At 33.0% G+C, this 142,636-nt stretch overlaps 13 protein-coding genes and 1 pseudogene across 29 annotated transcripts in view; 9 read left to right on the top strand and 5 right to left on the bottom strand.

Moving 5' to 3' along the window:
- The window catches only part of LOC114395760 (protein root UVB sensitive 5-like), a 7,250-nt gene extending 3,338 nt beyond the window's left edge, over window positions 1-3,912 (top strand). For 3 of the 4 annotated variants that reach the window (XM_028357603.1, XM_028357604.1, XM_028357605.1), the window contains exons 9-15: window positions 545-634; window positions 1,420-1,479; window positions 1,570-1,683; window positions 2,116-2,152; window positions 2,237-2,355; window positions 2,481-2,573; window positions 3,210-3,912. In XM_028357603.1, the coding sequence (XP_028213404.1) occupies window positions 545-634; window positions 1,420-1,479; window positions 1,570-1,683; window positions 2,116-2,152; window positions 2,237-2,355; window positions 2,481-2,573; window positions 3,210-3,266 (570 nt within the window). In that variant the 3' untranslated portion in view covers window positions 3,267-3,912. Of the gene's footprint in view, window positions 1-544; window positions 635-1,419; window positions 1,480-1,569; window positions 1,684-2,115; window positions 2,153-2,236; window positions 2,409-2,480; window positions 2,574-3,209 lie in introns of all 4 variants that reach the window. The other variant, XR_003663097.1, reaches the window with a different exon arrangement.
- Window positions 3,913-11,732: 7,820 nt separating this feature from the next.
- Window positions 11,733-15,160, top strand: LOC114395571 (E3 ubiquitin-protein ligase AIRP2-like). 2 transcript variants are annotated; one of them, XM_028357386.1, is made up of 5 exons: window positions 11,733-12,120; window positions 13,174-13,318; window positions 13,640-13,706; window positions 13,842-14,076; window positions 14,772-15,160. In XM_028357386.1, exons 1-5 carry the CDS (start codon window positions 12,005-12,007, stop codon window positions 14,989-14,991), a joined length of 783 nt encoding a protein of 260 aa, XP_028213187.1. In that variant the 5' UTR covers window positions 11,733-12,004; the 3' UTR covers window positions 14,992-15,160. The 2 variants fall into 2 exon arrangements, with proteins under 2 accessions (XP_028213187.1, XP_028213188.1); XM_028357387.1 differs by lacking the exon at window positions 14,772-15,160 and adding an exon at window positions 14,436-14,666.
- A 1,743-nt stretch (window positions 15,161-16,903) lies between these two features.
- On the top strand, window positions 16,904-20,680 carry LOC114395220 (mitochondrial inner membrane protease subunit 2-like). Of its 2 annotated transcripts, none has more exons than XM_028356942.1 (5): window positions 16,904-17,117; window positions 18,299-18,525; window positions 18,610-18,682; window positions 19,086-19,251; window positions 20,118-20,680. In XM_028356942.1, exons 2-5 carry the CDS (start codon window positions 18,360-18,362, stop codon window positions 20,220-20,222), a joined length of 510 nt encoding a protein of 169 aa, XP_028212743.1. In that variant the 5' UTR covers window positions 16,904-17,117; window positions 18,299-18,359; the 3' UTR covers window positions 20,223-20,680. The 2 variants fall into 2 exon arrangements, with proteins under 2 accessions (XP_028212743.1, XP_028212742.1); XM_028356941.1 differs by having other exon boundaries at window positions 16,905-17,117; window positions 18,324-18,525.
- Window positions 20,681-23,255: 2,575 nt separating this feature from the next.
- LOC114396478 (protein yippee-like) lies at window positions 23,256-39,127 on the top strand. Of its 8 annotated transcripts, XM_028358480.1 has the most exons (11): window positions 23,257-23,449; window positions 23,732-23,852; window positions 25,330-25,373; window positions 25,747-25,855; window positions 25,969-26,024; window positions 26,335-26,430; window positions 36,382-36,478; window positions 37,415-37,436; window positions 37,678-37,828; window positions 37,965-38,033; window positions 38,115-39,127. In XM_028358480.1, exons 2-6 carry the CDS (start codon window positions 23,757-23,759, stop codon window positions 26,414-26,416), a joined length of 387 nt encoding a protein of 128 aa, XP_028214281.1. In that variant the 5' UTR covers window positions 23,257-23,449; window positions 23,732-23,756; the 3' UTR covers window positions 26,417-26,430; window positions 36,382-36,478; window positions 37,415-37,436; window positions 37,678-37,828; window positions 37,965-38,033; window positions 38,115-39,127. The 8 variants fall into 8 exon arrangements, with proteins under 8 accessions (XP_028214278.1, XP_028214277.1, XP_028214281.1 ...); XM_028358481.1 differs by lacking the exon at window positions 37,415-37,436 and having other exon boundaries at window positions 37,965-37,998; XM_028358479.1 differs by lacking the exon at window positions 37,415-37,436.
- LOC114397345 lies at window positions 31,581-32,903 on the bottom strand. Its single transcript, XM_028359409.1, has one exon. The coding sequence runs from the start codon at window positions 32,901-32,903 to the stop codon at window positions 31,581-31,583; it is 1,323 nt and encodes a 440-aa protein (XP_028215210.1).
- A 7,941-nt stretch (window positions 39,128-47,068) lies between the features above and the next one.
- LOC114397644 (cell wall protein RBR3-like) lies at window positions 47,069-50,916 on the top strand. Of its 2 annotated transcripts, none has more exons than XM_028359789.1 (6): window positions 47,069-47,328; window positions 47,488-47,629; window positions 47,708-47,819; window positions 48,293-48,407; window positions 48,852-49,805; window positions 50,340-50,916. In XM_028359789.1, exons 2-6 carry the CDS (start codon window positions 47,503-47,505, stop codon window positions 50,577-50,579), a joined length of 1,548 nt encoding a protein of 515 aa, XP_028215590.1. In that variant the 5' UTR covers window positions 47,069-47,328; window positions 47,488-47,502; the 3' UTR covers window positions 50,580-50,916. The 2 variants fall into 2 exon arrangements, with proteins under 2 accessions (XP_028215590.1, XP_028215591.1); XM_028359790.1 differs by having other exon boundaries at window positions 47,458-47,629.
- Window positions 50,917-57,422: 6,506 nt separating this feature from the next.
- Window positions 57,423-67,527, top strand: LOC114397344 (1-acyl-sn-glycerol-3-phosphate acyltransferase 2-like). The gene is made up of 10 exons (XM_028359408.1): window positions 57,423-57,453; window positions 57,538-57,800; window positions 58,405-58,527; window positions 58,687-58,726; window positions 58,914-58,978; window positions 60,556-60,615; window positions 61,068-61,145; window positions 61,233-61,391; window positions 66,263-66,388; window positions 67,522-67,527. Exons 1-10 carry the CDS (start codon window positions 57,423-57,425, stop codon window positions 67,525-67,527), a joined length of 951 nt encoding a protein of 316 aa, XP_028215209.1.
- Window positions 67,528-69,614: 2,087 nt separating this feature from the next.
- Window positions 69,615-72,446, top strand: LOC114397343. The gene is made up of 4 exons (XM_028359407.1): window positions 69,615-71,113; window positions 71,211-71,782; window positions 72,067-72,165; window positions 72,337-72,446. The coding sequence occupies exons 1-4, from the start codon at window positions 69,615-69,617 to the stop codon at window positions 72,444-72,446; spliced, it is 2,280 nt and encodes a 759-aa protein (XP_028215208.1).
- Window positions 72,447-80,995: 8,549 nt separating this feature from the next.
- Window positions 80,996-82,294, bottom strand: LOC114397341. The gene is made up of 3 exons (XM_028359406.1): window positions 81,998-82,294; window positions 81,355-81,621; window positions 80,996-81,190 (listed from the first exon to the last, which is right to left on the bottom strand). Exons 1-3 carry the CDS (start codon window positions 82,292-82,294, stop codon window positions 80,996-80,998), a joined length of 759 nt encoding a protein of 252 aa, XP_028215207.1.
- Window positions 82,295-95,313: 13,019 nt separating this feature from the next.
- On the top strand, window positions 95,314-101,963 carry LOC114395004 (putative serine/threonine-protein kinase). Its single transcript, XM_028356692.1, has 6 exons — window positions 95,314-95,877; window positions 96,935-97,038; window positions 97,143-97,353; window positions 97,689-97,926; window positions 100,194-100,344; window positions 101,375-101,963. Exons 1-6 carry the CDS (start codon window positions 95,802-95,804, stop codon window positions 101,735-101,737), a joined length of 1,143 nt encoding a protein of 380 aa, XP_028212493.1. The 5' UTR covers window positions 95,314-95,801; the 3' UTR covers window positions 101,738-101,963.
- A 15,849-nt stretch (window positions 101,964-117,812) lies between these two features.
- Window positions 117,813-127,018, top strand: LOC114395003 (RNA polymerase II C-terminal domain phosphatase-like 2). 4 transcript variants are annotated; one of them, XR_003662913.1, is made up of 17 exons: window positions 117,813-118,427; window positions 118,538-119,008; window positions 120,411-120,621; window positions 120,894-121,051; window positions 121,141-121,211; window positions 121,290-121,395; window positions 121,530-121,610; window positions 121,814-121,955; window positions 122,050-122,423; window positions 122,528-122,588; window positions 124,070-124,200; window positions 124,281-124,334; window positions 124,598-124,694; window positions 125,427-125,587; window positions 125,733-125,829; window positions 126,231-126,310; window positions 126,569-127,018. XR_003662913.1 is itself a non-coding variant. In XM_028356691.1 (16 exons), the coding sequence occupies exons 1-16, from the start codon at window positions 118,131-118,133 to the stop codon at window positions 126,590-126,592; spliced, it is 2,532 nt and encodes an 843-aa protein (XP_028212492.1). In that variant the 5' UTR covers window positions 117,813-118,130; the 3' UTR covers window positions 126,593-127,018. The 4 variants fall into 4 exon arrangements, 2 of the variants coding, with proteins under 2 accessions (XP_028212492.1, XP_028212491.1); XR_003662914.1 differs by having other exon boundaries at window positions 126,556-126,574; XM_028356691.1 differs by lacking the exon at window positions 125,733-125,829 and having other exon boundaries at window positions 126,556-127,018.
- Window positions 127,019-128,978: 1,960 nt separating this feature from the next.
- LOC114395005 lies at window positions 128,979-130,261 on the bottom strand. Its single transcript, XM_028356693.1, has 4 exons — window positions 129,978-130,261; window positions 129,830-129,872; window positions 129,578-129,738; window positions 128,979-129,478 (listed from the first exon to the last, which is right to left on the bottom strand). The coding sequence occupies exons 1-4, from the start codon at window positions 130,173-130,175 to the stop codon at window positions 129,170-129,172; spliced, it is 711 nt and encodes a 236-aa protein (XP_028212494.1). The 5' UTR covers window positions 130,176-130,261; the 3' UTR covers window positions 128,979-129,169.
- A 1,084-nt stretch (window positions 130,262-131,345) lies between these two features.
- On the bottom strand, window positions 131,346-135,545 carry LOC114395002 (putative receptor-like protein kinase At3g47110). The gene is made up of 2 exons (XM_028356689.1): window positions 132,863-135,545; window positions 131,346-132,011 (listed from the first exon to the last, which is right to left on the bottom strand). Exons 1-2 carry the CDS (start codon window positions 135,510-135,512, stop codon window positions 131,599-131,601), a joined length of 3,063 nt encoding a protein of 1,020 aa, XP_028212490.1. The 5' UTR covers window positions 135,513-135,545; the 3' UTR covers window positions 131,346-131,598.
- Window positions 135,546-137,997: 2,452 nt separating this feature from the next.
- Window positions 137,998-142,636, bottom strand: part of LOC114397340 — a 16,185-nt pseudogene continuing 11,546 nt past the window's right edge.

Below are 142,636 nucleotides of genomic sequence, written 5' to 3'. Positions count from 1 at the left end.
TAAACTGACTCCCACTACCTTTCGGAGGATATATATACATATATTCTTCCTCTAACTAACTTTCTTAACTGACTAACTGCTTCTAACTGATCTAACAGAATACTGTTAGATCCTTATTGAGCTTTATTCCTCCTTTTATACACTAACATAGGTCTAGGTTCAGCTTGAAACTAACCCTGACCTTCTTTTCTAACAAATAGATTCTCTGCCATCTTTTTTTCCTTTCTTACACTGATGAGTTTGACCTCTCATTATACCCTTTCTTTGTCTTTCTCTTCCCACTGGCCCCCAAGTTTATTTCACCCTTCCATACATCCTCCCAAACAAATGCTTAGCAACCTATAATGTCAAAATGTTCACTTCCTTGCCGTATTAAAGGAGGATTGTGGTATATTCAAAATAAGTTGTTACAGCAAATTCTTTTTTAACATAAATCCTCAAAATAGTAATTTAAAAGCAATTTGTACGTCATGTATAGACATGGATTACTTAATAGCTGCTTTATATATGATTGTATAATTTTCTGTGTTTGACATTCAAACAGGCTGTAGCGAGAGGACTAAAAGATCCTTCTTTTTGTGTGATTCAAAACCACTTTGCAATTTCAGGAAATCTAGGAGAGGTAGCCGCAAAGGTATACTCCCACTTTGGAAACTTATTTTAGAGTAGAAAGCTGTGATTTCTGGCAATAATATTTTCTTGTGCCTATATATCTATAAAGCCTCTTGAATTTTATGAGAACTGCATCAATATTTGTTACTTTCATGTTTTCAAACATTAATTTTAATTTTTAACTCACTTATCCATGAATATATGTTTCTCTTATCAAGAGAAGTTCTATCTGTGTTGCTCCCTTATTAAAGCAATGGTGGAGCTAATTTTATTTTCATAATTTATAATACTTTCTTTACACCATTCAAAAACTTGAATAAGGCTCTTGGGTAGGAATTGATCCAGTGACCTAATGAGTCATATAGTTCCAGAATTAAAAAAATGAGTCATATAAGTTATGGAGGACGTAGGCACTTGGATGTAGTCATTGACAAAATTAAGCTGATATGATGCTAATGGTAAGAAGCCTTCAATAATGAATCTTAATATATTATACCTAATATTCATGATAAAATCACTGCTAAATATTAGTTCTAGGTACATTGATCTCTGTTTTCTATTTCTTAATTACATATACCAGACCAGCAGCAAGGTTATGCCTAAGCTCTTAATAACTTGGTAGTGAACTGGTCTATGCAAATTTTATTCACTCAATAGTTATTTTCCTTGATTCACCAATTGTCATTAATAAGTTCTCTTTAGGTTCGACATCTTGGCTTCATTTAAATTTTAGAATTCTCTTATATAACACTGTTTGGAAAATGTAAAGGGTTTTCCTCATATAATTGTTTCACCAATATTTCTCAGGAAGAAATTTGGGAAGTGGTTGCTCAACTGATTGGCCTTGCTTTAGGCATATTGATTCTGGTAAAATACATATACTTTCAGGATGGCTTAATTCTTGACACCAAGTTACTGTTAGTTGGCTCATTACATTCTTTTAATTTTTGATCGCAGGATACACCCAGCCTTGTAAAATCATATGGTGTACTTTCATTACCTTGGTTGGGTATGCAGTTTCTGCATCTTTGGCTACGCTACAAATCACTTTCAGTTCTCCAGTTTAACACAGTAAGTATGCAGTGCATAATCTAATATAGAATCTAATGCAAATAAAATCTGTTTGCATGCAAGCTGGTAGAAACACATTTCAAATCTGACTTTTTGTAAGTAAAGATAATGAATTATAATGTCATTAATAGTGATCACTCTGTTTCCTGTTTTCCTTGCTTTGTGGTGTATTTATGTGCCAATGGTAGCTAGAGGGAAAAAAGTATTGGAAAGATAAGAAATGGATTTGGAACCCATGCTGTTCAGCAGGGATGTTGTTTTGTGTTTTTCCCTTTCAAACTTAGGTGGGTACCAAATATTTCTCATGTATGAGGTCCACAAACTTAGGAACAAAAAGACAATTTTACAGCTGCACCCCTTTCCTCTAAACAATAATGGAGCAAATCTTCTATACTTATTGTAATTATATTTTTTGTGCAACTTTTTTTACAGATAAATCTAAAGCGTGTGTTACACTCTACTGTTCCAGGTTACATTCAGACAAATTCAGTGCTCTGCTGTATGATTTATTTCCCTTCACAGATGTTCAATTTTCAAAATGGATTTATTTCAGGATGCACATATTGCAACCGAGAAGAGAATATATTAACTAGGTCACAATTCATGAAGCCAAAAATAAATTTTGGCTTGCCCTTGGAGAAAATAGATGGCGTGGAGAGATCTCATTTTATGGTATAGGATCATTATTGCTGCTATTGTCACAATTTTATGAAGGAAACCAAGAGGTTCATAATGATTTTTTCTTTTGTTCAAATAAAGCCATTTGGAAATCATATAATTATGTTATAATGGCCCAGGTGGAAGCACTTCTAAAATTATATGCAAGTGAGAAATATATTCTCATGGTGAATCAGCAGCTGGAAGATTTGAGATTTTATGCTTCTTTCAAGGTATGATTTTATTTCCTTATGAGATATAACTAGAAAACATAATCCTCATTCGACGTTGTTAGATATAAAAACTATTCATGATCTTTCAGTTCACCTGACAACTTAAGCTGCTTTTGGGATAGTTGCTCATTGATAGTGTATTCTATACTCTGACCATGTGGTTAGGAGTTTGATCCTTGTCACCATCATTCTTTTAGCTAAAAGTTGAATTTTTCCTCAAGGTAGGCAGTTAGTTTTGTTCATTGTTCGTACTTTTAGCTTAAATGGGCTAGTGTATGAGGGAGCGTTTATCTGCTGTGTTGTCTTTGATTCCTAAAGTTGAAGCTTCACTTTCCAAAGAGGACAGAATTATTTCAAGAAAAAAATGAGCTGCTGCCACCTCAAGGACTAACTTGGCAACATTAATGAGGTTTTAAAGAAACAGGGAAAAAAGCATTAATGACATGAAGAAAAAGTACAATTGAAGCAGCAACTTGAGGAATCAAACACAAACAGCGATCTGATTAAATGATGTTTCTTACCAACAATAGGTAAGGTGTTTTGGAGATGAGGATTTAGGATTATTTATGGAATTTAGAAGTATGTGTGTTTTGAGCTGGATAGACTTACTGTACCTTATTGATAATCACACTGCAGGTTGGAGCTACAAGTGTTTCAGTATTGCGAAGTGTGGCAGACTTTCTGGCTAAGTGAGAACTGGGATAGCAATGTTAATGTTTGTGATCAAATTGCTAATAGCCTAATGGAATTGGAAGAAAGATTTGAGGATTTCATTCTAAAGTTGAAAGAAGCAGAATGGGATACCCATCAATTAAATTTGAAGGTTCCCAAAGAAATCTTCATTGATGAAAATACCAATCCTCTCTAAATTCTAAAATGGTAAAGCAGAGAATGTTAAGTAGTGCAAAATGATATGACCATGAGGTCCTTCTTGAGTGTTGAGACATAAAATGTGATCTACCAAAATGTAAATTCTGTGAGCAGTTTTGCAAGCATTCAGAGCAAGATATCTATTTTTCACATGCAGATATTCAACAAAGGGAGACCCGGTATTTATGGTGGCCAATTGGCTTATAGTCTTAACTCATTGAATACCAAATCCTGGCTTTTGTACTACATTCTTACTTTCTTAGGGAGGCTCCTATAGTAAAAAATTGTTCTCAATTTTGTTTAAAATCTTTCTAGTATGCAATTTTTTGGGAGAAGTTCTTTCATACTTGGTATTCAGCATTTCTGTGGGAGTACAGTTTGGTTAATCATGCTATCTGTAGTCTTAAAACAGTTCACTATTCTGTCTTGATCATAAAAAAGTTCATTGGTTTATCTTTCGAGAGAGGCATTGATGCTGTTTTAATCAAATTAATTGCCCTATAAAAAGATGATATGGAAAATGAAGTTATATGGTGTTAAAGTCTAGCTTGACGGTTGGCTTGTGGTACCATTTAACCATATATGTGATGCCTTTAACTATGTAGGTGCTTGTGGAGCTGTCGTACTTTATAGGTAAAGAACTAGAGTTTCTATGTTTTCAGTAATTGAATATTATATGCCAACTATTGACCTTCATATTAATCGGTTCCTTCCTTTTAAACCCAAATCCTTGTAGTTGACAATTTTTCTGGCTTGTGGTCCCTTACTAGTTCTAGCATTACACAAAATTGATATTATGTACTTTCTTTACTGATGAAGTATAAAATACATCTTCTCCTATGGATCAGTGCCTTTATGTGGAAAGATTCTTAAATAGCTAGCATACACTTCAATGCTTAGCTCTTTCATCGGAATAGGATGATAGATGCACTCATTCACTTCCAAAGCTTAATTGTAGTGTAATGCAATTTAAACAAAGAAAAATTAGTATGTAAAATTATTTTATACTGATGTTCAATCATAAATTATCATTTATTATAAATTATTTCACTTTTACAAAATCATTTTAATAAAAGTCATATAAATGATGATTTATGATTGAATGATAAAGAAAAATTATTTTACACCATCATTATGGTATCATTAAATTCATTTAAATATTCAATTAGTTGGTATTCAATTTTGCATGCAATTAGTTATCTTGTCATGTAGTGATGATATTTTAGTAATAATCAAAATATTACCATTGGCTTTGGAGTAATTAAATGGATAAAGTAGCTTCTCCCGTTACACAAAACATTTATATGAAGAGATAGTTTCTTGGGTTGCTGCTACTTAATTCCAAGCTTGCCAAAAAATTTAACTAACTACGTAGATATTGAATTTTCAATTTCACCTTTTATTCTACGGAAGTAAGCAACAAAGCGTCTATTTGCCTAGAGATTGAGTCATGTTTAACGTCAATTCACTGTGAGAGAAAGAGTGGCGTAAGCACACTAAAAGTCTTAGAGCAATATAGGGTATGAAAGCGACCAAAAACAGAAAGAATGGAAGAGAAATATAACAGATAGTAGTAGTAGTATGGAAGAGAAAGCAGGGAAATGATTTTACTGTTAGCACAAGTGGTAAATTGGTTGTAGGGAATATATTCTATTTATTATTTATTTATTATATTAAAACAATAAGTTTAGTGTTGATCATGTATCCAATTACTTTTGTTTAATACTTATTTTTTCACATTTTCTTTTGTTGATTTGCCTTAAGTTATTATTATTATTATCTTCATTATTCCCCTCGATAACAGGATCTTCTGTATCACTAGCAGTTGATTTTGCTAAATCTTCAATTGCATGATAGCGACATATCCTAACCAGACACGACAACACGTGTATCATATAATAATCATGAACTATATATATACTGATTTATTATCATATCTATAAACTATTTTGGTACATGTGTAAAGATAAACATACTAGTTTAAATTAAAAAATTGAACTTAGATAATGTTTCAAGCAGGTCTTTCAATACATGTTTTTCATGTCATGTACACACGTGTAAAAGAAATGTATAGGTGTTAATATGCAAGAAACATCTTGGCAAAGAAATATGTCAATTTTTTTCCATCTTAATTATCTAGTCAAACCGAATTAGTATGTTCTAGGCTTCTTGCAGTTTAGTGCAAGAAACATTTAGCTTTTGCTAGTCTTGATACCACCTTATGTTGCACCTTTTTATTTTATTTTATTTCCTCTTTTTCCCATCCCTGATTAATGAGGGGGTTGGCATGTCATAATCTTTAAATAAAAATTGTTTAAATGGTGACTTCTTTCAATAAGTGGTCATTTTACTTTAGACAAGGACTAAGCAAGACCCAATCCGTTTATTAAGTGTATATTTGAATGATCATTGATAAAATTGATTTTGGATCAATATAATTTTAAATTAATGTAATTTTATATAATTATTTTGAAATAACCTGATTTTTATTTAGATAACATATATTAAAAAATGGATTTTTTAAGAAAATAATGTTTGAATAAGTCATAATTGATTTTGAATATAAAATTATTAAAATAGGCTATAATGTCCTTAATACTTATTTATTATTATAATTTGTTATATATATATATATATATATATATATATATATATATATATATATATATATATACATGTAACAAATTAAAATTAAATAGAGAAGATAATAATCTTTCTTTAACTTAGAGAATATGTATATGTAATAATAAAATTTTAACTACCCAAAAAAAATGAAGTTCTAAGAAAATATAATAAATGCAAACAAGAAAAAAAATGTATATGTTCAACTACTCAACTATAACTTGTCACAAAACTTATAAAAAAGTATAAGGGTATTCTGAGGAGAAACATGTACATAATAATATTTTATATTTTCTTAAATCAATTCAAGTTGAATTGAAAGCTTTTCCTAATTGCTTCTAAGTCATTGAATGTAAAATTAAAAATGATGACCAAACATATTTTTATATAGTCGTTTGATCAAAAGCCATAATTACACCGCCAAACCAATGCTCTAACTCATTGCTTCTAAGTCGTTGAATGTGAAATTAAAAATGATGACCAAACATATTTTTATATAGTCGAATCACGTTTAATCAAAAGCCGTAATTACACCGCCAAACCAATGCTCTAACTCAACTTGATCAAAGTTAATTTGAGTGGGTTTAAATTTCAAAATCAAAAAATCAGATGCATCATATAGGATGTGTCCAGATTATGTTTCTAATCGTCCCAACTCAATTTAATATCCTACGTTCTTTTGAAAAACTACACACTTTTTTAACAATAATGTAATAATAATAAAGTTTATATAATATAATATTATATTTATAATAATATTAAAATATATATTGTAAAATATATCTTAATTCAAGTTTTATACTTATTTTATTATACAAATTTGTTATACAAAGTATTAATATTTATATATTATGTAAAAATGTCGGATTAATATAGTTTTGTCCCATATATTTTAAAACTTAATTGGATCAGATTCATATATAAATGACCCAATCAAAATTTTGAGTCCGGTAAGAAAAAAAAATGAAAAATAAACCATTCCCAACTTTTCCTGTTGCTAACCCCTGTTGATAACCATTCCCAAAAAATGAGAAGCTACTTGGGCACGTACTATCCAGAAGAAATTGCCAATGCTTCATGCTAAATACCAACACAAATGGTTTATAAAAAATGTTATGGTACTAATAGTTGTTTACCACAAGAAAAAAAATTCGAAGAGTTCTATCGCCAATCAACAATCATTTTAAAATCCACGGGGTTAAGAAACGTAGCTTCTTCAACAACTGATTCACACGTTACTTGCAAGTATAGTCCAAAATTCATCTTTTATTTTGGCAAGGAATCCATCAATCCATAATTGTTCTGGAGAAAAGATAAGTTTCATTAGGATTAGATTTCGTCGTGGCGTGAAGATTAACTAACTAAAATTTTAATGAAGAAAGATGATTGATTGAACATAAGAGATTTTGCATCCTTTTCAACCGCTGTAAATCATTAAATTATCCTACAAATCATTGTCTAACACTCTAATTTCTTATGGATAAAGGGGAAAACGACAACAACGAATATGGATAAAGAGGATTGTTAGAAACAATTTTTTTAATACTTTTTCTGAGTACTTTTTAGCATTAGGTGAATTATATGTGGGGACTCTCACTAAATAGAACCTGGACCTAAATTATTTAGGATTAAATTATTCATTTGATATTTATAATTACCTTTTAGTTATTATAATTTGAAAATGGTTTTTTTATCTATATAATTTAATTTTCTTTTAGTTCTTATAGTTTAAAAATGATCATTTTAGTTCTTATAATTTATATTTTTTTTTAATTTATATAATTTGAAAGTGATCTTTTTAGTCCTTATAATTTATATTTTAATTATTTTTTAGTTATTATTAAAAAATTATAAAAATAATAATTACAAATTAATTATAAATTATCAATTATTTTTTATTACAAATTATCTCACGATAAATTAATTATGAATTACTTACTAATATTTTTATAATTAATTATAATTAATAATATTACTCATATTTGGATGGTAAAAATTAAAAGAGAATTAAAATATAAAATATAGAGACTAAAAAAAATCATTTTCAAACCACAAGAACTAAAAAGAAATTAAAATATAAATTATAAGACTAAAAAAATTAATTTCAAACGATAAGGAATAAGAGAATTAAAATATAAATTACAAAAATTACTTTAAAACTATAAAGACTAAAAAGTATAAATGATAAAATTATATGGATCAAATGAGTAATTAAACTATTATTTAATAGGGTCTATTTCATTATTATTATTATTTGATTTCCAATTGAAAATAACGTTAAACTAATTTAAGTTATAAAGTTTTAGTATTGACTCTCCCTATGCGAGTGATCTAACTTAAGCGACCGTGAGCTGAATAAACACGAAGATTGGCTAAAGAGAAATTGTTAAGTTAGAGATATTTTTAAGTCCTTTCATTCAATTGTTAAGCTTTGGAAGCAAGAGAAATGTTCCTTGTGTCGCTAACATGTCCTATCATTTCAATTGTACTATTAAAAATAGTTTGAAGAACGAAAAATATGTAACTAGTAAATATCTTATCGTATTAATTACTTAATAACAGAAATGAATAGTATTATTATACGGCTTTAATGTTTAAGTATTGTCAATATAAAGTTTATTACACGGTTAATCAATTGAAAATAATAATGACTTTTTAGATAACTACGGTCAAAGTCAACATCCTTTTATATATAGGTGATTAAGTGATAATATAAATTTTTTATATTATCAGCTCATTAATTGTTTTCTTATTATATTTAAAAACCCAAATTTTATAATAATTCAATCCATTGGGAATCTTATAAGGTTTGTTTATTAATTTTAATGTTACATTGATAAAATATATTTTTAGCTAATATAAATATATATAATTTTATTTTATTTTAATTTTAATCTTCACAGTTTTATTTTTTAAAACAATATATTTTAACATTTAATGATGACATATATTTAATAATGTTGCTTAAGAAAATTATTTATATGACAAATAATATAATATATAGCATGTTACTATTAGATAATAATAATAATAATAAATATTATTTTTAAAATGTAAACATTTATAAAAAATTAAAATTAAAAAAGAAATAAAGTAATTTATAAATATGAAAAGTATATTTAATTATTTTTTAATCATATAACAAGTACAAATACATTAATTGTGTTAACGCTCCGCATTTAATTTTTTATGAAAGAGAAATAGAAAAAAAAATGAAATGAAATAAGTAACGTGATGAAAAAGATTATAAAAAAAAATTAATGAGAATATTTGATTGTAACAAAATATATTTAAGTGCGGCTAACTCTGATTTAAAAGATTAGTTTCATACAGTAAATTCAAGAATTGAAACTTATTAAAATATCTTAAAACTTGAAAGACTTTAATCATGATAATTAAAAAAATAAAAAGAAAAGGAAAATATAAATAAATTGTTAGTATAAAATTTTGCACTTTGTATAATGAATGACCTTTTTTTGTTAAGAGGATAAGAGGGATAACTTGTAAAACAAACGACTTCCACATTCATCAAGTGAGTTAGAAGAGTATGAATGAGTGAATAAAAAAAATATTAGAGAACCTCATATTTATGAGTCCTTGTTGATAGAGATTGTTATGGGGACATAACTTATAGATAATAGTAAGTATATGAATGTTACTTATAAATAAGATTAGAGATAATATATAGCTTAGAGATAAAAATCAGTAGATAATTACTTACAAATAATAATGTGTAGATTTACATATAATTGAATACATGTCAAGAGATAACAATATATTCAAATAATTAAATGGTTAGAGATAATTTATCGATTGAGAACACGATTACTAAGGGATGAACGTTCGTGTTCTTGTATCAGGATTGATACGGAGACCTGATGTGCATTGAAATGTCACGTGTAGTTTATACACCCTAAATACTTTATTCATTAAATATGTTTTTAGGTTAAAGTTTTTTTTTTTTAGTTTTTGTAAGTTAGTATTTTTTAATTTATTTCAATCCATTTAAGATTTTAATTTTTCATTTAGAATCCTCATGAGTTTACATCTATAAGGATTAAGAAGAACAAAATATTTTACAAGGATGAAAATTAAAAAAAACATAAATTATAAAACTAAAATGAAAAAAAATCAACTTCTGAGGATCAAATAAAAAAACAGTGACTTACAATTAAAAAAAAAACATATTTAAACCATTCTTACGTACATATAATCCTTTATAAAAGTTCTGAATACCAACAAATATTTGTGAATAATTTTGAGAGATCGAGAGAGCTCGTCACCTGTTAAGCAAAGTGATGCAATCGATTGCAAGAGAGCTCAAAATTAAAGCAATTAAGAATTTCTCGTGGAAACGAGCAAAACGAATCTTGCATGAATCTCGAGAGAAGGGGGGGAAAACAAAAATGGATTTCTTTTTAGAAACATAAAAAAAAATTATACACCCAAGCATATCATTCTTCTCATTATTTACAAAAACATACAATTTTATTGTATAAGGTTGAAAGATCCAAATTTACATTGTATTTTTAATTTTTTTTTTCAAAAATCCGTTGAAAATTCAAATTCTTCCAATCCAATTTCTCAACGTGATATTTTTTAAAGAAAAATTAATGTTTTTTAAAATATTTAAAAATAATATAAATAAAGAAAATTAATAAAATTAGAGAATATTATGATATAATTTTTTAGCTAGTACTTAAATAAATTACAAGTTTTTAAGGTAATTGAATTCGTTATGAATTTTTTTGAAGTTTAATTTTTGTTTGGTTAACGGTTTTGTTTTCTTATGTACATTAATTTAAAAATGAGAAAATTAATTAGTAATCTTAAAATAAATTAAAAAAATAGAAAATAATTTAAATAAATGATCAATGCATGTGACCCTTGAAACATCAAATTTTTTTAAAATCATTTCCCATTTTTTTAAATTTATTTTAAGATTACTAATTTATTTTTTTATTTTTAATTAATATACATAATGAAACAAAATCACTAACAAAACAAAAATTGAACTTCAAAAAATTCATAACATGTTCAACTACCCGACAATTTATTTAAATACCTACATTGTAATTACAAAATTATATTATAATATTCTTTAATTTTATTAATTTTTTATTTATATTATTTTTAAATTTTTTTAAAAAATTAATTCTTCATAAAAAAAATCACATTGAGAATTCGTGTTGAAGAGACCTAAATTCTCAATGGGATTTTGAAAAAAAAAAAACACATTGTAAATTCGGATCCTCCAACCATAAAGTTGTATGTTTTTTTTTTAAATAATGGGAAAAATTATATGTTTGAGTATATAATTTTTTTATGTATGTTTAAAAAAAATCAACAAAAATGATAGTGTTGTTTGGGCAATATTTCAAACATATTCATGACCCTGGGAAGTGGATTTTCTCATGGGAATTTTTACTTGGATCCTCTAATGTGAAAATCTTTACCATTAAAATCTTTTTTTATATAATATTTAAATTTTCTCTTTTTTAATTTTAATTAAAGATTAGAATTTCACACGAGAGAAATGTCACGTAAGAGAATTCAAATCCACGACGATGACGTGAGATACATCTACTACTTTATGGTCATGTACAGTATACAACTACAGTGTACAAAACTACAAATACAAAAGAAACGAGTTACGTGTAGCTCAAGCGAAAACCCAGCAAATTAAACTGCCTAACACTTTTTTCACTTTCCCCATTCTCTCTCTCCATCTAAAACTGCTCACTTTTTTTTTTTTTTTTTTCTGGTTAGTTTGGTACGAGGAAGGGGTAAAACGAGGTACTTGTTGTTGGGTTTTACATAGTATTAATTTCCTATAGTTCTAGGACTAGGAAGAAAAAGGGTGTCACGGGATTTGTTTGTGGGTTTATTATTGTTATTATTATCATGTAACTAGTTTTTTGTTGTGAGTTTGTTTGTGAATGGGGTTTGGCCTGAAAAGGAGGAAGAAGAGAGGAGAAGGAGAAGGAAAGATGCGCAAGTCTTTCAAGGATTCACTCAAAGCTCTTGAAGCTGACATCCAGTTTGCCAACACACTGTAAATTAATATAATTTCTTCCTTTTTTTTTTCTTTCCATTCTCAACCCAAACAACGTTTTCTTTTGGGTTATGATTGTGTTGTATTACCATTTACGTTACTTTGTTTGCTACCCTTTTCCCAAATATATGCCTTTTTGGAGAAAAGATGCTAAATTGGAGGTCCTTTTGGATGCTAAACTTGTGGGTTGTATAACTTATAATGGCTGCAATCTTGTATGGAGCTATTTAGATTTAAACTCTATTTTTTTTTATTATAGTTTATGGTTCTGTTCATCCTTGCATCTTACAATGTCATGGTTTTGTTCTTCTTTTTATAATAATTTCCTCCTATGCTTAAGGTGGTGTAAATTAAAGAGTAAAGACCAGTGAATTGTGCGCTTGAGGTGGAGAAGACAAAATAGGAAATTATGTTTTTTTCTTTTTTATTGAGCCTCTTTTTAAAATAAAGTTTTCATTTTGAAGGTTATTGGGCAATGGGCAGTTCAATTCTTTTGGTGTTTTCCTGTAGGGTGGCAGGGATGCCTGACTTTGTGGCAATGTCCCCTCCTCTTTTTGTAAAGAGTAGCGCAATCATGTTAACTAAACTGTTCCTTTTTAAATTTTATTTTTGTATGATGATGGTGCTTTTTGTGCCTAGCTGAAATACCCTTCAAATTTTTCACTTTATATTAGCAAATAAAATTTTCAATTTTTGAATTGGGCCGTTTAAAAGCATAGCAAATTACTGGGCTACAAGACAATGAGACATGCTTGAATTTGCCTGTATCACTCCTAGCTTCCAATTTTATTTGCATTTTAATGCTGTGAGATGATCCAACCTTCAAATTTTTTTGTTTGAACACTTATTGTAGTGTAGACTTCTACTACTAGCACAACAAAATGAGATAAAGAATCTTTTATGTGCCCACTTTAAATGCTTATCTACATAACTGTCCATTTTCTTCATTGTTTCGTTCGATATTGAAATTTTCTCAACCAAAAATTCAAAGAAAAAAAAATCATTATCGAAGGTTTTAAACCTATTCTTTGTGCTAAATATGGTTTGAATCAGAGCTTCTGAGTATCCAAGTGCTGGTGCTTGCTTCCAAATGAGATTGTCCTACAGCCCAGCTGCTCAATTCTTCCTTTTTCTGGTTAAGTGGACTGACTGTCACCTTGCTGGAGCTTTAGGATTGCTCAGAATTCTTATATACAAGGTGTATTCCCTGCTTCTTCACTATGTGCTTGTTAATACATACCCTTTTAAAACATAATTTTCATTACATAGAAAAGATGCAAAGTGTAACCAGTGTTACTGTTTTGTTGTCTTGCCAATGGATAATACATAGAAAAGATAGGCTATGCACTGATAGTGTAAAGTAGTTTTACACTGTTGCTTAATCACAAATCACCTCATATGATAAGCTCATTGACTTTTACAATAACTATCTTAAAAGTGGATTGGTTGATAGTGTAAAAGTTTTTATACTGACAACCGCATAATCATTAAACTCTAATATATATATGGATTGTTACAGGCATATGAAGATGGGAAGACAACCATATCCATTTATGAAAGAAAAGCCAGTCTGAAGGAATTCTATGGTAAGCGAATAGTCATGTTGAAATGATGCCATGATGCATTCATATGATAAGCTTTATTATCTTTACCTGACTTCTTTTGGAAAAGAGCTTCACAATCCAAATGTGATTACTTTTACACTCTGACTATAATAACAGGTGTGGTGTTTCCCTCTTTATTGCAACTTCACAGAGGAATCACTGATGTTGATGACCGGAAACAAAAACATCTATGTGCTACTAAGTATAAGCATAAAGATTTGACAAGCAAAGGAAAGCTTCCTGAGATTGACATGGAGAGAGAAGAAGAGTGTGGTATTTGCTTGGAGATGAATAGCATGGTTGTATTGCCCAACTGCAATCATTCAATGTGTATGAAATGCTATGAAGACTGGTGAGTGAATTGAGACAACATTTTAGTACAGAATAATTTTAATGATTAAGGGTATGTTTGTTTTACATAGATTACACTTTCCGCGGCATGTTAAACATGAATCCTTGTCTCACATTAGATTCACGCTCAACAAATTTAACAGCAATACAAACACAGGCTCTAAATGGGAATTAGGCTAGTAAAAACAAATGAATGTAACATATTAATTTATAAAAATTCATAATGTAATGATTATGACTGATGCCAAAGTACTCGAGTGAAATGCTCTAGGCCTTGATGAATAGAAGCAAACCTATTGTATTTATCAAGGCCTAGAATAGAACTGAATATTTGAAAAAAAATCTGCCACTTGTCTGCAGGGTTGATGTGGGTCATACTCATTGCAATCCGACGAGTTGGCAAATTATTGTGGTTCTATCTAAAGCTAACATGAAATCTGGAAGCCTTGTCTAATGTGTCTCATTTTGTTACAATACTTGTCAGTGGTATGTTCCAGATCATATAGCATTCTGTAGTCAAATAATTGCATTCATCCATCACGTCACTAATTTTTTCTTGTGTAAAATGTGCATAATTTCTGGCAAAGGCCAAACTTTGTATCAGCTAGTAAATTTGTTACTACTATATCTGTTGTTTTTGTTTGATGGCTTGTTTTTCATTTCTAACAAGGATTCTTGGTTTTTCTATTGGTTTAGGCATGCAAGATCTCAGTCTTGTCCTTTCTGTCGAGACAGTCTCAAAAGAGTGAACTCTGATGACCTTTGGATCTGCATTAGCAGCAGTGAGATTAATGACTTGGCTTCGATCAACAAGGAGAATTTGAAAAGACTATTTATGTACATAGAAAGTTTGCCTCTCACTGCCAGACCCCATATTCAGCATGTCATATCATCACCACCAGTGATTGCCAATTAGTAGAAGATCATTCAAACTTATAAAATTTCTTCTTTTTTTTTTATGATTCTCAGTTTGTGCAGCAATTTATCCATTTGTAAATACATGTTACCTTGTGATCACAGTCCATATTATTGATTTTTTTTCCCAAACATGCATAAAAAATTAATTAAATACCAAAACATATATATCCCCTTATTTATCAAAACATACATGTTTACTATTTATAGTGTAAATTTGAGTTGGAGGATTCGAATTTAGGTCATCTCAATGTGATTTTTTTTAAAAAAAATACTTTTTAATAGATTTAAAAATAATATAATGTTTCTTAAATAAATAAAATTTACTTTGATAATTCAGGTTGAAGGATTTGAATTTTCAATAGGTTTTTATAAAAATTTTGAAAAAAAATACAGTGTAAATTCAGGTCCTTCCAATCTGAATTTACACGGTAGATAATAAATATGTGTTTTGGTAAATAACAAGAGATATGTATGTTTTGGTATTTAATTAATTTTTTATGTATGTTTGGAAAAAAAATTCTATTATTCTCGTTTTCATTGGAATTAATTGAAGGTCCAAACAGTGTTCCTTGTTCATGGCTGATACACTTGTGTTGCTTTGCATTTTTGGTTTTGATTTATGCACGGTGTTAGGAATATAAGTATATAACGAAGAGATTGATCTATGATAACAACTCAAGCAACAAAAAGAAAGAAAGAAACTCTAGAAAAATGTTAAACCAACAACATGGAAATTGATAAAGGACAGATGAGGTGTTAAAGACGTTAGAGATACACAGCATGCACGTCAGCTTTAATTCCTTATTCATTTTCATAAATTTGTTACAACTGTTATAACCACATAAAGCAAAATAATACTCTTTCTTGAAATTTTTCTTGAAATAAAGGAAAATGACTCATTCTGTTTGCTATTTCTTTCTTGTGGTGGCTTTAACTTGCCTTAAGCAGAGTGGACTAGCGGAGTAAGTTGGGTTGATTTGCTAAAATCTTAAAAAACAAAAAAAGAAAGAAGAAGAAATATTTTCAAAAAATATCAATTTATTTCAATTTTCCAATCCATCTTAATACAATTTAAAAAAAGAAAAAGAGACGAAGTGAAATTCTAACCAAAGACTAAGTATAAGTAAGTCCATCCTACAATGCAAGTTTCAAAATAATAAGAACAATAATAATCTACAACTTATAAGTCGTTACAACCTATTTTTTACCATTCAAGTTTGTAGGTTAAACAGATCAACCTAAAAAGTTCATTGTCCAATATACTTTATCACGCCTAAATACATGACAAAATAAAATAAAATACATATGTATTTATTGTTTCAGATTTTTTTAGCATAAAAGTATAATTATGTAAAAGATTAATATGGAGATTTTAAAAAAAATTATAATTTATTATCTACAGGCATGTATTTCATCATAACTTTAATAATTAGCTTTTTAATCAATAATTATAATTCTATTTTTCTTGATTTCCTTATTTTAAAATTTCCAAATTTTAGTTTTTTTTTTACTGAGTTTCCTTCTTATAAATGCCCTTTTATTTAAAATTATTAAAAAAGAATTTTGATAATACACAAAAAAGTAGTTTATAGTTTAGAGCTTTTCTATAAAATAAGTTGTTTTTATATGGTTATAGTTGTAAAAACCAAATTTAATTTTAAAATATAGTTATAATTTCAACCTTTTTATATTGCATTCAAAGTAAATTTTTAAAATAATCATATTTTTTTGTAAATAAATAAATGAAAAAATAATCAAAGATTTTTTATTAGAAAAATGAAATAAATGAACTTCTAATTTCTAACTAATTTTTAAAGCAATTTTTTATAATTATAAATAAACAAAAAAAATTACAAAAAGTCCCTAAAAAATTAGTAGCTTTTTTTTAAATGTCTACAATCTACTTAAACGAATACTAAATTAGGAAAATTGCTTCAACTGGGGAGAGAAAAAAATCCTCTCTGGAGTCGAATTCTAAAGCTAATCTTGAAGACTTTGAAGAAGCTAACTCAAAATCTGGAATTAGGTCAGCGTTCTGCCGAAGAAGTTGATGACTGCGACGTGAAAGGGGATCAAGAAAACCTCTGAACTCTCACGTCACTGTTAACTCACAACACCATTCCAGTAATTAAATCTCCCTCTTCTATTCTTAGCGTACCCATATCTTGATATGTTCAAGTCTATCACTAATGTCGATGACAATTTGTTTTGTTCTTTGATACTTGCCCTTTTGTATATGCTCGCAAGGTGTTTGATCAAATGTCTAAGTCTATCTTGTTTGTTTTCTCGCGTGTACAAAGTATAAATGTAGCCACTTTCAACTGGAACCTTTCAATTTGGCATTTTCAGAATGCCCAGTTGATGAACATGCTCTATGTTCTTCCTACACTGCAAGGCCTCTATTTGGGTCCATTGGATCACATTTCACGGGGTTAGCAATCATACAAAATAGTTACATGTAGAAGCAATGAAATGTGCACCTCTAAGCTTTAGTACTCTGGAAATTTGTCAATTTGGTGGATTGGTTTGGCATTGAAAATATGTTGAACTGATAACTATTCTCTTCTGGAATAGTTGAACTTAGGTTTTCTTGTTGTTTGAGTAAATTGGTGTCTTTTTTTTTTTTGGATTGGAAAAGAACATAATAAAACGGGTATAAGACCCAAGTACAAGTACAAAAAAAGTTGCTAAAAGCAACCCAGCATAATCAACAAGCCATAGGTTAATATGTATTTATACGCCTTGAACACATAAATACACAGCATGGTCCAACTAGCTAAAACAGAAGAGCCTAGAATGTCCACATACGTCCAGTAACTACCCCTTCCCCTCATCAAAGTTTGTACAATTCAAAGCTACCACGCAGAAAATATCATGTAGTCGTGTGTCATTTGCCACAGAGCTTATTAACCATTTTGCCAACATACCCCCTTCATCTTACTGCATAGACCCAACCAATTTAATTTGAACCAAATCACCATCAGGATGACCATATATTTATTATGCCCATAACCCTTAATAAATCAGTGCTTGAATGCATGCTCCTATACCTTGTATCCACTGTATAAAGTAGTACTTAAAACCTTTCACTTTTGCAGTCATCCACGTCCAAGCCCTGAACATAACAGTATCAAGAATTATATCAGAATTTACCTCAGCATTCCTGAAAACAATTTCTTGTATGCTTGCTTGCATGGTTTTTGTGTGTAAAATTTCTTGTTAATGATTGATTCTTTTTTGGAATTTGAAATTGTGCTACAATATTTGCTGGTAGTTTGTAATTTTTTATTGTGTTTGACTTTCAGTTGCCCTTTTCCTATGGTTGTGCAGACAGTTGATGTTTGATATAGAAGTGCACCTAAACACATGGGGACAAGCAGTTTTCTATGGAACTGTACTAAAAAATTCATCACAGCCGGGATCGTCACTGTGACTGTGACTGATCATTTTGTGACAGTTATTCCAGTTCGAGGCGGATCTATGTCTCCCACATTTAATCCTAAAGCTGGTTCTCATATGGGAGATGTTTTTGGTATTTTTCTTGCTTAAGGGGTTCATAAGAAAAAAATACTTTAAAATTGTAGATTTTGTTGTTTGACCATTAATTATACTGCAGATGACTATGTTTTGGTTGAGAAATTTTGCCTTAGGAATTACAAGTTTTCACATGGCGATGTGGTGGTCTTTCGGTAATATTTTTGTCCATCCTTTACCAAGTATTGTACTCTTTACTTTAAGAATTAAATTTGCATTTATATGCCATATTTTCCTTTTTTATATGATGTCTGGAAGATAATTTAGCTGGTGGCTGTAGAGCCTGGTGAACTAGCATGTCTTTGGATTAATATTGCATCTCAGTAGAAGTTATTGGCAGTGGATGGTTCATTGTGTGAATATATACTATCTGGCTTATAAACATTAATGAACTCTTGTTATGTAACTTATATTCATTGGTTAGCTCTTGCTCACAATGATGCTAATTTACGATCTTGAACTATACTAATAGGATAATTTGTGTTTTATCAGAATTTATAATTGAGACCTAAATTGCTGTTTTTGGAAGTTGTAATTGCCATTTTGAAACTTCTGTAGCTCCCCTCTAAATCACAAGGAGACACACGTAAAGAGAATAGCTGCATTACCTGGTGAATGGTTTGGCACTCATCATAACAATGATGTGATTCAGATTCCATTAGGACATTGTTGGGTTGAAGGAGACAACACCGCTTCTAGCTTGGATTCAAATTCATTTGGACCAGTAAGTTGCCATTATCACCAAGTTTCTGGCATGCTTCTCTTATGATGTGAAAAATGAAGTAAGAAAAACAAGTCCCATGTCAAGGGATAATGCTTAAAATGAGAATTGGGTGGCCAACTTTCGACATGTTTACCATTTTAGTAGTCTGGTTGGTTGAGGATATAGAATTGAAGTTGGTTATGAGGACTTCTCCCCAATCATACTTTAGTATTATATTCTTAGAAAAAACTCAAGATTTCAGTCACAGATGGGCAAAAGATAAATCACGGTTCATAATAATTAACAGGCAAAACTTGACCAGTTAGGCTTCTATTGCTAGAAAAGGAATGAACATCTATCATCTATTGTGATTTTGTTGTCTTATTTCAAACCAATAGAGACTAGAAGTTTTCTGATTAATTCAGCATCATTAGGTTGCATTGCTTATTGTATTCAAGCAAAATGCCATTTGTTGTTGGTTCACCACCAGATCAACTTACTAATTTACATTCCGCTTGTTTCAACTTGCGTAGTAGCTGTGTCTTTTGATACATCTAGGCGGCTATTAATATATCAGTCAATTACTAAACAATTTTTTTAAAAAATTAATTTTCATGTGCAAAACTTTGGTCATTAACTGAGCCAAATGAAGTTGTGCAATTCTTGTAGCCTACCTCACTCAGTGGGATAAGGCTTTGTTGTTTTTATTGTTTTAATTTCCATGTGCAGCATCTACTCTATGCTAAGTTGTTAGGAATGCTACATTTGACAGAAAATATTTACTGATTTGTTGTTGTTGACTTTGTTTATGCTGTAATGTGGGTAATGGTCTAATGGCTAATGATTTTTCATTTAATTTTGGTGTAACCTGGTAAATATGTTTGCAGATTCCTTTGGCCCTAATTCGGGGAAGGGTTACCCATGTTGTGTGGCCTCCTCAAAGAATAGGAGCTGTCAAGAGTACTCCACCGCAACGATTATCTTCTTTTTAGTTGGATCCACTAGTGGAATAATGCTATATTGTTGGGCTTCCTCAAAGGATAGGTGCGAAAGAACTACATCAGAAGTGTTATCTTCTGATCTCTGACGTTGTTCCCTTACATGTTCCTTGATTTTTGTCAGTGGAAAGGATAGTTACTTACCTATTTGTTGATTGGGTTGCTAGTGTAAACCTTGAATCCCTCAAATGTTGGTTACATTCTAAGCAAGGTAACCTAAAGGTTACAAATGAGATGAATGATATCTTAAAGCAGAATAGGTGAAAAAACTTGCATAACAATGTTTAGAAGGATGCTGGTCCGAATGTGATACCAGCTTTCTCGAGTAGTTGTCCAGATGTCACGATGATGAGCAGCAATGGTGATTACTAGCATAGATATGAGAAATTAATAAGCTAAATTACTCATGTGGTACTTTATTTTAGGTTATAATTCAATCTCTTTTTGTAAAATGGTTCCTTAAGTAATGGTTTTTACAACACTTTTATCCTTTTTGAAATACTGATATTTTCATTTTTGGGACATAATATTAAATTCTTTCTTGACTGATTTAAAATGTGAAATTTTTCTCATTAAATTCACCTATATGAAAACTATGGAACACAATTAATGTTAAATAAACAAAAAGACAAACATGATGAAAATTGCTTGAAAAGTGAGTTTCACAATCAATTTTTTGGTTGATTTTGGGATATTTTCATTTTTTTAGTTGCTTGTTGGACATAGTTTTCATGCATTTCTCACCTTGTTAATGTCAATTTCTAATTCGAATATTATTTGTGTTTTATACTTTTCATGTGAGTTAATTTAATGTGACCGATGATGTGTTTGGTGGGAAATTTAGCATCCATAACTTAGCTAATGTTAAGAGTCCATAATAAGAGTTAATAATTAGTAGCTGACATTATGACAAGTAGCAGAAGATGTAAGGCCCGTATTGGTATTTAGAATCATGTAGCCGAAATATGTGGTCGATCAATAATTGTTGATTCGATTAAACTTGAGTCATGTTTGAAAATAAAACCTAACCTAATCCAAATTGATTTTGAGATGATGTGTTTGTGGGTAATTTAGAATCAATCACTTGTCTAATTTTGAAGAGTTATATAATGACAATTAATTAGTGGTGAGTAGCTCACAATAGGACAAGTAGTGAAAGATGTAAGAATTATATTGGTATCAAAGGTTTACACAAGCAGTTAAGACCAAAACAAGAGGTCAAATGTTAACTATAAATATGATTTGAGTTTTTTTTTTAGGAAAGGCCTAAGTAAAATTTGTTGTGTCGAAATATGTGGTCAACTAACAATCAGTTATTTGACTAGACTTGAGCTAAGTTAAAAAAAATAAAAAAATCTAACATAATCAAATCAGATTTACATTAAATCATATCTTTATGTTGAAGAGAGATTAACTTACACTAAAAATAACTCTTTCAGGTTATTCTTTATCTTCATCATTCATTTTCTTAGAATGTAATGGATAAAATTATTGATTTAATACAATCATTATATTTAAAAAAAATACATGATGAGGATATAATTACTCTTTGAGTAAGTTGATTCATCCTCATTATAATATTAACACAATCATTATTATTTTCTCCTCTTAAAATTAGTGTCTCTAAATTAATTTTTATGCAAATAATTATTTGTTTTTTTATTTATTATGTTCTCACGTAAATAAATTATTCATGACTTTTTCTACTTGAACAAAGTCTAATTTTCTTTTTTACATTGATATATATGACAATATATTAAAATATAAATTATATTTAATATATAACACATTTATTTGTGGGAGCAAGTAGAAATTGTTTTACTTAATTCACTTGGATGAACATTTTACTTAATATCACATTAATGTATAAAATTTTTATGATAAAATTATATTTTTAGGAAAATATAACATATTACATTACACAGAGTACAAAATCTAAATAAAAAACTTTAAACTGTTAACCTCATGCAATGTGTACGGATCAAAATCTAGTAACTGAATAATAAATAATATGAGAAAATCAATATAATTAGAATATTAGATCAATTTCCCCCCTTCACAACCGATTCAGCTTAATTTGCCAAGACGTCTGTCTAGCCAAATCCAAGTTTTAATAACTTTTCAAAACGGTCACAGGCAGGTCGTCTAGGAACTTACGGACTTGGTTGACCGAATTGAAGAAATATTTTTTTGTTAAAAAAATATTCTCGCAATAAAGAAAAAATGCTCAAATATATTCTATATTTTTAAATATGAGATATTTGTATTGAAGTGTAAAATAATCTTATATTATCAACCATAAAATACAGTGTGAATTATTTAAAAATAATTCAAAAGTCAATAAATTTATCATATATAATAGATTACGATTGGATAATCATTTTGTGTACTCTTTTCTCACTCACACGTTCTTTCGATAAACTTTCAAGAAAGTTATCAAATTTATCATTGTTCCAAGTCAAACATGCTTGATTGTAGGATTCGTGTGTGATGAAATACCAAAAAATAAATACATTTTGTTAGTGTAGATAATACCAATTAATTCATTTAAGTCATTTTCAATTATACAATTTCATACCTACAAAGTCTCATCCCTCTCATTTGGATGTAATTCACATGAGGTATTACATGTCCAACAACTTTAACTTTGGCTTGATTCATCTCCAAATCACTTCACTCAACTCTAATATATTTATAACATTTTTTATTGTTGACTTAGACAGCTTATATTTTCATCACTTCACTCAACTCTATTGAGTAATTTTTTTGAGATCTTGATGACCAACTTTAATATGACTTGACTTTTTCGGAATATTTGATACTCAAATTATTTTAGATATGGTGTTTAAAGTATTTGTTATAGTAAAAATAAATTATTTTTTATTACCTAATACTAAGTCATAATTACATGGCAATATATTCTAAATAAGTTTAAAATATAATTTTTTTATAATGAAAAAGATGGATGACACAGCATGTCAAAAGAATGAAAATAAAAATAAAAAGCAATTCCGAATAGCAATTAGCATCATAGCAGAGAGACATGTGTGCCTTGGAAGAGTGCTCACAAAGTTTATAACGAGTGGCATCATTGATCATTCCCATCAAGGCCAAAGTGCAACCCTTTCATTTTCACATTTGCAATTAACAAACGCCAAACTTCGGAGACCCATTCATTGCATTGCCCACAAAACCACCCTCTCTACTCTTTCTCTTTCTAGGTAACCGCATTTTCTCATTCACATTCACGTTTTTCTTATTTCAAAATTTTTTTTGGCTTGTTGGGTCGGTTACATAATTACGTTGCATGTTTTCAATCTCAATTTCGTATTATTACATAACCGGGGTAATTTTCTGGGGCTGACACTAACTGGGTTCTCTTTGTTTTCTAATTTTCCTTTCTGGGTTGGTAATTTTTTAATTTATTATTTGTTTTTTTTTTAATTCTTCTTGTTTGGTGGTTTTGTGAAGAATTTGGCTTGACTGTTTTGTGGGGTTTCAAGTTGATAGATTGGTGTAAAGGGAGACATGGGAAGGCTTTTCTTGATCAATCTTGAAGGAGACTTCTATAGCTGCAAACACTGCCGAACACATTTTGCTCTTGAGGATGATGTCATTTCCAGGGTTTTTAATCTTTTTCTCCCTGTTTTTTTCCTTCCATGAAACATTATTTTTTATTTCTTGGTACTCGATTTTACAATTTTTTAAAGGATAGTTGGGGGTTTTGCTAGATAACTAGTTGATATATATGTAAGGCTTTTATGTGATGTTCCTTGCTGGTTGATCATGATGAGAGGGATGTGGTGATTCACCCCAAAGGGAGGGTGGCAATAGAAGAACATAGGATATGATCATCTCAAGTGGGGGATAAAAAATATTAGATAAGATGTACGTGCCAATTAATATATTTTCTAAACAGTATCTGTCTCAAACATTTTCAATGCCAACACTCAGAATGGCAAGCACTGCTAGTAGGAACATTCTTATTTTGATGTTCTACTTATAACCATCAGTAGTACTTATACATTTGTGTTTCTTATATATATGTCCATGTCATGTTACATTTTTTAATTTTTCTGTGTTGGTCGCCCCCTCCCTTTTTTTTGCGGGGGGGGGGGGGGTTGGTGGTGTTGTGTTGGGTCAATACGTGATACTCTGCTGTTGTGTGATTCTTTGGCTGTGGAAGGATTGTGTTTGAGTGACATCACGTGTCTGTGCTTTTGGTTTTTGATTGTGTTGGGTCGATACATTATACTCTTCTGTTGTGTGATTCTTTGGGTCGATACATTATACTCTTCTATTGTGTTGGACTAATTATAAATGTGTTTGGAGAGTGATAAAGTGTCAGTTGTTTGAGTTCTTTTTTGGGTGAAACCGTATTAGTTCATACTTGTAATGGCATGCCGATTGTGTTATTTTCATTCAGATCAAATGCTGAGCTACAAGTTTTCTTGCATAGATGAATTTCTTGATTCGATAATGATATAGTTTTATTCTTTTTGAGGAAGGTTGTAATTGGTGCAGTCATGTAAATAGATAGTATAGTGTTATTCTTAATTGCCATACTGGGCATGGCAAGGCAATAAATAAATGAATCAGAAACCACAATGTACAGATTTGAGGATGAAGTGTTTGGAAAGACTTTTTTCAAATAAACCAAATATCTTGAAAGACTTCTAAATATTGACCCTTTGATCAAATTTACTAATACGACTTTTTCAATTATATTTGAATGTCCCTGCTCCCAGTCCTAGGTGACTTGGTAAAATCTTTTTGTCATTTAACATCCCTATCTGAACTTGTTTAAACTTTTTGATAAAATGTCTTCACATAAACTTCTAGATCATTAAAATTATTCTCTTCCCTGATAATGGTACCTGATTGATGCCTTCTCTTATATGTTTGCCCTGGCAAACTCAGTATGTTAAATGAAAGAGAGGTTTTGGGAACTATTAGAATAGTTGGTGTTCCGCTTCCACCTTCCCTTTGTTGCCACTTGCAAATGTGTTTCTTAATCCTTAACTATACAGTTCATCATGCAAACTAAATGTATGAGTAAAATTTGTAACTTGCACACAATCTAACCCTGCTTTTCTCTTAGTCTTTCATTTGCAGGCATGGGATGGCTCATCTTTTTGATAAAGTGTGAGTGTTATTTGACTTTATCACTACCACATTAACATAAGCATTAGTAGGTGCTGATGTTGAACCTTTATTCGTTTAAGATTGTTGTGCCAATATGTGTATAGCCAATATAGTTATGCATGGCGGCTCTAGTTGCATTTTCCCCCTCTTTTACTGCTAATAAATTTGTTTTTCTATAGAAATTGAAAGTTAATTTCTTGTAGAATTTGCAATCTTTGAGAAAAACTTTTACTTCTCTATCCTCCCTAAATCTTTAATTCACCAATGGTGCAATTGCTACTGGATGAAAATTGAAAACTTAAGATCATTATTATTGTTATATTCGAGTGCTTCAAAATTCCAATAACTTCTTGTTATTTTTATGTAATGACAGTGTAAATGTCACTTTTGGCGAGAAAGAAGAACGGATGATGCTCTCCGGATTGAAAACTGTCGTTGACATATTCTGCGTTGCATGTGGGTCCATTCTTGGATGGAGATATGTAAGGACTAGTTTGTAACATGCATGTTTTGCGATTTATTTGTCTACTTATCAAAATGCAATTGGCATTGGGAGATTTTTGTTCTCAAAATTTTTTACTTTGTTTTATTTTAGGAGGTTGTTCATGAGCAGAATCAGAAGTACAAAGAAGGAAAGTTTATCCTTGAAATGTAACCAGCCAGTTATTCTATGTTTAGGCACACTCTACAGCATTTGTTTTATCTTTGTCTTTTAAGTTTTTAAAAGGGAAAAACTTAGATGTAGTTCCTTAGGTGCTTTTGATACTGTTTTTCGAATCAGAATTGGAGTTTTACCTTGATAATTTGCATAATAAAGGTTTAACACTGATTCTAATAAGAAAACAACATAAAAAAAAAGCACATAAGAAAATACATCCAAATTTTGCCCCTTTTAAAAATGGTGTCAATAGAAAGAATTCATTATTTCACATTTTGATGGAAAGTCTTTGTTATTGAGTAGGTTTAAGGTGTTGGGACCTGCTGACAACCTCTTCTTGGCAGTTCAAGAAGCTCTTGCAGCTGGAAGTGATGCTGATGATTGACTTACTCATTCCATGTATGAATTGTACATTCTCCATGCTCCACTTTGTGAAAATCTGCTATCTTAGCTATTAGAAATGGTAGTATATACGCAACTCAAAGAGCTTTTGAAAGTTACTAGTTATATTTCAATTCAGAATCAACATGTGCTCCTTTTGCGTCTTTCTAGCCTTATCTTCATGCCCCTTATATCATCTGCCTCTCTTTCTCTCTAGTTATGTACACAAAGTTAAACAATTATGAATGAAGGAGCTAGAAAACCAGGGCAATGCTAACAATCCTAGGGGTGTTTGAAGCCGTTGATTTATGCATATATAAAAATAAAAAATAGATGGCTAAGATAACATTTGGGCAACAAGACAAGCATATTAAAAATGAACCAATTTAAAGCCAAATGAACATGAAACCAATCAAAGGCTAGCCATTCCTTCTATGGTCTTCGTGGATATTCTCTAAAACTCTAGTAGAAGGTGCCACCAGTGAGAAAGTATTTATCTGAGTATTTAGTACGTTGCATCTTATTTTAGCCACCTAACTCTTTGAGCAATTATATTGGCACACTCTTTAGGTTTTATCAAATTGCATAAAATATCCTTACTTTTTTTTATCCGACGGGGCTTTATTAAATTACACACATTTTTATGTTACACACACCTCTTTAAGGTTTTAAAAACATTACCTTGTATCCTCTTGTAAGGAGGGAGGTCAATGTAAGGGTAAAAAAATAAATATTATATAACCTGGGAAAAGTTTAATCCAAAAGATTAATTCATTATATGGAATAGTTTTGATTTAAGAATTACATTGAATTTCATTTCTACTATTAGATTCATAACTTTGTGAATATAGTCAACGTTCATGACATATTGACCAAATGGTAGGCCTATTATTTTTCCTCTGGCAGTTTTACTTAATCTATTATCTATCTATTCATTCTTTAGGCCGGTAAAAACTCCATTTTGTCCTTTTTTAGTTGAGTGTCACGTGTTAACTTTATTGGTTTTTTTGTCTTTTCAGTTTTTTCTACTCATCCTTTTTCTAGTAGTCTTTCAAAAATCAAAATTAAAAATTCTCCAACCTTGTCCCTTTCTTCTCCCATCTCCTGCTCTCCTTATCTCTCTTCTCTGGTCCTTTCAAATCATACTCACTTGATGAAAGCTTACTTGAGAAGCCTCTATGGAGGGTGGATCTTTGAGCTTCAATGAGGTCCTTCAATGTTTATTTTCAACCATGGAGATGCAACGGAAGATAAAGGAGAAGAGGTGAAAGGAGGTGTCATCCACTAGGAAATAAGCCATGAAAGGAGGAATTTCACCACCAAGAGTGTCTTGGATAAGGTTAGAGAGGAAACTTCAATGGAGGAAAAGAATGAGAGAGAGGGGGGACACAAAATTGAAGGAGAAAAAGAAGGAGAAAAGTTGAACTTTGAAGAATTTGAGGAGAAAGCTCAAATTGAAGGATTTTTGCTTTGCCTATACAACAACCAAGATCAAGGCTTGGCAACATTACCCACTGAGTGGAGTTTCGGTTAGACATTTTTTTAAAAATTAAAAAAAAAAAAAGTTTTTTTTTTTTAATTTTTAAAAAAAGTTTTAGGTTTTCGGAGTTTCATAGAGTTTTCGTTTTCTTTGTTTTGAGGGTAATAACATAGAGATTTCAACTCACCTATGCTTTCACATAATCTGTTCCAAAATTGTAACTCTATTTTGCATTTTCTCGAAAAGGACCCATACATTTTTTTCTGATCTAAATGTGTTTTGCATATTCTGTTTCCTATACTTAGGTTTTCTTACATATTTGAAGTTACGACTTTTTTGAGTCTGTGTGTCATTCATTTCTGCAGTTGGTTCCCTCACTCAAAATGGAGATCAATCTGAACTCTTTCAAATGCAGTTATCACAAATGCAATTTCTGTTTCAAGTATATTTGTGTTAATTATTTGTGTTGATTGAAAATTGAAAAAGGCATTGAGTAAAAGTAGCTTAAAGCATAATGAATAAAAACCGAGAATGATTTATTCCTGTCATTTAAGTTAAGAATGACTGTACAAAAAGAAAAAGAGAGAGATTAAAGAAAAATATATACTCACATATATATATATATATATATATATATATATATATATATATATATAATTAATAGAGTTGAATATAATGCAATGATAATATTTTCTTTTCAGTTCTGAGCTTTTGGTTGGTTTTCTTAAGTTAATTTTCTGAACCATAAAATGGTTTTCTCCATGCTTACTCCCTAGCTCCCGAACAGGAAAGAACCCCATTTGAGGTTGAAATTCTCTGCAATGGTAAGTTGATTATAATTTTATGCTTTGTTTCAAACATAAAAATTATTTTTACCTAAAATTAGTCTCGTTTTTGCTTCTTTTTTTTTTTTGCTCAGCAAAAGTAATTATATATATAAGTACCAGTGGTACTAAAATTACAATGAGTTTAGGTAGACAGCTGGTTCCGATAGTCAGACTTATTTCAGTCTGATAGGAACCAAGCTAATCACCTTATATACTGCTACAATATCCATCAGCTGGTATCCTCTCCTAGTTACAAAAGCCTACTATTAGATTACTGGACCAGTGGTTAAAATGCATAACAAAATCTTTTTCTATTGCTCTGAGCCATGTCCAGACTAGGAGCAGTGCATCGTCCATCAACTTGCTTTCATTGAATGTTTCATTCGAGAAAATGACCCTGTTCCTTTGCTGCCAAATAGTCCAAGTTAAAGCTACCCACCGACACTTCCATTTGTTGTATATTATCCCTCCATTCATCCCATTTCCATGCTGCAAAAAATGTTGCCTCGGATGTATAGGGAATGCACCCGAGGTGTTGATCCAAGATAAAGATTCCCACCATAAAGGTTGTGTTTTGATACAGTTGAAGAATAAGTGAGTTGCATCCTCCTCCTTATTTCTGCAAAAAGGGCACACTAAATCATTTACCTCTACATGTCTCCTTCGCAAGTTGGACTTAGTTGGCAACCGATCTCTAATTAGCCTCCAAGCAAAGATTGATGCTTTAGCTGGGATCCTTAGCTTCCATAGGTCCTCAAGTGCTCCATCTAGGTTCTCCTCCGCTGTTTCTCCTCCGTTGTTTCTCCCTACAGCAAATTATATGCACTCTTTGTGGAGTAATGGCCATTGGGGTCAGGTTTCCACAGCCAGCTGTCTGCTGTATGTTGCTAAATTGCTATCTGTGATATCTCCCCCAGAAATCCGATAGCCGAATCAACTTCATTATCAAATAAGGGTCTTCTCTGTAAGGTTCCATTCCCAGGCTGTTTCTGTGTAGCTACCCAACTGCTGAATGAGTTTTTGTTGCCAACATGAGATTTGATACAACTTGGGGTATTTTGTCATTAATGCTTCACCATCACCAGCCCAGTAGTCCTCCCAAAATCTAGTCTTATCTCCACACCCCACTCTCCATGCCGTTCCATTTTGAAGGACATTATTCAGCTGTTGTTCATGAGTCACTGCCATTAGGTTTTGCCACCACAGTGATTCATTGCTGCCTCTTTTTCCTTCAGCCAGTGATCTCCAGCCACCATATTTTGAGTCCATTATTCTAGCCCATAATTCCCTATGTTGTTGAAACAGGTCCCACCTCCACTTTTCAAGTAGTGATTTGTTAAATGTCTTTAGATCTTTTATGCCCAGGCCCCCCTTTTCTTTTGGAAGAAAAACTGTTTCCCATTTGACCCAAGCAATCTTCCTTTGCTTCATTTCTCCTCCCCATAAAAATCTGTGCTAAATGCTGACCAGCTTGTCCACTATTCTGCTGGATACCCTGAAAAATGAGAAAAAATAAATGGGGATAGATGTCAGGATTGACTGTATAAGGGTCACTCTCCCCCCAAAGAATAGGTATCTTTGTTTCCATCTAGTTAATTTTCTCTCACACTTTCTAATGACCGGATCCCACAACTCGCTACACCTTGGGTTTGCCCCAATAGGAATGCCCAAATATGTGAACGACATGGATAGAATTCTGCAATTCAGATACTCAACAGCCTCCTTTATCAACTCAGAGACACCGAACAAATTCCCTAGGACTGCTATAACTCGCATGATATAGACCACGAAAAATATGAAGGTGAACCACAATGAGAAACATACTTGCCCCATTAGCATGCATATAACGGAGCAACCAGCCCCCCTCAACATCTCTCATAACGTGTTCTATGCTGTTGAAAGCTAGATCCACATTAGGTGTGTAATGCATAGCTAAAAAAATGCCAGTCACTATCTGAATGACTAAACAAATACCAGTTAACGAACCGAAGCCCCACCAATAACTAAGATTGCTCGGGGTTGGATAATCTATCAAATGTTGATTAAGTGTGGAGGATATAACACTGATCAGATTTTCCAACTGCCCCGAAACAACTTTTCGTAAAATTTATTTTGAGGCCTGATGCAAGTTCAAAATTCCTCAGGATCGCTTTGATTACCTTCACATTTTGCATTGTGGCCTCACCAAAAAATATAGTGTCATCAACGTATTGTAGGATGCTAACTGCAACATTGTTTTTCCCCACTAAAAATTCAATGAATAACTTCTTGTCCACTGCTTCTCTCATGAATCCGGTTAAGGCTTCCGCTACAATGTTGAACAATAGGGGCGCTAGTGGATCTCCTTGTCTAATACCTCTTTGTGGAATAAATTCGGAGGTGGGGCTGCCGTTTACCAGTATTGAAACCGAGACAGATTTGAGGCAGCCCTCAATCCAATGGATCCATTTAGTGCAGAACCCCAGTCTCCGTAACATGTATGTTAGAAAATCCCACGAGACAGAGTCGTATGCCCTTTCATAATCTACTTTGAACATGATGCATGACTTTTGACCCCTTTTTGCTTCCTCCACCACTTCATTAGCTATGATTACACTATGCAGCAAATGTCTTCCACCTATGAAAGCGGACTGTCTTTCATCTATTATGTCTGGCATGACCTTCTTCAATCTATTTGCTAACAGCTTGGCCATAATCTTATATATACAACCTATTAGTAAAATAGGTCTGTATTCATTGAGACTTTGTGGATCAGACACCTTAGGGATTAGGGCAATAAATGAGGCATTACATCCCTTCGGGAAAATCCCATTTGCATGGAATTCATCAAGGAACCGGAGAATGCCAGGTTTCAAAAGCTGTCAGAATTGCTTGATGAACTTGAAGTTTAGCCCATCCGGACCTGGACTTTTCTCACTTTCACACTCCCATATTGCCCTCTTTATTTTTTCCTCGTTAAAGCGTCCTACCAGCACTTCATTTTGTTGCTGTCCAATACTGTTAAATCTGATGACATTCAATTCTGGTCTGCACAGCACGGGTTCTTGGAATCTTTGCTGGAAAAACCTACGGACTTCCTCTTTCACTCTTGTTGGTTCTTTGACCCAGGATCCATCAATGAACACACCTTTCACTGTGTTATTTCTTTGGTTAGCATTCAGCAGCAGGTGGAAATATCGAGAATTACAATCTCCTTCTTTGATCCATCTTGATCTCGCCTTCTGTCTCATTAATGACTCATGTGATTGGGCAGCTGTCCACAAATCTTCCTGTAGCCTTTTCCGGTTTGTAATTTCTTGGGAGGTTAACTGCCTATCGGTTGTATCGTCTTCCAGCTTATTTAGTTTAGCCTCTATATCTTGAACCTTCTTGAATGTGTCACCAAACTGCTCCTTGTTCCATAACTTCAGCCTCTGCTTAAGACGTTTAATCTTTTCTTTGAGCATGAAACCTCCCCACCCCCTTTGTTGTGTCTGTGTCCAGCATTCGTTGACTATATTCCCAAGTGACTTATCTTTAAGCCAGCAGTCGAGGATCTTGAAAGGTTTGGGCCCCCAATCAACATTTTTAGAGTTGAGCAGAACGGGACAATGATCTGAAAAGTTCCTGTCCAAAATAAATTGTGTAACTCCAGGCCATTTAGTGAACCAATCAGTAGATACAAATATTCTATCCAATTTGCTCTTAGCAGCCCCATTTGGCCTGAACCACGTGTATTTTCTCCCCACACATGGTGTCTCTTCTACTTCTAAATCCGCTATCCAATCATTAAACTCACTGACGAGCCTATCATCTACCCCCCTCTGGGACATGCCCACTCTTTCTGATGGGTTTCTGACACTATTGAAGTCTCCCAACAAGCACCATAGGCCATCCGGACTCAAGTTTTTCAGCTGCTTGATAGAATCCCAGAGAACTCTCTTGTTATGAATATCACATGGAACATATATGTTAACTATGTGGACCTTCTGAGCCTCGCCAATCCATACTCCTTCCAGCATAATAAACCCCCTGCCAGTAACCTTTCTTTCCACTTTGAAAGTCTTCTCACTCCAAAGGCACAGTAAACCACCTGCTGTATTTGATGCAGGTTGCATTTCCCAGCTGACTTCAGCATCTCCCCATAGAGCTTGACACATTGTGTTGTCAATTTGCTCCCTCTTAGTCTCCTGAAGACATAGCATGTCTATTCGGTGTTTCTTAACCAGTCTCTTGATTGCTGCCCATTTTATCCCCCTCCCTAGCCCTCTTACATTATAGGATATGATATTCATGGGACAACATTCCTATTCCCCAGTTTCTCGGCCCCTTTCCTGTCTCTGTTCTCCATGGCCCAAATTCTGTCAATAATGCTTTCATGGTTTGTGTCTCATGTCACCCCCATTTCTTTTGCCATGTTCCAATGATGCTTTGCCTCCTGTAGGTGATCTGTGCTAGCAGCGTTATTAGTTGGTGTTTCTTCCCCCTTTTCTATTTGACATGCACTATTCGTAGGTACTTCACCCATGGGTGGTTTAGTTCCTTGATAGCTGTAGAATCTTTCTAAGAAATCACTTTGGGTTGCTTTAGGTTGTTTTTATTTGTATTTGCATCCATTAGATTCACGCTTCCACTATTGTGGGCCTCCTGCTTTCTACACCCCCTACTTCTCGAGTACACCTTCCAAGGTCCTGGGGTTTCCATTTTGTTATATTTTGGGCTTAGGCATTGTTGGTGTGATGTTTCAGCAGTGGTGTGACTAGTAAGGCCCACAATATTTGTGTGCCCACTATCGACAGCACCTGGGTCTCGTGCTTCGTTGCACGTTGCCAGCTATGACCCATTGGGCCCTTCGTCATCTTCTAGCTATTGACTCCGTACGAGGTCAGCATTGCCTATTTCGTGAATCCCTCCTGCCACTTTCTCTTCCCTGCTTACATCACAATGCTCCTTTTGTGCTCTGTATGTTTCCTCTTTCTCGTGACATGCCACTGTCTCCAATCTGGGTTGCGCTGCTGATTCCGTCCCGTTTACAGCTCTCAATCTTGACACACTTGTTTTGTTGTCTGTGCAGAGTGTCCACCTACCACGTTTATTATCCCCTGGTTCGTCGTTAGTGGTTGGACCATTAGATAATGTCAAGTCTCCTTTGGTCAATCCCCCACCGGTGGAGTTGTCGGTGGTCCTTCTCGGCGCATAGTCGGTTCCCAGTGCTCCGACCAGCTTCGAGATCGGGGTTCTGGTGTCGCTGTCATCGGAATCGATCTCCTCCGATGATCCGAGAGTGCTTCAAGTATGGCAGCTGTAGTTTCTGTTGTCGTTCTCGATTTCTTCCATGATGTGGACTTTGTATAACTCGCCGCCAATGTGGACGTTGACTGTATGTTGGAGTATGGGCCTCCATGGGGTTCTGATGAGCACCCTTGCCTTATCCAACCTTTGAAGCTCGTCGACATCGTCATCCACCTCCACTAGGTCCCCTATCGCAGCCACGATCTTTCGGATTTGGACCATTTCCTATGCTATTAACGGAATGCCCCAACACTAAGCCCAGACTAGTCTGTAGCCCGTTCTCATCTTCGGGTTCCATTTCTCCAACGAGTGAAACACCGTTGACCCATGCCGAGTTTCTTCCTTAGCCAGCTCTTCCACCCTGATATCAGTAAGGCCAAGGAGTATGACCATGTCATCCCCTAGGTATTTAGGCATCACGTCTCCTGCTATATCCCAGGAGATGTCGTCTTCAACTCTGTCGAAACTCACCAGGTTCTTTAGCCGACCCACCCACGCGTCGGTGTACCACTGTTTGTTCCCCGTCGGAATCTCGAGGTGTACCGATGACTGTGACCCATCATGTCCGGAGCTCGCATTCTCTGGATTTCGCCATTGCCCTAAGGTCATTGTGTTTGTGGCCACTACCTTCGCATATGACATGGAAGGTACCCTGTGTTGCAGTTGTTTCTGTCGAGCTGCTATCGATCCTTGGCTGCTATCGTCCCTCTAGGATTTGGGTTCTACTCTGTGTTCTACTTGTCTCCCCTTTCCTCTTTCGTACTTTGGGACATTCATATACAGCTTCAATCCTCCAACTATAAGGTTGTCTAGCTGCCTTTCCAATCTACGCACATCAGACACCCCTCTGAACCTCACGAAGCTGTACCTCCTCCCCCCTTTGTTTCTTTGTTTGGAGATGAAGATCTCCTGTACATCCCCCCACTTTTTGAATTGGACCCAAAGATCCTTCTCCGTTGCATCTTCTAGGAACCTCATGAAATAGAAGGTTGAGATGTCGATCTCTCCCTCCAGTTAGCGTGAGCAGCCTGGAGGTGCTGTCCATGCTTGGTGCCGGCGTAGCTTCGCCGGGAATCCTCTCTAACTCGCTCCATTTCTCTCTCCTCCTTTCTTTCTTGTTCTGACCCTTACCCACCCGCTGTCTCGTTTTTGCTTATTTTAATTGTTTAAATTTGTTTTGCTTATGAGGTGTTTGACAAAATGTTTTTACTAGAATCAAGGTTTTTTTTGGTTTAATTTTTTTGTTTCAGTTTTGTATATTATTCATTTTTTGGTACAAGGCTTTGGGTTGGACAAAATCTAATAAGAAATGAGCACCAGAAGATAGTGTTCATGACGTCGCTGCATGCCTACTTAGGGCATGCCTACTTAGGTACAGGTCCTATTTATAACACATGCCAAAGATTTGTCCACTAGTGGAAACACATGTTAAAACAAGAATAATAATAGTATCTTTGTAGTTTATAATGTTATTCATTTGTCAAATTTTGATTTTAAAGTGTACTACTTAGTTCTAATTTCATTGGTAATCTCAAAGATTGGCAATACATAACACTTAGTCATGATACCAACCCAAGCTGAAAACATTACATGTATCCTGTGGGACTCATGTTAGTTTCAATCATGAAATTTATTCTTACCTAAAAGCTTTTGCTTATTTTAATTGTTGAAATTTGTTTTGCTTATGAGGTGTTTGACAAAATGTTTCTACTAGAATCAAGGTCTTTTTCGGTTTAATTTTTTTGTTTCAGTTTTTGTATATTGTTCATTTTTTGGTATTAGGCTTTGGGTTGGACAAAATCTAATAAGAAATGAGCACCAGAAGATAGTGTTCATGGTGTCGTTGCATGCCTACTTAGGTACAAGTCCTATTTATAACACAGGCCAAAGATTTATCCACTAGTGGAAACACATTTTAAAACAAGAATAATAATAGTATCTTTGTAGTTTATAATGTTATTCATTTGTCAAATTTTGATTTTAAAATATACCAAATTGAAAGAAAAAAAATAGTTATTTGTTTATAACATTTAAGTTGTTATAATTTGAAGTTACTTCACAAGATAACCTAATTACCACAACCCAACCAGTAGCAAGAAGGTCATCATCTTTGGGGTTCCCAATGCCTTCTCTCCTACTTGCAGGTCTTTACTTTTTTTTTTCACTTTCTAACTTTCATTCTCCAATTTTTTACCAGAAAATAAAAACAGAATCATGGGTACATGAGTTTCAATTTTTTAAGATATCAGTTGTTGCTTTGTTGAGTGGGCTACAAAAGTGAAGTTTTTAACAAATTTCTACTCTCTCTTTTATTATTCCAATTCCAATTAGGGTTTGTTAGTTTGTGTGATTTTTTGGTTTTGTTTAATTATTGTTATTATTATTATGTAGGTTGTAGCTGAAGGTCATTTTTTATGCTGTGATGACGAGAGCGAACGCTGGGATTTCCTGTGTCTTACGATAAGGGAAAGGAAGATGTCCAGTCTAGGTGAGTTTTATGCTTCAAATGATACAATTGTATCATTGGATGAGTTTTGAAAAGTTTTTACCTTTTTTTTCTTTCTAAATTCAAGTTGCTACTATTGTTTATGTTATGTAATATATTTGATCTGTGCTATCTTTTGATTGTTATCTCAGATGCTAAGACACTACCTCCTTGGTTCATATATTCACTTAATTAATGTTTTTTCCTTTTTGTTTTCGGCATGTTGACACATAAGCTTGCTTCCTTGGGTTTGTCTAAGTGCTATTGCCACTAGAATTTTGTTGTCTTTGTGTTCAATTCAGTCATTCAACAACAAAAGCCTTTTCCAAATATATTACTACTAATAACACTTTTGCAATGTTACTAAACTACTAACCATAACACTTTTTTATTAAACAATCCTATCAGCATTTGAGAGGTTGAGACAACAACATTGAGTCAAATACTACGGGAGCCACAAAATACTAAGGCTGCTTAAACAAATGGATTATTTAAAGGGGTAGCAAAATTAATACTAGAACTGGACCTGGGTACGAATCGAGTGGGGAAAATGGATAAGGACATGAGTTTAAAAAACAACAAATAAACCACAACAAAGTTGGCAGTAATAATGGATGGATCTTTTCGAGGCAAATTAAAAATGTTGTTAAATCTTGAATTCAAATCTCCCTACTAACTATTACTATTACTACCAACAATATTAGAGTAAGTTTAGGTTAATTGTAACTGAAGGATGGTGGAGGGTAAATTTATCAATTTAAACCATTTCTTATGGTAATTCTCTTCTCACAACACTATAAAAAGGACCTCCTAAACCCATTTTCCTACATCTTCCCAGTCTATTGAGTTTTGTTTGTTTGCCTTCACACTTTTTTTGAATCTGCCTCTTTCCATTAACTTGCTTGACTTTTTCTTCAATTGCTTTTTTTCCTCCTCCAGCTTCTGGCATTTCAAATTCAAGGTGAGCAAGTTGAAATTTATAAATAGAAATACACATATTATTTATAGCGTTAAATCTTTGGTATTTTCGATATTTGCATGGGGTAAATTGTCATATAATCATCATCCCTGACTACTTATCTAACTTATTTAGTTTGGAGCATATTCTTTATAAGGTTCCTCTCATGGCCAATATATAATTATTGATATACAACTCTTGAAAATTTCATATCCAACAATTCCTCCAATGCTTTCTCAAGCAGTATGGGCTATCAAAGGGAACAAATGAGGTCATGTTTATCACCGAAGCATATCAAACTCTTCACGACTGGGGTCCATACCCTGCTGATCAGGTCCTCAAGGAACTTCAAGACAGTCTTGGATTTATGATCTATGACAACTTTTGTAACATTTGTAAGTCTCTAATTTCTTGATCTAAACTTGGCAATATGTGTGGTTTGGCAATTTATAAATGATGTGTGGTTTGACAATGTATAAATGGTGTTATTAATCTTTCTGGGACTGATTATTAATTTGTTTGTTTGAGCAGGATTCTAATGGCCAGATTGGGTTCCAACTGATATGTAAACCACCATTGAAATTACTAATTCTTATCAGAGTAACTAACACAAATAGTAAAATACATTTCAAAGGGTAACTTGTGTGTGGAATTTAATGCTTTACTGGTGTTAAAATGCAGGGGGTATGTTTCATAGTGAGCATGGTCTCATGAGCTTTGAACATCCATCAAATAAGATGAAAGCAATGCCTAGAATTGACAGTGAGGGATTTATATGCGTTGCTAACTTTTGCGAAGTAAAAAACTGGATTTGTTGCGTCATTCAATTTCTTCTCGAAAGATAAGACAATCCTTTATATATCTTAATCTTTTTTCCCATTGGTTAACAACTTGATTGTGCTGGCTGTTGTGATTCAGATTTTGTTTTTGAGGAATAGGTTTTTTTATATTATTTCTTTCCTCTCTTGGCTAAGAACCTGGTTTTATTCTCTCTTTTTAGTTTTCCTCCATTTTTTTTGAGAATATTATTATTCATATTTCTTTCAATTTTCTTCATCTATTCTAAAACAGTTGGAGTAAACCATATTATTGTGATGTTACATAGGAATCACTGTTGGAGTATTTTGTCTACCACACTCATTTTTATAAATGAATTTAAATGCCTAATTAGAGCTAAGAACTTGATTTTGCTGTTACTTTGGAGCTATAGGATGAAACAAAAATTAATCACCCTAGATAACATAAAGATATGAGTTTGCAATCTGAACCACGAGAGCATCCTAATCCAAAGTCACTGGTTGCTGCTCTAATACCTCTACAGAAGGATTATGAGGTTAGTTGGACTTAATACTTTTAACTGAAGATAAGCTATAACAAAATACTTGAAGAGCTATACATAATCTTTGTAGTGTCTAATCTATGCAAATAGTTGGATGGATTTAATTGTTTGATGGATTCATTCATCAGTGTCTAATCTATGCAGTGCAAAGGTTATTAACACAATAGAGTTTGACATCTGGGATTGGCTAGATGGCATCACCCTTAAGCAAAGACTTTGCTTTTTATTTTTTTCTTTTTTCTCGTGAATTTTGGATATGTTGTACATGGTCTAATACATATTTTGTTTTGGTCCTTGCTGATAAATCCAATTGCCTTTTAACATGATATATATTTTTAATCTGTTTTCTGTACAATCTTGGAGCAATCATTTTCCACTTAACGTGATTAGAATGTAATTCCCCCACCCCCCCAAGGGTGCTTAATACATAGCATGTGACCATAGCCTCTTATACAATTTTGTATCAATTATTATTGCAACACTCTCAAAATTGATATATTATTTCAAATTCTAAATTATAACGTTTAACAAATAAATTTACTTAATCAAATCACAATTTTGCTACTAAAGAAAAGAAATAAATATAGTGCAGCCGAGCGGAGCAACCAGTGCACGGGTTACATACTAATTATTAAGTATAGTACACCTTAATTTAGCCGCTTAACCACTTCTGGAACTCAATTCTCAACAAAAGTATCATCATCAATATATTTATAAAAACCGTTCAGCTTCCAATTTGCTTACCACGTGTTGGCACATTGTTTTTTAGAATATTTAATTATATCATTGACCTTCTTACTGTACTCAAGCAGGAATGCATGCAAAATATTCTTCACATTTGAATTTTGCAACTACTTTAATAAATGAAAAAGGTCACGCTATAAATTAACATAAGTTTTGTACCATTCAATGTTTGTCTCATATCATAACCAATGGAGCAGGGTGTTTTACTACTTCTTTTAGAGTATGAAATAATATATTAAATTAAAAAAAATTGTTCTAGATTTACCAACAGATAGATTAAATTTAACGAGACAATAATATCATAATAAATAGTACTAAAAGTGTATTTGGATGAGAGAATTTAAAATTTTGAGAAATTTTAAATTATAAGAATTTCAAATATTTTAATTGAAATTATTTTATTTTTAAAATTTTGTGTTTGGATAAAAAAATTAAAATTGTGATAGTGAAAAAAAATGAATACAAAGAGAAGAAAAGATATGGTTGGTGTGCTTCCAAAGAGAAAAATACTAATGCGATATGAGAAGTCACAGGAGAATGGGAACACAGTGTCATACACCATCACACTCGATCACAATATTCAGTCAACGACGCAAGACATGACCAGACCCTCCGCACCTCTGCCATGTGATGGGTAGCGACGGCTGCTCCTCTAACTGACAGGTGTAGTTCTACATGTCCCTTTACACCCACACCAAATCGATGTTCCACGAGTTCAGATGATGTTTCTTGAAGAAGAGAATCATCAGAGTAAAGGAAGAGTGGTGATTTTGAGAACGAGATTTCGAGAACTTTTAGGTGAAGGAGAGGATGAATGTTACAAAAGAAATATGTGAATATTTTGGAAGATTCTTTTATCAATAAGAGAATTTCAATTTTTCACCTTCTAAAAGGAAATTGAAATTTCACATTTTTAGTTGTTTAAAATTCTGTTTTAAAATTCTAAAAATTTAAATTATTTATAAAAAATACATTCAAACAATAAATTTTAAATTATAGAAATTTAAATTATCTAATAAATTATTTTCTTCAGTTAAAATTTTTTATCTAAACGCACTCTAAGAGAAATCTAACATGACAATTTTCCCGTCAAACATAAAAGCCGTTTCATTCATGTTTTAATTTTTTTATTGTAATAAATCAGATATATTTGATTTCTCAATAGCAATGTTTTAGTTAAAATTACTTAAAATATAAAATGAATTAATTCAAAATTTTAAAAATAAACGAAATGATAGTTCTGGAATAAAAGCTGTGATGAGTATTGAGTACTAGTTGTACTCATTGTTTCCATGCTCAAACAAAATCTTTGTTCAAGTGATCCACCTCCCGTAACATGAGGATATGTATATTCTGTCAGCTTTCCGGAAATTGGCGTGGCCACATTGAACCCGTTGGAGGAAAAGAGGGGGGAAAAGGTGATCATGTTTCCTATGTGATGCTATGATGCTACAAAAGACAATTGGGTTTCTCCCTCTTTCACATTCTACGGCAAGGGAGATGTTCAATGAATTTTTCTTTTGTTGATATTTTTTGTTAGATTTTTCTTTTTTTAGGATTGGTCTAATAGTAATTGAGATCTAAAACAAATTTTAAGAGTAATTTCTTTGTTTTAAATGATAGATTTATATATTAGGCATTTTTACTAATATATGTTATCCTTTTTACTAATATATGTTATCAATAGATTTAAATCAATAATAACAAATGTGTTAATAAGAGTGTGTTTTTAATATTTCTCTTGTAAAAATCAACAATAATTTTTTTGGGTCTATGTTTTAGTTGTTTTATTCTTGGGTCGATCTTATTACTTTTTTTCTTCTTACTTTATCATATCTGAGCTTTAAGCTTCCTTATTTCTCTTTCTTTCTTTAGCATCAGAAGCTGCTTCGAAAGTGATCTTTTTTCATTTTTTTCAAGGCAAGATAATGTCAAAGGCCATAATCATCTCTTGAAAAAAATAGATGAGAAGATTGACAAAATATATACCCAAGTGAGCACAAATGATGAATCATCTCTTGAAAAAGTTACATGTCTAAATGGAACAAGCAAGTTACCTAAGATTGTTAAACTTTTTTAAGAAAATTGATGTTTGATTTTTCATCCAATAACTTTACACATCTATGTTTGATTTCAATCCAAGTTTAAAAAATTATCAAAAAAATATTAAGTTTCAAATAAAAGTAATATGACTGTTGTTTTTAAAATTTAAGTCTAAAGAATGAAGTTTATTCAATCTTACATATCCAAAATTTAATCCAAAATAATGCACTATTTGCATTTTTTTCGGTTGAGTGTTAGCAACATTCCTCTCAGTTATTTAGTCTTGCGTGTGTGTGTTTTATGTGGATTTTAACCTAAATATACGTGTAAGAAGGGATACCGTTTGTTTGTTTGTTTGTTTTTTAACGTCAATGCTATGTGAGTGGTGGATTCATGTTGAGCATCTATTGACTATTCGCACAACTCTCACGAGTAACCAAAACTCACCTTGTTATACAAACACACGTTTAGAACTTTAGATTCTTAATTAGAAAGTGTGGCAACAAATACTCCAACACCCCTTGTTATATATCTCTTATGTTTGTTTTAAAATGGGATGAGCCAGGGTGATAGAAAATACAAACAGAGAAAAATATGGTGATTGACCAAATAAAATAAGGACAACGGAAAAAACAATGGAGGTGATTCTATGAGCATGTTATCATTGTCATGAAAGTGAAAGAAATAGACCCATAATTTGTCAAGTTAATTAGGATCTGTTTCGTGCCATTTTGTTCCTTTATATTAAACTTTTCTGTTGTTATGAGGGTTGTCTCCTTGTTTTCTTGATTTTTTTTAAATTAACTGAATTTCAATTTTTAAAATTTAATGTGTTTATATATTATCAAATAACTTTCTATTGAGATATTGAAACATATTATTATCATTCACAAAATGACTTAAGTAGCAAATCAGTAGTGATTAAGAATTTCTTAAAAATTAAATGTATTTTTAATTTTTACAATTAGGATAATGTTGGTTTTTCTCTAAAATAATATTATGCTTTTGTTTTCTTATTTATGAGATGGCATCATGTGTGCTCCCTATTTCTTCCTAACTTTTCATAGATAAGGAACCAAAAAAGAAAACTTTTTGATAAGGACAAAAGGCATACCTCATATATTTCTGTAAACGAGATATCAAAATGAGATTATTTTTGTAGACGTTGAAAGATAACATTTCTTTATTTATAAGGAATAAAAATACATTTAATCATTTTATAATTATTTCAGAAAATTTAGCCTAACAAACAATACTTATAAATAATAACCATTCCAAGCAAAAATCTATATAATAAAAGTATTATAATTTCATTGAAATTTAATAAAAAATTATGAATCTTTAAACTATTTTTGCCATGAGTATTTAGAATTTTTAAAATATACTGTAACTAAATTTGACTCGATCGCCATCAAGGAAGGTATATTGGATCCCTGATTTAATTAGTAAGTCGTGGATTGGATGTGAATTGGAACTAGCTTTAAAGAAACACTATAGTTAATGTATAATTGTAGAGTATACTTGTTAATATTATTTGAATTAATTATCATATAGTTTAACTAATCATCTTGAAAATTAACACTCGGAAAAAGAAATGAGCTCTGGAATATTTCCAAGAAAAAAAATTTGATCAGTAGGTCATTTGCATCAAGCATGCAAGAGATAATTGATTAGGATTTTTAAATGAAGTATGGCCAAGGAAAAAAATTGAACCGTATTTTCAAGATAGAAATGAATTTGAAAAAGTAATACGTAAGATCTTTTTACAATCTATGTAGTATATCCATACATTGAGGGTAGTGGTTAGATGAAGAATATAAAATTTCTCTTATTTGGTGATTCGGATAATTTTTTCTTATTTATTTATATAATCTTATTCATTAGTTTAAAATTTATTTTAAAAAAGAAGTTGAATTGGGAATAGAGAATTATTAAGATTTTTTTTTATCCTCACCTTAACTACTTTGTTTTAGTACTATCATTAGAGAGATGTTAAATGGCCAACATGACCCAGTCCCTAAACAAGTCAAATGATGAAAACTAACTAGTCTGACCTAGTCTAGCCTAAATTTCTCATGGGTTATGTTTTTCTTGTCATTTATTTTATGTTTTTTTGTTGCTTAAATTTATACTAATATTTAAAAGAAAAATAATGTGCCAAATAGGCATGGTAGTGTTTTGGCCAAAAGTTTTTCAGGCTCAACTTAACTCAATTCTATATAGGTCACCACTTTTAGGGTCCAACTTGACAAACCATCGAATCAGCCCATTGAGCAAGACTAATTTTGACAGTTATGTTAGAATCAGAGACATAAAAAATATCTAATCCCTCAAAATCTCATAATTTTGGTTATAACAATGGTATCAAAATTTGATGGACTAATGAGATTTATTAAGTCAAACATGAAATATGCTTCCAATGATAATATAGGTAAAATATATCTTATCTTAGATACCAAAATATAATCCAATATTTTCTCTACACAGTATCATATGTGCTCCTTAGTGAACTGTGCCCAAAGCTTCTACTTGAAAACCCATTGTCCAATATGTTGTTTTTGGTTCATCCATCTTGATTAAGGAAATTTACACTATTATTTTTTACTTTACAATAACTCTATGATATAAAGCTGAAAAGTCATTGGACGAAACGTTATGATGAAAATATTTAAGTCTTTTCCGTGCAAAGTTTTTTTATTTGTGTTGTATTTTCTTATCCTTTATTGTGAGTAGATTACTTGTAATTTTTTTAAAATCTTATTGTCTTTGAAAGGCAAAAATAACTTTGTGAAGAAAGAATATTTGGGTGTATCAATCTTAGGGTTGATTGATATTCTGTTAGGAGTAATCTTAAGAATACTTGTTGTAACAAAAAATGATAGTGAAAAATAGGTGTTATAATTAATTTTGTTTAGTGAAACTTTTTTTTTCAAATTAAAAAAGCATTAGACGTAATTAGATTGAGTAAATCAATATAAAAGTTAATGTTGATGTTCTAATACGATTTTATTCCTCACGTTTTTATCTTTGGATGGCGATTTCGAACTTGGCTTTGAAACTTTTTCCCGTGAAAAAAATTTCAAAAAAGTTTTAAAGGATGCGTTTGATACGTGTTAGAGTATAATACAAGTAGAACAGTCAGGTAAATACTTAAGGTACTGAACAATTTTTTTGTCCTTTTTATTATTAGATAAATAATGGACAAAACAAGTAACTTTTAATATTTATTATATTATTATTAGAAGATCTTAGATCTTAGAATACCTTCTTTCCTTCATCCGTTCACGTCTAACTTCATGATTAAAGATTAAACTCAAATATTCCAATTTGATGTTAAATCAGCATGTATTCGAGCCATAAAATATTATAGAATTCAGCATGCAATTTGGGCATTTAAATTTGCAAAGGGAATAAGACATATGTTTCATTTTTTTTTATTATTAATATACATTTGGTTGATATAATCCGTATAAAATAAACTCTCAATTCAATAATAATTTTGATATAAAATTATTTAATAAAAAATTATTAAATAATATAAGTTATATCAATATTATTTTATCTCTTTTCTAAATAGATCTGTTACTTTATAGAGAAAAAAAATTAACCAATAAAATAATATAAGATTTATATTTTTATAATTTACTTTAATCTTAATTCATTTTTTTCACCTTATTAAACGGACCCATAATGTCAAAAGGTATACTCATTATTACATGTTTAGATAATAGAATTGGAAAAAAAAATTCTTAAATTTTAGCTTAAGAAAATGAGACTTTTTCAAGTAAGAAAAAGGGAAAAAAAATATATTTATGATGGGTGGTGAAACCTGGCAGTGTGTGGGGGCAGTGATTCAGTGATCATGGGTAAGCAGTTCAGAACCAATCATAAATGCTATATGCAAAGTTAACAAACAAAGATCCATGCCAATGGGACCCTCACCATCAGAGAGGAGCGTGTTCCTCCAATCCAAAATTTGAACCGCACGATTTACGAGGACCCATCTCCTCTCTCAAATCACAACCGTTAGATCATTCTTTTCTACATCTTGAGGAATCTAACAGCCCACGTTTCATGTTTGACCCATCACTATTTTTGAAATGTGCCATTCTGATATGCCAATTCCATCTTACATGCTTACCCCCCCAACTTTGAATTTCCACTGAATTAATCTATTCCAATTTTGAATGATTCCAAGTGAGACCAAAATTAAATTATTGATACAGTACATTTTTGTGTATTTGTTAAGTCATAGCATAGGGGCTACATGTGGTGATGTGCATTAGAGAATGTCTTGGTCCATTTTGTATACCATATAGTATATGACAATATAATAAATTAAGGCTGCTTTATCACTCTATTACATAATTGCCCTAGTTCATATATATATATATATATATATATATATATATATATATATATAATTATTAGCTCTATATTAGTAGGAGTTGGAGACCTCTCCCATTCATCTTTCTTATTCTTTCTACATTTGCAAAGCTCAGCACGCCAAAAGAGGAATAGAGGTATTAAATTAAATTCATATACATTTTCATTTGAAGGGATAATATGGAACATTTATAGCCAAATACCAACTGATTGTCTAATGCTTAGTGAAGAAAAGGCAATGAGGCCAGAAGTAATTGTGATCGTGACTTTTTTATGCTAGCTTTTACAAATAGGACATAATTAATGTTTTTGTTCTCTTCTTTTATTTATTGTTTCATTGTATTTCACTTTTTATTTCTCGGGTATATGGCCATTTGTTCATTCTGTGGAACTCATATTTTATCTTGGAATGATAATGCCGTATATGATTCAAATTGAGAGATTCATCACTATCAAATAAAAATAAAAGACTCCATTGATTAATCAATGTGGTTTGGCACGTTATGCAACAACTAAGGAAACGGAATACGATACATAAATTAATTAATCTGATCCTAGTTTTTTTAGTGGACATCTCTGTTTCTAGTTTTTTTTGGAATGATAATGCCATTTATCTTCCATTTTTTGGCATTATCATTTCATAAGTTTAATATATATTAATTCTTTATTTTCTGATAAAAAAGATAATATTCTTATTATTATCTTTTAAAATATGTTGTTATTTCTATATACTTTTAAATATTTATAACTATTACAAAAATAATAGTAAAAATCATTTTAAAATGTAATTTTAATGTAAATGGAGGTATTATTTATATTTTTTTTAATCTTTGTATATCTTCAATAAATAGATAAAATAGAAAGGAAAAGACTATTGAAAAAGTATATGATATGATCTTTTAACAACATAATCTTATTGAGTTTAATTTTCTACTATTTCAAATAGCTTCCCTAGAGTGGCAGCATCGTCATTAGCATCAAAGCCTATGGACAAACTTTTAAAGAATGAATTTTAAAGCAAAATATTTTAATAAAAGGCATTAATTGTGTCAGAGAAACAAATAAATAAACCGCAAAAATTGAATTCAAATCTTTTGTTTTTATTTATTATTACTTGTCTTCCGTTTTCAAACATCTGAACGCCAACTAGACAAAGGTGCACAGCAACTGCAATTTCTAACCTTGTCAAGGCACTTCATGAATCACAAAATTAAACATTTCGAACAAAAATAGATTCTTCTGCTTCCAACACAAATAAACACCACTCAATCTACCTTGTACACGTGACTCATCTCTTCATCCAACACTAGTTGAGTTCTTAGCTTATTGGAGAAAATTTGTGTTGAGGCAAATTTTGTTTCCTTGCATTATCACCTCATAACGGTAATTAGATCCTTGTTGAGTGGATTTTCACTATACCCTTTTGGATCATCTTCCTTCATCTCATTTTTGAAGCTTCCAATCATTAAGTTTTGGTTGAAAGACTGAGGCTTTGGTGATTTTTGCTTGAAGGGATAATCAAAGTGTGATTTTTGATTTTAGAGAGAAGAGAAGGTGATGGTGATGAAGCAGAGAGATGAAGAGCTCTCTTTGTTCCTCGAGATGAGGAGGAGAGAGAAAGAGAACGAGAAAAACAACCTTCTTCTGCTTCAAAACTCTGAAGAACTTGATTTGTCCAATTTGGGTATGTTTTTCTCTTCTCATGTTTTATGTGGCACTTGTTATGTTCTGATTAATGATTAATTACATTGCTTGATTACAGAATCCAATCATGGGGCCTCCATGATTTCCAAGATGGTGTCTTCGGTGCCACCAAGGAAGAATGGAATTGAAGAGTTTTTGAATTCAGAGAATGACAAGTCTGACTATGAATGGTAATTTTGGACTTCAACTTTTGATTGCTGATGGGGTGTGCGTGATTTGGCTGTATGAGTTTATAGATCTTGAAAATTCTAATTAACTGAACTGAAGTTTTGTTGAGCATTTGGTTTTGTATTTAATCTGATGTTAGAGAAAATTCTTCTAGTCTTGATGAAAGCAGTCGCAATAGTGATGTGAAACGCCATTTACATTGCAAAATGATTAGTGAATTTTTTAAATGATTAAAGTGCATGGTCCCCATTTGAGGTTACTTCTGAAGCTGAAGAGTAATTTTTTCCCCTTCAATTTTTGTCAATGACAATTTCTTGTCTGGCATGTAGCTCCAACTTCCACACTTTATGTTCCCGTTCTTTTCTTATCCATGATTCAGGAGAAATGATTCATGATTAATTCGCTTCTCAAATATTTTCTCATAATCACACTCTCCTTACAATATTTGTATTGACATGAAGATTTCTGTTATCAGGCTTCTTGCACCCCCAGATGCACCTCTTTTTCCTACTTTAGAGAAAGAGTCACAAATATCAGTAAAGAGTGAACAGGAGACTCGTAATGCTCGCCCAACAGCTTTAAAACCTAGGGTAAGAACCATTTAATATGATTTTTGGATGTTGTTGAACCATATCAATTGGTTGGATGCACATGGTGTTCATAGCAGTTAGCACAGCACTTCGCCTTTATAATTCCTCTACCTGTCCCAAAACCTTGAATTCTTTTGAATTTCAACCAGTGGAGTGTTAGCAACACCCTTTCTAGCACATTTCTTCTAACATACTCTTTATTATTGGTTAAAATTTATTAAAAATTACAAAATTATGAGTGAGACTCATTAAATAAGAACCGAGACCCATATTTTTGTAATTTCCAACAAATTTGTGCCAATAATAAAGGACGTGTTCGAAAGAGTATGTTGCTATCGTTTCTCTTCCAACTATTAGTAATTTAGTAATGTATTCTGTTGTTCTAGTTGGTTTAATTGATAAAATGCTTGCAACTTTCTTGTTATGTTGTATTTCGTATTGTAGGTAGCTAATATCCAAGCAGAACCTGCTTCAAGAAGCCATGTAATTTCTAAGCATCATGCATCAATGCCAGGACTAGGTTCTTCCACAAATGGTAGTAGGAGACCTTCATCATCTGGGGGTCCAACCTCAGCCACTTCAAGATCTTCAACTCCATTTGGAAGGCCAACATTACCTTCAACAACCAAATCCTCTAGGCCCTCTACACCTACTTCCAGGGCCACCTTAACATCTGCAAAGTCAACAGTTCCACCAGTGAGATCATCCACTCCTACAAGATCCACTTGCAGGTCCTCAACACCTACAACAAGGCCTTCCTTGGCACCTCCAAAGACATCTCAAAGATCAGCAACACCAACACTTAGATCATCAACCCCATCAAGGGCATTTGGAGCAAATGCTCCTCCTACTAGACCTTCATCAGCTTCAAAAGCACGCCCTGGCCCCATAGTTGCTAAGAATCCGGTGCAGTCACGCGGCAGCTCTCCCTCGGTGAGATCTAGACCATGGGAACCCTCACAAATCCCTGGTTTCTCACTTGATGCCCCTCCAAATTTGAAGACATCATTGTCAGATAGACCAGCTTCAGCCACTAGGACTAGGCCTGGTGCACTGAATTCTAGATCATCTTCTGTTGATGCCAGCAGCAATGCAAAATCTAGAAGGCAGGCAAGTACCCCTTCCAAAGGAAGGACTACCACAGGGTTGGTCCACAATAATCACACCTCTATGCAAGTTTTGAGTAGAGCTCGTTTCACTGATGGTGATGATGAAAGCCCAGTTGTGATTGGAACAAAGATGGTTGAAAGAGTAGTGAACATGAGGAAACTGGCCCCCCCAAAACATGAAGACCATCATTCTTCTCGTGACAATTCTTATGGAAAATCTTCTTCTGGTAGCTCTGGATTTGGAACTACACTTTCAAAGAAGTCTTTGGATATGGCAATGAGACATATGGTATGTCCATTTATTCCATTACTCATGTTTTATCTGAAATCATTTAGATCATTTAGTTTTAATTAATGATCATGAGAAAGATATTAATGCTTACAAATGTTTAACTTTGGTACATACCTTGAAGTAAAAGCTAGTAACTCAAAAGGGTTATTTCTGTTCCTTATATGTCAATATCATGGCATGTCCATATTCCCATGTACGACATTAAGTAACAGAATGACTGTAGAAAGAATCATATTTTATTGCTTCAGTAGATTGACATTAATATTAGTGTTGATATATAGTAAGTACATTTGAGATATATTGGTAGCATGCTAAAACTTGCAACAAAATGTTGACGAAGACAAAGATTTCTGAATATCTGAATTAGATTACAGTTTAAAACAGCACTTCAAGTGTATCTGAATTCAAATGTGTACTATACATTATGCTGCAATAAATAATGTATACACTGATTTGACATAAACATGGAATAATTCACTTATGTTTCATATTAGACAAGTTATAAGTGTGTGTTTGGTTTCTCTTCCACAGGACATAAGGCGAAGCATCCAAGGTAATCTGCGGCCTCTTGTGACAAGCATTCCAGCTTCCTCTATGTACAGTGTGAGATCAGGTAGTTCCTCAAAGAGCAGGACAGTGAGTGCTTCTGATTCTCCACTTGCCACAAGCAGCACTACCAGCTCTGAACCAAGTGTTAATACCAACTCCATGTCTTATGATGGAAGTGGGGTTGAAGAAAATGATTTTGCATGTGAGAGGGGAAACTCTTGATGGGAGTCATCAATCCATGATGGGCAAAGCATGATCATCATCACTGCTCTTGCCACTTTATTTGTATGTGGTACAACAAACAGCACACGCACACACACACACGTGTGTGTGTATATATATATATTCATGTGATACCATGTTTCCAAATAGATGTGCTAGTGAAGAAAGTTTGTAGTATAGTGGTGCATTGCTCTGTGCCTACTAGAGTTGTGATACAATAGAAGTGTGCCTCGAGACATATTATGAGCTTTATTTAAGCGTGTTTGTGTCACGAGGATTGTTTGTACCGAACCTTGAACTACCAATTGACAATCTCGTTCAATTTTTGCATACTAAATATTTGTTTGGTTTAGAAAGAAAAGTGAAAGTAAAGAAAGAAGGGAAAAAAGTAGAAAGTGGGATGGGTTATAACTTATAACTAGAGATCGACATGCGCGCGTCGTGCGAATTTATAAATAATTAAAGAAATTATTTAATTGATAAATTAAATTTAAAAATAATAATTGTCAATGATATTTTATATCATTTTTTTATTAAAGGAGATACAAAAAATTACATATAAATTAAAATATTTTTTATTTATCAATATATTTATAAAGGAGTATTCTAAAATTAGAGGTTGACCACTTGACTAGAGTTGATTAACGTAAAAATAAAAGTAATATAAAAATAATGCAAATAAAACACCAAAAATTGTATAAATTTTGTAATGTGAGTTGTTTAACTTGGTTATGTATAAATTTTGTAAGAGCAATATAAGAATAAAGTGAAATTGACATAATAAAACAACAAAAGAAATATATTTAATGAAAGAAAAATAGTCAACCATAATGGTAAAAACATAAAAATGATGCGAATAAAACATCGAAAATTGTTCATTTAAAAAGATTTTTTGTATTTATTTCCTTTTGTTGGTGACCTGTTAGTTGAATTTTGTTTTCTTTAGTGTGTTCTTTTTTAAACTTTGAAGTAAGATTGACTCTTCATCAAAAGATGTCAGAACAGTTTGTTTCTTTGTCTTTTTTCTTAATGGACTTTCTAAGATTGAATAAACTTCATTTGAAGATGAAGATGAATCTTTTGACTTATTTGATGCTTGTAGCTTTGAGCTTTTACTTATGACAATTTTTTTTAACAATTTTCTTTAATGGACTTTATTCGTCGTTTGATGATGAAGATGCATCTTTTGACTTCTTGGATAGTTGTAGCTTTGGACTTTGACTTGTGAAAATTTATTTATTCACCTTGTTTCTTAATGGGCTTTGTGAGATTTGATAAACTTTTTTATTAGATGATGAAAATGCACCTTTTAACTTGTTGAATGCTTGTAGCTTTGGGCTTTGACTTATAATTAGTTCTTCACCCTACTCATATATTTGTTGTGGTGAAGTGGACTCCTTTTTTCAATGAAAATATTAATTAGTGGATGAAACTATTAACATTTTGCACAAGAAGTAAAAATAAAAATAAATTATAAATATGGTTACCTGTTTAATTTCTTTGAGGAGAGGATCATGCTAAATGATATTTTTTGGTATAAAAGTCCTTGTGACGGTATAGGTTTGAATCCTTCCTTCAAGTTGTGAGCTGTGAGCATGATTTCAAAAATAAAAGTGTGTTTGTAAAGGGTATATGATTTCAAAAATAAAAGTGTGTTTGTAAAGGGTATACTATTGGGGGTATGTTAACCTTATTTGCATTTTGGGTGTGAAGGAGTTCAGATGTTGTTGTGTTTAGAATTTGTTGCCCATCTCGATCGAACATTGTGAATGTTGCTATAATGGTGTCATCAGAGACTTTCAATTGTATCTTGAACTTAAACAAGATTTTAAAATTTTTAATATTTAGTTAATTATGTTATAAAAAATAATTCATTATATACAAAACATTAAACCTTGTTGGATACTTGAATGACTGTTTGCATTCTCTACAAGTGTATTGATTTTTTTTTATAATTTTCTTTTGGCATCTCTCACATGCAACAATTCCAACCAAACGTATCGTCGATCTCATTGATTGTTGTATGAATTGTGAACACATTATCCTACTATTTTATATATGTTAAAACTAAGAAAAAATAAAGTATAATTGAATATTATGAATATGAAAGTCATGGTAGGTTAGCATACCTGTGATTCTCATACTCATTTTATGGACATTATATCTTACAAATATATTCTATTTTTTGACATTCTCTTGTCAAGATCAATGTTGATAGAACTTGAAGAAGATAACTCTTTTATTTGATGTTGTTTCATTTTTTTTCTCTACAAAGTAGTTATTTAGAATAAAATTTATAATTTTTTAACTACATCAATCAAAGAATTAGAATAAACTAATGAGTTTGTTTGTTGAATGTTACAAAATGTGTATAATAAAATAAAACAAAGGAAGGAAGTTCATTTTATCTTATCTTAAACATTGCAAAATCAAGATTGTCTAAGTTGATATAGATCTTTGTACTTGAAGTTGAGTTGATTGAATATTCATCTGAAAAATAATTATTAAAATATAATTGTTAGTAAATTAAAATTATTATAGTAAATAAAATATAAAAAAATTTATTGTAAGCAAAAAGTATGATATAGAATTATTTGCATTAAAATTATTTATTTATTAAATAAGTTGAATTGAAAACAATACTTAAGATAGCAAAGAAAAATCTCAAATTGAATAAGCATACTAATATAAAAATAAAGGGATAGGAAATTATGGATCAATTTTTATTTAAATGTTATCTAAAGATAGCATTTAAATAAAAATTAAATTTTAAAAAATAATTTCAATTTCCATAGTGAAATGACATATGACAATCGCTTAATGTAATCATTAAGTACAATTTAATCATGTACTTATCTAGTTATCCATATTTTTTTTGGCTGAATTATCTATCTATCTATCTATCTATCTATCTATCTATATATATATATATAAAGTAAAGGAAAGAAAAGAGATAGAGTAGTAACATATATAAAGGGTAGAGTATAAATTTTGTTAAAGATTTTAAATGTGTGAAAGTAATCAAACCTCTAAATTTCTTAACCATGATAGAAGCGATTGCAACTATCTTGGAGTCTTCTTCTTGGATGTTAATTGTTTTTCCAAATTGAATGATATATAAAATGTAAAAAAATAATTATAGAATGTAATATATAACATTGAAGAATGAGGTTTGTGAACATAAGAAACATTTGGAGGTCAGTAAGATTGAATTAAAATGTTTTGATATAGGTTTTGTTATGTTGTGAGTAACATTGAAGAAGAAAAAAGGAAAAAAGAACCGATAGACACAAAATGAGAATGTTTTTCTTTCTCCAAATCATCACTGTTAGGTGACAACGTAATAGTGAGAAACTTTATTTTTATATATTATTCTTTGAATGTTCTTTTGACAGGTTTGTATGCATCATTTGTTGAGATAATTCTTAAATTATGTATGACGTATAAGTTCTCCTTTTATAAAATATTGAAATCATATTCTCCCACATCTCTACATGTAGTGAAGTTTCCTGTTGCAATATGTTTAAAAGTGCAAATCAGATGAAAATTAAATATATTAAATAAATTTAATCAATATAAAATTTGTTTAAAGTAATTTAATGTATTTTTATTTTGCATTTTGTGATATGTAATATTGGAGATAGTAAATAAAATTATATTTGTAATAGCTAAAGTTGATGTGAAATATATTTTTTATAGACTAATGCGAAAAATAAATAAATTTCAACTTTGTTTAGCCAAAATATTTTTTTATAGATTAGTTTGAAAACTAATTTTAGATCATGAACTTTGTTGATGTGAAATATTTATTTATATTTATATTTATAGAGTAGAAAATATATTATAATTTAGAAATTACTAATATGAAAAAATTGAATGATATAAAATGTAAAAGAAAATGGTTATAGAATACAATATAAAACATTGAAGAATGAGGGCCGTGAACATGAGAAGCATTTGGAGGTCACTAAGATTGAATTGAAATGTTTTGATATAGGTTTTGTTATGTTATGAGTAACATTGAAGAAGGAAGAAGGAAAAAAGAAGTGATATACTTAACTCTTTTCTCCAAATCACCAATTTTACGTGACAACGTAACAGTGAGGATCTTAGCTTTTATATATTATAAATAGATTTTTTGGTAGGAGATATAATAAAAAGAAATTTTTTTTCTTATTTAATTGCATGTAAAAGAATTTAAAATGTCACAAATACCCGTAATTAAGGAATGATATATGTAAATACTTGGGTGATGGTTTTCTTGTCTCACTTTGCTTTATTGAACTTAACTTCTCTTAGATACCTTTTTTTTAATGTTTCTAAAATCAGATATGCGTCAATTAGTTTAAATTTAAAGGGCTTAAAAAATATTTTTTTAAAGAAGTAGATAAAATTTGTTTCTTAAAAAAAAAAAGGCTTAATTGTACATTCTATAATCTAATAACTATCATAATTTTGTGAATTGTACCACCTAACTCCCCCCCCCCCCACCCCACAAATTTTACCACAAAAGATTTGAATTTTTGCATATTTTACAATCCATGATTTTTTATGCATTATGCCACCCAAGTTTTTAAAATACAATAAATCATACTAGAAGGACGGGGTGTTGAATAGTATATTAGTTAAAATATAAAACCTTTTTAATAAACAAGTTTATAAAACCCTCGTCCAATGACTAAAAGTGGACTGTTGTCCAATGATGCATAAAACTTATTTTTCAGCGGAAACCTTGTGTGCGAAATGTATCAATAATGAACTTTGAAATATTTTGATAAGCTAAAGAAGAGTAGTATAAATACTTCATTTTATACTGGTTCATTTAACTTGAGCTATGTTCAGTTCTCCTTTACCAACCAGTAAAGAGTTCCACTAATCAAACTTAATTACAATAAATATTCTTTTTTGTCATTTCTGGTGTACTAGTGTTCTCAAAGTCATTACTAATATAACTCTTAGACTCTCCTTGAATCTAAGAAAATCCAAGTATTATTTGTCACTAAGTCACTCCTGGCTTTCAAAAACAAAAGTTTGATATGGAATCATAGATTTTTTATAACACTCAAAGAGTGAATTTACAATGAAGTTATAATTTCTCACAAGTACTTTTTATATCACAAAGGATGAACTCTCTTAAGCTCAGTGTATTTCTTAACAAATGTTTTTCTTGTTTCTTGATTCATAACTCTTGTTTTTCTATACTGTTCATCATTGTTCTTCAATCTTTTATGGCGTATTTATAGGTAGAGAGAAGCTTATAATTGTGGAGAGTATCTTTGGGATTGAATAATATGATCGTTGAGCAGATTGATCTTGTTTTCTTAAATAAACAGATTCTGCATGTTTCTGTATGATATGATCTGAACTTTCCATATCTCTCCTTAATAACTCAATATGGTCGTGAGACTTATAAAAGAGATATAAGATTGATTCACAAATTTATTCCTTTTAAACAGAATTATATAAACTAGCATAGACTGATAAACACAAATAAACATTCATAATACAATTGGTGTTTGGATGGACTGAACGAGTATTTCTTGTTTCTAGTAGATGAGTTATCCACTAATGGATAAGTCTCACCTGGTGTTACTTCCAGTCATCAAACCTGTTGACTTATATGCAATATAATAGTTAATGCCAAGTTATATCTTTGTTTTCATCAAAACCCTAAGAGATGTCTGGGTCGTCCAGTGATGGATCATCAAGTGTCTAATAGTTTTCAATTTTCACAAATTTTACCATTGTGTCAGTAAGAAAACAATGTCATTTTGCAAATATTAGTAACAAAATGAAGTTTTGTTTTTTCTTTAACTTTTCCTAGTGACATGTCATTGGATATGATAAAATTTGAAGGAAAAAAAACTTGATAGTAAAATTCACGAAATGATAAAAAGTTGAAGATGTATGTGTGCTTGGGACATCCAAAAGGATGGAAGAAGCTCATCAAAACCATTAATAAGTAGTATTTTTTTATTCATAGGAATCGAAGAAAGTATAAGAGATTTATAGTGCTTATGAACCTTGTTTAATCAATTGATCTAGACCCATTTGATAATAAGTGATATTTACAAACAATGTGTGAAGCTTAAGCCCAACTTGCATCAAATAAGTGTAAAAACTAGTTATTTAAGTTGAATGACCTACTAGATGCTTAAATAAGTTGCATGTCCATAGTAGGGTTTCCCCTTCTCACCTTTAATAGAATTTATTAATTTTTTCAATGATTAATCTTTATTGGCTACCCTAGTTGGAAACCTTTAGTAAGGTCCCTAGCGCATGACATAAATAAAAAGATAAAGTAATCAATCTTCTTCTACATGTATCACTACTAAAGAAAACTCTTTTTTACGATGCAGTATCTACGATGGTTGTAAAAAAACCGTCTTCGTTTGTATAACGGTGACAATTTTGTAAATATTGTGAATATTTCAAAGACGATTTTCGCAAAACTGTATTTAAATACTTCGAAACAAAGAAGGTTTTTGCAAAATCATCTTTAAATGGTTACTATTTTTAATTAATTTCTCGCTTTCTCTCTATTTTATCGGGCAGCGTACTGGCCCCCCCCCCCCCCTCTCTCTCTCATTCTCGTGTTCATTCTAAATTGCCTCAACTTCTTCATCATGGCACTAAGGGAGCTGGCATCTCGATTTCTTCGTGTAAGTCTCTCTCTCTTTTTCTTCTCACACTCATGCCTCACATAATTCCAAAATCCCTAGAAAAAAATCATACTCACTCTCTTTCTTTCTCTCTGTCTCTCTCACATTCCTACATTTTCTGTGCTTCGGAACTGAACAACCATCAGATTTGCACCATCGTCGGAATCGACCTCAATGACGGATGCGTGCCGTCAGGAATCATCAACTATGTGGTAAATAAAAATCACACGCGTGCTTGGTGCTGTTTGAAAGAGGAAAAAGCATAAGATCCAAGCTCAACACTCACATTACAACAGGAAAGGAAGCTTCTGTCACCATTGAGAACTCTCGTTGTGACGATAAGCTTTTGTCAATCTTCCGTGAAGGTGTGAAGTATGGTGCTGGAATTGGACCTGGTGTTTATGACATCCACTCCCCAAGAATACCACCAAATGAAGAAATTGCTGACAGAATCAACAAGATGCTGGCAGTGCTTGAGAAGAACATCTTGTGGGTGAACCCTAACTATGGGCTCAAGACCTGTAAGTACACTGAGGTGAAGCCAACCCTCACAAACATGGTTGTTGCAACAAAAATCACCCGCAACGAACTTGCCAAGTGAGCGGTATAAGAAAGTAGAATCTTCCAAGTCATTTGGTTATGCTTTATAATACACCAAAGAAAAATTTTCTCTATATTGGGTTGTTTCAATAACTGTGAGTGGAATATTTAGGTGTTTTAGCATGCTCTATGAGCAATTGATTCTTCCTCAACCCCTCCCCCTCTTATTTTACCCAACACCTATTTTCCCTAATGAATGTTATTGTATCTTTGCGGCTTCGCCGTAATCCTTATTGATATGGAATTTTACCAGTTTTGTGCAAATAACTATTAGTATCTGTATCGAGTATTTCAACATATATGCTTAAGAAAAAAAGGTTTCAGAGTATTTCTTCTACTTCCTCTCATTGATCAAGCAAAATTTTTATATATCACTTTTAGTTGTATGTAGTAATTTTATATTGGCTTTAGAATTGTAATTGCGATGGCTATGGCTTGCCCTTGCATTCTTTTTTGCATCAATGATCTTCACAATAATATAGTAGTTAATTTACAAAATCACATTTCTTTTTTAATTTTGATTAGTTAATAGTTTCACCTAATGAATATATATGCATTTGTAGGCTGTCTTCTTTGTCCTTCTTCAGCCACTATCAAAGAACTGGTTTAGGATAATAAACAAATTGCTCACAAAATCACTATGGTTAGAGCTTATATGGCTCATTGATTGGTGGGTTGGCATCAAGGTGTCATGTTTGGTTATCTTAACTCCATCTACGTTTAACTTAATTCATCATTATAATACTTTATTTGTGTCTATCTTTTGGCATGTTAAGGATTTATGTAAAGCATATTAGTGTGGCATTATCCACACTGGTCTAACTAGTTGAATCTTCGGGTTACAGATTGAGCTATACACAGATTCAAAAACTCTTCAATTAATGGGTAAGGTGATAGCTTATGTTCTTATAAATCATTGTTTTATATATTTATATATTTATTTGTTTCCTTATTTATTTTATCACCGACTTCTCATCATCACTATTATTTTCATTCTATTGTTGGAAACAATGTACTACTCAAAATAGTACAAGTCTCACTAATTTTATTTTTTCATCCATGAAAATTTTAGGTAAAGAAAATGCACCTATAATCTGCAACCACAAGAGTGACATTGATTGGCTTATTAGAGAAAGGGTCTTAGTTCTGGAACCTACTATATGAGAATTTATTAAAATGCACAAGTATGTCATGTAGTCATGTTATGATAGCAGTAAATTACATCTTTGTTTTTGTGTGAGGACTTTGCTTCAAAGTACATTAGTTAAAGTAATTTCAGAATCATTTAGTTTGTTTTGTGTAGAAATGATTCTGACTATTGTTAGTTGCTATTCATGAGTTATTAGTGTATTGAAAATTTGCAAGAAAATAGAAATGTGCCCCCAATTTATGGTTCTTTTTGTGGAAATTGTAAATATTTTCATTCTTGTGTGATTTTATAGAGTAAAAACTCCATTTTTGTGACCTAATGTTGAATTCAACTCAGTTTATAGGCTAAAGAAGAGAAGATGCAAAAAAGTTGCTGATGAACTATCTTAGTGAGGCAGATTGGCTAAGCAAGCCTCATCCGCTTAGTAAGGCATCCAATTCACTTAGCGGATGGGAAATCCTAGAAGAGGATAAGTCAGAGATCTGTGTGCTCAGCGCGAAGCCAGTCCGCCCAGCGAGGACATTGTCTTCTCTCGCGCTCAGCGCGCCTAAGCTCGCTTAGCGAATTTTGACTTACTCTCGCTCAGCGAAACATGCTCGCTGAGCGATTCTTCGTGTGCTGAGAAGTCCAAGAGCCTTTAAAACACTGAGATTGGCAGAAAACAAGAGGACACCACCACAACCACAGTCTAGCCAAGCATTTGCTATGTGAAAAAACAAAGAGAAATAGGACAGAGAGGCTAGAGAAGACATTCTCCCTCATCTTTTTCCATTTTCTTTAACCAAAAATATTTATTTCCTTGTTTGTATGAAGCTTTTATTGTAATGGAAGGCTAGAACTTCTTTGTTGGGGAGTAACTACTGAAAACTCTTGAAGTAATGTTCTAACGATCTATTTAATGTTATTTTCTGGTGTTCTTTGTTTCTATTTACATTTATTATACATGCTTGTGGCTTGATCACCCATTTGTATGTTTAGTTAGGCTTTTTAGTGTTGGAAAATGCTTTAAAACCTTAGAACTTAATAGAGCAAGCTAGAGGCCTGTGTATCTAGGAATAAAATGCAGTAATCTAGTATATTTTACACTGTGTGCTTATTGCAACTCTTTTAGAACGAGTTTGTTGAGGAATCAAGAACAAAAGCTAAAAGAGTTAGGCTTATTCATGTGAGGAATCATGGTCTGAGTATTTTCTCAGTGTAAGAGCACTAGAATAACGTTAAATAGAGAAAAAAAATTTATACAGTAAGAGAAATTTCAGTAGGAAACTCCCCGACACTTTTATCTTGATATTTATTGCATTTTACAACTTTGAGTATTTTACCATTGTCTAAGTAGTTTAACATTGCAAAAAACCTATTCACCATTCAATCCTTACTTTATTTCAAAGTTAAAAAGTGTTTACAGACCGAATACACATAGTCTAGGTGAAACAAATTTCCTGTGGATACAATACTCGATCTTACCCTTTTATACACTACTTGTGCAAATCGGTACAATTGCCGACGAAGCAAACAACTATTCATAATACACTATTATTACACACGCATGATTTATTTGTGATAGCGCTCAGGTTGCCTTGGTAGCACAGTAGCCATTATGGAGAAAGAATTCAAATTTCTTCCCGTGATTTTCTATAAATCATTCTTCTTTTGATCTTCTATAAATTAAAAATTATATCAAGGCCTTTTCTTTTACATTTAACTACTCCGTGCAGAAATTTCTCAATCCATTAACAATAAAGTTGAAATGGGAGTTCCCTTGAAAAAAAAATAAGTGACTATGATTTGGGAATAAAATAGAAAATCTTGTAAGTTCTTGCATAAAGATAAGATCGACAGTTCTATTTAGTAATCCAATCCAAAGTACTTTTCAGTTTTCAATCTTGCACAAATTGTAACCATGTAGTTGAAGTAACTTGTACTTCAAAATCCTTTAGTGTTTGAAGCACCAGAAATCATAAACATTATAAATTCCCAAGGCCTTACCCTATTGATAATTTGGTGCTACTTAACTACCGTGATAGAAAATTGATCTTATCTAACCCAACCATAAATAATTGTAGAGCATCTATGCAGGTGCTAGGTTGGTCAATGTGGTTAGATGAATATATATTTCTAGAAAGAATCTGGACAAAAGATGAAACATCACTGAAGGTATATCTAAATAATTTTTCCTAATTTACACATTCAATTTTCCTCATTAGCATTTTATTTATACATATCTTGACTTTTGTGCGGTAGTCATATTTAAGGCATCTAGAGCACATGCCATTTCCTTTCTGGTTGGCCCTTTTTGATGAAGGAGCTCGTTTCACGCAGACAAATCTTTTACAAGCTCAAGAGTTTGCTGCTTCAAAAGGGCTGTCTATACCTAGAAATGTTTTGATTCCTCATACTAAGGTGACTGAAGTTGGTTATTAGTATATTAGGACTTAGGAGAGTATAATTTGATGTAGTATACTTGATTTTTTGTATCCACTATGTTTCTTCTTGCAGAAAATCCAAAAAGGATAAATAATTGATGTTACCATTAACACCATAAGTTTGTTAGCAATAATTCAAAGTTTTAAAAAGCTGTAAACTGGTAGTTATAAGGTTGGTTGAGTTTGTTTTGTTGTAACCAACAAGTAGTTATTATTAACCTGCTATATAAGCAAGGTTCCTACTGTAATCAATAGAGAAGTGAATAAGCAATTCAATTCATTCTTTCTGTAAAAGTGTAATAGTTAACATGGTATTTAGAGCTTATACAAACCTGACCCGTGAAGATTAGAAAGAGAGAGAGCAAGCTTCTATTGACACCAAAAAAACTAAGGGAAATCTTTCTTCTTGAGATTCTTTTTTGTGAGAACTATGACTTGTGAGTGATTCTTCATTGTTCTCACCATCATATCTGTGATTGTGGTGGTTGAGTGAGGTTCTTGGTAGTCAAGAACGCGTGTAGAGGAACCTCTAAGATAGCAGTTGTGTATAGGAAAGTGAAAGAGGATCAAGGTGCAACATGGCTGGCTCAAACAGTACCATTCAAGGATCTTTACTGGTTTTCGATGGAAAACTGTTTGATGATTGGAAGGTCAAGATGCTAGCAATTTTTGGCTTCCAAGATGTATTTGAAGTGGTGACATTTGGGTTTGAAGATCCTGGGAGGAAAGCCACTGATGAACAACAATTGGCTTTCAAACAAAAGCAAAAACTTGACTGCAAAGCTCGATTTCTCATCTACCAATGTGTGAACTCAAAGATTTTCAACAAGATCTCGAAGGCCTCTACCTCTAAGGAAGCATGTGAGATTCTGATGAAAACATATGGTGATGGAGAAAAGAACAAGAAAGTGAAGCTACATACTTTGAGAAGGCAATATGAATTACTATGCATGGAAGAGAAAGAATCAGTTTCAGATTACTTTGATAGGATTCAAGAACTGCTTAATGCCATGAGGCCGTGTAACGACAAGATCCTCGATGAACTAGTGGTAGACAAGATCCTGAGAACTTTGCCACCACGATTTGATCTGTGGCTGTTGAAATTGAAGAGTCAAGGAACTTAGATGACATGGAGATTGAAGAATTGCAGCACTCCCTAGAGGCACATGAAATAAGGATCAATGAGAGAAGATCCAATCAAGAACAGGCACTTCAAGAAAGATCCAACTACAGAGGAAAAGGGAAAGGACCATGGAAGGGAAATAAGTCATGCAGTAATCAGAAACACCAAGATCAAGGATATAATGCAAGCAGTGAATTCTTTAAAGGAAAAAAAAGTGATCAATCACAGAAGAAAAATGATAGCTCCAATGGTAGCAAGGAATGGAAGTTTGATAAGAGGAAAGTGAGATGCCACAACTGTCAAAAACTTGGTCACTATGCACGAGACTGTTGGCAAGGAGAAGGTGCTAAAAATAAGCCAAAGAATCAGGCAAATCTGGCACAGGATGAAGGATCAGATTCTGAAGCTGTAATGCTCATGGCAACCACAAGTAAGGAATCCTCCATTGACACCTCTTAGTACTTGGACTTTGGATGTTCCACTCACATGACAGGGAAGAAGGAATGGTTCATCATTTTGGATGAATCATCAAAGAGCAAAGTCCGGTTAGCAGATGATAGTAGTCTCACTGCAGAAGGCATTGGCAGAGTAGCTTTTAGAGACACAAATGGAAAAGAAACAGTCATTGAGAAGGTTCTATATGTGCCTGACCTAAAAACAAATCTGTTGAGTCTTGGGCAACTACTGCAAAAGGGATTTGTTATGACAATGGAAGACAATTGCCTCAAGGTATTTGATAGAAATCAGAAGCTGGTTATCCAAGCAAATCTGTCCCAGAACAGGACATTTAGGATTGGGATGAAAATAAGGAGGAATGGTTGTGGCACCTCAGGTTTGGTCATCTCAACTTCAAGGATCTTCACTTACTTACTAGCCACAAGATGGTTGAAGGATTACCCCATATTGTAGTCCCTAATGAGGTGTGTAGAGAATGCATTGAATGCAAGCAGACCAGAGGAAACTTCAGCAAGTTTGTTCCTACCAAAGCAACTGAGAAGCTAGGGGTCATCCATTCTGATGTGTGTGGTCCTATACAAACAGAAACTCCTGGAGGCAGCAGGTATTTCATCTCTTTCATCGATGAATTAACTAGGAAAGTTTGGATTTATCTAATTAAAAGGAAGCATGAAGTCCTAGATGTCTTTAAGAAATTCAAATGCTTAGTTGAAAAGCAAAGTGGAAAAATGATTAAGGTACTAAGAACTGATGGTGGGGGTGAGTATGTGTCAAAAGAGTTCAAGGAATTTTGTGAAAGTGAGGGGCTAATTCATGAGGTTACACCACCCTACACACCTCAACACAATGGCACAACTGAGAGGAGGAATAGAACACTGCTGAATATGGTGAGATGCATGCTTAAGAGCAAAAACCTGCCATGTTTCTTGTGGGGAGAAGCTGTATCAACTGCTGCATACATATCAAATAGATCTCCCACTAAGAGATTGATAGATACTTCACCAAAGGAAGCATGGACTGGAGCCAAACCGAGTGTTACACACCTGAGGATTTTTGGGTCAATATGCTACAAGCATGTTCCTAATCAACTTAGAAGAAAACTTGATGATAAGGGCATGCCACATATCCTAATTGGTTATCACTCAACTGGAGGCTACAAGCTGTATAATCCAGAAAGTGGTCAAGTTTCCATTAGTAGGGATGCTATTTGTGATGAAACAAGAAGCTGGAATTGGAATTCAATTTCTAGTGAAAGTCAGTCCAGGATATTATTAGAAGAAGAAACACCTCCAGCTGCACCAACTACTAACCAAGTTCCTAGTGTAAGGAAATCATCAAGGACAAGTCAACTACCAATACCTTTGAGGGACTATGAGCTGTTTTAGGATTCAGAGGTCAACTTAGAAGGAGAATTGGTCCATTTTGCACTCATAGCAAAAGTTGAACCTATTGAATTTGACAAAGCAGTGACTAATAAAATGTGGGTGAAGGCTATGAAGAAGGAGATTGACTCTATAGAAAAAAATCAGACTTGGAAATTGGTGGATCCTCCTTCAAACAAGAAGCCTATAGCACTAAAATGGGTTTATAAAGTGAAGGTTAACCCAAAGGGGGAAGTGGTGAAACATAAGGCCAGACTTGTAGCAAAAAGTTTTCTGCAAAAGGCTGGAATTGATTATGGTGAGTCTATGCACCAGTGGCTAGGATTGAAACTGTCAGATTTGTTGTAGCCATTGCAACTAATGCTAACTGGTCCCTGCACCAACTAGATGTTAAATCTGCCTTCCTTAATGGTCCATTAGATGAAGAAGTTTATGTGCTTCAGCCACAGGGGTTTGTAGTGAAGGGTTCAGAAAACAAAGTGTACAAGCTGAAGAAAGCATTGTATGGCCTCAAACAGGCTCCAAGAGCTTGGAATAGGAGAATCAATAGCTTTTTGTCACAATTGGCTTCAAGAAATGCACCTCAGAACATGGACTGTATGTGAGATGTCTGCAGGACAACAAATCAGAGACATTGATTGTATGTCTATATGTTGATGACCTCTTGATTACTGGAAGCAGTGAGGAAGAGATTACTACATTCAAAAATCAAATGATGAATGAATTTGAGATGAGTGATCTTGGACTTCTCTCCTATTTCCTTGGAATGGAGTTTAGAATGACTCAATATGGTATAGTGATGCATCAGTCCAAATATACACAAGACCTGTTGAAGAAATTTAATATGCAGCAGAGCAATCCAGCAGGAACACCAGCAGAGGTTGACCTTGTGTTAGAGAAGGAAACTGATGAAGAACCAGTTGACCCCACTCACTACAGGAAAATAGTTGGGTGCTTGAGGTACCTATGCAATACAAGGCCTGATTTAAACTTCAGTGTTGGGCTAATCAGTAGATTTATGCAAGAACCAAAGCAGTCTCACTTGCTAGCTGCTAAGAGGATTATGAGGTATGTTCAAGGGACAACCAATTTTGGAATTCTATTTCCTAAAGGTGAAGCTGACATAGGACCAGAATTGACTAGATACTCTGATTTTGATTGGTGTGGGGATAAAAATGATAGGAAAAACACTACAGGATACATTTTCTTTTATGGAGGAGCACCAATCTCTTGGTCCTCCACCAAGGAACCAGTGGTAGCACAATCATCCTGTTAAGTAGAGTATATTGCAGCCTCAGAAGCTGCATGCCAAGCTGTGTGGTTGGATGTCCTGATTAAGGAGTTGCAGCTGGAAAAATCAGGAAAGGTGAAGTTGTTGGTAGACAATAAATCTGCCATTGATTTAGCAAAGCATCCAGCTTCCCATGGAAGAAGTAAACACATAGAAACAAAGTTTCACTTCCTAAGAGAGCAAGTCAATAATGAAAAGTTGAAGATTAAGTACTGCAGAACTGAAGTTCAGCTTGCAGACATACTCACTAAGGCTTTGAAGCTAGAAAGATTTAGATGTTTAAGAGATTCCATTGGAGTTGTTTGTGTAAATGCAACGTTGAATTAAGGAGGAATGTTAGGAATAATTCAAAGTTTTAAAAAGCTGTAACCTGGTAGTTATAAGGTTGGTTGAGTTTGTTTTCTTATAACCAACAAGTAGTTACTATTAACCTGCTATATAAGCAAGGTTCCTACTATAATCAATAGAGAAGTGAATAAGCAATTCAATTCATTCTTTCTGTAAAAGTGTAATAGTTAACAAAGTTTCTAAGTTACACATTTTGATTGTTTTTTAGCTAATAGTTTGATACCTTTCAGTTGATAATCTTTCTCCAGGGTTTTGTCACAGTAGTACAAAGCCTTCGGCCATTCGTTCCAGCCATTTATGATTGCACATATGCAGTTCCAAAGAGTGAGGCTTCACCTATTTTGGTGAGAATATTTAAAGCCATTTCTTGCCCGGTAAGCCAATTGAAAACCTTGACAAAAGTTAAATTAGACAAAGTATACAACTGCCATTTCCGTATTGGACCTTTGTCTTTTATCTCATACAAATACAATTTGAAAAGTCTTCGAGAAAACATTTCCAGTTTAGGAACAATTTATTGGATGAGTGGTTAGTTGGTATTGCGTAAAACAATATACTGACTAAATAAACTACTTATTCTGTTAATCATTCTTATATATATATATATATATATATATATATATATATATATATATATATATATATATATATATATATATATATATATATATATATATATTCCATTTACTAACTTTTTATGGACATTAAATTTATCAATTTAATGGTTTGATTAAAAATTGTTAAAAATATCAAATATATAAAATGTTATACAATTTTAAAACTACTTGATACTTAATCAAAAAGCTTTTTTTAATGTATCATATGCTTTTTAAAATAAAAATATCGGTTAAAAGATTACTTACATATAAATGTTCAATTAATTTAAAATTTGGTGTGCATGATTATCGATACAAAATTTGGTTCCTATTATGGCATTCTTTCAGCATCCATGCACATTCATTGTCAGTTCTTTCTTTTATTTTTCAATTTTTTCTTTCTATTTCAAGGATCTTTTCTTAATTATCTTTTAATTGGCATCAATGTCAAAAGCTTTAGAAATGCAAAAATTTTTGGAGATCAAAGATATGTTAGTATAGATCTAAAGGATGATATTATAGAAACAATTATGTATAGGGGTTGGTCATCAAAGAAACTTAGAAAACACATTGCTAATTTGATGTGCTAGGTTGTTTTGTTTAGTCTTTTTGTGGTTGGATCTTTTGATCACCTTGTACCTATCTTGGTTTTTGAATTAATACAATTTCTTGATTCAAAAAAAAATGTCAAAAGCTTTACACCTTATATTAAAAAGTAGCAATTTGGAATCTTTTATTCTTTTCTACTCCCAATTTTTTTTATAAAACATTAAATAATTTTGCTGCAGCTTGGATTAAGGGTGAAGGTGACTTTAGATACCAAGTATTTTCTTAGGTTATTTTACAGCTCAAATTACAAATATGGCATTTCCAAATTCCATGCATTTGGAACTTGACCTTGTTTGTTGCAGGTGTAGAAATATGGTTTCTTGCAATTATCTACTTCATAGGAGGGGTTCTTGGAGCATATATTTTGTGGTATCGCCCATTATATCATGCTTTTAGGAAACATGCATTTGACTTTTATTAGTATTTACTAGTTTGTTTTGTTTAAGACACATATCTTTTTATTGTTGATTGTGAATATCATGAATTTTGAGTAATGTTTATCATGTTTAAGAATTTTTATGTATATAGTATTAGATTATATAAATTATGTAGAAAATTGTAGGAAATTTCACAATTGTAGAAAATTATATAAATGTTTGAAATCCTTTTTTGGATTCTATTATTTTAGTGTATGCATGTGGTACACCATTTATCATATACATGAATTTTTGTTTGGTAGGGAGTATGAAAGTAGAAAATCTATAAAATAGGAGGAAGATTCTTGAATTAAAATAGAGTATTGGAGGTATGGATCCCACACAATGTCTCCTGTGTTTATTGCATCCACCTTATCTCCCTCCTACCAAACACATTAGAGAATGCCACTTATGGATCTCAATGAGAGTTTTAATGGGGCAGCTAAAGGTATTAATAGAAATTGGACTTAATTATCACTAATTGGGGCCAATTTCACCTTTAATTGCATGCTCCATTATAGAAGTTTTTTTTTTATCATGGTATTGATACGAAATAACCCTTGTCAGAAACGATGACTCTTCATTAGGGATCATAAAGGTACACAAGATGCATATTCTTATTCCAATATAATTTATTTCATACCCAAGGATTAACCAAAATTTGAATCTTGAACCACTTGGTCAAGTAACAAACTGCTGTCACTTGTGTCAAATGTGTTTGTATACTAAAAGGTTATAATAAAATAATAATTGTTGAATAAATGGTGAAAAAGTGCTCACTAAGTAGTTGTATAAATATAGATAGACATGATATACGATATCATGTGATATTATAATAATTCAAATTTTTACAGCAATTTTAACTATTATGAAAATATAACAATTTTAGATATTTAAGATATTGAAAAAATAACATACCTCATGCTACAAGGCTCCTTACTAAGGTACGAAAGATTATCATTGTATGCAGCTTACCCTTGCATATACAACTTAAATATATTCATTTTTATTTAAAATAATTTTATAAAATTTTAAGAGAAATGTGAAGATGGTATTGAAATTTTTTAGTATCATCGATATTATTGTCTTAGTAGTTATAATCTTTTGAATTTTTGTGTTTGGTACTGTTTTATGAATTACTTGAGTTTAATAAAATATTTCATTATTTTTTTAATGTAAAAATTAATGAAATCTTTCAACTAATCAAAGATTTCATGAAAGTCAAATATTAGTAAAGCACCATTTAATGGATTTATTATTGGGCAAAACTTATATAACCCAATTGTGTCATGGATTAAGTACAAAGTTTACAACTCATTTTTAAAATAGGGCACATTTAACTCAGTTAGGACAAGTCAAGTTGATCTAGAGAACATGAGTTAGAGACTTTGGAATATATACATACCATTACCAAGTTGAAATTAATATATACATCAGTAATTATACAAGGCAATAAAATGATACTATCATATTATGAAAACAAGACAATTTTGCTTTTGTAGAAAATACAAAACCCTTAAATATTTCAAAAACACAGGAGAATCACGAGGAAACAAATGTTGTTTCTGCTACTTGACTTAATTTGGACGATGATAGTTGAGGACTACATAAAAAGTCTGGATAACAGTAAGAAGAGTTATCAACACTGCAACAAAACCCATTTGCTTCTCTTCTTCTCCACGCTTACGAAGCTCAAATCCATTTTCTTTTCTTCTCCACACTACGTGACAACTGAAAACAAAGCTGCAAAGTGATTCTCTTCCGCGTTGACGTGGTTCTTCCTCCTCGTTGATGGTTTTACAAGCCATCTTCAACGGCGCCTTCTTCTCGACAACGGGTTCTTCTTCAACAACTTTCTTCATTGGCAGTTCTGCAAGCACTCTTGTTGCCTTCGATTCTCGTCATCATTGGTTCCCATCAATGTTGTTTCTTGTTTGTGGGTGTGTTTGTTGTGTTGTGAAAGATTTCTCGTATCAGAAATGTTTGCATCTTCGGAATATCAAGATGATCATGCTCCACTGTGGTCATTTGTTACAATAAAGGAAAAGATAGGAGATGGGGGTGGTAATAGGCTGTGGAGTTGTAATTTTTGTGAAAAAGTTGTCAAAAGTTCATACTCTAGGGTTAAAACACATTTGCTCAGAATTTGTGGTAGTGGAATTGCTACTTGTCCGAAAGTTACTAATGCATATTTGGTTGATTTGAGGAGGGTTTGTGAAGAGACTGAAAACAGATTAAAGTCTAAGAATTTTCCTTTACCTACTAACAAAAGGACTCCGACACCACCAACATTACCACCAAAAAGAAGAAAATCAAGCAGTATAGAGAGTGCATTTAATATTGAGGATAGGAATCATCTTAGAGCAGAGATAGCAAGGATGTTTTATTCTGCCGGCTTGTCATTCCATCTTGCTAGAAATCCACATTTTGTTAGTTCTTGTTCATTTGCTACTAACTGTAATCTAAGTGGGTTTCTTCCTCCTAGTTATAACGCATTGAGAACTAGTCTTTTACAGCAAGAGAGGTCTCATATTGAAAGGTTGCTTCAACCTATCAAATCTATGTGGAGTTTAAAAGGAGTTACATTGGTTGCAGATGGTTGGACAGATGCTCAAAGAAGACCTTTGATAAACTTCATGGCTATATCTGAAGAAGGACCTATGTTTTTAAAGGCCATTGATAGGTCCAAGGAGTACAAGGACAAACATTACATGTTTGACTTATTAAAGGATGTAATCAAGGAGGTAGGGCTACAAAATGTAGTCCAAGTCATAACTGATAATGATCATGTTTGTAAGGCAGCTGGGTTATTGATAGAAGCTGAATTTCTTCATATTTTTTGGACCCCTTGTGTGGTTCATACTTTGAATCTTGGAGTGAAAAACGTTTGTGCTGCAAAGAATGTTGATGGTGATGAAAATGTCTTCAATGAATGTGGGTGGATTGCTGAAGTAATTGGCGATGCTTCTTTTATCAAGGTTTTCATCATGACTCATTCAATGAGATTAGCAATTTTTAATGAGTTTTCTTCTCTTAAATTGCTTTCAATTGCTGAAACTCGTTTTGCCTCTATGATAGTCATGTTAAAAAGATTAAAATTTTTGAAACGTTGTTTGCAAAATATGGTCATTAGTGATCAATGGAATAGTTATAGAGAAGATGATGTCAGAAAAGTTGCACATGTAAAAGAGTTGATTTTGAATGATATATGGTGGGATAAAGTTGATTACATCCTTTCTTTCATGGATCCTATATATAGCATGATTAGAATATGTGACACCGATGCTTCTAATCTTCACTTAGTGTATGAAATGTGGGATTCTATGATAGAAAAGGTGAAGACAACCATCTATAGGCATGATGAAGTGCTAGAAAATGAAGTTTCTAGTTTCTTTGAAGTTATTCATGAAATACTTAATTCTAGGTGGAGTAAGAGTTGTAATCCACTTCATTGCTTAGCTCATTCTCTAAATCCAAGGTAATATTTTTATATCAATTTTTCAATAATGTGTATGGCTTTGCTTAGCTCTTTCTCAACCATAGTATGACTAAAATGTATACATATTTTTTTATAGGTACTATAGTGATAATTGGCTTAATGAGGTTCCAAATAGGGTTCCTTCTCATAGAGATGATGAACTTTCTAGCCAAAGGAATAAATGTCTTAAGAAATATTTTCCACATGTTAATGTTAGGACAAAAGTTTATGAAGAATTCTCTAAATTCTCATCTTGTGCGGGTGACTTTGGTTCATTTGATTCAATTGAGGATAGATGGGCATTAGATCCAAAAACTTGGTGGGTGATGCATGGATCCTCTACAGCTATACTCCAAAAGCTTGCTTTAAAGCTTCTAGTGCAGCCATGTTCTTCCTCATGCTGTGAGAGAAATTGGAGTACATACTCCTTTATTCATTCTTTGAAGAGAAACAAAATGGATCCAAAGAGGGCTGAAGATTTGGTTTTTGTGCACTCTAATCTTAGGCTTTTGTCTAGAAAAGAGGAAGGGTATAAAAAAGGAGAGACAAGATTGTGGGACATTAATGGAGATGTACATGATCCACTTGATGATAGTGCTGGAGTTCTTGAAATGGCAGATTTTTCTCTTGATGAGCCAGATTTAGAAGCTATGCTTTTCTTAGATGATGGCAATGGAGGAGAAGAAAATGAAACAATTAGAGTTTGACAATAATTTAGTAATTTCTAACTAGTAATGATACTTTGATATAGGCTATTGTATAAAGCCAATACTTATATGAAAGCTGTATTTTTTGCTTATGATCACAAGTATGTCTTTTTGTAAATTGTGATCATTATATGAAAGCTATAAATTAATGACAAATGAATGAATGATCAAAGTATTATAGGCGTTTGATGTGATTCAGTCTCACAATTTGTTTGTTTTTGTTGACTAATTGATATGGTATTATAGTCTCACAATTTGTCAGTGTCACAATCTCTTTTGTGGCTGAGGAAGACGCCCTTAATGGAGCCTATCCTACAGAAGAGAAGAGTGATTGCTTGGAAGCAGGTCCAACTATGAATTCTAAATTAAAAGAATTAATACCACATGAAGGTATCATTTTCTGGTCAGACATAGGTGAAAATGTTCTGTCAAAAATCAGATTTAGTTGGTACTCATTGAGTCTGCAATATCCTGTCATTTTATGATTCTAATGATTCTTTCTCTGGTTTTGTCTAGTGACAGGAGATGTAACCAACATAGCATTGGATCCTTTATTCATGTTTGTTTTCCATTTGGGTGTTAATGGTGCAGCTATTGCTCATGTTATAAACCTTAGGTTTTCTTGATTTGATGATGATTTATGTTATTTGTTGTTTTACCAAGCTGAATAGGGATTTTTGTTATTTTGGATTTATCTAATTGGATAATCTGTGCCTGCCATTGTCACTCTATGACAGCTAACTTTGTTGAATTTACACTAATTTATCTTAATGGACGGATAAACTTGTTCTGATTTCATTTAGTGGACAGATAAACTCATATCTAGGCTTCCTGATTCAAGTGGAGTTGGAATACGCAATGAAACTGGCTCGCATATGGTAAGAATCAAAGAGCCTAGTTCTGTCTTGTTTTTCTTGATCTTCAATTGGTTTATGGTAGATGGTTAGAGGGTGTCTTTGTTACAGTTCTTATAGATGCAACTAAATTAACACCAGAGTTTAAAATTTGGGTCGCAGTGGCAATTTCATTGCTATCATATGGGGCTAAATTAATTGTGAATTGAATATGTATCAAGTAATGACTTGCTGCTGAATTGAGCTACAAGGTGGAATGAATCAAGTGGGTAAATTGGCTATCCTGCCATGAATTTGGCAAATTTTTATTAGATTACTTGATTAACTATATATTATGTATACTACTATGTTGTAATGGAATGGAGGCACAATTGTTGTTATCAGTGTTATGAAATGCAATTCAAAATCATGACATGATAATGATTTGGTTTCTAAATTCTATCTCTGAAATAAGTTTTTTTGTTGTGTATCCTCTGTTTTGTTTTACTTTGTTCTTGCTGTTTTTTCCATGAATTGTTTCCTTTTGTGTTCACATTTTTCATATTTTTACTTCTGTTTTGAACATGCAGCTTCATATCAGAATTCTAAATCTCAAGGCTCACAGAACGAGAATGATCCAAATAATACAACTGTGTGTATTTCTTTGCAATATAGAAATGCTTGCTTTCCAACTTGTTTGTGACATGAATCTTAATTGCAGATTTTTGTTGGCAATTTGGACCCTAATGTCACTGATGATCATCTGAGGCAAGTTTTCAGCCAGTATGGTGAATTAGTTCATGTGAAGATTCCAGCTGGCAAGCGATGTGGATTTGTCCAATTTGCAGAAAGGTAATAAAACCTCTCCTATATCAAACATACTCCATGTGTGATAGCATTTTCTAGTCTAGACAACATTAATATTATGTCCTGATTTTTCATGTTTTATTTTTTAATATGAATTTGAAGCTATTCCAATGAAAAATCTAACTGTTCAAGAAAAAAAAAATCTGAAACTATATATAACTTTTTATATATTTTATTAACGTATCCAAGACGTATCGTATTTTTAATTTTAAAAATTTGTCGTATCTCCGTATCTGTGTCGTATCCGTATTGTATCTCGTATCTAGGCTTCATAGCTAGTAATAGATGGAGAATCATGAGGTAATTAACAAATGTTGTTATACTTCTACATGACTCAATTATTTGGACGATGATAGCCGAAGACTGCATAAAAGGTCTGAATAAAACCGAGAACAGCTGTGTTAGGTCCTCAAGCAAAGTATCCTAGAATTGGAGGACTAGGAACCTCCGAGAGAATGCAGGAAAGAAAGGATTATATTATTTTTCTACTGCCTTTAATGCATAGCTAGTATCTATATATAAGCACCATACAAGGATGCTGCAAAATTGAAAATGACAATAACAGAAATAGCTAACAAACAGACAAGCAGCACAAAGCATATTCTATCCTAGCTAGTAATATCTCACCAACTCAGCATCTTTCTAACAGAATTGCTTAGACAAAATCTTTTAGGTGCTTGGGTGGATTGATCCTTCGTTTGGGCCTCTGGTTCACGCTTGTGCCTGCAGTGCCTTATTGCTGTATTATTCCTTTCTTAACAAGCTGCCACCGATATAGCAAAGTTGTAATCGCGCCCAAAAAACTTGGGAATGGGGAAAAGCCGTGATGAAGTTTGGCTCAAATAATGCCACACAATCATGAAGAATCGTATGACACGATTTGTTGCCGATAAATGATCGAGTAAACAAGATCAAGAAAGTGAGCGCCTTTAATGGGGTTCAGTTGGAACCCGGAATGCGGTAAAGGAAATACCTGGCTAGACACTCAATGATACTAGTATAAGTATCAATCCAAGATTTATTAGTTTCGAGTTGGGGAAAAAGTAATTTAAACAACTTATAGATATTAGAATGTGAACTTAAATTTAACTTAACAGTTAATTTATGGGATAAAAATTATCCAAATTTATATATTTTATTTTAATTTTATTTATAATCAATATTGTGAAACTTGATTTTTTTTAATAGTTTTTCTCATGTCCAATACTTTTAAATTTGGTGCGTGATAACATGATAAATGATCTTTTAAATGAATCAAAAATACAAGTTTTAGAATGTAGGTTTAGATTTAACTCAACAAGTAATTCATGAAAAAAGAGATGTCTCTTAAATTTTTTCAAAATTAACGTGAGATTTAAATTTTTTTTCAAATATAGACAACGACAAGGGATATATAATTTTCTATACCTGTAAATTAAAGATCACATACAACCACATCTAAACTCCTCATTCTGATGGAAAGCTTGGAAGATGGTTGTCATACTGAATTCCATTCATGCGATTCACATATGAGAACTTTTAAGAGAAAACAACCTCGTACAGCATAGTTGTGGCTAGATCGTAGCTATACAGTTTGATTTCTTCCTCGTAGCTTGCACGAACTGCTGCTTCTTGTTTCAGCATTAACTGGATAGATTTCCCTAGAATTTATTTTGCTTCTCCGTTTGTTCGACTAAGAAGGTGAATCGTGTAACGCCACTTGATCTCTTTCATTTCTTGTTAATTACTCACTTCTTCCCTTGAATCGTGGCTCATACACGTGCTCCTTCAATTTTCGTATTTTCTCCGGCCGGAACAACACGGATTTTGAACGGTTGGATATCATTTTCGTTTACAGAATCAAACAATTATGCCGTTGTGTCCACCCATTTTTTCAACTTGGCGTCTTCATCAATGGCCTGCAATTAAGAGAAACAAATAAACAAGGAATGAATGACCGGTTTAGGGGATTAATGATTGCTAAAGCTGAAAGGGGAAAGAAACAACGAAGAAATTAATAAACAGGGACACACAGTGGCAGAAAGAAAGAATCGTTGTGTCTTGTTAAAACGATAAGGCCAGTTTATTACACATTGTAGTAAAGACCCAAGTCAATATTTAGTACAATATGCTCTTCATCACTGGATGAGTCAGATATAATTCTATTTTGCGAATAGCTGACCCAGTTTCTGTTAGGCTTCAAGTTTTTTTTGCATGAATAACGAGATTGAAATTATAAAATTAAAAAATCATGATGAAATTTGTGTGAAAAATAAATCTTATAAACAATTAAAAAAATTTGTAAATATAATATCTTATATTCTTTTTTTATTGCTTGAGAGATTCAGTTTTTACATCATTTTCAACATGCTTATTGTATTTTGGTTTCAACATTAATTTTCAGCATCCATAATTTTCTTACAGTGAATTAATGAAACAAATTTAAATCAATTAAAAAAGGATTTAAAATTATATTCCAAAATAAAAAAACAGTCACTATCTTGAAAAGACAACATAAACTAAATTTGATATGTTAATTATCAAAATAAATATTTTTAAAAATAAAAAGGATTTTAATAAAAATAAATAAATACTAAAAATATATTTTAGTCTAATTTTATTTTATATATTAAAAGTAAACTTAAATGTGTTACATAAAAAAAATTCAAATGTTACATAGAAATTGATTATAACGGTAAATAAATAATAATAATTTTCAATTACCTAATAATTAGCGCCCAAATATAGCAAAACGAAACTCACGTGGCCTGAGCTACAATTGGAAAACAACAAAAGAATCCCCTAATTGGACTATTTTTAATAAAAATAATGACTACCTTTGATGATAGTTTTTTTTTTACGACAAAAGAATCCCCTAATTGGACTATTTTTAATAAAAATAATGACTACCTTTGATGATAGTTTTTTTTTTTTTTTACAGCAGCTTTGATCATAGTTAATTATAATAATGCCAATGTGAATGGTGTTTTATTTAGGATAAAATATAAAAATGGTCATTTAACTTATTTTCAGTCTAAATTGGCTCCCTAATTTTTAAAAGTTTTAAAATAACTTCCTTATTTATTTAATTCATGACAAGTTAGTCATTTTGAAAAATTAATTATTTTCGATTTTTTAACACCATTTTGAACATTTTTTTTATTATATTGATTTAAGATATAAAATTTGTCTCATTAGATTCATCTAAATAAAAACTATAAAAATCAATTAATGTTCGCACCAAAACGAGACATAAAAAAAGATGAAAAGAATACATGAAAAGTGAAACTCGTGATCAACTGAAAACCTAAAAATTTAATGTCACATTTTTTCTTATTATTCATGAGACTCATTTTCACATGATTTTCACTATATTTATGGGCTTTTCTATTTCAAATGTTAGTTAGTTCATGTAATTTTCATATAGATGAATCTAATGAAACAAATTTCATATTTTGAAATGACTAACTTGTCGTGAATTAAATAAGTAAGGATGTCATTTTAGAACTTTTAAAAGTTAGGTTACCAATTAAAAAAAAAAAGATAAGTAACTATTCTTATATTTTAGTCTTTTATTTAATCTGGATTTAATATTTAAAGAATCTTGGATGTAGTCAAGGTTTTGTATATACTATTTATAATGATATAAAAAGCTTGAACCAATACTTTAGACTTTCAGGCATTATGTGGGTTGCCAGTTGCCACCCATAATCTTTAAAAGAAAAAATGGAGAGAAAATTTATCAAACTATTTTATGTACAGGCTATAGTTTGCAATAATGTACCTTTGCATGAAATAATGCTAATGTGAATGAATTTCATATAATTTGGATTTAATTTTTAATTTTGGATTTACTCGAGAAGAATGATTTTTAACCAAAACTTTAGACTTTTGTGCATCAGTGGGTTGTGTCATCACTAATAATAGTAATGGCATATACACCTAGCTAATTGGTTAAATAAAAATAAAGTACCAAACCTTGTAGGGATTTGGGTTTGATCTTTGCAGAATACATTCTTGGGGAGGGGCGAAGAACTTTAAGTGTGACTAAGCTTGAACCGAAGATTAATCTCATAGTCAATCCAAATGATCAAAACTTGTAGGAATACCTTAAGATCTCATTGAAGGGCCAAAAGCCCTAATTATGATGATTTAACCAGAAAAAACTAATTTGTTTACTTTAGAAAGGTAATTTATATTTATAATTAATTATATTTTTTTCATAAAATAACACAATGTAAACTCATTTTCATAGAGCAAAATACACAAAAAAAAATTGTGTTTTCATTTTGTAATTGTTTAACCCATAGGATTGACATAGTGGTGTAAGGTTCCGCTACATTCACAACATATGGGGAGTGATTTTTTTAGAAGAAAAATTTGTGTTCAATTTTCTCTGTATGTGAATTTTTTAGTCTCTGACCCAGTGGGAAAAAAATGAAAATATGTTTCCATTGTATAAGGAGTGAAAAAAAAATAAACAACAAAAACACGTTTATGTTGACAAAATGCATAATGAAATTATGTTTTTGTTGTTTTTTTTTTTTTTTTTGCACACCCTCTTACACAACAGAAACTAAATTATGTTGTATATTTTCTCAATGGAATCACATTTATGCAAAAAAGGTATTTTGGAATAAGAAAAATGCTATAAACTAGGAGGTGGAAATAGCATAAACAAAGGTGAAAATAGAAACTCCCATGGAGATAAAAAAAAAAACACCAAATTGGAGTGGGTTCCTGATTTGTGAGTCAGTATCTTTAATGGGAGAAGTTATTGAGTGATCTAGACCATGGTCCTAATTAAACTTCATATGATACATAATCAAGTATTAATAATTTTTGTCGTAAAATGAAATTTTTAAATACATGTTACAATAGATTAATTGAGACTATGGACACTTGGTGATCTAGGGCTACCTAATAATTTTTCATTTATTTGTGATGGGGAATATTATTAATTCATTGGATCACACTGGTGGAAGCTCAAGTGCTTGACTAAGTCATAGTTCCAAAACCCATCTTGATGAGTAAATTGATAAACTTTCTTGCACAAATCCTCATCATTAATGGATGAAAAAGCACATGAAGTATACAAGAGGACCTATATCAGCACACCAATCATTTGTCCAAAAATTATATTATGATCATCCTCGATGGTGGATGGTGGTTTTGGTGCCTTAATGAAGTTAATTTGAAAAAAAAAAAAATAGGGTTCAAGAACACAGGTAAGAGTTTGTGCTACAGTGTGTGAAGAAGTAGTGGGATAAGTTGTCATTGTTGGACTAAAAACAAGTTGGGTGAGTGAGGGTGATGTCATAAATAGGCCCAATTATTTTTCAAGCCAACTTTTTCTAGCCCTAATCGGGTCAAATTTAGGTCAATCCTTTTTGGGGGATTTTCTTCCTACACCATACATATTTCTTTTACACCAACAATTTTTTGAAAATTCCAAATTTACCCTTGTTAACTTCTTCTTCTACGTTTGTTGGTTTTTTTTTCTTCATGCGCCATTTTCTTATCCTTTCAGCAAAGCTCCTCATTCCATCTTGTGGCTGGTTTGGTCGAGGTGAACTATCGCAGTGGTGGTTCGCAGTACATGGTTGTCGTCGTTGTGGGTATTGCGGTGCAATGGCGGAGGAGGTAAGTTTTTTTTGTCTACAAGTTGGACCTGTGATGTAATAAACATACGGATTGGCAATCCGTACGAAACTTATGTATTGGCAATCTGTAAGTTTCATACGGATTAGCAATTTGTATTATTCATATGGATTAGCAATCCGTATAAGTTATCCGTATAACAAATATTTTTAAAAAAAAATTATGTTTAATGTTTTTTTTATAAATTTAGTTATACTTTTTATAATATTAGTGTAAATATTATTACATTAATTAGTTTATGCAAGTGTATAAAATGTGAAAATGTAGATATAAATTTTTGTACATATGCTTATCAATTTCAATGTAATATATTAGTATATGGAGTAAAAAATAATAAAATTGTGTGATAGTATATGTTAAAAAACATATTCATTGATATATCGATATACTTATCTAGTGTAGAATATTTTAAAATGAATTTTAACATGGAAGTTTTTTAACATGGAAGTTTGTCATTATTTTTTTATGTTTTGTTAAGATGGATAAAAATCGGTAAATATATGACAACATAATGTCTGAAGACAATGGAGAGGAATCTAATGTCTTTGAAAATATTGATTGTTATTATGCCTTCAATACTTCTTTGGTACTAATATGATTTTATATTTTTTTAAGTAAGTAAATGAATGTCTCTTGAAGACTAAACATGTATTATCCCTTTTGTAGGTGTTTGCTACTCGTGATGACGTTTTGCATTGGGCTGACTCTGTTGCGTATGATATTGGTTTTATGACGGTGATAATGAGGTCAAACACAGATACTGGAAAGAGAGGAAGAACCTCATGTTTTAATTGGTTGTGAGAGAAGTGGAAAATATAAGGCACAATAAATATTTAATACGAATAGTGACTCATAATAGGAAATGTAAGTATTCCTTTAAGTTGTGAGCGAAACTAGTGTTAAGAGGTGAAGGGTGGTTGGTGAAGTTAATATGTGAGATTCGTAATCATGCATTGGCTAAGTTATTCGTTGGACATCCATATGTTGGTCGACTGAATGAGGATGAGAAGATTAGAAGATTATTATTGTTGATATGACAAAGTCAATGGTGAAACCAAAGAATATTCTTCTCACTTTGAAGGTGCACAATGCCAACAATTATACAACAATGAAGCAAGTATACAATGCAAGATATGTATATCGTTCTTCTATAAGAGGCAGTGATAGTGAAATGCAACAACTAATGAAGCTTCTTGAACATGATCAGTATATTCATTGACATAGACTAAAGGATGAAGACGTTGTACGTGATATATTTTGGAGTTATCCTCATGTAGTGAAATTAACCAATGCCTGCAATTTGGTATTTTTGGGTTTATGGATTAGGTTTTAGGATTAATATATTTTAGTGTTTAGGGTTTAGAGTTGATATATTAAGGGTTTATGATTTAGGGTTTTTAATGTTTAGGGTTTAGTTTTGTTAGTTTTTAGGGTTTAGGCATTTTAGGTTTTATGGTATAGGGTTTAGGTTTAGGGTTGACTTATGTAGGGTTTAGGGTTTAACATAATCTATTTAGCAGAAGAACATAATAGTGAAATACTACATAAACGCAAATTAAAGCCATAGTGATAATATACATAGTTAGTCAAATAATAAAAATTTAGACATTGTTGAGTCATATTGCATACAAATATCCTATAGTTAGCCAACTATCTTCATTTGTCCTGTGTATCCCTCCTTCGTCTAGACTGCACATAAACATTTCATTGTTCAGTGACACCTCTGGCTAATCTTAGATAGTGCTCAGCCAGAGTGTATGCTTCAATTCCAGTTGCGACCATCCTTCTGTTAACAAGCGTTGTATGACATTAACTAATAGTGAATTGAAAATATATTATACCACTACATGTGAAGGCATGTCTACATCAGTAGTTGTAGGTGCAAGTGGTTGTGGCATAGTTGCTGCGTGGACGGACAACACAGGTGGATCTGATACAATAAAGGCATCATCATGCACCACGGGTAGATGTCTAAGAAGCTCCCCAAACTGTGTCGGACTCATGAAGAGGTGAGATATCCTATAGAACCACTACATGTAGTTTGTTGCACATTGACATAAGTACTACAAATCTTTCCAACCAATGCAAGGTATTATGAAAATTAAAGCCATCCATCGTCAATCTCCTCTATGGATAAGGATTGAGCAGCATGGAATGGAGGAATGGTCTTAACATAACCAAGCTGTCACATTACCCTCTCTGGTTGGTGTTTGAAAATAGATGAACCACATTTGATATGTCCAGAAAATAATGAAATAAGCTCAAATTCTCTTAATGCATGATGGTCACCATAAGGTATCCAGCACATAGCATCTGACATCAATCTATCCAAGCACTTACGATACATCGTCACTGATAATGCCTTTCCAGACTTCCAACGACAAGCATGTGGTTTCCTCTCATGGTAATCATCATCAGAAATAATGGACGCAATTGCAGGGAAATGCTTGTAGATCCAAGACTGTACATATTAAAAAAATACAAATAAAAATTCTAATCAGTAGTACATATAAAGTTCAAAACATATACCTGGAGGTAAAAATAATTGTAACTACCTATAGCAAAGTGATATATCCTGCAAGATGTTTTGTCGTATGCTTGGATGCAACATTCAGATTGTCATACATATGGACCAGTGCAATCACTCCCCGTGAATAGCCTCCAGATTGGTTGAGGTCACGAAATGCTTCGAGGAATACCACACTGATGTGTGTAGTACTCTTGTTAGCAAAGATTGTGCAACCTACTAGATGCAATAAATATGCTCGAGTTGCTAGGGTCCATTTTCATGCATCACATTTGCTATGATAAATGTCTTGCAGCCAGGTTAGGCGAACATGTGCCCATCTGCATTGCTTAGTCTCATATTTTTCTTCTTGTGTCCTAACTTCAAGAAACTCAACTAACAAGTCCACGGCTTCGTCTACATCAATAGAAACGAAGGTATGAAAGATACCTGTAATGGGAAAATGTAATAAGGATGCCACATCATCGAAGGTTACAGTCAGTTCTCCTATCAGTAGATGGAAACTACTAGTTTCCTTGTGCCACCTCTCCGCAAAAGCAAATAAAATTCCCTTGTCACCTGTCTCCAATGAATATGTAATCAAAGGACTTAATATTGTAGCAGCCATTGTGTCTTCAATCTCAAGTGCATGCCTTCCAAATTTTTCTACCTTTCTCCCATGAGAGGCCAACTTCAACTCAGTACGTTCCTACAAATAATTAAAATTAATTAGTTTAAATAAAATGATAAATAGTTATTCGAATATGATATAATTAAACAAATAACTACCTCTCCTGCCCAAACTATGGCTGTCACATGATCAACATATGACATCAACACTTATGTATCATAGGGCCCTCCTGGGAAACCCTTTGTCTCTATATCAACACCTACATGATATGTAACTGGCTCCTGAGGCTGCTCATGAGCCTCGTCAGCAACATGATCCACATGGTCAATATCCTCAGCAATAGCTACAACTATTTGTTGTCTACATGCAGATGTTGTTGTCCTTCAACGCTAAGGGGTTTCTTCCTCATCACCAGCAACCTGTCTACCTAAAGATCTTCCTAAAACTCTACCTAAAGTCCGACGCAATCCTCTGGTCCTAACCAAAATCTACAAATTTGTACATTAATATCAAGTAATGTCATCGTTCACATAATACTTGACATTCATATTTCAAAACAACAAAATTTTTATTCTATTACTCAAAAACTAACTAACAACTTAACTAAAAAATCTTCTAAAATCATAATCTATTATTAAATGTAGTATATTTTAACAAATGTAATAAAAAATTTAAATTAACATTAAATTATTAATCTAGCAAACTAAAATACATCATCAAAATCAAAGTACAATTTTATTTTAAATATTTTATAAATTAAAATTTAATTATTCATAAATAAATATTTAATTAAAATAAAATTTTCTAGTTGAAATCACTAATTCTAGCAAATTAAAATATATGATCAAAATAAAACTACAATTTTTTTATTGCTGATAAATGACTACTTTATTATTTTATAAATAAATATTTTAATACTTTTAAGTATTTATAAATGAATGAAGATATTATTTTTTTATACTTTTTAACTTCAAAACAATAATTATATAAATATTTAATATTTATACATTGTAGAAGCAAATATGATATGAAGTTTTATGAAGTTTTGATGATGCCAAAGATAAACGCTTCTCTCGTTTGATCCAAGTCAATAATCCAGAAATTCAAGATAATTGATGAACTTAGTTCCTAGAATCTAAGAAAGAGTTTCTTAATTGATGATGTACAGGTTTGGCCAAAGGATATTTTTCAAAAGTTTTTGAGATTTCATAAATATGATATTTACTCTCTGTTAATCGATTACCAGAGGTTATAATCAATTACCAGTGGCCAGATTCATTTCTGAAACAAATTTGCAAATTTTGAATTTAAAATTTAAAGCCTATAATCGATTACACAAGGCTTGTAATCGATTACCAGAAGTTTTAAACATTTTATAATAGCCTTTAGAAATTTGAATTTAAATTTTAAAGCCTGTAATCGATTACAACTTGTGTGTAATCGATTACCAGACATGAAAATTCAAATTTCAAATCTGAAGAGTCACAACTCTTCAGAATCTGTGTAATCGATTACAACAGTTATATAATCGATTACCAATAAGGAATTTTCGAAAATAACTCCCAAGAGTCACAACTGTTCAAAAAGTTTTTGAATGGTCATCAAAGGCCTATAAATAGGTGACTTAGGACACAAAATTTCTTAAAGTTTTTTTGAACAAATTGTCTTATCCTCTCAGTACCAAATTGTCTTATAACTCTCAAAATATTCCTTGGTCAAAACACTTGCAAATTCAATAAGGAATCTTGAGTGATCTTTCATTGTAACATCCTTCTCTTAAAGAGAGAAAATGCTTCTTCTTATTATTCAAAGAAATCTGATTAAGAGACCGAGGGTCTCTTAAGTTGTAAGGTTATCTGAACACAAGGGAATGGTTGTCCCTGTGTGGTTCAGAATTTTGTAAAAGGATTTTACAAGATAGTGGAAATCTCAAGCAGGTTTCTTGGGGACTGGACGAAGGCACGGGACATGGTCGAACAAGTATAAAAACTGAGTTTGCATTCTCTCTTCCCTTAAACTTCTTTTATTTTATTGCAGTTTATATTTCGCTTTAAAGAAGTTTATTTTGAATTGTTCTTGAAATAATTCATAATTAGGGTTTCATTATTAATTAAAAAGAGAGTTAAATTTTAATTGGGGATAGTTTGGTATCTTAATTCAACCTCTCTTCTTAAGATACTGAGGTCACTTGTCTAACAAGTGGTATCAGAGCTTCATTCTTGTATAAAGTTTAAAAGCTTCAAGAATAATGGCCTCATCAAACTATTTATTTCCCAAAGGGAATTCTATAAATAGGCCTCCCTTTTTTAATGGTGTGGGTTACCTTTATTGGAAAACCCGCATGCAAATATTTATAGAGGCTATAGAACTGAATATCTAGGAAGCCATAGAGATTGGGCCTTACATTCCCACTAAGGTGGCAGGAAATACAACCATAGAAAAATCTAGGGAAGAATGGAGTGAGGAGGAAAAGAGATTAGTTCAATACAATTTAAAAGCCAAAAATATAATTATATCTGCTTTAGGAATGGATGAGTACTTTAGGGTATCAAATTGTAAAAGTGCAAAAGATATGTGGGATACCCTACAGGTAACACATAAAGGTACAACAGATGTAAAAAAATCTAGGATAAATACATTAACTCGTGAATATGAATTATTTAGAATAAATCCAAATGAAAGCAGACAGGACATGCAAACGAGATTCACACACATGATTAATCATCTTGCATCTTTAGGAAAAATATTTCCAAATGAAGATCTTATCAATAAAGTTTTGAGATGCTTAAGTAGGGAATGGCAACCCAAGGTAATAGCCATTACTGGATGATGAGATCTATCTAACATGTATCTTGCTACTTTATTTGGAAAGTTATAGGAACATGAAATGGAATTGATGAGATTGAATCAACATGAGGAGAATGATAAGAAAAAGAAAGGAATTGCTCTTAAAGCTTCATCATCTACTCAAGAAGGAAGTGATAAGGAGGACTCAATTGAAATAGACAAAAATGACGATCTTAGTCTATTTGTAAAAAGATTCAACAAATTCTTGAGAGTAAGAGGAAATCAAATAAGATCAAATTTTAAATCAAAGAAAAGGGCAGAAGATTCATCCTCTACTCCAAGATGTTATGAATGCAATCAACCTGGACATCTGAGGGTTGATTGGCCAATGTTCAAGAAAAGAATAGAGAAATCTGAAAAGAAAGTCTTCAATGAAAAGAAGGCTAAGAATGCCTACATTACATGGGATGACAATGATATAGACTCTTATGAGGAATCAGAGAACGAAGTTGTAAACCTGAGTCTAATGGCTAAGAACTATCAAAGTGATGAAGAGCTAACATCTTCTGATAATAACATATCCTTTTCATTTGATGAATTAGAAGATGCATTTATTGATTTACATAAAGAATCAATTAAACTTGCAAAACTGGTTTCATCTTCTAAGAAAACAATTTCAAATCTAGAAAAAGAAGTTTTAAAATTAAATAAAGAATTAGAAAATCTTAAAACTGAAGTTATAACTTTAAGATCAAATGATATAATTCATTCTTCTACTATGCATGATAATATAGAAATATCTAATTCATGTAATCATTGTAAGAAATGTTTAGAAGAAATCAAAGATTTAAAAATTTATCTTGCCAAATTTTCTATTGGCAAAAATAATCTAGATATTATATTAGGAAAGCAAAGGTGTGTCTTTGATAAAGCAGGGTTAGGATATAAACCTGATAAACAGCAAAAATTTTATGAAAATTTCTTTGCATTTACACAAAGATATACTTCTCCTTTCTTAACCTGTTTTTATTGTGGTAAGAAAGGACATGGCACATCTACATGTTATTTTAAGAAAAATAGCAATAATATTAAAATGATATGAGTCCCAAAAGGATCTTATATTAAAACTAACACCCAAGGAAATTTGGGTACCTAAGTCATAAACTTGCTCATATAGGTTTCCTTGAAGAAGAGTTGGTACATAGATAGCAGATGCTCTAAACATATGATGGGAGATGCATCAAAATTCATTCATATTTCTTCCAAGAAAAGTGGACATGTGACTTATGGCAACAACAATAAAGGTAGAATTCTTGGAGTTGGAAAAATAGGTACGAATTCATCTACCTCCATTAAAAATGTTCTACTTGTTGAAGATCTTAAGCACAGTTTGCTAAGTGTTAGTCAATTATGTGATAAAGGCTATCTAGTATCATTTGATTCTCATAAATGTGTTATTGAAAATAAGCTTGATAGGAATATAAAGCATATAGGTTATAGAACAAATAATGTTTACATGATAAATTTAAATAAAAAAACAAAACCAATATCAATGTTTTCTTAGTAAAGAGGATGATCCATGGTTATGGCATAGAAGGATTGCCCATATAAATATGGAACATTTAAATCAACTGATTTCAAAAGATTTAGCTATTGGTTTACCAAAACTGAAATTTGAAAAAGATAGATTATGTGATGCATGTCAGAAAGGAAAACATGTAAGGGTTTCTTTTAAATCTAAGAATATTGTGTCAACAACTATTACATATGGATCTTTTTGGTCCTTCTAGAACTATGAGTTTTGGAGGGAACTATTATGCTCTTGTTATTATTGATGATTACTCTAGATATACATGGACATTATTTCTTACTCATAAAAGTGATGCATTTCATGCATTCAAGAAACTTGCTAAAGTTATTCAAAATAAGAAAAATCTTAAAATTGCATCTATTAGGAGTGATCATGGAGGAGAATTTGAAAATAAAGATTTTGAATCATTTTGTGATGAACATGGCATTGAGCATAATTTTTATGCACCCAAAACTCCTCAACAAAATGGAGTTGTTGAGAGGAAAAATAGATCCTTAGAAGAAATTTCTAGAACTTTACTAAATGATACTTTTCTTCCAAAATATTTCTAGGCTGAAGATGTAAATACTGCATGTTATATCATGAATAGAGCTTTAATAAGAGCAATCTTGAAGAAGACTCCATATGAGTTATATAATGGAAGAAAACCTAACATTTCACATCTTCATGTATTTGGATGTAAATGTTTTGTGCTAAACAATGGTAAAGATAATTTAGGTAAGTTTGATGCTAAATCTGATCAAGGCATTTTTCTTGAGTATTCATTACAAAGTAAAGCATTTAGAATATATAACAAAAGAACTATGATTATTGAAGAATCTATTCATGTTTCTTTTGATGAATCTAATGCAATTTTGCCAAGAAAAGATATACTAGATGAGATTTCAGAATCATTAGAAGACATGCATATTCATGGAGAAGATCACAAAGGAAAAGGGGATGGAAATAATGAAGATTCTCAAATTGATAAAATCAAAACAAATGATGATCTTCCAAGAGAATGGAGAGCTTCTAGATATCATCCTCTTGACAACATCATTGGTGATATATCAAAAGGGGTAACCACTAGACATTCTCTTAAAGATATATGCAATAATATGGTTTTTGTTTCTATGATTGAACCTAAAAATTTGAAAAAAGCTATAATTGATGAACATTGGATAATAGCTATGCAGGAAGAGTTAAACCAATTTGAAAGAAACAATGTTTGGGAGTTAGTTGAGAAACCTAAAAATTACCCAGTTATTGAAACAAAATGGGTATTTAGAAACAAGTTAAATGAAAATGGCATAATTATTAGAAATAAGGCTAGGTTAGTAGCCAAAGGATACAATCAGGAAGAGGGGATAGACTATGAGGAAACATATGCTTCTGTTGCTAGATTAGAAGTCATAAGAATGTTATTAGCCTATGCATCCATTATGGATTTTAAACTTTATCAAATGGATGTGAAGAGTGCATTTTTGAATGGCTTTATCCAAGAGGAAATATATGTAGATCAACCCCCTGGATTTGAAAACTCAGATAAGCCCAGTCATGTCTTCAAATTGAAAAAGGCTTTATATGGCTTAAAGCAAGCCCCTAGGGCTTGATATGAGCGTCTGAGTAAGTTCCTTTTAGAGAAGGATTTCTCTAGAGGTAAAGTGGATACTACTCTCTTCATTAAGAAGAAATTAAATGATATTTTATTAGTTCAAATCTATGTTGATGATATTATATTTGGATCCACTAATGACTCTTTATGCAAAGAATTCTCTCAAGACATGCAAAGTGAGTTTGAAATGTCAATGATGGGAGAACTTAATTTCTTTCTTGGGTTGCAAATCAAGCAAACCAAGAATGGAATTTTTGTCAATCAATCAAAGTATTGAAAGGAATTGATTCACAGATTTGGGATGGAGAATGCTAAGCATATGGCTACACCAATGAGTATTGCTTGTTATTTGGATAAAGATGAAACCGGTCAGTCAATAGACATTAAGCAATATTGAGGTATGATAAGATCACTTCTTTATTTATCTGCTAGCAGATCAGATATAATGTGTAGTGTGTGTATGTGTGCTAGGTTTCAATCAAATCCCAAACAATCACATCTTAGTGTCGTTAAGAGAATTATAAGATATCTGTTAGGCACTATGAATATAGGTTTATGGTATCCTAAAAATTCCACATGCAATTTAATAGGATATTCTGATTCTAAATTTTTCGGTTCTAAAATTGATAGAAAGAGCACCAGTGGAACTTGTCATTTCGTTGGATCTGCTCTAGTTTCTTGGCATAGTAAGAAACATAATAGTGTTGTTTTATCTACTGCAGAAGCGGAATACATTTCTGCTGGCAGTTGTTGTGCCCAAATTCTTTGGATGAAGCAACAACTTTCTGATTATGGAATATTACTTGATCATATTCCTATAAGATGATAACACGAGTGCTATATATCTATCTAAGAACCCTGTTCAGCACTCAAGAACCAAACACATAGAAATAAGACATCATTTCTTGAGAGATCATGTCCAAAAGGGAGATTGTGTTCTAGAATTTGTTGATACAAAGAATCAGTTAGCTGATATCTTTATAAAACCTCTCCCTAAAGAAACATTTTTTGCTATTAGGAGAGAATTAGGTATTTTAGATATCAATGATCTACATAATAGGTAACTCAAATTGAGTTTTATCTTCCTTATGATCAATAGATTGTCTGTGAGTCTAATTGTTTGTGTTATTAATATTTATATTAATTGTTGTTTATCATATAATAATTATCTTTCATTACCTTTGTTTGAATTTTATTTTATAGGAATAGAATTTATTATGAATAGTTAAGTAATTATTAAATTGATTAGATTTGTTTGTGATTGTAATTGAATGTGTTTGATTGTGCTTGTTGATTAGAATGCATTTGATTGTGGTTGATTATCATAATTAGGTGTGTATTCGACTTAGGAATAGTTAGCTTTAAGTGTAAAAGCCTTGTTTAAGGGTCTGGTAATCGATTACCTTTCCTTGTAATCAATTACATTAGAACAGCAAGGTTGTAATCGATTACAGAAGCCTGTAATCGATTACTAGTAGGCACCATTAGTCACAGGTTACGCCTGTAATCGATTACAATGGCTTGTAATCGATTACAAGGTGTCCCTATCTATAAATATCTGCATTTTTGCAGAACCCTTATCCCCCATTCTCATGTGACGGTGCCCCTTGCTCCCAAATCTTCAAATCTTCGTATCTCACTCATTTCTTAACCAAATCACTTCAAACAAAGTCCAATCTTCATCATTTTCAATTCTCTTTCAAACCCACCGATCAAAATCCGCTGCAACATCTTCAAATGGCAGAATCATCAAAGAAGTGAAAAGGATCTTCCTCCACCACCACCGCTGCTGGCCATTGCCACCAAGGAACCTCTGGAAACCCACCTGCACCAGTTCCTCCTTCTCTTTCATCTCCTAGATCATCCACATTGTTTTCCTTGGATGATCAGCATCAAAGGTACTACTCTCAATTCTATAATAGAGTCATTCTAGACCCTAAGTACCTTGATCTTGAATTCTTTGATGGAGAAACATTTGATTGTTACCAAGTGTTTCAAAATTCTGGTTTGATTGATTTCATGTCTCTGAAATTGCCTTACTTTCCTAAATTAGTTAAGGTTTTCTATAATAATTTGAAAATTCATGATGGTATTATTTACTCTGAGGTGCAAAATATTCCCATTGTTATTGATCAGTCCTTATTCTTTTCCTTGACTAAATTGCCCAGTCAAGGTGTTCTTTTTTAGGGCACCCTTGTTGATGACTGGAAATTTGATTATTCTAGTTATGATGCTCGTCGCATGGTCTGCAATGACCAAGCTGACATGACCGACAGATTACTTGCTGGGTCATTAACTTTTGATTGTCACATCATGCATTATATCATTGTTCGTATTTTGCTCCCTCGGTCTTCAAACCTTGCTCAAGCCTCTGAGGAGGATTTGATTCTTATGTGGGCCTTTCAAACTGGTCATCAGATCGATTGGGCCCATTTAGTTTGGTACCGGATGTATAAGGCATTACGGGCCAATGCACCTTTTCCTTATCGTCACCTTGTTACTCTTTTTCTTCATCATTTCAATGTTCCTTTGGATGATGAACCATTTTTCAAGGTCAAAAGGTCTTTTTCTATTGGTGTTGGTGCGGTTACCTCCTTTGGTTACCGAAAGGATGTTGATGGTCAGTGGGTTCGCAAACATGACTTGCCTCCGCCCATTCCTGACGAGCGTACCCCATCTCCTCCACCACAACCGGGTGATTCCACTTCTCTTCTGACTGAAGTCCTCACAGAACTTTGTGGTCTTCGAGCTTTAGTGGGTGAACGCTTTAATGCGATGGATACTCGCCTTGATGCAATGGATACTTGCTTTGAAGGGATGGATACGAGGATCACTCGACTCAAAGATGATATGAGCTTCATTAGGCGTTGCTTTGATGCCCCGGCCAACTCTTAGTTTATGTTCTATTTCCTTAGTTTTATATGTATTTCAGCCTTGTATTTTGGCGTTTATTACTTTTGTACTTTGATTAAGCTTGTCTTGGATGTTTGTCGTTCTGTTTTGCTTTGTCTTTGGACTTTGTTTTGATAACTTAAGCCTAGTTTGGTTTATTTTATGGTTTGGTTTAGTTTATGGATGGATTGTGCTATGGTCTTTGTTGTTGCCTTAGTTCTTTTCTTTAGACGTTTTTGGCTTTTTGATGTTGCCAAAGGGGGAGAGAACAGGGGGAGAATAGAATTTATCATAAGCTTAGGCATAAATTCCAATCTTGAGGGGGAGTAAGGTTTGTGAGCACGCATTATCAATTGTATATCATTTATCTTGATTTCAGATTATTGTCATCATAAAAAAAGGGAAGATTGTATAAGCAAATATGATATGAAGTTTTGATGATGCCAAAGATAAGCGCTTTTCACGTTTGATCCAAGTCAAGAATCCAGAACTTCAAGATAATTGATGAACTTAGTTCCTAGAATCTAAGGAAGAGTTTCTTAATTGATGATACACAGGTTTGGCCAAAGGATATTTTCCAAAAGTTTTTGAGATTTCATAAATATGATATTTACTCTTTGATAATCGATTACCAGAGGTTGTAATCAATTACCAATGGCCAAATTCATTTCTGAAACAAATTTGCAAATTTTGAATTTAAAATTTAAAGCCTGTAATCAATTACACAAGGCTTGTAATCGATTACCAGAAGTTTTAAACGTTTTATAACAGCCTTTAGAAATTTGAATTTGAATTTATATTTTAAAGGTTGTAATCGATTACAACTTGTGTGTAATCGATTACAACTTGTGTGTAATCGATTACCAGACATGAAAATTCAAATTTCAAATCTGAAGAGTCACAACTCTTCAAAATCTGTGTAATCGATTACCAGTAAGGAATTTTCGAAAATAACTCCCAAGACTCACAACTATTCAAAAAAAATTTGAATGACCATCAAAGGCCTATAAATAGGTGACTTGGGACACGAAATTCCTTAGAGTTTTTTTGAACAAATTGTCTTATCCTCTCAGTACCAAATTGTTTTATAACTCTCAAAATATTCCTTGGTCAAAACACTTGCAAATTCAATAAGGAATCTTGAGTGATCTTTCATTGTAACATCCTTCTCTTAAAGAGAGAAAATTCTTCTTCTTATTATTCAAAGAAATCTTATTAAGAGACCGAAGGTCTCTTAAGTTGTAAGGTTATCTGAACACAAGGGAAGGGTTGTCTCTGTATGGTTTAGAATTTTGTAAAAGGATTTTACAAGATAGTGGAAATCTCAAGCGGATTGCTTGGGGACTGGACGTAGGCATAGGGCATGGCCGAACCAATATAAAAACTGAGTTTGCATTCTCTCTTCCCTTAAACGTCTTTTATTTTATTGCAGTTTATATTTCGCTTTAAAGAAGTTTATTTTGAATTGTTCTTGAAATAATTCATAATTAGGGTTTCATTATTAATTAAAAAGAGAGTTAAATTTTAATTGGGAATAATTTGGTATCTTAATTCAACCCTCCTTCTTAAGATACTGAGGTCACTTGTCTAACATACATATATATTAATAAAAACATTTTTCTTATATAATATTACATATTTTAGTTTAACTAATTTTTAAAATATATACATTATAAGTATTTTCAATATTTTTTATTTAAATATTTTAAAAATTACTATGTTAATATATAAAAGTATTTAAATAGTTATTTATAAAATAATAAATAACAAAAAATCTATACATTGATTTTTAAATAAACAAATTTATTAAATTAAAATAAACAAAATAATTTATTTAATTAAATAATTATATAAAATTAATAACAATAGTTATTTATAAAATAATTAAATAACAATAAAATTTATACATTAAATTTTAAATAAAAAAATTTATTAAATAAATAATTTATTAAATATAAAAAATATATAAAATTAAGAAAAATACAGATTGGCAATCCGTATGATTTAATGCAGTATAAAACGAAGATGTATGGAATGGGGTACTCGCGATAGGGACGCGCGATGGAATGAAAGAATGTAGGTTGATTACAATGGAGGGGAGGAATGAAGTCGCGACGCAACAGGGAGGGGAAGGAGGCGTCAATGGCTTCGATGATTGGTGTGGGGAGGGATGGTATATTTGATTTTTAACTAAAGGATATTTTGGTCTTCTTACTACACTTGTTGGATGTAGAAGAAGTTATGTTGGGTACAGGAAGAAATTCTCCTTTTTTGGTCCTACTATTCTAGAAGCCCTTTGTGTGACTTGTTTGGACCAAGTTATTGAGTTTCAACTATCTCTACCTTAGAGAGTTGCTTTTCACACCCTTTTAGTTGGTATTCCACTCCCATGTCTTTTAAGAAATTTGTTGTTTCCTAAATACCCTTTTGACATAATTACGATTATGTTGTATAAAATATTTCTATTGTATATTTTATACAACTAAATTATATTTTTTTTCGTTGCATTTCTAATTTTCATCACATTATATTGCAAAAATACTTTTTTGTTAACAACATAACAAAAAGGAAACAAAATTTTGTTTTGTTGTGTAATAGGATAGTAACATTATTTTAAAATAGAAAGTGTGCTCCATATACATATCAACAGAAAAAATATGCAAAGAGTCTCTAATAATATATACTAAGTATTGATATAGGGAAATGGTATTGAATTGAATTGTTGTATATGAATTGATGGTGCTTAAGTTTGTCTCATCTTGACTTTTGATTGTCAACAAAACTTGACTAGGCATGATCATGTTTTTGGTCATTTGATCTAGCAAAGTTTTTTCTTCATTACTTAAGCGATAAATATATGCATGGCCCAACAATGTTTAGACACTTCATAGTTATGAAAACAACATACTACAAAATAGTTTCCATTCAAAGTCTTTCGCAAACCTCCATTTTTATTTAAAGGGGCACCTATATTTTTAGGTTCCAACAGACTTATGGGTTAGCTTATCTTTATATTGTATATACTTTCCTGTCTTTTCACATGCCAATAACCCAAAGGTCTTCCTTCTAATTTCTAACCTTTCTATCAAACAACAAATCCAAGTTTCATTCCAATTTCTCGATCCCTCTTCAGCAACTCATCATGTTCATCAAATACTTAAAATGAATATTTTTTTTAGTAAAAGAACACACACATAGTAAAATTACATGACTTATAAATTCAATCAATAATTATCCAATATATCTCGGTAGTGACGAAATATTTAGAGTAATCAAGATAATTTGGTTGGGGAAAAATATCCAAACCATTATCACTTGCTTCTATTGAATTTTTCAAACCATCATCATCTACTTGTATTGGATCTTCAAAAACATCCTCACTTGCTTCAATTGTATTTTCCCAACCACTTGGCATTGTAATTTCATTACGTAATTCTACAATCAATTAAAAGGGAACAATGAATTCAATGTTCATAAATAAATTATACAATTTTAAAAAAACACACACAATGGAATCAAAATTATATTGTATGTCTGAGTTGAGACAACGAAATCATGATTTTGTTTTGTCCCCCAACAAAACAGAATCAAGATTTCATTGGATCCAAGTTTGAAAAAAAAATGCATTTTGATCCATGGATGTACACAAACGAAGATCAAGTTGTTGAATCCTTATGAAAGTAGGGATGTTAGTTGCTGAATAGGGTGAGGGAGAAAGGGGGTGGGGTGTCATGCAATAGTGCTAAAAGGTGGTGGGAGAAGGAAAAGGAAAGGGGTGTAGAGAAATGTGGAAGGGTGAAATTGTCTCTTTACATTTTAAAAAAAAAGCTGAGGTGAAATAGCAAAAAAAACATGATGAGAATAGCAATTCCCCTGCCCCATTATGAAGGAAAGTAGGAAAGTAAGAAAAAGTTGCTTTTTGTTTTCTCTCCAATTTTCTTGTCTTTTTTCTTTCTTTCTGAACCACAGTCGTTTTCCTGTCTCGCTTGTCTTAGTCTTTTTTTGATTCATTGTGGCGGGCTATCTCTTCACAGCATCACTCTCCTGTCTTATATTATTATAAATATAAATTATAATCTATTATTATTTATTTTGTCAAGCAAAGATAAGTAGGGAACAGAGAAAATAAAAGTAAAAAAAACAAAACAAAACAAAGGGCAGATACTTGTCCCTTTCATAGTTTAACCCCGACTTTGTTAGATCTTTGCTGTCTTTCCTTTCTGTTGATAGCTTTCTTGACCCGTCGTTTCATCTTTCCATTTCCTAACCATTTATGGATTCACACGTTCCTGCCAACCCTGCAACACAGCTACCTCACATAAACTATCGAAGCTTTGGTTACTTTTCTCTGTATAAGAGTTAAAACCACAGTTTTTCAACGTTTTTAAACCCCCATCAGGTTGAAAACTCAGGCTAGGATTTTGGTTATAACAGTGATTCAAATTTCAAACCATGCTGTGAATTCTTTTACCCCTGCAGTGTATTCAAGTTTCCAACTTGCTTCATTCTTTTCCAAGGTAGTTGGATTGGGTGTCTTGTTTTCATCCTGGTTGGTAGTTGGTGCATGTGATAAATTTGAGGGACAAATGTTGTTACAAGGTTTAATGGGGGTGTAGGAGACTGGAGCTGGGGCCATAGTCATGTTTTGCAATTGGTTTGGTGCTTTGAATTGGTGTGGAAGGAGGGATGATCCTGAAGAGCAGCCTCATGAACAAGGTATTAAAAAAGAACATGGCTTTAAATTGCATCATGGACCAATTGTTTGTGTCTAATTGAATAGGTTGTTGAATTTGTGATTGTCATGATTTATTCCTGTTAGTTCATCCTTCTTTCTCTATTGTACCTTCCTATATTTTTCCTTCTGAAATGCTAGCTAGATAAGTGTTGTTACAAAGGTTGGAATTGCCTAATTATTGGTGGAAATAAAGGGATGATTGCTTAATGAATAGACTGCATTTTCTGGAATTTTTTTGTTCTGTTTATTAAATCCCACAGGTGGGAACATACAGACAATTTTGTATAAAATTGTTGTAGGTTCTTCAGTGAACTGTGGCTGGAATGGAGGATTGGATGTTGCTGGCAACTAACTTTAGGCTGTCAAAAATCAAAATTGATTTTGATGTACTAACTTGGATAATTTGATTGATTTCCCCTGGAAAGAAAAAAAGCTTAATCCTGGTTAATGAGGTTTTAAATTATTTTAATATTGCTTCTTATGGTAGCATAATTATAGGTACAGTTCTTTTGTTTTTAATTCTCACACTCATATGGTCAAAAGGGCAGTCATGGTTACACTTAATAGATAGATTTGAAGTTTATCATTTATCTGTTGCTGGAAATAGTTAATTGCGGGTCAAACCTGAGGTCAACCGGTTGAATTATCATTTATCTCTCTTGAACCACCTTACTACTCCCAAGTCCCAACTTAATGGGATGCATTTAAATCCTGATATCCTATTTTAAATGATTAATATTGAAATTTTACTACTGAAGATGGCTGGCAAGGGTGGTTGGCCATTGTTTGGTTACATTATTTTTTGGTTATGTACTTATATTGAATCCCTCCCGTATGGTGGAAATTATTGCAAATCATATAAGCAAAATATGCATGAATCTCTGTTTCAGTTGAAACTTGTCTAGATCTACTGAGACATCTTCACTTGGACATTATCTTCCTAAAATTGCTTTCTTGACTCTCTTTTTTGTATTGTCTTTTTATGAAATTTTGCATCCTGTGATTTATTTATGTAAGCTTTATATGTTTTCCTGACAGTGGTTGCAACTAAAAAGTTTAGCTATAACTCATTGAGATCAGCAACTCGAGATTTTCATCCTTCAAGTAAAATCGGTGGAGGAGGTTATGGAGTTGTCTACAAGGTGAGAGTCATGATCATCAGTTTTTTTTTTTCCTTTTTTTTATGGTTACAATCTGTAGATGGATTTCAGTACATTTATTTTCTGATTGTCATTAATCTTTGCAGGGAGTTTTAAGGGATGGTACTCAGGCTGCTATCAAGTCTCTTTCTGTAGAGTCTAAACAGGGAACCCATGAATTTATGACAGAAATTGATATGATATCAAATATACGACATCCAAATCTTGTGGAACTGATTGGCTGCTGTGTTGAGGGTGGTCACCGAATATTGGTTTATGAATTTTTGGAGAACAATAGCCTTGCAAGCTCTTTGCTTGGTAAATACCAGAACAATTTAAATATGTATTAGAATTTGAGTGTTATCTAAGTAGTTGGCTGTTCAACTTTTCCATTTTCTGAAACCAGTTTATCTTTATATAAGACTCACTTTGCCAGTTTCATTGATCTGGGTTGCTCTTAAATATTGGAGCGTGCCATACACTAAAGATTTTGGGGAGGGAGCACAGAGTTTTGGAGATTTTTAGTGTGACTCCTCTGTTTGGTTGGGTTGTGGGAGTCAAGGGTTTGATATGCATATGCTACTGTGTAAATCAATGAATTGAAGGGTTATTTATGCATTGGTTTATTCTAATGCTGTGAGAATATTTTACAGGTTCAAAAGGTAAATATGTTGCTCTGGATTGGCCAAAGAGGGCTGCTATTTGTCGTGGCACGGCTTCTGGTCTAAGTTTTCTTCATGAAGAGGCTCAACCAAACATTGTTCACAGGGATATCAAGGCCAGCAACATATTGCTGGATGGGAGCTTTAATCCGAAAATTGGGGACTTTGGTCTCGCAAAACTTTTTCCTGACAATGTCACCCATGTTAGTACTCGAGTTGCAGGAACTGTGTAAGCACAAATGTATCTATTAATATTTCTATTTGTCTAACTGGTGCCAGAATCTTTCCTTTTGATCATTGCTTGAAAGTTAGTCTAGTTTTTCTGTAACTTTTTCAAATACTCATTTAAACTCCATGATTCATCTCAAAGGAACAAATTATCAAATACATATATTTTTGAAGGAACAAACTATCAGTGTTCTTAACTTTTGTAGTTTCTTATGAATCTTTGTAGACAACATTTATACCAATGAACTGCTTGATTAACAATTTGAACCGAGAGTTAGTAGTTATGACAGTTATTGTCTAAAGATGGATTTCAATGATGAAGATAATAACAGTCATGTTGACAGTTTATGGGTAGAAGAGTTAGAAGCAATGGTGTATCATCTGAGTATGTGTAATGGTAACTGTCATGTTACCAATTTTTGGTGGAAAGTTAGGAGCAGTTATATTATTAAATTTATGTGTAGTAGGGTGTAGTGTGAAAATAACTTATTTGGCAGTTTGTGATCAGGGAATATTCTTTATAGGAGACTTTTGTCTCTTGGAGGGCAATTGTATTGTATGTCATTTCTGTGTTTAGAATTATATTTTATTAGTTTATAAATTGGAGTTATATCAATCGACCATGACTAGGTGAGGGAAAGGATGGATCTATTGGAAGAGAAACTCCATGAAAGCCAGAATTCTGAGCAGAGTTCTGTCAAGTGTGGATGACAGTTTGGGGTGCATGGAGGACAAGATAGAAAGGTTGGAAGACAAGTTGACAGAGTCTTCTAAATGAAATGAAGAAGGTATTGGATAAATGGACAGAGAAAGAATTCAAGAGTTTCAAAGAGATGGCAGTTCTGCAGAATAGAAGTGACAATGTCAACATTAACTTGGCCAAGTTGAGTATGGAGGGCCCAACCATACAATGGTTCAATCTACTGAGAGAAACTGAAGCCCCTATTACTTGGGCAATATTTAAAAGAGCCCCGGTTTGATGGAAGAAAAGTTGAAAATCCATGTGAAGATTTGGTTTGAATTAAAGCAAATAGGAAGTGTAGAGGAGTACATAGAAGCCTTTGAATTTCCGTCTTTTCAAGCAAGAAAACTACCCGAGGAAAACACAGAATTGACACCTTTAAACTGAAGACTCATTGGAAGTCATGCAATTAGCATGAAATTTAGAAGCAAAAATGGTGTCCTTCAGTTGGACAGAATTCATGGTAGTCCAAAACTTGGTGCCAGGGATGTTCTACAAGGTTTCCAAAGGGTGGCACAAGTTTGCAGGAATGGGAGTTCCTATCTGTGACTGCATCAAATAAAACCAGTCATACTTTGAGGACAGGGCTGATTTTTTCAGCAGGAGGTAATGATGGGAACCGAGTGTTAGAAGCATTTAAGACAGTTATTGTCAAAATGAATTTCAATGATGAAGATAAAAATTGTCGCGTTGGCAGTTGTGGGTAGAGGAGTTATAAGTAATTGTGTATTGTGTATTTTCATAGTATGTGTGAATAATAACTGTCATGTTGACAGTTTTGGGTAGAATGTTAGGAGCAGTTATACTATTAAATATGTGTGTAGAAGGGTGTAGTGTGAAAATAAGTATATTATTATTTGCAGTTTCTGAAAACAGAATATTCTCTATAGGTGACTTTTGTTTGGGACAAGAATTCTATTACTGTATTGTATGTGATTTGTGTATTCAGAATTATATTTTATTAGTTTATCAATCAGTGTCCTATCAATTAAGCGCTTCTGTTTCGCGTTCATGTGCCAGAATTAAATCACTTTAGACTTTAGTCTTGCCTAACATAGTAATATGCTTCAAACCACTTGAGCTTATAGTAGTTTAATCATCTTGACATGCTCTGCTAGTATCTCTATTTTTTATTGTTAGTAAATATTTAATTGTTACATTAATACATTTAAATTTTGAAACATTAAAGAAAAAGTCAAGTAATTTCTATAATTTTTTTAGCAATAATAATGTGTGCTGCTAAGATGTAATGTTTGATCAAAGGTAGGATATCAAAAGAACGGAGAGGGGAAAGAAGTTTTAGACTAAAACTAAACTGTGCTGTCAAAAAGAAAACTAGAAGTAATTGCTTGTAATCTCCTATGTTTTTTGGGTTAAATTAGCATCTTTGTAATGTGGAGAGTGGACTAGTGCAGACCAAAGACATAAGATCCTTATCTCACATCTTATCAGTATAGGTACATTGATAATTCTTTGTATGAGACTTGGACATAATTTATAAGCCCAGTTTACCTCTTCTGTTGCAGGGGATATCTTGCACCAGAATATGCACTTCTGGGACAACTTACAAAGAAGGCAGATGTGTACAGTTTTGGGATTCTCATGCTTGAAATAATCAGTGGGAAAAGTAGTAGCATAGCTGCATTTGAAGAGGATTATTTGGTTTTGGTGGAATGGGTATATTTCTTAATTCTTGAGTATGTTTAATATTGATTTGATACAATACATGCTAGGATCTTCTCTTAGCTTCTTTAATTGCAAGAGACATAGGAACACACAAAGATAAATAAAGTCATAAATACATGTAGGATGCTTGAGGAGGGGGTTTAATCTAGCCCTTCAAAATGTTTTCTTGAACAGAAACTTCAAATTGAAACTTGACAGAGTATAGAGTGCTGATAAAACTTTTAGTAGACAGGTAACTGAAAAACCCAGAAAATCCAAAGCTTAGCATATCAATTAAAATAAAGAGGATAGAAAGCGAAGGAGCTTGCACAGCTGGTTTTATACTGGTTTGGCCCAGGGTGGAACTTGCATTCAGTCCCGCATAAGAGGTGAGATTCTCGCAACTCACTACTCATTAGCAAGTATTCTGAGTTTTGGCCTCTTCTGGCTAGTTACGATATAGCAGTTCACACACTCAGCTCATTGGCTACTTACTAACCTACAATCTAGAACACAAGATAGAATTTTCAGCCTAACAGCATAGTTATCAATAGAGCACTATAGCAGTGTGGAGCAGCCATGAGCTGCTACTATGTTTAGACAATGGTGTGTTTCCGAATAGTGGACATAGTGGCCAAAAAACAAAACGCACAACACAACAAAACAAAACAATACAACAACAACAACAAAAACTACAAAAGCCTTTCCCCACTAGGTGAGATTAGTTACATGGATCACACAACATCATTCAGCTCAATTAATGACCAGATTTTCAAAGATATTAGTTACCAATTACCATGAGCTCCCTCTTTAATAACTTCCTATCTTTCTTCAGTTCTTGGTCTCCCTCCCTCTCTCCTTGACTAAAAATCATTCAATCTAATCTCTTCAAGGGATTGAATTGAAAAGCACAAAGCACACAAAAAAAAAAAACAAAAAACAAAAAACAAAATTTAATGCATCCTTTTATATTTTTGTTGATCATAAAAAAAAAAAGAGCAGCAGTATATTGTTTCTCCTAACTCATCATTCATGCGTGCAGGCTTGGAAGCTGAAAGGAGAAAATAGGCTTCTGGACCTTGTTGATTCAGAACTAAGTGAATATGATGAGAGTGTGGTGTACCGGTTCCTTATAGTGGCTCTATTTTGCACCCAATCAGCAGCTCAACATAGACCAAGCATGAAGCAAGTATTGGAAATGCTTTCCAAGGAAGTTCATCTCAATGAGAAGGCATTGACTGAGCCTGGAATTTACAGATGGCACAGCACTGGAAAGAAGTGTGGTTCTTTGAATGAGACATCATCTTCTCAAGCAATCAAGTACAAAAGAACCGAAAATCCGCATGAAGCAAATTCAACTCACTTTAGTGGTACAGATATTGTGACAGAGATGCTTCCAAGATGATGATGGTTACATGTGTATGTGGTGTTAGGGTATATATTAGTAGGATGTGGTCATACTTGTCATTGTAGTAATTAGGAATAAGATCAATGTGTTTCCAAAGGGAAATATAAGATCCTGGGAAGAAAGGCCTTATTTCATTAGCATGTACATATGTGTGTGCATATACATATTTTCACTTTGCTAATTATGTTTCTGCTGTTAGCCTAAAGGTGTGATGATGATCTTATTTCTTGTGTTGTGCGCTCCTCTGTTCTACTTTCAACCTGTCTAACAAGTCATTTGATTGAATGTGGTCAAGTTATAGTGATTAATAGACAACCTGGAGTTTAATAAGCATTAAAATGTTCAGTAAAATTGTTCTAACATACATTATAGTAGTTTCTTTTGAAATTTTGTTATATGTTTTTCTCTACTACTTTTAATTGGGTTATCTGGTATGAATTAGGGATGGAAATATGGAAATAGGCTGAAGTAGGTTAAGCTTATTATGAGTCTAACCTGTTTTTTAAATCTAAGGAGATGATGAAAAAAAAATAGATAAACTAATCTTAAAAGCCTATCAAAGATAGGATGAGATATTTTTATATATTCTATACTCTTCTTTTTTACATAGGTGAGCATATATAGAGGGTTTTAGTCTCTTTTTGCTCAGTAGGAGCTACTATTACTTCCTAAATGCTTGTATATCCTCTCACTCCAACATTCTCTTATTTGTAGCCTTTTTATTCCCTCTTCCCTTTTAGGCTATGTTTGAATTGATGGGAAGATATGGAATGGAATAGATTAAAATAGAATAGAGTAGAATGGACATTACCACTCATTTTAACTTTCTACTAGAATTATCTATTAAGTTTCTTAGACATTTTGCAATCACAAATTAATTACACAAACTTGTTTTTCATTCACCAAAATTTGAATCCTACGTGTGCCATCTTTAGTAGTCTTATTGCTTTATTAGTCTCATTGCTTTCCTACGTCATGCTGTTCAAGGTTTAGAAAATACCTAGTCTAGGGATGAGTTGGTATAGGCTTTAAATGCAACAGACTATAGCAGTAGAAGTACCTAACATTGTGTACAAAGAAGTGTGTAGGCTTGAGATGGTTAGTTGTTAGTTTGACCATGATTAAAGAGGGTGCTGACTTTTTATGGAGTTCATAATGGCCATTATGATGCAGCTTGTGGTAAGCTCTTATGCGTTTGTTTTCCATAACAAAACTTGGGTTCTTTTGTTAAAGTTTTGGAATAACAGGAAAGAGTTTAGGAAATCTATTCTTCTTTCTATATTCCTTTGTAGATCTCCCAATTTTTTTGTTACATGATTCTTCTTTTTTTAGTTTCATAGCATCGGTCCTTAATTTTAACCTTACAATAATGATATTTGAACACATGTGACAGTACAAACACTCTATTTATTACTCAAATTTCTCTCTATTTTCGTCTCTTCACATCATATTACCTATAAATTTACAATTTTGGTGTCCATACATCATTTTTGTTAACCATATTTCATATGTTAAAGTGACGTACTACTCCAATTAGGACATAGTTAGCTACAACAAACCTAGGCTGAACTTCTAAGGGCCAACAAATCCAAAAGTGTATCGTCTATATCCCTTGTAATACCCTCAATAATAGAGTTGACTGTGTAAATATTGTTTTTAAGTCAACAACAAAGGTCCATAATAGACAGCTTACGTATCTCCTAATAAAGAAAGGTGGTTTAAAAATTGAACTCATAGACTAGCTTTTTCTCCATAATGTAAGAACGCTATATAGCTCATCATGTTTTTATTTAGATATACAGAGGAACCACACCATTGTGTGAATAGTGGAGCCTAAATTCCAAGATTGGCAATTACGCTTTGTCGTTTAAATCTTGTTAGACATGATAAGAATTTTTTATAAAATGATTTTTTTTCAATACCATTATTGATATAAAAAAAATAATATCAAGGTTTATTGACATGGTTCACACTTGTGTGGTCATCTTTTTTCTGCTTCGCCGAACATACTTGGTTACGAAAGGCGGATAGCTCCTCCATTTGGATGTATCTCGTTGCTCGTGCTTGAAGTTCATCCAGATCTTTGGGTTGCTTCCGATAGAGGTTGTTGGCAAAAATCCATGGCTTGAGCGTTGTGATCATAGAATGTAGCACAACACCATGGTCAAGGCCTCTAATTCTAATGGAGATGGTGGCGTACCTCTCCAAAAAAAAAAACCGCAATGACTCGTCATTAGCTGGGCAGAGGTTGACTAGAGCGATGGATGTGGTGTGGTGAGGGTGGTTGGTTTATATTGCACTCCGAAGCGTTGGGCTAAGGTGAAGAAGGAGTCAATGGATCGTGGGGATCACACTTGTACCACGTCAGTGTCGGCCCTTTGAGGGAGATGGGAAAAACCTTGCACATCACGACGTCGTCATTAAGTAGTACAAATTGACTTGTGTGGTGAATGCATCTAAGTGTTCATTAGGATCAGAGGTACCAATGTATCTTTCAATGTTGAGGGGTTCCCAGGTTATGGGTAGGGGTGTATCCATGATGCCATCTACGAAAGGGTGTCAGTGAACTACATCATGGTGGATGTTGAGTGATCTGAGTCGAGAGTAGATTAGAGGTTGCTCGTGGTGGTTATAAGAGGAGAGTTAAGTGTGACTTTCCTGAGTATATGTCTCGACAAGGGTGGGTGGGTATGGGGAGCGAGGTGGAGATGGTGGTGGTAGGGGCAACGGAGGTGGGTGCTGGATTGTAAGTCGGACTCTGAGATTCGCATTTTCTTCTATTAATCGTCGCATGTTCGCCTCATGTTGTTGCCTCGAGACCTCCAAATCGGCCTCCATTTTTTTCGTAATTATTCCATTTGTTCTCGAATTTCCCATATTGTTGATGTCTTGGCTTGTGTGGAGCACGCAGATGAACTGTGATTGCCTCTCCTTGTTGGTACCATTTTGCAATCGAAGGAAAATTTTTCCTCAGCCCCACGGTGGGTGCCAAATGTTCCTATTGAGTTCTGACCGAGCTGCCTAGTCCTCCTTTTCCTAGTGTGATCTCCGATCTCCAGGGTTGAAGTGAGGGGAGGTACCTGCAAAAGAGACTCTAACGAGTAAGTTAGTGGTGCTCTGAGGTGTTTTTGTGCCTCTGTGTGGGATGAGTAAAACATACATAGGGATCTCTCCTCTGGGTCTACATATATATATCCAATGTTAAAGGAGTTGCGCAATGCTTAGAGCCACATTGGTAAACTACTCTTCTACTCATCATGGCCAAGTCCGTAGGTGACAGTTGGGGATTGCCACAACCCAAGCATGTGGGGCCCGACGAGTCGAGTACGCGCTGAGTTTCACGAGCCATACGGTACAACAATCATTTATGTTCTTCCAGACACAAAATATAACAACACTCTACAAAGGTTTAGCTCAGTTGGTTGAACAGGTGCGTAAGTCATTAACTTATTATGAATCTCTTGTTATCTGTCTTCAATTCATACGGGTAAAAAAAAAGTGACCTCATGTGGTTTTAACAAGGCGAATGCAGTAATTCTTTGATTTAATTAATTTCTTTCCATAACCATGTGGTGGATGTTTATTATTTCTTCTTTTCCAGCTCTAGTCAACTAGCCATTCGTTCATTATTTTTGGTTTTGGTTTTGTATGTAGATTGCAGGCCATGGACGAAGACGCTGAGTTGAAGAGATAGAGGGAAACAACAAAAGCACTAATGGGTTCTGTAAGGCAACAATATTGTCAACAGTACAACATTCTCCTTGTTTTGAAGGAGCTTTGGAGATCAAACGAAGAATTATTCAAGCCAAGGAAGGTGTCCATCGAGTCTCGATACAAGGGAAGAAGGGAACTACTTCAAATGGAAGGGCTTAAGTGGCGTTGCATGATCTTCCTTCTTATTCGAACAAATCAAAATGCAACAGAAATTCTAGAAACTTTTATGTGTGTCATGTTGGAGCACAACACAACGGTTCATGCAAGCTATGTTGAAGAAATCAAACTCGACGGGTTCGATCTGGCCACAATTATGATACGTGACAAATGTTTTCTATTAGAGCTTTTCATTTCTCAATTAAATGAATGGAATTCAAAATTACTTTCTTTGTTGTCCTTAGATTTGTTTCTCCCATACTTTCTTGGCCAAGAAGTGACGACAACATATATGGACAGGATGAAGAGCAATCTCATACTAGTAGAAAACCAAATACCACTTTTCATTCTTTGTTTCAACTACTTTTTTCCCTAACTCTATCCTGATCAAAGTGGGATTTCCAGTTATATTAGTATTACACAACATCTAGCTCTAATTCCACCCTCGTTAATGTCGTTCATCTTCTTGAACTTGCTCACTTGACCATTTTCAGGAAGAGTCTTTGAAGACGCTAATAAATACAATTGCACATGTGGCCTCCTTCTCCTTCAATCACCATCTCGCCGAAACCACTATCAGAATAAAATCCTTCATCCTCCCTGCTCTATCGCGTGCGCTTAACTCTCTCTCGACCTGGCATCGCTTTCTTCTTTCTTGTTCTCAAGCTTTCATACTCCCTCTCGTGGTGTCTTACTATTTCATGATTTGGAAGAAAAAAGAGATTTGGTAGGTGTTTACATTTTGGGGATTGGGGTTTGTGTTTGGAAATTGGGACTATGCACTTTTGGATGAAAGTTTTTTTTCTTAAAAAATAATAGAAAATATAGTGGCAGTTAAAATTGTCATTTGTAAACAAAATTGTCTAAATTGGATGGGAGCCCAAGTCCAATGATTACACTGCCAAATAGTAGTACTTCCCATTCAATGTTTATGATAGGTGAAGTAGGAAAATACAGAGAACAAATGAAGCAACCCTAGTTAAGGAGAAGCAACGTAAAATGCTGGAGAAGCAACGTAAAATGCTGGAGAAGCTCTTACGTTGCATTTTGTATCTGTTGGCTAAACAGGAAGAACCTGTACAATGAACTTCACTTTCAGCTCAAGATCCTGGGTTCATGTAGAGGGTGATAGTTACATAGAAGTGTTCTCAACACTTACAATGAAAAATTATGATTTATTTTGCATTAAGAAAATATACAAAAGTAATAAATAGAGAAAAATAAATTTGTGTATCCGAACGTGCGTTCTTGAAGTAATAAAGTTTTTCTTCTATAGTGTGAAGACTCTACATGTATATATCCACACCGAGACCATTCCATATTATCAATCATTCTTTGATGAGTAAAACTCTAATGAGCAAATCCTCTTTCTACTTTTCAAGTAAAACTAGGTTTGAACTTTTCTAGTTTGTGTCTTGCCTCATGTAGATGTTTCTATTTATAATGTTAAAGAGATATGGATTTCGGTCTTTTTTAACAGAAAAAACGAAAGATTTTATTTAAAATAATTTCATATCTCTTTATCTTTATAAAAATAAAAATTATTTCGTATCTTTTGTTTTAAGAAGTTTCTTGATATAAGACAAAGATAATTTACAATTAATTATATGACTAATTACAATAATTAATCACATGATCCTGCTGGATAGCAATAAAATATTATTTTTATTTTATGAATAACTTTCCCATTTATAAAATAATACTCCATTTTTTATATTAATTATATCCTTGGTGCTTGCAAAAAATATAATAATATTTCACTAAAATATTTATTTGATTAAATTAAATCCTCTAATTTAATTATCAAATGAATTATTTCATTTTACAAAGATTGGAACACTCGTTTGTGTGTGACCCTCATAAGTTTAATACTAAACCAATAGTAAATTAACCATAATCAATTTACTAATTATGGTAGGCGTTTAACAATACTTTCTAACATCCTAATAGCATGAAATAACATTTTTTACCTTTAAGAACCAATGGAAGAATAATGTAATATTTTCTTCTGTCATTTGTAACTCAAGGTTAACTCTATAGTATAGTATTATTGTCGGTCTAATAAATTAACACATTTAATCAATAAATGACTTAAGAAACTCTTTTCTTTTTCATTCAATTGCTCTAGCCAAGGTCTTAATTCCATCATAGAGTTCAAACTCATTACTAAGTTGATGGATTCCTTCTTGATTAATCATTAATTCTAAGCATTTAATCATATCCAAAATTCATCTGACTAGTGTCCTAAGACATTAGGTGCTCGAAATTAAAATATAAAAAACAACTTGTTAATTACTATGATAATTTCAGGTCAAAGGAAACTATTATATCTCTTTTCCTATTGACATATCAAGGTAATATTCTTCAAAGTTCAACTTCTCTCCTTATCTTTCCTTCATTCCCACACAACTTTTTTTTCTCTCTCTCATTATCTTCCTCCATTGAAGCTTCCCCTCTTAGCTTCTTATCCAAGACACTCTCTTGGTGGTGAAACTTCTTCTTCCATGGTTTATTCCCTAGTGGATGGCGCCTCCTCTCACCTCTTCTCCTTTGTCTTACACTGCAACTCCAAGGCTGAAAATCACCGTTGAAGGACCTCATTGAAACTCAAAGATTCAGCCTCCATAGAAGCTTCTCAAGCAAGCTTCCATTTCTCAATTAAGTCAATTCAATGATGATATTCACATATACATCATCTATATATGCAATTTAAAATGAGATTTATTGATCTTTATCTAATAAAGATAATCACATACATATTGATCTATCCGGATTATTGATGTCCTATTCACAATAATCTTACGATCAAGAATAATTTAGATTAAAATTATAAAGGACTTGTTTTTCATTATCATAATCTTTAACATGATAACAAGCCTCTAAATTTTAATCAAGGACTTGTCAAATTAATAATTTAATAAAACAATAAATATAATAATAAAATAAAAAAATTATTAAAATTGATAACATGATATATTGGATCTTGGGCATACATAGAGAGGGTTTATACTTCAATACTACATCGACAACAAAGAAACCATCATATGGAATCCGTCAATAGTTGCCCATAAATGAATAAGAATCACAAACGTCAAAACTTGGAAGTTTAACCAATGATTTTTTATTTGGTTTTGGTTATAACCCATCAACAGATGACTATTTGTTTATTCTCATTTCATTGTTTTCTATATTTCCTCTTGAAATACATGTTTCTCCTTCAAAACTTGATCATAGAATGAAGAATACTTTAACGTTTTGTATGATGATCATGGCAATTCAGAGAGAGCTTGTAACACATCGTTTTTCGTAAAATAAATTAAAAAAAATTATTAAAAATAAATAAAATTTTAGGAAAATAATAAGATTTTTGTAATTAAATAAATAAGGAGAAATATTTTTATTAATTAAAATAATAGTTTTAAGGTAAATGAAATAAATATATGTTCTTAGAAAATAAAAAGGATGTTTTATTTATTCACTTGATAGGGAGTAAAATAGAGTTTCTTTTTATAAAATAAAATAAAAAAAAATAAAGTTAATAATAGGTTGAGAGTACCCTAGTTACAAATAGAAACATATTAGATCAGTTTTTACATTCCATGATATGTCTCTACGATCTCTCTTCCTCTCAAACTCGTTTTTCCTTCTCCCCTCCCAAAACTCTATCTTTTTCCCGCATACATTCAAGTATGTCATAGTAAAACTATGATCCTGAACTCATTAACTATTCGATCATCGTGAAATTTGAACACCAGGTTTAGAGTTCATTTTCATACATCACCACCTTTGGGATTTGCAAAATAATGTTTATGGTGAGAGAAATATCACTCACACAAAGCTCTCTTTTTTCGCATGCATCCAAAACTATTCTAGTAAAACTAAGATCTTTGACTATTTAACCATTGGATTATCGTGAAATTTAAACACCAGGTTTGAAACTCATTTTCACACATCTTCACCGTTGGTATCTGTGAAATAATGTCTATAATAAGAGAAATGTCTCTCTCACAGAGACTATGAAATGGAGGCTCCAATCACTTCTCCTTCTCTCTAACGCTTGAAAATCCTAGTAGAGAAACTAGAGGAAAAGCTTGAATAATCTTAGGAAACCGCTAGAGAGACTGCTATCATTGTCGAACTACACATGTGAGCCCGCTTAGAGGTAAGGGATGAGTTTATCGCAATCAGGGTTAGAATGAACATGTGTAGAAATCTTTAAAGGATCAAATTGGAGTTTATTTTGGGATGTTTACTGTATTGTAATTCTTCCTTAACAATTATAATTGAGATTATTGAGTTTGACGGGTCAATTGAATGTTTTTCGTGTTTTTTTGTATTTTTGAACCTACGATTTTGATTGCTTCGATTTTGATATGATTATGCAAAATTGTTTGAGGGGTTTTACTCCCCTTGTTGTGAGAAGCAGTTTTGTATAATTCGTTTGTGTTTTGGACAAGATTTACTAGATTAGCGTGATAAATTATTATATTGGAGTCATGAAATTGTGATTGAGATTGTGTGTAAGTGATAAATTGAATATGTGATGAATTGTGAGATACATGTGTATTGAGATGTTGTATGCATTGAGTTATGAGCTATGAACTGTAAAATCACACGATTGTAAGACCCTTTAAAGGCGACGAGTTAATGCAAGATGAGTATTGTGATGAGAACCACTGTGGGAATCCAACGAGTTTAATCACTTTGAGGTGCGACGAGTTAAAATTATTTTGAGATCAATTGAGGAGTTGTGTGTTTTGTATAGTTCATAGATATAGTCGGCATGCTAAAATATTTTCTAGGTTGAACTTGAATTAGGAGGAAGAGGGCCTGACGGACTCTTCGAAGTCTAGGCCTTGGGGGTAAATACACCTAGTTTGAGTGCTCCTTTAAGCTTGTGCCGATCCCACATAGTTGGAGCATTCTCGCAAAACAGTGTGACGCTGGCTAGTCTCCCTATGATTTTACCTAGTGAAATGACTTGACTTACCAGTACGTGGTCTGTTTTGTCATGTACTCCTAGGCATCCGATGAGGTTTTTCATTGGCATGGTCTCACATTGCATATAGGATTGAGTCTTAGTGTATCTGTTGCATAATGCCTGTGTAATGATCATTGTGAATTGTTACGTTATGGTGTGTAATGAATTGTGTAAGTGTGAGATGTTGTGTTGTGCTTAAGATGTGTTATTTTGAACACGTGATTAATGTGAAGGTGTGAAATTTAATTTTGTGATTAAATCCTTGGGACAAATGATGTTACGTAATGAGTGGTAAAATGACGCGAATTGTGCTAAGTTGAGCTTGTTATACTTATACTATTTATATGTGTCTTCGTTTATCTTTGCCTATTTAGGAATGTGATAATTCACTCCCATGTGTGTTGTTTGTGTTTGAATCCTGTGATGGTCTCAAACCTTGTGTTCATGAGAGCAGATGACTAGGTGGATTGCTTTAAGGAACCTCGTGTTGAAGGATATCAGGACACAATACTCTAATAGGATGTGACATTGGTGCATGAGTTTTTGTTTTAATTGCATGATGTTCCAAGTATGTCACTTTACTTTATTTTATTATATTACTTAACTTGAGTTCTTTTGTAAACTTGAGCGGTCTTGTGTTGAGTCGAAAATGTTTTCATACTCTTATTTGATAACTTTTTAATTTGATGATTAACGTGGATGTGAACCTTTTATCCACATGAACTATTTTATGTTTATTGAATAAAATCTCTTTAATTAATTTTGTATTTTTATGTATGATATTATATAAATATGTATGTCGGGGTAAAGGGTGTAACAGAGCTGGGTCGTTGTTGAATGGGCTCTTCATTGGTTGGTTTTGTCTAGGGATGAGAAGAGGCTTGTGATCATCGCTTTTGACTTGATACATAGGAGTTTATTGGAGATTCCATTGTTGGGCCATTTAACTCTGGGAAAATATGAAATATATACTTTAAGGGTAATGGGACTATGGGAGGATGTCTCAGCGTGTGTTGCTAAGCCCAAGAATGTGAAACGATTGATATATGGGTGATGAAAGAGTACAAAGTGCAATCATCTTGAACTAAATTCATTTTAAAAAGTAGTAAAATTAATTATATTATGAGAAAAAATAGTGCACTGACATATATAAATGTGTACTATACCCTCACTCTTTTTAAGATACCACTCTCACTTGATTATATAAAAGAGTTAAACTCAAGTTTTTATTTTTTTTAATTTCATATATTACATGTTAAGCTTTTTTTTAACTATCTTGTATAAAAATAATTATTAAATATTATATTGATAAAGTTATAAAATAATTTAAGAAAAAATAATAAAGATAATTGAGTTATAATTAAGTTAGAAAAATTAATAAAAGTTATAATTGAATTATAATTAAGTCGTTGGACTTGACCACCATGTCATCCACAAAAACTTCCAGGTTTCATCCAAGCTGACCCTGAAAAACTTTTTCCATTAAGTGCTTATACGTGGCTTCAATATTTTTTAGCCCGAAAGGGATGACTTTGTTACAAAACTTGGTGATGAATGTCAGTTTCTCCTCATCCTTGGGGTCCATCCTTATTTGATTGTAATCAGAATACGCATCCAGAAAACTCAACATCATGTGTTCGACCACCCTATTGACTAAGCGATTAATGTTCGAGAGTGGGTAAGTATCCTTGGGGCACACTCGATTCAAATTTGTGTAATCTGTGCACATTCTCCACTTCCCATTTGGCTTCTTGACCATGATCACGTTGGAAAACCAAGTGAGTAGTCAATTTCTTTGATGAACCCGACGCCCGTCAACTTGGTCACTTCTTATCGCATTACTCGATACCTCTCTTCTCCTATCTTTCTCTTCCTTTGGGCGACTGCCTTGGCGTCTTCACATATGGCCAACTTGTAACAATGAAAGCTTGGGTCGATACAGGGCATGCATGCCATGGACCACGCGAACAAGTCAATATGTTCCTAGATAACTCGCTGCATATGGCCACTATCACCCTTAGGTAGTTGGTTCCCTAACTAAGTGACTTGTCCTTGCCTAGACCCGAGTTGAAAAGTGGTTGTCTCTTCAACCGAGGTCACTCAATTATCATCACTAGTTCTAGGGTCAAGCTCAAGTCTTTCTACCTTTTTGACCTCAGTTCTAGTTTCCACACAGTGGATGGCTTCCAGGGTTCCTTTCTTGGTATGAGGTCATAACCTAAGGTTGGCCATGTAACATTCTCTAGCTGTCCTCTGGTCGGTGTGCATGGTTACGATGGTTTCGGCGTTCGACAAAAATTTCTTTGTGAGGTGAAGGGTTAGAACGATCATACCGAGGGCATTAAGTGAGGAACATGCGAGGAATATGTTACATGATGTGTAAATGTCCACTATTACATATCGTATCTTCATCCTTTTCTGTAGCGGCCCCTCGTTCTCGAACTTGGTGTAGCACTAGATGCAGCCCTTCTTCCTTACCTGTTCCCCAACAAAACCGAAAAGGAGGTCATCGTGTAGGAGGGTCTCCAATTCGAGTATATTCATCTATTTGAAAGTTTTCCAAAACAAGATTTCGACCGAGCTCCCTTGATCTACCAGGGTTTTATTAATGATGTAGTTGGCTATCTTAACACTAATAACCATTAAGTTGTCCTACACTAGGTCAATTGCCTTGAAGTAATCTATAGTGAAGGTTATGGGTGGCATGTTAGGTACTTGGTGTCGGGAAATCATGTTGACGGATCGGACCTGCAGGAGATGTTTCTTTCGTGTGAAGGCAGTGGCCCCACCCCTAATTATGGTGTTGGTGATCCACCTTAGTTGGTTGAGGGGTCTCTCTTCTTTCTCCAGGGAGAAACTCTGGCTCTTCTGCCTTTCTAATCGTCTTGCCCATTCTTGATCTTTCCCCCGACTGTACTCGACCTTATTCCTCCCCTCGGATTGGCACGTCTGTGGCTTGTGAATGAACTCCTTTAAGTGGGCGAGCTTGATGAGCTCCTCTATCTTGTCCTTCAAGGCACCACACTCTTCCGTTGAGTGACCACGATTGCGATTATACCAATAACGTTTTGAGTAATCGACCTTTGAGGGTGTTGGCTTTCTTGGGAATGGAAAAATGTTGACAAATAAGGCTTGATCCATGATACGGGCTAGCGGTAAAAGGAATGTATTGGGTAAAACGTGACTCTTTCGGCGGCTGATCCCTCCTTCCATCGTCATGGACCTTGCTAAAGTTGAGTTTGTCATTACTTTTTTTGGTAGACACGACATCGACCCGAATTGGTCCCGATATTCGGCCAATTCTTCCATCTGCGTATACTTATCTGCTCTCATTCGTAACTCATCGAGGTCAGATGTCGATTTCTTACAGAGGTTGTTGACAAAGGGTCTCGATCGTAACGTCGTTATTAAGTGGTGCATGACCATCGGTGGGTCCAAGTTTCGGATATTTAAAGTCATTTTCCAAAAATATTCCATGAAGGTTCGCAATGGTTCCTTCTTTTCCTGCCCTGTGTTGACGAGGGCCATAAAGGTTAGGTGGTGAGGTCGGCTAGTGGCAAACTGCGTTCCAAAGTAAGTAGTCAGGGTGTTGAGCGAGTCTACTGAGTTGAGGGGTAGTTATGCGAACCAATGAAAGGCATGCCCATTCAGTGATGTCGGGAATACATGGTAAAGGACCACATCATCGATGGTGTACATGCTCACTTAGGTAATGTACACATCTAGGTGCTTATTCGGTTTGTGGTGTTGTCATATTTCTGAATAGTTAAATTCTTCCAGTTGGAAGGAAGAGTCACCTCCATGATGCTAAGGACGAAAAGGTTCTTGAAATACGACAATTGTCTTGCAAAGTGTTGAAGGACGAGGGAATCATGTTCGAACAAATACTCAAATTAGTGGCCCTAGTTAAGCCAACTGCAGTTAATTCAACCTCCCCTTCTTCCGATAAGTTAGTCTCAAGTTGTCGCAACCCCTGTGCCTCCCGAAGGTGAGCATTCTCGCGCTGAAGGGCAACAATTTCCTTGGCATGGTGCTTTTGCATCTCAGAGACCTAAGTCCATAGTCTTCTAACTATTAAAGACAAGTTGGTCTGATTTCCTACATGAATGTCTTCGTTGTGATTGTTAGCCGGTTGCTCCATTGTTGTTGTGTTCATTTCAGTTATGGTTATAGCCATAAATTCTTGGGGTTGGGATATACATTACTCGATCCCACGGTAGGTGCCAAAACGTTCCTGTCACAAATGGACCAGATACCTGTCCTTCTATCGAAGAGTCTTCTACTGTGTAGAAGGGTCTTCTACTTGTAGTTTCTTGCTGAAGCCTTAGGTGTGTGAGTACTCGGCAAGACAAGGGGGGTACTTGTAAAAAACACTTTGATGCTTAAGTGAGGGTTCAACTTAGAACTATTAATGGTATATAGAGTGTTTGAGAATGAATCAATGCTCTTACTTGAGGGATTCACCCTTTTTTATACTAATCTTACTAGGCCTGAGGTCTATGGACTTTATTAGTGATAATCATGGATGATGGCGATAACCACACGGGATAATCATAAGCAAGGGGTTTCGAGACATCCTACATGAAATATGTGGATATATGGCCGAATGAGGAGTACTCAGCGATACATGATCATTGGCCAAAGGGGTCAGCTTGGATGTGTCAAATGTCCCCTTGTCCTGACCGAATATTTTATACGGAACAATAGTATCTTAAATAAAAATTATTTTTAAGAAGATTAAAAAGAGTATTTTTCAAATATATTAAAATTATGAGTATAATTAATATTATATTAATTTATTTTATTTCTTGGAATCCTATTCAAGTTCATTTTGATAGATGTTTAAATGCATTTCATTGCGAAAAATAAAATAGTACTCTATTATATTAATTTTTTCACATCTCAAATAATGTAGTATGCGTTTTATTTGAATGCGGACAAAAAAAATCCCTCCGTGGATTCATCATGAGTAGTGTTAAACTAAATTCAAATAAAAATCACATACTAATTAATATTACATCAATTTATTTTATTTATTGACACCCAATTTAAATTCATTTTAATAGATGTTTAAATGCATTTTTCCCCTTTTTTTATATCATTTTTTTTTCACATCTCAATTGATGTAGTACGCGTTTTACTTGAGTGTGGACCCAAAACTCCCTCCGTGGATTCATCATGAATTTACAGTCGCAACTCATAAATCGATACATAATTTTCATGATGTAGTAGTGGATCCTACATGAGTAGAGAGGTGAAATTCTTTCGTATAATCATGGGTAGAACTTGGTAAAAGAGCCTTGATTAATTGGTTCGTTTAATCTGTCACATGGGTAGGCTAGAACTTGATAGTACCTAACTCATTAAATGTAAGCTTATACAAGTTAGCTCGCTTGGTCCATGAGTTAATTAACAACATCATACATTTTTAATAAATAATTGATTATTTACAAAAGGTAAAAATTGAAACCCTAAATTAATTGTTTACAAAATTGAAAATTAATTTTTGTTATTTACAGAAGTGATAACAGTAATACATTCTCATGACAGGTTCATTTAAACATACATTTTATAATTAATTAAAATTTATTAAAAATTATATCTTCATTGTTATTTATAAGATCCAAATTAATAGTGATATTTGTTTCGTTTTATAAAATTCAATTTATAATATCTCTTTCATTGATTATTTTAGACTAAATTATGTATAATTAAAAGAAAAAATATATTATATTGATAAATATTTAAAACAGAGATAAGAACATTAATGATTAATGATAGTTTTAAAAAAGATATAAATTTAGGATAAAATTATTATTATAAAATAAATTAATATTTTTTTTAATTTTAATAAATTAGGTAATTAAGTCTTATAAATATTAATAAAATAAAGGTAATATAAAATTAATTATGATTCAATGAGAAGTAAAACCTATTTAAATTTATGATTTATAATGAATTTTAGAATATGTTTAGAAGAATGTGTTAGAAAATATATTATTAGTTACTTCTCTTCAAAATATATTGTTAGTATTTTTCTTTATCTCTTCTTATTTTTCTAACAAACGAATAAATATTTATTACTTACCAACACACACATTCATAGTTAAAATAGGAGAATAAAATTTATGTTTCTACTTTTTTAACTGAGTGCATACATATTTGATGAAAATAAAAATGAAAAGAAATTATATTTTTAGCCAAGGAATATAACTTTTTAGTCTCTTAAATTAAAAATTTATTTTTTTAGCTTTTCAAATTTTGGTAATTAAAAAAGTATTTTTTGAATTCACGAGATTAAAAGGTATATATTTTTATTTGAAAAGACTCCTAATTTAAGAAATTAAAAACATAATTAAGAAAAAAAATACTGATTTTTAAAAAAAAAATTGTAAAATGGAATATGAGAAGAAAAACTAAGATGTATAACAAAAACACAACCCACTTCGTGCGTAAACGGTAGATGCTATTCCAACGTGTCACAAAGTGTCTCATCATTCGTCCCACCTTATAGGTTGTAACCTTAATGTCACTAGGCTTAATCCTATGTCTATTTATAAAAATATTTACAAACAGAAATGATTATCCACAATATTAAGATTGGGTGCCAAATCAATATATACCAACAATATATCCTGATATATATATATATATATATATATATATATATATATATATATATATATATATATATATATATATATAATTTTTTAAAAATAATTATATTTTTTGTGATTAATACTTTTAGATTTTAATCTCTAGCAATATTCCTAGAGCGTGAAAATTTTTAAATTATTATGTTAAATGATTATTAAAGAATAAAAAATCATAATCCTTTAATTATAATTTTTGTTAAATAATTAGGATATTAATTTTAATTATGTTGGAAGATTATCTTTTTTATTTATTTATGACTTTAATTAATTTTTATTGATTTTTTATTATTAATCTTTTATATATATATAAAAGAAAAATGTGAATTGTAACTACAAATATAAGTATATAGATATGAAAAATGAGAATTAAAATTATTATGCTTGTAAATATGAGATCGAGCTAAGGTATTATTCTTAAACACTAACACAAGACGAGTATCTAGGATTTCATTCCTAATCAGGGCAAGCCCATCGGGGCACATCAGTTACACAACAACATCCACGTCCCCCTGTTCAACGAACCCCCCCTCTCTGCCTATAAATACCCAAGCGCTGTAATGGTTTGAAAATAGCACGCTAGAGAGAGAAACAAGAGAGAGAAAAGCCAGATAGAGAAAGACAGAGAGAGAGAGAGAGAATGCTCTGAGTTTCTCTTTCAGAGACTAGTAGACAGAGAAAGAGAGTGTGTGTGACTCTGTGAGAGTGTGCGATGATGATGCGAAGAAGAACCAAACAACGAAAAAACAAAACGGTATTCACAAATCTGCGCGAACCTCTCAATCTCATTTCCTGAGAATTCTCTTTCACTGCGCTGCGTTTTGTCTCCGCCACCGTCGTCGTTTCGGCTTCTCAAAAGCATTTCGCGCGCGAGGGAGATAAAGATATGAGTCGTTTAGGGTTCAAGCACGAGGTTTACGACGGCGACAAGCACGTTGGCGAACTCGACGTGATTCCTCTGTCGTCGTCGTCGTCGACGACGACGCCGTTTCACAATAGCTTCCGCTTCCCGAACAACGAGATTCGCATCCACCACTTCAGCGCAAAGAGCGAGCGCTGCCCTCCGCTCTCGATCCTCCAAACCGTTGCCGCATTCAACGTCCGCTGCAAGCTCGATTCCTCAGTCGCCACCGAGCAAAAGGAACTAATCGCCATCCACGCCAGTTGCTTCTACGAAATGAAGGTTATTATCAACAAATTACAAACTAATTATTAATTAATTAACGAATAAACAAACGAATTGAATATATTTATGTACTTTTAGTGTTTTCTGATAAAAACGGTGTGTTTTAGACGGCAGTGGTGGTGGTGAACGACGAGGAGATTCACCTCGTCTCGATGCCGAGCAAGAGGAAGAAGTTCCCGTGCTTCTGGTGCTTCGCGGTGCCGTTGGGGCTCTACGACGCGTGCTTGGCGATGCTGAACCTGAGGTGTCTCGCGATTGTGTTCGATTTGGACGAGACGCTCATCGTGGCGAACACGATGAAGTCGTTCGAGGATAGGATTGAGGCCCTGAGGGGGTGGCTTTTGCGCGAGACCGATCCGTTGCGGGTCCAGGGGATGTCCTCGGAGCTTAAGAGGTACCTCGAGGACCGGTTGTTGCTGAAGCAGTACGCGGAGAGTGACACTGTTGTTGATAATGGGAAGGTGTATAAGGTTCAGATGGAGGAGGCACCACCGCTGTCCGGTAGCCACGAGAAACTGGTTCGGCCAGTTGTCCGGTTGCAGGAGAGGAATATTGTCCTCACGAGGATTAATCCTGAGGTTTGTGGTTATTGTTGATTGAGTATTAAGTGTTGACTGTCGTCTGTCAAGTGGAAAATTTCTGTTGTGTTTGTGTTTGATTTGGGTTATTGGTTAGTTTTTGTGGTGTTTGGGTTTTGGGTTTTTTTGAGGGAGTGTGAGTGGTGGGCTGAGGTTGCTCGATATGGATTTTAGGGTTTAAGTTTGGGGTTTTGGGAATTGGTGAAATTTGATGATAGGTGAAGTTTGGGGGTTTTGGGAATAGGTGAAATTTGCTTAGAGTGAGCGTAGTGTGTGGTTTGCCTGATTTATGAAAATTGTTAGATGGGATTGAAACTGTGAAATTTGCTGAGAGCGATCTTAATGTGGTGATGTGCCTGATTTTTGAAAATTGTTGGATGGGATTGAAGTGGTGAAATGGATTGCATGTGGCTGTAAGGACTGCTGTAGCTACAGTAGGCCTTCATTGTGGGTTGCATTGGGCTGCATCGGAGCATGATGCAACTGCATTTTCTAACCTTTTTTTCTAAAAAAAAGTGAAGCTGGGGAGAGTAGTAAATCTTCTGGAATAGTTGTTTGCAAACCCCTCTTGTACTCGTTTATGGATCACACAATAACACTTTTGTGCGTGGAGTGAGTTTACAATCAAACTGAATGGGTATATATGGGTAAAACACACACCTCTGGCTTGGAGAAACATAGGTTTTAAACTGGTTTGTCTATTCACTTCATTCTTACATTTACTCAGATATAGGGATTTACTTTTCAGAGATTTGGATTAGAAGAGTAGAGTTTTACTCGGTAATTTTTGACTGAATTAGGAATGTGTTATTACAAACATAAGAGAGAGACAGAGAATGACATTATTTTGTGTTTTACTGATATGTGATATATTCTGCTTTCTATCATCCTGTATTTTGGTTCATTGGCCATTTAAGAGTTTTTACATTTTAATATCTTGTGTGATTCTCTCTTGTTTACATTTTCAGCTTTTGCTTGTGTGTATTTTTTGCCTGTATAAATGCAATCAGCTTCATATACCTTCAAATTATCTTTCAGTTGTGAAAACATGTAAGTTAAATAATATTGCTGATTGGCAAGGGGGCACCTATTATTGATTAAATTGCCTGGTGGCTACTGATTACTGCATGTGCTTTCCCTTGTTTATGAATGTATATGCTATCAATTTACTTGGGCAGCCTTTTGGTTTTCTTAATGGATTAATTATGTTTAGTTTTGTTGTAGTTTAGCATTCTTATTCATCTTTGTTCCCTGTCTCTAGATAATGCACAAATACTGTGTAAAACTTGTCATTTTTTTATGAATTTCTTGGCATGAAATGTGGTTATTAATTACACCTAAATGTTTGGAAGCCTTTTGATATGCAGAGATTTTGCGTCTTACTGCTTGTTTTTTCTCATAGATTCGTGATACTAGTGTATTAGTGAGATTACGACCTGCTTGGGAGGATTTAAGAAGCTATTTAACTGCTAAAGGACGCAAGAGGTTTGAAGTATATGTTTGTACTATGGCTGAAAGGGATTATGCTTTGGAAATATGGAGGCTTCTTGACCCCGGGGCACATCTTATAGGTTCAAAGCAAGTCCTTAATCGTGTGATTTGTGTCAAATCAGGTATTATTCCTATTATTTCCTAACTATTTGAACCTTCTCTGAATCACCTTTAACACAATACAGTTTTCTGCACAATTTTGAAATGAAACTTAATTTGAAATCTTATCTACCTTTTAAAAACTAATTTTTTCTATGAGGTCTTGTTGGTTATCTAACAAATATGAAGTGAACAAGTTTGTTTTTGAAGCTAATTTGCTTTATTATGTCTTATTGCTTTTTATAGTGGTAATTTCTTCTTGCTGTTATTCATTTCTTTATGGAATAATTTTCAGGCTCCCGAAAATCCTTACTAAATGTTTTCCAAGATGGTGTGTGCCATCCCAAAATGGCAATGGTGATTGATGATCGGTCAAAGGTTTGGGAAGACAAGGACCAGCCTAGGGTTCATGTTGTGCCTGCCTTTACTCCTTATTATGCTCCTCAAGCAGAGGTGTGGGTTTATGTATATTACTGCATTTTTTAATTTTTTTTTTCTAAATATTCATGATAGAGACACTAATATATTCTTTTCTTTATTAGACGGCCAATGCTGTCCCAGTCCTATGTGTAGCAAGAAATGTTGCATGCAATGTCAGAGGTTGTTTTTTCAAGTAAGTTATATGACCAAGTGTTTTATTGGTGCAAATATTCTTCCCACTATGGTTATAATTAATTTGCCATGTTCTCAGAGAGTTTGATGAGAGTTTATTACAAAGAATTGCTGAAATCTTCTTTGAAGATGATATTGGACTTTTACCTCACCCTCCAGATGTCAGCAACTACTTGATGTCTGAGGTAATAGATTGGAAGATGTGTGCTTCATAATTTATTGATCATAATTAGCCATCTGTGATGAGGTGCTATTATTTTGCTGTTGTAGATGCTTGTTTATCTGTTGCTCTAATATCACCATGTTCACCGGATGACAGGATGTACCGAATGGTAATGCTAATGCCCCCATCAGTGAAGGAATCAATGGTGCAGAAGTGGAACGAAGGTTAAGCCAACCTGTAAGTTTCCTTGGTTTTCAACGTGTTATTTCTGGTCTTGTTGTAGCAATGTATTTTTAAACTTTCTAGTAAATCTTGGTAGTGGCTTTCATGTTGTCTCTGTGATATGTTTTGGCCATGTTTGTGCATGAAACATTTGTAGACACTTCAATAATTATCTTTCTTTAATATATATATATATATTTTGCGTTTTTTCTTTTCAGGATGATAAATTTTCGGTTGATTTAGTCACCCGACCCATGACAAACAGTGTTGAATTCAGACATGAAACCTCTCAGCCAACTGCTGGTATTATTTCAAATGTCACTGGCCCTGCATCTTCAAGAACATTGATTCCTTCTCAGAGTATGGAACAGATTATGCTATTTTAGGGTTTCTATATTCTAGTTTTGAAAATATATGCTTTTTTTTCATGGTATTTTTCCCAACCTTGTCTCAGAACCTGGTTTGCTTGGACCTCCTGTCAAGCATGACGGCAACTCTGTTGATCGTGATTATGACATGAGAAAAGGACTTTTAGGCATGAGGCATGGTCCAGATATAAGAGGTCAAATTTCAGCTGAACCTCCTCTGATATCAAGGCCACCTAATCAAACATCACCATCTTTAATTCAGCCATTTGGAGGTGGGTTGGTAGAAGATGATATAGCCAGCAGAACTCAGACAAATAGTTGGCCTTCTGCATCTTTTAAAGAATCTAATGTAATAAAGTCTGATAAGCATCAGGCTCAACAGAAACCATTTTCTCATAGTGTCATAGGTTCATCTCCCAATGTTTTACCCCCACAAGCATCACAAGTAAAGACTGAAGAGGTTTGTCAATGAGCATTTTGTTGCTTCCCATTTTTGACAATGTTTGAAGTGTTGTTTTGGAGCACTGTAAAATTTCCTGTGTTGAAAATATTGCTTATATGCAGGCAACTTCTGTTTCTGATTTGCAGAGGCATATTGCTCCATCTAAGTCTCAGCTATCATCGGGTAATATTTATTTTCTTGACATATTCTGATTTAAAGCCTTTGAATCTTATTTGACACTCTTATTAAGTATGATGAACTGTGTGTAAATGGAATAATAGCCAGTTTGTATTTGTTTGGCTACTATAAATATTTTTGATGATTACTTAATGGGTTTTTCTATTGGTATTAATATAGTTTTGATGTATTGTTTGAAAGATCTAGTCTTAAATCAGAAGTAGCATTGTATATTTTAGTAGCACGTATCTTGTGCATGTTCAAAAAATTAACCTGTGAATGCATTGTATTTCACCTTTTGGATGTCCCCACTTTCTATTTTCTCTTCTGCCTCCTGTGAATGGTCCAGGAGCAACATCCTTCATGCCTTTTTTTGTGTTAACTTAGTCTACTCTGTTTTAATTCTTTGACGAACTCAAAAGGAAAACCAACTGTTAATAAATGCGCTTAACTGTATTGCAGAAAGATGTTGCAAATTAACAGTGAAATATCCCTAAACCACCAAAAAAGACATGGATAAAACAGAGAAAATATTCCATTGCTTTCAGAGCTTAGGGCCCAAGCCAGAGGCCAAACGTTCCTTCTTTATGACTCACTTCCTTGCTTCAATAATTAAATTAGGAAATTGACTTCACAGGGAACACTCATTTTTCCTAGTAGTGCCCAGTTTCTTTTGGCTAAAACTTACTCCGGTTGCTCCTCTAATTTAACATCCTTATCTGAGGGTAAGGTTTCTTGGGCCAACTTGTTTCCCACTGATTTCTTAAGTTATGACATTGGACAGGCCAAAGTTCTGAGTGGCCAACTTCTGGTTAATCCTTCTTGCTAATGTTTGTTGCCTAATGGGTCATAGCTCGACAAACACCCAGTTTCCTTCAACACGAGTTAAATCCCTTATATGCATTTTTGCATTCTTCTTCATTTGTCCCTGTGCTTTCTTTAAATTATTATTGAGCTGTCTCAAAGATTCTTCTCTGTCCACCATTTCCCTTGCCGCCCGGTGAAGATCTTAGGATAACGGGGTTTTCTCCCATAAAGAAGTTATATTAATAGAAGTGTTAATGTGTTCCTTCTAAAAGTGGATGAATGTTAGCAATCTCCTCCCCAGCTCACACCCACACACCAAATGCCTTTCTGTCTCAACAATAACATTTTATACACTTTGGATTGGAGAGAGCTGAAGTTGTGCATGAATGCATTTTTTCTTTGGGGGTGTTTTTTTCCTTTTGCCTAGTGGGAAAAGGCTATTGTTGTTGTTAGTTGTTTTCTTTTTCCGTTTTCTTTCTTTTTTCCTTCTTAAGTTCATATCATTTGGTAGATTCTAATGTTGGCCTTGTTATCCAACCATATCTCCTAGTTTGTAGGGCTGGAAAAATCCCAGATACTAGTAACAAACTTGTTTCTATGGTCTCATTAGCATTTTATTTTCATTGCTGCCTATTGTAATTGCTGTTTTGTGTTGTATTATTGACCTAAATTTTTTGCAGAGGATGGGATATCTCAGAATCATGCCACTTCTAACAGCAAAGATTTTCAAAATGAAGCTGGAAAAGTGAACTTCTTACCCTCTCTATCTATCCAAGTGCTGCAAGAAATTGGGAGGCGATGTAACTCTAAGGTATGCATGGCTTTTGCACCTAACTGATCATCTTTTTGTCTGTTTTTCTTGAAATGCATTTTCTTATCTTTCCTTTACAGGTTGAATTTAAGACTATTTTAAGCACCAGCAAAGACTTGCAGTTTTCAGTGGAGGTCAGTGAAAGTTTTTTCTTGATATATTTTATTATTATTATTATTGTTATTATATGCCTCTTTATGCATGTCTTATTTTACATTTTTTTTATATGATTGCATTACTCTTTGTTTATGTAGTATGAGTTGTATTATATGCATTAGTTGATTAGTGGTTTTAAATAAACACTTGAATTTTTGTTACTCTTGGATCTGAAATAAGTCTTCTCAGTTTTAATTGATTCATAACCTGTGCTGTAAATTTGTCTTGTGCCTGGGTTTAGGTACTATTCACTGGCGAGAAAATAGGTGTTGGTATGGCTAGGACAAGGAAAGATGCTCAACAACAAGCTGCAGAGAATGCTCTTCGCAGCTTAGCAGGTAAACACTGAATGTTCGAGCCAATTCCAAAATCGTGTTCTGATTATATTGTTTTTATAGCTTTTGTTCTCTTGTAATGAAGAGAAAATTCTTGGAACGTGTGGATATAAATAGTCAGTCAATAATATAATACAGATTGATAGGTAAGATATTATTGCTGCATTTGGTGTGACGTTATTGGTCATGTTCAGGGAATAGGTGGAGAATTTTCTTTCTTCATTTTGGTTATAGAGATACATTTACTTGTTGCTTGATGACAAGCATCTGAATATGCCCTACCAGCACTATGCATGCATGTAGAACAGTTCTGAGATTCTTTATTTTGGTGATTTGTGAAATAGTACCTATTGAATTACGTAAAACAAATTGGAGTGAGTTCAAATTGAAGAATATCTGCTGGTATCTTTCAGTTACTTATTTGCACCCTTAATCTTGGCTCCATGATTTGACACGATCACACATCTAGTAAACCCGGTGTTTTTTCTAGTGTATGTTACTGTAGAAATTATCAGCAAGCATGGCTCAAGGGGTAAATATTCTTTTGTACTTTACTGACTGGGCTTGAGGAAATGCTTCTCTGCATGCTACTGGTGAATGATGGCTATGCGCATGATGGTTGATTAACAAAGATTGTTTATCTCATTGTTATAAATGTAACTAACTTTTTGACTTTTGTCTTTATTGGAACTATATTAAACTATTGAATGTGTCTTTTGGCGTATGGAATTACAGAGAAGTATGTGGCACATGTGGAGCCACAATGTAGAGCTGTGGATAAAGATTTTGACAAGCTTTCTCTTGGACGTGACAATGGTTTCTTGTGGGATGTGGTCAATCTGGAATCCAGTGAACTGCAACCAGAAGATGGAGTGCCTAGAGAAAATGCTTCTGAGGTGAGGAATTTTTATGTTTTTGGTAGTTGATTTGACTTGTTTTGTTTAAGGAAATAGGTGATGCTTGGATAAGGGGTATGTGGACTAGAAATTCCAGATGAAAGTGGTTGTATTGAGAAATCACGTTGTTTATGGAATTGTGTAGCATCAATGTGAAGGCTAAAATCACTGAATGGGGAGTGAACTGGCTTCACGTCTGCTACTGCTGTCTTAGACAGGCTTCTTAAATTCCTGCTTATAAGGTAATGGCTTGGTAGTCAGTCCCTGGTATCTACCCATTATCCAAGTACTCCCTTGTTATCATTTTTTAGCCATATTGGTATTGCATGCTTCTAAAATATGTTGTTGCTTTCCAATTCATTTGGGAATACAAGAAGGAATCAATTACTTTTTCCTTGAGTTTATGTGGTTGGTTTAATTATTTTCATAACAGCAGTCTAATGGCCGATACATGGAATTTTTACAGACTCAAATAATTGGTACTGCAGGATATTACTTAAACTAGGTTGTTTTCAGGAATTTTTATTATATGGTATGCTGTATATTCTACCTAGGAGTAAAAGTTGATCTACTAGGTGATCTGTGAATTGCCTAACTTGTCATGAAGATTTAATTATTTGTATCAATTCTCTGTGATTTTCAGGCTTTGGATACTGAGACTAGGTCAAGTACCCCTAATGCCATTAATCAGCAAATGGACAAGCGTGTCAGCTCCCCGAGGAGGTAACTTAAAATAGGATTTCTTCTAGGAGTGTGAAAGCTTGAATTTTTCGTCCTTAACTCTTCTATTTATGTTACGCTTTGCCTCTCAATGTTCCTGGTTATTTTCCTCCTCCATTTATATAATTTCTTTATCACTGCTCTTCGTTATTTTTTTAGGGTCTATATTTAAATTTGATGACTTTTTATACCTTGAACTTTTGGAGCGAGTATTTCATATAATAAGTGTCTATGCTTAGTTTTCTTAGTTGTCAATTTCAGAATGCCGAATTCTATTCCCAGTAAACGATTGAAGGAATAAAACAGTTTCAAGAAACAAGATTTACCATTGGTGCAGCAACTGGAGAATTGGCCATCTGAATTCTGGGAACGGCATATTATCGTTTTATACGCAAAAGGTTTTGATGTAATTTGCTCGTGTAATATCTCTGCCGTAGCGGTTGTAGATATGCTGAGGTAATTTCCCTTGGCTAAATTCTGATATAGAGAAGGGCTTTTTTTTTTGCCCTATTTTCCTCATTTTAGGATGTTTTGTCTAGCCTCCTTCTCAATGTCATATTAGTTCGAATATTAATTACAAGAAAATCATTTCTCTTTTGTAATTAATCCGCTTTTGGTGGTCTAATTTGCCAGTGTTGGCCCCTTTGGATTTGACTGGTTAAGATCACATAACGTTGGCATAGAATTTTTTGGGTGTCAATTTCAGACAAATATCTACGCTTACCAGTTAACATTCATTAATAAAACTCGCCAAAGTATGCATCGCTCCACTTTGTAATAGTCAATTACGACTGCCAGGAGGGCTAAATTTTCAAGTCTAGACCACGAATTAATTTTTCCCTTTTACTTAGAATTATAAACTTAAGCCTTTAATTAATCGGAGTTTATTTATCTGATTGCGTTTTCCATCGTATAAGTTTATGCTATGATTTTGGTCTTGAGTCAGTTTTAGTTAAAGTTTGTGATTAAACTAAATTTGATTTTTCTAACAACATTTTAATTATCATTTCTTGAGCATTTGAGTATTTATGATTGGTTTAATATATAAAGTAATTTAAAAGTTTACTCAGAAATTTAGTAAAAAAGCTATAAGAAGAAATTGAAGAATGCAATGTAAAAGTGTAGGGTTTGAATAGGGATTTTTTCCTTAAAGATTCATAGTTTTAGCAAAATCTTTTTTTTCTAAATTTTTTACTACCCATTTGAATATTGGAAATGACTTAATTATCCATGCCTATTTTGATTGTTTTCATCATCATCATCTTTTTTATTTATCAAGAAATTGAAGTACATGCATACTATGAAAAGAAATAGGCTCAACTCTAAAAAGAGATGAAGATTTAGTTTTTACATATTCAATTTTTTGTCTTATCTTTTGAAAGAGTAAGAGTTAGAAAGTGGTTTGAGTAAAATTTGGGATGCATGTCATTCACTTAAAGCGATTGACATTGAAATCGCTACTCTTTCTCTTAACGAATCAACTATAAACAATTTTTTTTTCCGGTGATAATGAACAAGAAAGTGATGAAACTAAAACTGTTAAAGTGTAATATCATACTTATGTTAAAGTGTTATAATATATATTGGTGAACATTTACGTATTATAGTTTTTTATTATAAGATATATTATAGTTTTTTATTATAAGATATATACATGCGACATATAATCACTAGTCTACCTATCATAATTAGGATCATTGCTTTTTGATTAGATCCCAATGTATTTTCATAAATTTCTGTCCTTTGAATAAGTTATGAACTAATTTTCGATTTGAAACTTAGTTACATTTAAGATCTCCGAAGAAAGAGTTGAAGTATTGAAGTAGAGAAAATATATTTAGTTATAATCTTATAGATATTAATGTTATTTAGTTATAATCTCATAGATATTAATGTCTCGACGAAACATGATATAAGTTTCAATGATTTTCACTGAAATTTACATCAACACAATCCAAGTTAGAAACTGTTATGATCTAATTGCAATAAACGGGACTAGAGTCCCATAACAGAAATATAAGATTAAAGTGTGGGGGTTATATTATAAGGCCTTAGGCAATTCAACCTTGATGACTAACTTGCATTGGATATCATTTTAAGATTGTCTAGTCATTGAGGATTTGATGTCTCCCTTTGCTGTCACTGAATTTGTCATTTTTCAAGACTGTTGGGTTTTGCATTTATCTCTAGGGGTTTCATTAGATTCTTTCTCCTTATTGAGCTGAAAATTTCATCCTCAGCATATGGATAAGAACAGAAAAGAGAATAAGAGATTAATCATAGCCCAACTATTTTGAAGATGCATGGGTTTGAAGAATGCGTACCTGAATCTCTTAACAGTGGTAAAAACTGCTCATCCCTGATAAAACCTTAAGATTATATAAATTTATAGTGAAATACGCATCAGCTGTTTATAGTCAATGGTAAAGAATATTTTGAGTGTTTGTAACTTGTAATGTAAAGTAAATTTAATGGCAAACTCTGAACAAGTTTAACTGTTAAGGCCTTTTTTCTAATTCCATAGTTGCACACTTACCTCTTTTGCTGTTACCTTTTTTGTCAGAGCACTTAATCATTGAATATAAAGCTAAATTGGAAACAATGTTTTCTCTTGACCTTTTCGGTCTTCAGAGTTCTTTTATGTTTGAGAAATAAACTAATGAGCCATGGATAGGGAAAAAAACTCATTTCATTGATGAACATATATGACCATACAATAGAAGCCACACATTTATTTTTACTAATAAATAAATCAGCAGAATGGAAATGCCGAGCTCAAAATATGTTGAGCTTTAATTCTAGTAAATCATACTTTATGTATGAAGAAACAAAATTAAGCAATTCGGATTGAACGTGTGCTTTCTAGCACTTTGGCAGCCTTGATTTCAGCTTCTCTTTAGGATTACCCAAATTCTCAGCAAAATTTGGCATTTCTGACTCCATCTGTAATTCCTTGTTTGTGCGAGCAAGTTGATCTTCCTCCATTGTGTTGGGAACTTCATCATCTTCTGTTACTTTCTGTTGCTCAGCATTGTCCCAATACTCACAAACAGTGATTCTGTTCATTGCTTCCCATGTGTGGAGATTTCTATCTGGCCCTGGCTGCCAAACAATCTCACCTTCTGCTGTTTTCAGGATGATTTTGAATTGGTATTTTCCAACAGGTACACCCTGATTGCATAAAATGTTAGCAACACAAGTTTTTTTTTTCCATCACACAACATTTTTCATATTTTGAAAAGATAATAATAAATTAATGATAATACTCACCATCTCTGCAGTCCACACATGCCCTTCTGACCATGTCATTGGTATGGCCTTTTCAGGGTTCCATGAACCAAACATAGGATCATTACCAACTACTAGAAATTGTTCCCCATAATTACAATTGCATTGTAACTGAAATTTGACATTTATTGTCTTTGATTCCTCTGCACAACACAAATTGACATTTTTTAGAGTTTTCGTAGCTATAGAATAAAAATACTCAGTAGACAGATCCAATAAGATGGTAGAACTCACTTGGTTTTTCTTGAGATTGAAGCACCAAATTGTCCAAGTCCACCTGCATCATGTTACAAAAAACTCATTAAGGGCCTAAACCAATATATATCTATCATTCAAACAATTAAAACAATGTAAAGAAAGCAAAAAAAAAAAAAAAAAGGACCATTGTTTTGGATGGCACAGCATGAAGTGGGAAAAGGCCCTTGTTTTGAACAAGTTTGGGGAATCCCAAGTTGCAGCCCTTTTTGTCATTCTGGGGCAAGGAAAATCTGGGTGTGTTGGAAACATCAATAGCACATTTAGGAACATGAGTTCCTAGCATGTCAACAATGGCCTTGGAGCAAGAGGTGTTGAGGGCCATCACTTGATGTTGATGGAGTGAAGCTTGGTCACAAAGAAACAACCGTTTACTCCTTTGTAGTATAAGCTTTTGTTGTTGTTGGCAAATTAAACTTAATTGTGTGTTATTGAGAGTGGAAGTGGGGTACATTTTATAGTGGTGGGGTCATAGTAGTTTATGGTACTAGAGCCATGGTAAAAATAGAGCACGGATCAATTTGCACGTGGCCATTTTGCCTTTTTTTATCCTTCATGAGAATCTCATCAACTAACTATTTTTTGGTTTGTCTGTGCGAGTGGCTGCAAAAAACTCGGAGTTTTTGTCTTAGAAAGACTATACCACTTCTTCACCTTTGTAACGTGGATGGTTGTATGAGTCTTTTTAAGACATGAAAACCCTTGAAGATTGAAGGTGAAGTGCTTATACATCAATTTAAATTATTTATTATAAATCTAAAATATAATTTATATATTTAAAAATAATTATTATAAATTTAAAAATACTTACTATTATAAACTATAGTTATAGTTAAATACAAATAAATATCTATGTTGTTAATGCATTAAAAGTTATAAACTAAAGAAAAAATGGTTGATGTATTAACAATTTAAATAATTTTATATTTTCATCTTGATCCTTGAGTTATTAATGAATATCATAATTCAAGGGATCAGTCTTCACACTTGATGGAGGAATATTGGATTCATCCAAAAAAGATTAATGATGAGTTTGTTTAAACTTTAAAAGAATAATTTTAAAATAAACATGTAAGTGTTTTTTTTTTTAAAGAAGTAAATAAGTTTTGCTTATAAAAATAAGTAAAAAAGTACTTTTTTTTAGTAGAAATTGCTTAGACAAACACGTTAAAAAAATGGAAAATTATTTATTTTATTAAATAAATATTTTTTCAATAAATAAATTTAAACAAATTGTTCGTAAGCTATGAAAGGTACCAAATTCAGGTGTTATATAATTGTTCTCTTTACTATTGTAATTTTCTACAATGGATTCATCTCAATTCATTTCCTATCTCCTTTAATATTTTAATTACAAAATTTTCTTAGGTAAAGAATTCTCTCAATAATTGCTTCACATGTTGTGCTTGGTTACACGTCTCTAACGTGAATAACCACGTCTCTCCTGAAGCCTTGCTTTGTAGCTTTCACGTTTTTTCTTATCATTAATTGGGTTGTGATTTTTTGCGTCACCAATGAGTGTTACACACTAGTACTAAATTCGCATCGCATTTTTGGAATCTCTTCTTACAATAATAATGTAAAAAGTGAAGAAACACCTAACACATGGACTTTATCTTTGCCAAAAGGCGAGAAAGGTATACCTAACTACACGAATCACCTAAAGGTACCACAATTTTTGCGTCCATACAACGTACTTGGCACTATGCTTTTCCCTCTTCCCTTTTTCCATTTTCACCCTATTCATTCTATTTTAACTGATTTAGTATTAGATAGGAGCTTTTAATTGCATGAAGTTTGTTGACGACCTCAGTCATAGGCACCCTTTCACGTGGTGAAGTTACAGAGCATGACACTCCTATTTGCAACACTGAAACCAAGCAACCCTCTATTACTTCAGGTTCATTCTCCCTCAATATTGCTTCCTCCTCTGTGGAAACTTGTTCATTTCTATCATCAAATTCTCGCTTAGGGAGCAATAATGGGTCAATTATTTCCATGGCATGGTTTGGTAAAGACAAGGCTGTAAGCTGGTGAATTCCCATGCTGACACCTTCAAACATCTCATGAGTTGGTCTTTTTCCTGTGAAAATCTCAAGTAATAGTATCCCATAACTGTAAATATCTCCCAGTGCTGAAGGGTGGCCACCCATTCCATATTCTGCAGCATTTGTAACTGTAGTTGTTATTATTTCATAAACCAAGGTTTTAAATTGCGACCACAATTGTGATTTCATCACAATCCTTAATATTTCAAGAAACAGCAAACAAATGCGGCATATGTGGCCACAATTGAAATCATGATGTGGTCATAGAGAACTCAAAAACCTTGATATTGCTATCAAAATTGCGATCACAAACCATTTCTGAAAACTTTGGATGCAACTCAGAACTGAACATAGATGGTCTGTTTGGACCAGAGGATAACAAAATAGAGAAGACAAAATAGTAATGATGCATTTTCATTTGTTTAGTTGATGTGAAAACAAAGAATCCATTTTCTTCTTTGAAAATGTGAGACAATGACAAATTAGTATATAAAAGATGAAAAATAGTCCCTGTAAAAAATGTGACGGATTGAATTTATTTTTAAATTTATAAAACCATTTTATCATTAAGTTATAATATTCAATGATCAATTTGACAATAAATTGATCACAGGATTAATATGTCGCACTTTTTGCAATGTTTAGGGACCAATTTGTCATTAAATTAATCACAGGATTAATATGTCGCACATTTTGCATATTTAGGAACTAAATTTGAATTTTTGATCTTTCCAAGATCAATTTATCATCATTTCATACTTTTAAGAACAAAAATAATATTTATTTGAAAACAAAAAGAAAAAAAGAGAGAAAAGTTAGATTTAGAAACACAAATTTAAAATTTTTATTTCTTTCATCTTCTTTTTACTTCAAATTAGTATTATTTTCTCATTCTTTGTTTAATTACTTTCCTCTGAGACAAACAAAAAAAGCGTAAAATAAAGATATGGAGTGAAAGACATACCCGGAGGGATATACCCAATAGAGCCCTTTAGCACACCTGACATGGTTGATTGTTGGGGAGAACCGCTTGATTCTTCAAACAGAAATGTAGCTAATCCAAAGTCACCAACGTGTGCCACCATATCATTGTCAAGAAGCACATTACTTGGCTTTATATCACAATGAACAATTGGAGTATGACAAAAGTGGTGGAGATATTCCAGGGCACAAGCAACATCAATTGCTATGTTCAGTCTTTGGATAAATGACAAAGTCTTTGTCTGTTTATGCTGATTATCTACAGGATGCAACCAATCTTCCAAACTTCCATTTGGCATGAACTCAAACACCAATGCTTTGAAGTCATTACCTTGATGATCAACACTTGAGATAGCTGTTATGATCTTGAGAAGGTTGCGGTGCCTTATACTTCTTAAGACTTGGCACTCGTCAATGAAGCTCTTTGAAGCTCCTCTTTGTTCAAGATTCAATACTTTAACTGCAACACTTGATCCATCACTTGAAAGGGTTCCTTTGTACACAGAACCAAAACTTCCTGAGCCAACAAGGTTATCTGGGGAGAATCCACCAGTGCATTTTGCAATTTCTGAGTATGAAATTTGCAAGTCCAAATCCTTTGTAGTAGTTGATCTAGAAGCTTTCTTTCTTGCTCTTTTTACCATAGAGATTGCTAGAAAACAAAATAGTAAGAGAACAAAAACAAGTGCAACTATTACAGAGATAACCACCTTGGGGTCATGAAATTTTCTGAAGGAAGAGGCTTTTTTGATGGTGCATGCAGGTAAATCTAACTCTGGGGCACCGCCACAGAGCTTGCTGTTTCCATACACTGAATAGGAAGTTGCATTCTTGAAGATTCCATTCATTGGTAATTTTCCACTGAAATCATTGTAAGAAAGATTGAGATGCTCTAGCACTTTGAACTCACCAAGAAATTCAGGAATCTTCCCAGAGAAGTTATTGCATGACAGATCTATATCTTGTAAGCCTCGCAAATAACGCATAGTTGAAGGAATGTTTCCCTCAAAAAAGTTACCTTGCAAATGTATCCATTCCAAACCAATACAGCTGCCAAGAGAAGATGGAATCATGCCAGACAATTTGTTCTCTGAGAGGTCCAACTGGGCAAGATTGACCAACTTGCCCACTTCAGCAGGCACAGGCCCTGTCAAAGCATTATGAGACAAGTCCAAGTAAATTGAAAGAGAAGACAAGGTAAGGACTTGTCTTGGTATGGTACCATTGAGCATGTTATGGCTTAAATTTAGCATCAACAAGCTTTGGCACTTTCCTAGATTGGCTGGTATGCTTCCCTCAAAGTTGTTCTCCTCCATCTGTAGCCTTGTTAACCTTGTCAAGTTTCCAATGGATGAAGGGATTACCCCAGAAAAGTTGTTGCCATTCAAATCCAAACCATTTAATAGTCGAAGCATACCTATTGTATGAGGAACAAAACCACTTAGGTTGTTCTCTTCTAATCCAAGAAAAGTTAAGTTAACAAGGTTTCTGATCCCAATTGGGACACTTCCATGTATTCCATTGCCACCTAAAGTAAGTGAAGTTAATTGAGTTGAAAGATTAGCAATTGTGCTAGGCAGTTCTCCTCCAAAACTATTATCAGCAAGGCCTAAAACTTTAAGAGCAGTACAATTAACCAAGGAAGCAAGAAAATTCAGATCACCAGCTTTCCCAGTTCCAAGTCTATTGTCATCAAAATTGAGTCTTTTTAAAAGGGGCAATCTTCCTATGTTCTTAGGAAGTGTGCCAGTTAGGCCATTTTCAGCAAAGTCAAGAATTTCTAGTCTTGAAGCATTTGACAGTGATTCTGGAATTGTTCCAGTGAAGCTGTTGACTCCACCGGCAAATGTTTCGAGATTTGGAAAAGTGTAACCAACATCAGCTGGTATGTTACCATGCAGATGATTTTGAGAAACAGTGAAGAAGAACAAGGAAGAAATATTAAAAATAGTACCAGGAATTGTTCCAGACAAGTAATTTCCATTCAGTGCAAGAAGTGTCAATCTTGATAATTGCCCTATCTCATTTGGTATGCTTCCATGCAAGTTGTTCACAGCAAGGTTAAGTAAAGATAAAGATGAAGAGTTTCCAATCCATGCTGGAATTGTTCCTGTGTAATTGTTATGACCAGCAGATAATATACTTAGTTCAGTGCAATGACTTAGATTACTTGGAATACTACCACCAAAAGAATTGTAACTAATGTTTATATGTTGCAAGTATTGTAGAAGTCCAACTTCATGAGGAAACTCTCCATGGAAACTACTATTTCTGAGGTTGAGTCTGGTGAGGAATGTGAGATTTCCTATAGATGGTGGAAGAGTGCCAGATAATGTCATGTCTGAAAGGATCAAGTACATGACCCTTCCATTGGAGTTGTTGCAGGTAATTCCTAACCAATTGCAGTGATGGATTGAATCATTCCACAAACTCATGATGTGGAATGGATCATGAACTATCCTACTCTTGAAGTCAAGTAAAGTGTGTAGATCAGTTTCGTTTCCTTGAAGGGTTGATGCTGCAGTTGCTGAGTCTTGACATGTGCTCTTGCATAATAAGAGAAGAATTCCACAAAGAAATTGGAATACATAAGAAGAGCCCATTTTTCTCCGAAATGCAGATTTTGATGCCATTTCACAAAGGACTTGGAAATTATTGATTTGTTGATTTATAAAGAATAAAGAATTTGTCTTGATGACTATGACATATTTGACTATTGATTTAGAATGGCAACACCTTATATTATTAGTGAATAATGCTACTTCATAAATACACTTATTCACATATTGTATTTTCTTAACATATTACTAGTTTTTATACATTATGTAATTTATCTTGTCACGTTTTGCTTTTTCAACACATTGATACTCCTGAGACCTGAGGGTGCTACCAATGCATATTTGTTCAAATAACCAGGTATTTGAATTCTTTTAAAAGAGGTTTTGACTTTTGAATTTAATTAAGCCTCCTTGTCTTATTAGGTGACGCTAGATACATTGGAATACATAATGCTCTTTGGACTTAGTTAAAGAATAAATCTTCAAAAATATTGTTCATTCTGAGATCTCTTTTAACAATTTTTTCAAATGTTTTTTTTTTTGGACTTTTTTCTCCCTTTTCACAAGATTAAAATTCGTTCAATATATTCTCATTTATATTGCAGTGGTTTTCTTAGTATCTATCCAAATCTTCTTAACTAATTTACTGTCATCTATCCATACCACGTTAACATCGCTTCATATACACAATCTTTACTTATTTAAACATTCTTATTTATCCTATTCACACCTTTCTCCTAATAGGTAGTTGTAAGTGTAAAAAAAATGTATCAATAGTGTGTTTGGTTAATTACATATTAAGGAAAAGGTTTTTTCCATCAAAGTGGAAGCTCCTAGCTAGTTGTAGCTTTCATGTCTTTAACCCAGTTGCTTGAGGCCTGAGGAACGTATTTCAAACAAGCATTAAATGTTAAGACAGTAATTTGCTTGCTTATTAGAGTTACGTAACTTGACTGGAGTCTAAATTGATTTCAATTATATATCAAAACCCTCCAAAAGAAAAAAGAAAAAATTGTGCTAATTAATTCTGTATTTTGTGTTTGACTTGAATAAAATTTCATCCCTATCTGCTTGGTTAGTCATCCAGCATTTACTTATCTGACCCAGTTTGGCACGATATTATCTTCTGAAATTGGTGCATTCAATTCAAGGTATTTCTGGAATTGTACACGTACTGTGCTATCAGTTTATACATATCATCCGTGCACAGAAATTCTAAATTAGGCATATTTATCATACTAGTATCTTTTAAACATTTATAAAAATAAAATCAATATTTTGAATTTTGGTGTGCATAAAAGTAATTATAAAAACTTGTATTGAAATGTGTATATTTTTATTATGATTAGATACTTTATATATGTCGAATAATTATTTATGTAGTATTTATTTAATAATTAGTCCTTCTCTTTTCAAGTTCATACTAACTGTGGACTGGAATTTATTATGGCGGCATATATATGGTTGGAAGGAAAACAGTTTGCATTAAAGATAGCACTTACGGCAATCTTCAAATTTGTACTAATTTTGAATTTGATGATAATTACATCACTGATCGTGATCATTTGCCGTTGAGAGTGAAGTACAAAATCTCAGCTATTAAAATTATGAATAAATAATTTATGCATTGTAAAAATCTTTTATAGTATTATCTAATTGTAATGGCCATGTATGGTTTCTGTAAAACGAAGGTCATGTATGGTAAATTAGTAAATTTTTATAATAATTGCTTTAAAATTATAATATAAAATGATTTTTTTATTAATTGAAATTATAAAAATGAATTTATATTATTTTTTAGTTCGTAAACTTTTTTAAGAAAATTATTCTTAGTCCATAATTTTTTTAATCGGTCAACACTTTTAATAATTTTGAATATACTTTTCTCCATTCACCATCTTAATGAATTTAACTGTCATTGTCATTAATGTTAATAACTCTATCAATTTTCATAACTTCAAATTCTCATTAATTTTCATATCTTTCTTAATCTCAATAAATTTATTATATACTAAAAGATCATTATATTTTATATACTTTTTTTTGTTTGTACTAATTTCAGAATATAATATAATCATTTATTCATTCGTAAAAAAACAGGTTTTTATCTAGTTATGTTATTGTTATGGGTATATAGTACACGACGGAAATAAGTATAAGAAAATACATTTGGACCATTAGAGGGAGATAGGCTGATTGAAAGTGTAGTATATTTAGCTGAAAACTGTAACCAGTTTAGACTTTTTGACTAATGGCTGTTGCAAGTTGCAACCCATAAACTTCAAATGTATACAAAACTGATGATTAGAGCTATTAACAACATCATTTCTTCAGATATTCTCAGTTAATGTTCTCTGTCTCTAGATAAAATGCCGACAAGTTAAAGTATTGATGTGACAATATTGAATAGTTAAAATTTAAAAGTTATTTACATGACATTGATATAGTATGCGTTTCAGAATTTATAGATAGATATAGACAAAATCTTGTAGTTTTTGCATACCATTAATTCATTCTCTTATCCCTTTATAAATTTTGTTCATATAGCACTATGTTTTATCTATATAAACGAGTTCTTGGTAGCATGTAGCTTGTTGATCACCACTGTGATTGCCATTCGTTCACTTGGTGGATTTGCAGAGCAATACACTCCAATTTGCATCAGTGACACAAAGCAATCCTCCATCAAACCTTTAGCCGTGGCTTCAATCTCATAGTTTCTCCTTATAGCTTTCTCATCACACTCAAATTCTTGATATTCCTCATCAAAGTCTTGTTCAGAAACCAATGAAGGATCAACTATATCCTTGACATGGTTAGGTAGAGCCATTGCTACAAACTGGTGAATTCCGTTGCCACCTTCAAATGCTTCATCTGTTGGTCTTTTTCCTGTGAAAATCTCTAGTTATAGTATCCCATAGCTGTAGATATCTCCAAATGTAGAAAGCTTCCCACCCATACCACACTCCACATTTTCACTTGTTTGTGAGTCATTTATTTTAAATGGAATGTAACCCACTTTGAATTTTGAATAATGACTTAATTATGTTTTTAGTCATTTTAAATTAAGAGATGTGTTGTTTTAGTCCTCCAAATAAAAAAAATTGCATTTTTAGTCTCTCAAATTCAAAATATGTTCTTTTTAGTCCATTTGCTAGAATTTGAGAGACTACAAATGAAATTTTTATTCAAGGGGAGGGACCGAGGGACTAAAAATTATTTATCGAATTTGAGGGAATAAGAAATGCAAATTTTTATTTGGAGGACTAAAAAAATAAACCCCCTAATTTGGGGGACTAAAAATATAAGTAAGCCTTTCAAAAATATACCTGGAGGGATGTATCCAGTAGACCCCCTTAGGCTAGCTGAAATAAGTGGTTGTGTGGAAAACGTGCTTGATTCTTCAAACAGAAATGTAGCTAATCCAAAGTCACCAACAAGAAGTACATTGCTTGACTTTATGTCACAATTAATGAACTATTGGAGTTTCACAGAAGTGGTGGAGATATTCCAGTGCACAAGCAACATCAATTGTTATGTTGAGTCTCTGGATAAATGTCAGTTTCTTGGTCTGATTTTGCACATTATTTACAGATGCAACCAATCTTCTAGGCTGCCATTAGACATGTATCAAACACTAGATCTTTGAAGTCATTGCCTTGATGATCAACACCGGAGATGGCGTTTATGATCTTGAGAAGATTGCGGTGCCTTATACTTCTCAGAACCTGGCATTCATCAATGAAGCTCCTCTCTGCTGAAGATTTAAAACTTTAATGCAACAATTGATCCATCACCTGAGAGAGTTCCTTTGTATACAGAACCAAAACTTCTTGAGCCAATCAGGTTATATCCTGAGAGAAACCACCAGTGTACTTGGTAATTTCTGAGTAAGAAATTTCCAATTCCAAAGCGTTTACAGTAGTTGATGTAGGACTTTATCTTTTGCTCTTTTTACTATGGGGAACAATGTAAGAAAACATGATAGAAACAATAGCAATATAAGTGTAATAGCTATAGGGATAGCCACCTTAGGGGCAACAAGTTTTCTTAGCCGGGAGGCCTTCATCTTCCTGATAGTGCATGGAGGGAAATTTACTTCTGGAATACCCCCACATAGCTTGCTGTTTCCATATAATGAAATGGAAGTTTCATTTTTGAAGATTCCATTCTTTCGAATTTCACCTTCTAAATTATTGTGAGAAAGATTGAGATGCTTGAGCTCAATGAACTCACCAAGAAACTCAGGAATCTTGCCGGACAAGTTATTTTGCAAAAGATCTATGTCAAGTAAACCTCTCAAATTCTTTAAAGTTTGAGGAATGTTTCCCTCAAAAGAATTGCCCTGCAAATGCAGCGTTTCCAAGCTTATACAACTTCCAAGAGTCTTAGCCAGCTTTTTCAATTGTTGAGCTATAGCTTTTCTGTTGTAATCAGTTTTCTATTATAACTACCTAACTGCTTCAGCTTTTCTGTTTTTCTTCTCCTTCACTATTGTATATATACTGTACTCATTACACCAATAAAGCCAAGTTGTTATTTGGTCATTTAATTGTTTCGACATTTTTCTTTCTATGGAAGCATTCCTTTTTGTTATGGTATCACGAAGAGCTCTGCTGCACACTCAATCATTTCTTCTCCATCCTTCATTTGTTCTTATCAGCCATGAGTGAGGTTAGTAAGCAAACACCAACCATGGACAGTTACCTGTATCTTCACCCAAGTGAAAACTCAGCCATTTCTCTAGTTTCACCAGTCCTGGATTCTATAAACTATCATTCATGGAGCAGATCCATGATTACAACATTAAGCGCCAAGAATAAGCCCGAATTCGTGGATGGAAGTGCACCAGAACCAGCGAAGACAGATGGAGTGTATGGTTCATGGCGTCGCTGCAATAACATGGTTGTATCTTGGATTGTTCATTCGGTATCTATCTCCATTAGGCAGAGCATTCTATGGATGGATAGAGCAGAAGAAATTTGGCGCGACCTGAAGTCTCGATACTCACAAGGTGACCTCCTTCGTATTTCAGATCTTCAGCAAGAAGCAGCATCATTGAAGCAAGGTGATCTCTCTATCACAAAGTATTTTACAAAATTGCGCATTATATGGGATGAGATAGAAAATTTCAGGTCAGATCCTGTTTGTTCTTGCAATGTAAAATGTACTTGTTCAGTTCTTGTTACCATCGCTCAAAGAAAACTAGAAGATCAAGCCATGCAGTTTCTACGCGGCTTGAACGAACTATACAGCAATGTTTGATCACATGTATTGCTTATGGATCCGATGCCTGCGATATCAAAGATATTTTCATATGTAGCACAACAAGAATGTCAGCTATCTGGTAACAACCTTATGACTCTTGAATCTAAAGGAAATGTGATAAATGTTGTAAAATTTGCATGTGATTTCTGTGGACGAGCTGGCCACACAAAGAATGTTTGCTACAAAAAGCATGGAATGCCCTCTGGTTATGATGGAAAGAATAAAGGAAATAATGCCAAGAATGGAAAAACATGTACCCACTGTGGAAAGAATGGGCACACTGTCGATGTGTGCTATAGGAAACATGGATTTCCTCCCGGCTACAGGTCTTACAACACAAAGGCCACTGCAAATAGCATTGTGACAGTAGATGACAAAATCACAGATGACCAGATACAACACAATGAGTCTCAAGAAGTTCGTTTCTCACCCGAGCAGTATAAAATATTGCTTGCTTTAATCCAACAACCATCTCAAGGAAGTTCAGCTCCTAATTCATCTTATGCCAAGCAAATAGCTTCCATTTCTTCGTGTTCCACTAATCCAGCACCAACCTCAGGTATAATCTTATCCACTGTGAACCACACACACACACACACCTCTTGGATATTAGATTCTGGGGCAACTGATCACGTTTCATCTTCACTAACCCACTTTCACTCTTACAAACAAATCAATCCTATCATGGTCAAATTACCAAATGGCCATCATGTTCGAGCCACCCATTCAAGCATTGTATTTCTTTCTGCTTCTATAACTTTGTCTGATGTCCTTTACATACCTTCATTCACCTTTAATGTCATTTCCATATCAAAACTTGTCTCTTCTACTCACTGCAAACTGATTTTTTCTTCCACATCATGTATTTTACAGGATACGAGCACTCAAACGAGGATTGGTACAATTGAAGTGAGAAATGGGCTCTATCAACTCACACCAGATCATATAGCAGCATGTGCAATACACTCCACCATTGTTCACCCCAAATGTAACATAACACCCATAGATCTCTGGCATTTTTGCATGGGCCACCCATCTTTTGAACGGTTACAACTCATGCAATCTTGCTATCCTTTCTTGCAAAATAACAAAATTTTTGTGTGTAATACATGTCATTATGCAAAACATAAAAAACTTCCTTTTCCTTCTAGCAATTCACATGCATCTAACTGTTTTGATATTCTGCATATAGACATATGGGGGCCATGTTCGAAACCTTCTATGCATAGCCATCGTTGTTTTCTCACAATTGTAGATGATCATTCTCGCTTTACATGGATTCATATCATGCACACAAAAGCTGAAACTCGTAAAATCATCATAGATTTCATTGTATACATTGAAAATCAATTTAATAACAAGGTAAAGATCATAAGAACTAACAATGGGTCTGAATTTTTAATGTATGATTTTTATGCTCTAAAAGGAATAATACATCAAACAACTTGTGTTGAAACTCCTGAGCAAAATGGCATTGTTGAGCGTAAACATCAACACCTCCTAAATGATACACATGCTCTTTTATTTCAAGCTAACCTTCCTCACAGCTTTTGGTGCTTTGCCTTACTGCACGCTGCATATCTGATTAACTGCATTCCTACTCCTTTCTTGCATAATATGTCGCCTTATGAAAAACATCATGGCAGCCCATGTGACATTGTCAATCTTCGTGTCTTTGGATGCTTATGTTACATTAGCACACTCAAAGCCCATAGACAAAAACTTGATCCTAGGTCTCATCCAAGTATCTTTCTCGACTTCAAACCGCATACCAAGGGTTACCTTGTTTATGACTTTCACTCTCACAACATTACTGTTTCACAAAATGTGGTCTTCTACGAGGATCATTTTCCATCCATTCACGAAGCACACACACAAAGCACAACTACCACTTCACCTTCTCTAGAATCATTCATACACGATAATGCATT

This window comes from Glycine soja, chromosome 18, assembly GCF_004193775.1.
Source record: "Glycine soja cultivar W05 chromosome 18, ASM419377v2, whole genome shotgun sequence".
In the NCBI taxonomy this organism is placed as follows: Eukaryota; Viridiplantae; Streptophyta; class Magnoliopsida; order Fabales; family Fabaceae; genus Glycine; species Glycine soja.
The sequence above is the reverse complement of the archived record's forward strand: the minus strand, read 5'-3'. Positions and strand labels throughout refer to the sequence as shown.

What these genes read in the sequence shown, in the direction of transcription:
- LOC114397343 (XM_028359407.1), top strand. Translation starts at nt 69,615, where the DNA reads ATGTTTGCATCTTCGGAATATCAAGATGATCATGCTCCACTGTGGTCA. An exon ending in GCTCATTCTCTAAATCCAAG is followed by an intron (nt 71,114 to 71,210) that starts GTAATATTTTTA and finishes ATTTTTTTATAG; the next exon opens with GTACTATAGTGATAATTGGC. An exon ending in TATGCTTTTCTTAGATGATG is followed by an intron (nt 71,783 to 72,066) that starts GCAATGGAGGAG and finishes ATGGTATTATAG; the next exon opens with TCTCACAATTTGTCAGTGTC.
- LOC114395220 (XM_028356942.1), top strand. Translation starts at nt 18,360, where the DNA reads ATGGGGACAAGCAGTTTTCTATGGAACTGTACTAAAAAATTCATCACA. An exon ending in TCATATGGGAGATGTTTTTG is followed by an intron (nt 18,526 to 18,609) that starts GTATTTTTCTTG and finishes ATTATACTGCAG; the next exon opens with ATGACTATGTTTTGGTTGAG. An exon ending in ATTCAAATTCATTTGGACCA is followed by an intron (nt 19,252 to 20,117) that starts GTAAGTTGCCAT and finishes ATATGTTTGCAG; the next exon opens with ATTCCTTTGGCCCTAATTCG.
- LOC114395005 (XM_028356693.1), bottom strand. Translation starts at nt 130,175, where the DNA reads ATGGCCCTCAACACCTCTTGCTCCAAGGCCATTGTTGACATGCTAGGA. An exon ending in CTGTGCCATCCAAAACAATG is followed by an intron (nt 129,873 to 129,977) that starts GTCCTTTTTTTT and finishes AACATGATGCAG; the next exon opens with GTGGACTTGGACAATTTGGT. An exon ending in TCAATCTCAAGAAAAACCAA is followed by an intron (nt 129,739 to 129,829) that starts GTGAGTTCTACC and finishes TGTGTTGTGCAG; the next exon opens with AGGAATCAAAGACAATAAAT.
- LOC114395571 (XM_028357386.1), top strand. Translation starts at nt 12,005, where the DNA reads ATGGGGTTTGGCCTGAAAAGGAGGAAGAAGAGAGGAGAAGGAGAAGGA. An exon ending in CAGTCTGAAGGAATTCTATG is followed by an intron (nt 13,707 to 13,841) that starts GTAAGCGAATAG and finishes CTATAATAACAG; the next exon opens with GTGTGGTGTTTCCCTCTTTA. An exon ending in ATGAAATGCTATGAAGACTG is followed by an intron (nt 14,077 to 14,771) that starts GTGAGTGAATTG and finishes CTATTGGTTTAG; the next exon opens with GCATGCAAGATCTCAGTCTT.
- LOC114397341 (XM_028359406.1), bottom strand. Translation starts at nt 82,294, where the DNA reads ATGGCTGCTACAATATTAAGTCCTTTGATTACATATTCATTGGAGACA. An exon ending in AGCAATGCAGATGGGCACAT is followed by an intron (nt 81,622 to 81,997) that starts GTTCGCCTAACC and finishes TAATATGTACAG; the next exon opens with TCTTGGATCTACAAGCATTT. An exon ending in TCAAACACCAACCAGAGAGG is followed by an intron (nt 81,191 to 81,354) that starts GTAATGTGACAG and finishes AACTACATGTAG; the next exon opens with TGGTTCTATAGGATATCTCA.
- LOC114395002 (XM_028356689.1), bottom strand. Translation starts at nt 135,512, where the DNA reads ATGGCATCAAAATCTGCATTTCGGAGAAAAATGGGCTCTTCTTATGTA. An exon ending in TATTGGGTATATCCCTCCGG is followed by an intron (nt 132,012 to 132,862) that starts GTATGTCTTTCA and finishes CAAATGCTGCAG; the next exon opens with AATATGGAATGGGTGGCCAC.
- LOC114395003 (XM_028356690.1), top strand. Translation starts at nt 118,131, where the DNA reads ATGAGTCGTTTAGGGTTCAAGCACGAGGTTTACGACGGCGACAAGCAC. An exon ending in TCACGAGGATTAATCCTGAG is followed by an intron (nt 119,009 to 120,410) that starts GTTTGTGGTTAT and finishes TTTTTCTCATAG; the next exon opens with ATTCGTGATACTAGTGTATT. An exon ending in GCAACTACTTGATGTCTGAG is followed by an intron (nt 121,396 to 121,529) that starts GTAATAGATTGG and finishes ACCGGATGACAG; the next exon opens with GATGTACCGAATGGTAATGC.
- LOC114397344 (XM_028359408.1), top strand. Translation starts at nt 57,423, where the DNA reads ATGCGTGCCGTCAGGAATCATCAACTATGTG. An exon ending in AAAAACTCTTCAATTAATGG is followed by an intron (nt 58,727 to 58,913) that starts GTAAGGTGATAG and finishes TGAAAATTTTAG; the next exon opens with GTAAAGAAAATGCACCTATA. An exon ending in AAGATGAAACATCACTGAAG is followed by an intron (nt 61,146 to 61,232) that starts GTATATCTAAAT and finishes TTTGTGCGGTAG; the next exon opens with TCATATTTAAGGCATCTAGA.
- LOC114397644 (XM_028359789.1), top strand. Translation starts at nt 47,503, where the DNA reads ATGGTGATGAAGCAGAGAGATGAAGAGCTCTCTTTGTTCCTCGAGATG. An exon ending in ACTTGATTTGTCCAATTTGG is followed by an intron (nt 47,630 to 47,707) that starts GTATGTTTTTCT and finishes GCTTGATTACAG; the next exon opens with AATCCAATCATGGGGCCTCC. An exon ending in GACAAGTCTGACTATGAATG is followed by an intron (nt 47,820 to 48,292) that starts GTAATTTTGGAC and finishes TTCTGTTATCAG; the next exon opens with GCTTCTTGCACCCCCAGATG.
- LOC114396478 (XM_028358477.1), top strand. Translation starts at nt 23,757, where the DNA reads ATGGGAAGGCTTTTCTTGATCAATCTTGAAGGAGACTTCTATAGCTGC. An exon ending in GCTCATCTTTTTGATAAAGT is followed by an intron (nt 25,374 to 25,746) that starts GTGAGTGTTATT and finishes ATGTAATGACAG; the next exon opens with TGTAAATGTCACTTTTGGCG. An exon ending in CCATTCTTGGATGGAGATAT is followed by an intron (nt 25,856 to 25,968) that starts GTAAGGACTAGT and finishes GTTTTATTTTAG; the next exon opens with GAGGTTGTTCATGAGCAGAA.
- LOC114395004 (XM_028356692.1), top strand. Translation starts at nt 95,802, where the DNA reads ATGTTTTGCAATTGGTTTGGTGCTTTGAATTGGTGTGGAAGGAGGGAT. An exon ending in GTTATGGAGTTGTCTACAAG is followed by an intron (nt 97,039 to 97,142) that starts GTGAGAGTCATG and finishes TAATCTTTGCAG; the next exon opens with GGAGTTTTAAGGGATGGTAC. An exon ending in CCTTGCAAGCTCTTTGCTTG is followed by an intron (nt 97,354 to 97,688) that starts GTAAATACCAGA and finishes AATATTTTACAG; the next exon opens with GTTCAAAAGGTAAATATGTT.
- LOC114397345 (XM_028359409.1), bottom strand. Translation starts at nt 32,903, where the DNA reads ATGCTATGTCTTCAGGAGACTAAGAGGGAGCAAATTGACAACACAATG.